Below are 143,795 nucleotides of genomic sequence, written 5' to 3'. Positions count from 1 at the left end.
GTGAAGGGAAGAGAACTAGATCACTTGAGCAATAAAGGTTTGCACGTGTATTTGAGTCCCGAAGCTGAACTCCATCCCCATTCAGAGAGTTTAATACAATCTAACGAACATTTGTTAACCCAGAGGGAACCATTCTTCTCAGAATCCATATAAACCAACATTGTTTCTGTAAAACTTCATGGGATCCTCAATCAGACTGACAAAAGGTGCGCTATGTGTTTCCGCAGAACATAAAGAATACTTTCCACGTGTTAGGTGTTTAACAATTTATTGACGAAACTTGATGAATCAATGAATTTGTCATTTAATAGTTTTCCAGTGATAATTAAGAGTATCTGTTGGAAAGAAAGGCTCTCTTTCTGTGGGAAGGTACATATTCCTATTATGCAGCTTTTTTTCCCTTTCTTATATTAATCCAATCCTAATCTTGCTACAACTGTGTGCTTTCTGTTCTTTTTGGAAAAAAAAAAAAAAAACTCTTAAATTCTGTACTCTTAAAATTTGTCATCCAATTAAACTTCAAAGAAAAAAATGCTTTATACAATATTTTGAGAATAAAAACCACAAAGCTGAAATTTTGATGTATGTTCTTATTCAAAGGAGAATTTCTGCAGCTAAATTTGGTGGGAAAATCAGCACTTTCATTTTCATTACTTATTATTTTCTTTCATTTACATCAAACATCTTGAATATCTTCTCTACTGAAATGAATGCTGTATCTTAAATCATCATAGGGTAACAGTGTTTCACAACAATTCCAGAAGTCAATTGCCAAGTGCCATTTATCAATAACTAAATATTCCTTTCCAACAACTTGGTTTTTTTTCTATTGTGACATCTGAAGCCACCAGCCTCTCATGCATGTGAAGATACTAATTTATAACTGAATGATCAAATAAGAAGAATATACCTCGAGTAATTACCCTGAAAGTTGGGGATGAAACCCTTCAAGAGTTAGGTTTGCTACATAATGAAAACGTTTATTTTCTATGTTAATAATACATTTTCATAGCACTTTATACTCAATCAACAAATTAATTTTTGAGTTCTTTCTAAGTGCTCAATAAGGAATTAAACTTTAATGAGACTCTAGATTTTAGACTCCTAAGCAAAAAGGAGCCACAATTGCCTTCAAATCGTGAACTGATTAAGACTCTAATTTTGGCAGTTGATCAGGGGTACCAACTGGGATTGTAATCCAGGAACCACTTCTTCAGAATCAGTGAAGTACAGCAGCAATAGGTGAATTTGGGAGTCAGGAAACAAGATTTGAATCCTATACATATTTAGTAGATATTTGGGCAAGACAAAAGAATAAATCAACAATATTTATCAAATGCCTTTTACGTGTCAGACACTAAGGCATTGAAAATGCAAATATATTAAATGGAAGTTTTTATATGCAGGGAATCTATAGTTTAACTGGAACTCTTAGAGGGAACACTTGGTGTCCTCCTTTACAAAATGACAATTATACTCTGCACTATCAACCTCACAGGTTGTAAAGACAGAGTTTCTTAGATATTAAAGTATTATGAAAATGTTGCTTATTGTGTCTATTCTTTCTATTTTAAATTGGAGATGGCTATGACCTTATGAGCTTCAGAAAGTTAAGAAAGTGAAATCTTGGCCCATATTCTCCAGAGAATGCGTTGATAGATATCTTCAGGAATGAATTTCGGTTCTTATTATATCTTTGAAATAAATTATCCTTTCGAAAAGTTAATTGATGTAAATTGGTTAAATTGTTGCTGGGGCATTCATTATTATCACTCAACAATGAGGGAATCACATCCACAAACTCAAACGTACCCATAAACTTTGTTGAAAGTTTCTTGGGGGACATATAGCCTTTGTATCTCTGAAGAATGGACTTAGAGTAATTACTATACATATAATAGGAACTTTTCTGGTGATATAAGTGTTTTTTTCATTTATATTACTTCAGGACTTTTATTAATGGAGTTTAAAAATCAAGTGTGTCTTTTTATAATACAAATAGGATCGAATTATTTAAATTAGAGTCAGAAAATATGTTTATCAGAACATCTCAGAAATACATAACTAGTGTAACATAACTAGTGAACCTTTGCTCTATATAAAATACTTAAATATATACTCCCTCCATCTTTGAATGCATTCCTGCCCTCAATTATATTATTGCCACACCTTGGTCCACTTTTATTCTTCCCCTAAGAAATTCAAGTCTGTACCAGCGTCCTCCTTCGTTGTCTCCTTAGAAATTAAAACCTGTAGCATTGTCCAAAAGATTTCATGAAACCTAAAATTACATTAGATTATTTGGTGGTTCAGATTGATATTTATCCAATATTGTTAAAGCATATTTTTACAAAATATTCTTCTCTTCATCCAGACTGGCAAGGGTATGAAATTCTTTGGAGGTGAGGATAGAGTAAAGGGGATGAGGATAGCAATAAATGGATATCTTTATAATACAATTCTTGAATAAATGCATCCCCTTTCTTCAGTGAAAATAAAGTATTAAAAAATTGAGATTCACCTAGTAAATCTTCTGCTAGGGAATGTAGCACAGAGGTAATTTAATATGGCTTGTACAAAAAGATCATATCTGAGATAAGACTTGCAAAGTACCATTGAGCTGTTTTATGCTATTTTCTGCATTTGTACATGAAGTAAATGAACTCAAAATTAAATAATGTTTCTTTGGAAGCCAACCTTAGATTTAAAGTATTAAAGCTTTACTAGTTTACAACTGTACTAAAACTTTTGGGGAAACATATTGAATTTCTCAACATTATTTTGGCAAATGTAGTATTAGCTGTCTTCCACCCAAATGGAATTTGAAATAATTTGATAATTTCTAGATAATCATTTGAGATTTTCAATAATTAAATTTATTCATTTAAATATTTGTCGTTTCTAATTTTTACAATGAAAGAATATTCCTTTATGAAGGACAAATATAATAACTTTCAGAATATTGTGTTCTAAGATCTCTATTCTTTATAGTTTCAGTTTCTGAATCATGTTTGAATTTGACTATGGATCTTCATTATTTAAACTCTTTCTTTCTGGTTGCTTGAAGCATTTTTTTCTTCAACATGGAAGCTCTGGGTTTTATCTATAATGTTCCTGATAGTTTTCATTTTAATGTTTATTTCAGAAAGTAACTAATGGATTCTTGCTATTTTCTCTTTGTCCTCTGGTTCTAAGAGATTTGGGCAGTTTTCTTTTAAGATTTCTTGAAACACTATGTCTAGATTCTTTTTTTCAAACATGCAGGAAGTTCAATTGTTCCTTTTTTTTTCTCCTTCTTAATCTGTTTTCCATGGTACTTGGTTTTACCATGAGATAAATTGTATTCTCTTTTATTCTTTTTTGGTCTTTTGATTTTGTTTTAATATTTCATGTTGCTTCATATACTCATTAGCTTTTGCTTGTAAGTTTAAATTTTCAGGGAGATTTTTGCTTAGGTAAGTTTTGTCTTTCTTGTAAATATCATGAATGTGATAATTATCAATAAAAGATAGTTGGATAGTTAGGACAATTTTGTTTTAAGAAAAAAAATTAGGAGAATTGGGGAATAATTGAACAAATTATGGTAAATGATTGGGATGGCTTATTATTGTGTCATAAAAACTACAAATATGAGGAATTCAGAAAAACATAGGAGGACTTGTAGAAACTGACGTAGAGTGAAGTAAACAAAGCTAGAAAAACATTATATAAGCTTTATAGTAATGTAAATGGAAAGAACAATATGAGGAAACAAAGATTGTAATTATAATTACTAATCTTGCCTCTGAGAAGAGATTAAAAATGAATCTCTTTTCATTGCAGAAGTGGAGTATTAAAGGTAGGGAATATTGAAATCATTAGCCCTGGTTACTATGTTGTTTGCTTATTTGTTTTTCTTTGTCATAATGAGAGGCTTCTTAGGGTGATGGGGGATAGGACAATGGTGAATCATGAAAAAGCTTTAATATAAGTATGTAACCCTACATTGAAACCAGGCTATATGCCAAAATAACCTTGGCTGTATAGAATTTCTCAGAATTCTACCATTCCTCCCATGTATGAAATTGGGAAATTCCGTGTATATTGACAAAGTATTGAGGGGCAAAAGGAGACAAGAAGCTGGATTAAGAGGAGTTATCCTTAGCGTTGTTCTCATCTTGACTCCATATGGACTTTGTAAAGCCAAGAGTTTGCTTTCCTCTGTTCCTCTTTAGAAAGACTCTGAGTGTCTGAAGGAAATATCAGCAGGAAGGGTCCTGTTTGTGGTAAAAAACCAGTTGAGCCATCAGTGATATTTGGGTTCTATAACACCATCCTAATTCCCTTTGACATAGAATTGGTATTGATGTTGCCCATTTAACTTAACTCCTCCTATGACATCACTGTCCTCCTCTCCATAATGGGAGAAGATATTGGATAGGGGAAGTTGCTTAAATTTTGAGCCTAATCTCTGCCACCTACCCCAATCTAAGGTGTGACCTGCAGAGAGTGGGGAGTTTGGGGATGAGGTGGAATGATGTCCCTGGGTCTTTTAGGGAAATGTTTGTGTTTATACTCTTACAATATTTTCAGAATAAATTTTGTAAAAGTTACTCTAATGTTAAGTAGTTAGATAGAACTGGAATTGCTAGTCACTGTTCCCTTAAAAATGAGTAAAACACAGTTAAAAGAGGCTCAAGCTGATTGCAGAGAAAAGAAGACACAAAGTCTCTCTCAAGTTATCTAAAACCAGAAAGTTAGGTGTAATGGATATGGCCCTGAAAAAGTGGACTTAAATCAGTCATGTTACATTTCAAAGGTGGGAAGAATAACTAACAAGGTCAGGATTCAAAAGCCAGGTTTTAAATTTATAAAATAATATTAAATAGCAAAAGGTTGAAGCATTGTAGTATATATAGAACTTGCCTCAGGGTCAAGATTAGCTTGATTTCAAGTACAAGCCCCTGAACAAGTCTCTTAACTTTTCCATATCCCCAGATATTGGGTTTTACAAATTATGACACATTAGTGTAAGAGAATATTATTTTAAGGAATGATGAACTTTATCATTCAGAGAATCATGAGAAAATGCGTAGAAATTGATTTTCTTAGATTTAGAGGGCAAGTTCCAGAACTGGAAAAGTAATTACACTCTTCCATTCAGTTCCCAATACTTAGCAGCAAATTTCCTCTGAATGGATAATTATGCGGCAAACATTCACTCTGTACCACTAAAAGATGAAAATAAAATGCAAAACATAATTTGGATATATTTTATATTGTTTTATTGAAAAATGTTAATTGTTTATAGGAGATGAGTTACAGCATTGGATTTTGACTGAATATTGAGTGCCTGGAGCATGAATCCTAGCAAAATCATTCAGGGACATGCTCTTTCAAGCCTATAAGGATCTGTTTCTCTGCTTTATCTTTTCCATGTAGGTAGAATTGCCAATATCCATTTGAATATTAAAGATTAATCTTTCTACAATAAATTTTAGTTTGAAGCTGGATTGCTCTTTCTTATATAGAGACTCCTTATTGGCAAATTTTGTTTGTATAGTGTTTGTAAAAATATACACGATCCATTATTTCCTTTTTGATCTGATTTTTCTTGTGCAGAATGATAAACATGGAAATATATATAGAAGAGTTGCACATGTTTAACATATATTGGAATGCTTGCTGTCTAGGAGAAGGAGTGGGAGGAAAAGAGGGAAAAAATTTGGAACACAAGGTTTTTCCAAGGTAAATGTTGAAAACTATCTTTGCATATATTTTGAAAATAAAAAGCTATTATTTAAAAAAAGATATATGAGATCTACACTAAATCTAAAAATTTTGTATGAGGCCAAAATTAGAAGTAATTTTTTTACAGTAAGTTTCTTAAATAAAGGCCTCATTTTTTAAATGTATGGAAAAGTGACATAAATTTATTTTTAAAAAAAGCCATTCCCCAGTTGATAAAATGTCAAAGGAAATGAAAAAGAAATTTTTATAAGAAGAAAGAAAGGTATCAATAGTCATATGAAAAATATTCTAAAGCACTAATATTTAGAGAAATGCAAATTCAAATAATTTTTGAGTACCACCTCATATCCATCAGTTGTCTAACATGACAGAAAAAGAAAATGATAAATACTGGAAGGGGTCTGGAAAATTGATGTACTAATTCACTTGTGGTAAAGCTATGACCTGGTCCAACACATTCTGGAGAATAATTTGTAACTGTACTCAAAGGGCTATAAAACTGGACATATCCTTGGAGTGACTCAGTGATACCACTGTTAGGTCTATACCCCCCAAAAGATAAAAAAGAAAAACAAAAGATGAAAGGATGCATATTTCAAAAATATATGAAGCAGTTCTTTTTTTGTGTTGGCAAAGAATTAGAAATTGATAGGATGCCCTTCAGTTGGGTAATGGCTAAACAAATAGATATATGATTGTGATGGAGTGCTATAAGAAATAATGAAGAAGATGGTTTTTAAAAATGGGACGACTTACATGAACTGGTGCAAAGTGAAATGAGCAGGAGTAAGGAAACATTGTACATAAAAACAAAAGCAATATTGTAAGAATGATCATCTGTGAAACACTTAGCTACTCTGATCAATACAATGATCCATGACAATTCCAAAGGACTCATGATTAAAAATGCTATCCATGTCTAGAGAGAGAGAACTGATGAGCTACGGAGTGCAGATTGATGCATATTTTCTTTTGCATTCTAAATTTTTTTTAAATTTTATAATATGACTTCTATAGGAAAACCAAAATAATTTTGTGAGAGCTCATTGGTCTAAACATATATGCCTGAATTTAAAGATAATCTTTTCTGTACTTACTGGTCTTGAGGTAACTTGGCTTTAACACATTTTGCAAGTTTTCAGTGGCTTAAGATACAGGTGCCAGCTTTCTGTTCTCATAATTAATCTAAAGATGAAATGTAAACACAGTGATGATAACAATTAAAATGGAGAGAATAATAACGAACAGCAAATCTAAAGTGAGTACTGCATAATTTTAATGGCCAGTCTTGATCTAGCAGCAGAGTTGAGAAAAATGCATTTCTCTATCATCTTTGCAAAGGTGAGGAATTAGGAATGTGAGGTTATAATGCTTTCAGACAATTAATGTTGGTTATTTTTACTAAACTTCTCTTTTCTTTTTCTTTTTAAATCTTTGTTAAAGGGGTAAAGTGAAAAAAGATAGGGAAGGAAAGAAACAAATATTCAAAAATGAGAGTGATACAAAAGGAAAATATTTTAATAAAAATAAGATTGAGTATTTTGTTTTGTTTTTTTAAAAGGAATGCAATAATTGGCTAATGTTTTATAAGGCCAAAATGATAGTGTGAATGTGGATAAAAGTTTGTCTGTGTATACTTGCATATTTGCCCAAGAACTTTGGAACAATTCATAGAACTACCAACATTTTATAAGGCAAAGTCAGAAATCAAATCTGCATCTTCAAGTGCTTTCACCTGTTGTCCCTTTCGGAAACAGATCAGTTCATTATTTTTCTTAACTTTTATTCAACATCATTGTGATCATCTTTTTAAAACTATTAAACTATTATCTTATTATATTATATTATCAACTGATAATATTTGTAGTATTTTCTTGGTGAAAGAAAATCTAATTAAAAGCCCCTCCTTTTTGATATAATTAACATGTTGTTAGAATTTCATTTTTTGATCTCATCCTACTTGAGCTCTAGAAATTTAAATTTCCCTAATGTTGAACCAACTTTGAATTCCTGGAGTAAATCCAACTTGGTAGTAGTGAATAATAGTGAATTAATTGTAGTCCGCTTTGCTTTTTTCTTTATAATCAAGAAACTAAGTACAATGGGATCTTACGTTCTCTACGTCAGAACTATCAAACTTAGAGGGGCTGCTACACCATATATAAGGATCACTTTGGGTGCAATTTGCTTAGAGAACCACATACTGACGTCTATGTTTTATGATAATTCTGTTTATTTTGTAAAATATTTCCCAATTACATTTACAATTACTCAGAAGTGTTGCCATTGGCTAAACTGCAGTTTGTAAGCTATGTGTTTGATATATTTGATCTACATATTTCAGTCAGTTGTAAATAATAAAACTAATCTATTGTTACATATGGGGTAGCTTTAGTAGTTCAATGGATAGAGTATTGGTCTTAGAGACAGGAAGACCTGTGTTCAAATCCAGCCTTAGATTCCAGCTGCATGACCCTGGGCAAATCATTTAACACTGTTTGCCCCAGTTCCTGAAAGGAATAAACAATTGTTAAATATTAATTGTGAAAGCTTTCTCATTTTAATGCCTTCAGTAAAGATGCTTCCACTGTACAGATTAATGACTCTCATAAAATATTTTTAATAGATCTCTGGTTGTTGAAGTTTCCTACTCATTTTTTTCCATTTTTTTGTTGTTGGTATTTAATTGTTTTAGGCATATCAGAGACTTCATGACCCCATTTGGGGGTTTTCTTGGCAAAATATTGGAGTGCTTTTCTATTTCCTTCTCCAGCTCATTTTAGAAATGAGGAAACTGAGACAAACAGAGTTAAGTGATATGCCCAGAGTCACATAATAAACATCAGAGGCTAGATTTAATCTCAGATCTTCTTGGCTCCAGGCCCAGCTCTCTATCCATTACACTACTTGGCTACCCGTTTTTGTGTTTCTTTTTGACATTACTATAATCTGGATTTTTTTTGTTTGCATTCTCTGGTGTAATGACCGCGTATTTAAAATCAGCCGGAGTCAGGAATTCAGGTTAAGGGAAAAATCTTCAATATTTATTGAAGTGAAGAGGTAAATAAAGATTGCGATAGCAAATATGGGCAGCTGCGACAGGAAGCCAGCTAAGAGAGAGAGACGCGAGCCGAGCCAACCGTGGCAGTGGCAATCCCAAAAGTCTCTCCTCCCCTTCCTTTTCCACTCCCCTGCCTCCACCCACCAAAATTGTCATTTCCTATACAACACATTAGGACTTGCACAAAGAGTGGGTGGGGGCCATTCTTTCTCCAAGCTTATATATTAATAGAGTATGGTCCAATTACTATTTAGCCTCATGTGCTTGGGACCTCAGTGCATCAACTCAAGCCTCAGCCCATTACATCTCCCGCTTTCTTTTGTTTTAGAACACAGGTGATCATGCCATCCCTGACTCCTCAGGAGGTCAGAGCCCCCAAGGGGAGGTGATCACAACCTCCCTGATTTCTCAGGAAAGGAGGTGAAAGCACTAAAAAGGAGATAATCACGCCCTCCCTGACATCTCAGGAAGGGAGATGAAAAGCACCAAAGGGAAGTGGGGGTTGCTAGCAGGTTTCTGGGCTCAAGGGTCTTATTATGCACAAACCCATCAGCATGGGAACACATAGCACATAGCAACAACGCAGAGACTATTAGTGATGACTCTCCCCACGGTCAGTGCAGGCTTGATGTGGTGTAACAAACATGAATTTTACACCCAAGTAACGGTATAACAAACAATATAAATCAACATTATGATGTAAAAGATTGCCAGAAGTCCTAGAAGGAGAGTATGTAAACAGCAGTCACACATACACCTCTTCAGCAGCCAAGAGATAGTCCAAAACCAATCTATTGTCCATTGCTTCACATATCAGGGAATCCAATGATCCCCCCAAGTTTTTGAAGTCCAGCAAAAGTCTTTTTGTCTTAGGGAATCCAATGATTCCAGTAGATTTTGAAGTCCTGTAATAGTCTTATCATTTCTCAGAAAATCCAATGATTCCTGAGGGCTTTCAAGTCTTATGTCTCAAAGAATCCAATGATTCCTGAGGGATTTAAAGTCCTACAACAATCTTATGTCTCAGAGAATCCAATGATTTCTGAGGGTTTTGAAGTCCAATGATTTTCTATGTCCATGAGTCAAACGCCATAACTGCCACACTCTTTCAATGGTGAGCACAATCAGCAACAGAACCACACAATGTTTCTTGGGTCTTCTCCTTCGTTTCAAGGGTCTGCTCCGTCTCTCTGCGATGGACAAGGCGAATACGGCTCGTTGGCACCCATCTGATTCCTTCTCCACCTGTAGAGATACAAGCAAACCCTCTCCCCCAAGCAGTTAGCCTATCTGGTCCCTTCCATTCACCACTTTCTGGGTCTCTCCACATCACCTGGCGATTATCTAAAGATAGTGGAGCTGCTCGCACTGGACATTGCCCTTCCGGTGGGTTATAAAACCTGTCTGCTGGAGCCAGTGCATCTTTGTCAAAAATCAAGAAGTTAATAGTATAAAGAGCTAGATTTAGAAGCTCTCTAGGGTTACCTGTGGCTCCCCCTTTCTTTTGTTTTTGGAGCAGCATCTTAATGTTTCTCCTCTCTACTATTGCCTGTCCTTGAGGATTAAAGGGTATGCCAGTGGTGTGTAAAATCTTATACTGTGCACAAAAGTGTGCAAAATGTTTGGAGGTGTATGCAGGACCATTGTCTGTTTTTATTGCTTGTGGCACACTCATAATGGCAAATGCTTGAATGAGGAATTCAGTGACCACTCGGGCTGTCTCTTTTGCTGCTGGTGTGGCAAAAGTGAATCCTGAAAAGGTGTCTACCACAACATGGATAAAAGACAGACGACCGAAAGATTTATAATGGGTCACATCCATTTGCCAGATTTCATTGGGTCTCAAACCACGAGGGTTCTTCCCTGGAGTTAGTGTAGGAGCATGGAAAGGAAGGCAAGCTGTACAGCTTTTTACTATGCTCCTAGCTTCCTCTTTTGTAATCCCAAATTGTAAACGCAAAGCTCGAGCAGCCTGATGGTACTTAGAATGGGATTCCTGGGCCTCCTGAAATAAAGGCGTACTGGCTAACATAGTTAAAAGGCTATCTGCCTTTGAATTCCCATCAAAAATAGGGCCTGGGAGTCCACTATGTGAGTGGACATGCAAGATATAAATCTTACCTGGATGTTTTCTCACTTGCTCCTGAAGTTCCTTAAAGAGCTGATATGTATTAGAAGCTGCAAATTTTATTTGGGCTATGGCAATTCTTTGTACCACACCTACTGAATAGGCTGAATCAGATATTATATTTATGTCTCCTGGGTAATAAGTGAGAGCTAACATGATTGCATATAATTCGTTTTGCTGAGTGGACTGAAAAGGAGTTCTGACTACTCTCTTTATAGTTAAGTCATGAGAGTATACAGCACAAATATTGTGTTTGGATGCATCTGTAAAGATAGTTGGTCCTTTAAGAGGAACTTTAGAAACTTTTTCTTCAAGAATCCATCGCCAATTATGTAAAAGTCTGGTTATCTTTAATGGAGACCCATGTATAAAATTAGGAGCCATGGCTAATAAAATTTGCCACTCTGGAATGGTCTCACAACACATATTAATTTGTGTATTGGTGTAAAAGGTGTATATCTTATCAGGTCTTGCCCCAGATAATTGAACTGCTCGCTTAATGGCCTTTAACAAAATTCTAGCCACAAGCACTGGGTAAGGAGTAAGGCTTTGTTCTGGTTGTGCCGGGAGGTTCACCCACTCTATCACACTGTCTCCTTGATGAAGGACTGCTGTGGGTGCCTCTTGTGTGGCAAAAACTGATATTTCCAAGGGTTTTTGAGTGACTCTTTCAACCACATTGGATAAAGCCAGTTCAACTTCTCTCAAAGCCTCTTGAGCTTCTTTTGTAAGCTGTTGTGGTGAATTTAAAGCACTGTCTCCCCTTAAAATATCATATAATGGTTGTAACTAATAGGTAGTCAAGCCTAACACTGGTCGCATCCATTGGATATCTCCTATCAATTTCTGAAAATCATTTAAGGTGTTTAGCTTCTGTTCTTAAGGACAGTTTTTGTACTGTAAGCACCTTAGGGTATACTTCGTATCCTAAATATTGAAAAGAGGCATGTCTTTGAATTTTCTCTTCAGCTATGTATAATTTGTAGTATCTTAGTGTTTCTATCGTCTTTTGTAGACATGTTTCTAGCATTTGTTCCTCAAGTGCACATCCCAATATATCATCCATATAATGTAATAGCATAACTTTTGGAAATGCTTTTCTTATTGGAGCAAGAGCAGCAGCAACATACATTTGACACATAGTGGGGCTGTTTTTCATTCCCTGTGGCAAAACTGTCCATTCATATCTTTTATAAGGCTCAGCTAAGTTAACGCTGGGCACTGAAAAGGCAAATCTTTTCATATCCTCCTTATCCAGAGGGATAGAATAGAAACAATCCTTAATATCGATGACCCAAAGAGGCCACTCTCTAGGCAATTGAGTAGGAGATGGAAGTCCAGGCTGAAGAGTTCCCATAGTTTCCATCTGTTCATTCACTTTTCTTAAATCAGTGAGCATCCTCCATTTTCCCGATTTCTTTTTTACAACGAACACTGGGGAATTCCAAGGACTTAAGAGAAGGTTGTAAATGTCCTTGTTCAAGCTGTTCCTGTACTATATCTAATAAGGCCTGAATTTTATTGCTACCTAAGGGCCACTGTTCTATCCACACTGGTATATCAGTTTTCCACTGGATAGGAACAGGTGAAAGTGTTGGCAGGCCTTCAACAGCAGCCCTGCTTAAAAAACCGAAGTACTCATTTTTAATCCTAATTGTTGTAAAACATCTCTTCCCCACAGATTGATGGGGAGTTTTTCAACTATAAAAGGAGTAAAAACTCCTGTTTTGCCTTCAAAAGTCCATCTCATAGGGGCAGCACTAACTTTAGCTGCTATTGATCCTCCTACTCCAGACATATAGGTGTCTGCTTTAATCTTTGGCCAGTGACTGGGCCAATTGGCACCTCTAATGACTGTACGATCTGCACCTGTGTCTACCAATCCTTCCAATGGTAGGCCATTTATATAGATCGTGAGCATAGGTCGGTCAGCTGTTACAGCTGCTGTCCAGTATATTCCTGGATTTTGTGGTCTGGAGTCAGAATCTGGGTGACTATCACCAGGTTGCTTATTAGGATTCTGTATGAGTAAACCTGATGCTACTACTTCTCCTGGGTGATAAGTCACACATTGTCTACCTGTATTAGTGACTGGGATATTATCTACACATTCCCCAGTTTCCCACATCAGTGTGTGGATGGACACTGTTTTGTACGTACAAAAAGGAGGTGAAATGGTCAAGCCTACTGTGCCTGGAGGTAGGGGATCCATAGGCTGGAGAGGAACAGATTTCACCTCTCCAGGGGGTATCTCAGTTGTCCCAGCTGCATACAGCTCTATTCTCCCCAATTGTAATTCCCTTCTGCCATCAGGTTGCTTCCTGGCTGGTTGACTGTGTAATCCCCTTCTCCCATCATATGGCTTTCTGGCTGATTGGTCATGTCTGGGTACTGGACTTCTAGGCACTCTCTGGGTGCACCATTGGCTGCCATCATGCCCCAAGTGTTTTTTGCCTTGGGCCCTGGGGCTGGGCCCCTCATCCCGTTTCCCTGAATCTGTCTGCATTCTGAGGCCCAATGGAAGCCTCTGTTGCATTTTGGACATGGGGTATTGGGTCTTGTTCTCCCACCTTGTTTTCCCATTCTATCTCTATACCAACATTGAGCTTTCAGATGCCCTACTTTTCCACACTGAAAGCATCTACGAGTCTCTCTGGAAGTCCCTTGCCAAGAGGGACTCTGTCTTCCCATGTTTGGATTTTGGGAAGTCTGCATCATAGCCTGGCTATAAAAGGCATCTGTGCCCACTGTGGCACAGCGTCTTATGATCTCCTCTAAAGGAGCATCCTTGCGCAGTCCTAGTATAATTCTTCTGCAAACCTCATTAGCATTTTCCTTAGCAAGTTGCCTTATCAAAATGTCTGTTATTGGATTTTCTCCATTTGTTCTTGTGATAGCTGTCTGCAAACGCCCCACAAAGTCAGCAAAGGGTTCATTTGGCCCTTGTGTTATTTTTGTGAAGGCCCTCCCCCCCCTTGTCGTCTTTATTGTGGAGGGAAGCCTACGCTTTGATAGCATTAGCAGCAATTTGCTCATATGCTGCCATAGAATAATTAATTTGTGCTGCAACATCTGCATAAGGACCGACACCTGTAAGTAGGTCATAGGTGATTGCAGCATGAACTCCACTTTGACTATTTTGTTGGGCTTGTATCCTACAGAGCTCACTATATTCAGAAAGCCACAAGTAGTTTTGTCCATGTTCTAGGCATATCTTTGCTATAGATTTCCAGTCATCAGGGGTCAAGACTTCAAAAGCCAAATTTTGTAATAGCATCTTAACATAAGCTGATGTAGCCCCATAAAGAGTGCAAGCCTTTTTCAGGTCTTTGAGGATTTCTATATCAAAAGGAGAGTATCTTCTACTTTCTTGACCTGAAGAATTAAACTGTTGAATAACTGGAAAAATGTGGTGTTGAAATTCCAATACATTTCTCCCTTCTTCTTTGGCCTTAATTAGTCCCTTTTGCAATCTACTCAAAGGAGCAGCTGGACGCTGGGGGGGAGGTGCTGGATGCTGCGGGGGAGGTGCTGGTGCTGTCACTGCCCCCCCCCCACTACCCCTCCTCCCTCCATCCCGGAGGGTGGAGTTGATGGAGGAGAGTCAATTACCTGCTCCTCAGGTGGGGCTGAAGCTGCCTCAGATTCACCCCTCCCTAGAGCCTCACTTAAGTCTTCATGCCCTGTGGGGATATGGCCATTAATCTGTTCTTTGTCTTCCTCCTTTATCTCAGACTTCCCCATTTGGCTATTCCTAGAGTTTTTTTCCTTTTCTCCTAAAACTAGTACGGTATTTTAAGGCCAACAGTATTGTATTGTATAAATAGAATGCCTCGAAGGGAACTGACTGAGGGTTTTCAATGTTATAATCAGAGAGCTGTTGACCAACCAATGCCCAGTTACCCAGAGAGATTTGCTCTTCCTCTAAGAACCAAGGGGAGGTACGTTTTAATATACCCAGAAGTTTAGCTACGTGTTCCCAAGTTATAATTAGCCCTTCCTCTTCTATCAGTTCACGCAGGCTTTCTATAGCACCACTCCTGGGTGGGGCTGGGGGTGGGGGGGTGGGGGTGGGGGATGGAGAATCTTTACCTAGGATCTGTCCCATTTCAGCCAAAAAGTTACTGCTTTCGTCTTTAAGAAAATAAGTTCCCTGTTTGTCTTATACTCACCTAAGTTTCTGGTCACTGGAGACTTCTTCAGTGAAAGTAGGGTCCTTGGTTCCCACGCTTGGGCGCCAAATGTAATGACCGCATATTTAAAATCAGCCGGAGTCAGGAATTCAGGTTAAGGGAAAAATCTTCAATATTTATTGAAGTGAAGAGGTGAATAAAGATTGCAATAGCAAATATGGGCAGTTGCGACAGGAAGCCAGCCAACAGAGAGAGATGCGAGCCGAGCCAACCGTGGCAATGGCAATCCCAAAAGTCTCTCCTCCCCTTCCTTTTCCACTCCCCTGCCTCCACCCACCAAAATTGTCATTTCCTATACAACACATCAGGACTTGCACAAAGAGTGGATGGGGGCCATTCTTTCTCCAAGCTTATATATTAATAGAGTATGGTCCAATTACTATTTAGCCTCATGTGCTTGGGACCTCAGTGCATCAACTCAAGCCTCAGCCCCATTACACTCTGGTATCTCCTCTTCCTTTAGCCATCTTACATAGTGGTCCCTAAATGACTTCATAATTGGATCACCTCTAGCATAGATTTCATCTATATGTGCTTGGTCCAATATAGGTAATTTTCAATCTTTGTTTTCTTTAGTGTCATTTTTGCTATCCTTATAAGTACGTACATTACTAAGATGTTAGAGACTATGTAGTGATCAGATTGTCCATTTTTTGTTTTAATATGCTTTCCAGATCTTTTCCATTTTCCTTTTGTTTCTTGCCCTTCCATTTTAATCCTTTAATGACTTGAGGTAACTTTGCTTAGTTGGTTGATTTGATAAATTTCTTTAATTTAGCTTTTCCACTGCTTTTCTCTATTTTATGCTTATGAGAGGCCATTGCTTAGCATCTAAGACTAGACAAGATAGCTTAGAGGAGTATGGATAGGATGCAGGAGCTGGCAAATCAAGGCCTGCCTGATCCAAGAAAGGTCCACAGAACACTGGAGAAAGGACTAATGGTAAAGAAAAAGGCCATAAGCTGATGGCCTCAATCCAGGGATGATGCAGCTTCTTTGGAAAGTCTCAGGAATGCAGAGGCCATGGGGTGCATGGTCTGAATTCAGGGATTATTCACATGTACATGGGAAGTCTTTGGAACAAAACTGCCACATATAACTTTCACTGATTGCTTCTAATTCTGTCTTGGGCCAAGCAGAACAAATCTGGAATCTTTTACGTGTGACAATCCTTTAAAAACTTGAACATAACTATCATGATGTTCTATCTAAATTTGTTTTTCTCCAGACTGAACTGTCATTTCATTTAATTAATCCTTATATCACATAAACGTATATTGAGTATATTAAGGAGCTATTATTTCTTCTGCATACCATGCAGCCTAAAATGAACTTGTATTTGCTTGTATTCTGATATCATTCTGTTGGCTTATATTAAGTTTGAAATGCATTAAACTCCTCTCCCAATATTTTGTTATATTAACTGTTGTCTAATCATGCCTTCCTTCCCTTTCTTTTACTTTTGAGGTTGATTCTTGAAATTCAAATATAAGAACTTACATATCCTCATTAAAATGTAAGATTCCAGTGTCTTGAAGTATCTTTTAAAATCCTGTATCTTAGCATCACAGAGTTGGAAGGAATCTCAGAAATTATCTGTTCTAACCTATGCCTAGGAAATAATGTCCTCTTATCATACTGGACAAGTCGTGCTTCAACCTTGATTTGAAGATCTCCGATATGAAGTTACACCACTAATTATCAAGGGAAGTCCTACCGCTCTGAGATAACTATTTGTAAAGTATTTTCTCTTTTCAGGAAGTCTAGTTTGTTTTGTTTTATTTTCCAGTTTTTACCAATTGCTCCTAGTTGTGTTTCCTGGGGCCAAACAACAAATATCCGCCATCGATATAAAGGTCTTTCAAATATTTTGAAGACTATAATCATATACCCACAATTATCTTCTTATCTCCAGGATAAATATACCCAGTTCCTTCAACTAATACTTATATGTCATGAGCTTGAGATCCTTCTGTATTCCACTTTTATACTCTGAATAACCAAGTTATTAATTATCCAAATTATTTCTGTCTTTTTGAAAATATAGCATCCAGAATAGAGCCTAAAATTCCAGTTGTGGTTGGACTAGGGTGGAGTTCTAGATGCTATTCCTCTTTTCATGTGATCTAACATCACATTAACTTTTTTGATCAAAATATCATGCCCACATTGACCTATAATACACTTAAATATTTTAAAATAAATTGTTTTCTAACTATATATTCCCTATCTTCTACTTGTGAAGTTGATTTTTAGAACGCAGGGGCTAGACTTCATGTTAATTCCTATTAAATTTGTTCCTTCTCAATCTGGCCAAAAGTTTAAGCAAATTGAGATCTTTCTGAATTTTGTCTCAGTTATCCCAATGTGTTAGCTATACCTCACACTATAGTGTCAACTGCAATTTTGATGAGTTAAAATCTGTATCTTTATCAAAGTCATTGATGAAAAATGGTCCATCTAACACAAATTGAAGAAGATAATTAAAAGAATAATCAGTCTATTTAATAAATATAAAAACAATCTGGGTGTTTTAGACTTCCCTTCAAATAGATTTTTAATCTCAACTTAATTTTCTGTATGGGCATTTTCCCATGTTTTATGTTAGGTAGACTAAATCTTAATATAGCTTTTGGAACAAATTGTTCAGTTCCTTTCAATCTTTTCTGAAATATGTCTTAATATTATCCTGCTTATGAGAAAATAGTATATTATGCCATCTGAGGTATGCTTGCTTCTGTCAACACTAACTTGTGGATTTGATTTTTATCAGTGTTTCCAAGACCACCAACTTTGTTTACATGTTTAATTCATTGACTCAGAAAAAGTTATGGCAATATGATATTTCACCAAGTCCATGCTTAATGATAGCAATCAAGAAGTGTTTACCCCACATTGTTCAAATAATTTGAACAATGTTTTTGTTTTTTTAACTTGTGGCATGGTTCTTAAAGAGAAGTATTCTTTGCATTCTAATTTGTCATTTTAAGTTTTTTATAGATTCCTTAAAAGGATTGCTCTTTAGATAAAAAATGGGACTTAGTGGTAAATTTTGTTTTATCAGCTTCCATGGATATAAATTCCATGAATTGACAATTCCATGTTAATAATTTCCACTTATTATACATCCAGCTCCAGTCTCTCTTCTGAGTTTTAATCCCACATTACCAATTGCCTAGTAGACATTTCAAACTGAATGTCTCAGAGATGTCTCAAATTCAATATGTTAAAAACAGAATTAATTATATTTCCCCCTAAACCTATCTCTGAAATTTTCCTGTTATCAAAGATACCACTATTTTTTCCTCCAGCTTTTGAGGTTCATAACCTTGGTTTTATTCATTCCTCAATCTCCCTCACCTCACTTATCCAGTCAATTGCCACATCTTGTAACTTCTACTCTTACAACATTTCTTCTAGCTAAACCTTTTTTTTTTTTTACTCACATAGCTACCATCTAATTAATATTTTCAGGCACCATGGATCGAATGCTGGGTCTGGACGCAGGAAGATCTGAATTCAAATCCAGACAGATACTTACTAGCTGTCTGACTTTGGACAAGTCACTTAATTTTTCCCTTAATTCACTGGAGAAGGCAATGGCAAATCTTTCCAGTATCTTTGCCAAGATCTGGACATGATCAAACAATTCAACAGCAACAATAAATTCATATCCTCATTACCAGTTGCCTGGATTATTTTAACATTCTCCTAATTAGTTTATTTGTATCAATCCTCCTCAATTCATTCCATCTTCCACATTGTTGTCAAAGTGATTTTCCTTAAACACAAGTCTAATCATGTTACTCTCCTACCCCATACACTCCAATGGCTTTCTATTACCTCTAAAATAAAACACAAACTCTCCTTTTGGTTTTTTAACATTCTTTACTTCACACTTCAACTTAATCTTCACAGCTTCATTAAATATTATTCTCTCCTTCATTCTTTCATACTAGCAAAATGACCATTCTCTTTCTTAGATACTTTGCATTGGCTCTCTTTCATGCTTAGAATGTATGCCGTCTCTTCTACATCATATGAGCTCTCTCCTCCTTTAAGATATAGCACAAGAATTACCTTCTCCATGAAGTTTTTGCTAGTTCTTTCACCACACTCTCTCTCAAGTTGTCTTGCATTTTGCTTTTATGTACTTTTTTCTCTTTATGTACTTGCTCTCTCTCCTCTTAGAATGTAAGTTCTTTGTGAGTAGGAATTGTTTAATTTATTGCATTTGCACCACCAGTAATGGCACAGAGTAGATACTTAATAAAAAATTATCTTTTGATAACTATTGAGCTATAAATATGGAAGATAAATATATCTTATGTATATTTATTTTGTAAAAATAATTCAAAATAGCATTATGTTATAAAAAGGAATTGTGAAGTGTATTCATTTGAAAATACTTATTAGGGAGTATGTGCTTTGTATGTATTCATAATGTATGAGGGAGATATGCTTTGCTAAGCCTTAAAAATGTTCTCTCAACTTTAAATTGTATATCATACACACTTTTCCCTATATTATTTATTCAAATACATCTTTATTGCTCCTTTCTCCCCTTTTATTTATAGTTAATTTCAGTCATAACTCTACACAATCTCTTTAGAATGAACCATTGAGACTGATAAATAGTACTTAAATAGTTCTTATAGTCATTTTCATATACATTCATCATGAGTATAAACATTTCTCATGGACTCTCTTTAGCATTCTGGTGAGACCAATGAACCCTTTCTTAGAATAATGTTTATAAATGCACACAATAAAATACATATTATTATAAAGGACTAGAAGACCTCTCATATCCTTCTCATCTCTGAAGTTCTGTGATTCCACTGAATCTGCTACTGATGGGTTTCATGAACTTGGGAAAATCACTTTCCTAAACCCTCAATTTGGTCATCAAAAAATAGATATAATGGTATGTGCATCATATATCATACTAGAGTGCTATAAAGAAAGGCTCTGCAAACCATAAAGTATTATTTTTAAAAGTACTATATAAAGGTTTCTATAATATTTTAAGGCTCTATCACTTTGTGTCAATCAATCAACATTTATTAAATACCTACTAAGTTTCAGGCACTATGCTAAGCTATGAAAATACAAAAAGAGTCAAAATATAGTCCTTGCTCGAAAAGAGAACCCAATGTAAGGGGACAGATGAAAGGCTTATAAAAATATACAAAGAAATTACATAAAAAATAGGTAATAAGATAGAGAAGGCACTAGAATTAAGAAGGCTTAGGAAAAGCTTCCTGTAGAAGAAGTAATAACCCTTGGAACTTGAAAGAAGCCAGGGAAACTAATAGGCAGAGGTGAAGAAGAAAAGCATTCTAGGATGGGGGACAACTAAAGAAAATGCCTTGAGCAAAAGGTGAATATCTTTTTTATAGAACAGCAAAGAGGCAAAAGTCATTGAACCATAGTGCAAAGTAAGGTGTGAGACTGGGAAGTAGGAGAAAAGATTAAGAATGTCTTTGAACACATTAAACAGAGCATTTTGTATTTCATCCTAGAAGCAATAGGGAAACATTGTAGGCGTGTGTGTGTGTGTGTGTGTGTGTGTGTGTGTGTGTGTGAGAGAGAGAGAGAGAGAGAGAGAGAGAGAGAGAGAGACAGAGACAGAGAGAGACAGAGAGAGAGACAAAGACAGAGAGACAGAGACAAAGACAGAGAGAGTAGTCAGACAAGTACTTCAGAAAAATGACTTTGATAGTTGAATGAAGTATGGAATGAGGTGGTGAGAGATCTGAAGCAGGCAAACCCATCAGCAAGCTATTGCAATAATCCAAGTTGAAGTAATGAGTGCAGTGTCAGAGGACAAAAGGAGGTCCCCTTGAGAGATATCACAGAAGTGAAACTGATAGGGTGGGCAATAGATTAGATATGGGGAATTGAAGATAACTCCTTGTTGTGTGCCTGAGAGACTGAGAGGATGGTGTTGCATACAATAATAGTGAAAGTAGGAGTGAAGATGTTTTTAGTGATGGATAAAATATTGAATTTAAGATATCTACTGGACCTCAAGTGCAAGAAGTCTGAAAGCTGGCTGTAGATGCAAGATTGGAGATCAGCAGAGAGATTGGAGGATGATAGGCAGGTTTGAGAATCATCAAGCTTAGAGAAAGTAATTAAATTAGTGGTTCCTGATGAGATCACCAAGTTGAGAAGAAGGGGCACCAGAACATAACTCTATGGGACACCTAAAATTGGAAGGCATAATATGGAAGAGTGTATAGCAAAAGAAACAGAGAAGGAACCATCAAGAAGTAGGAGAATTTTTATGAGAAGTAGGAGAGAATAGTGTCCTGAAAACTTAGAGAGAAGAGGATGTAGAGAAGGAAAGAATGATTAATAGTGTCAAAGGCTCTAGGGAATTCTAGAAGAATTAGAATAGTGTGGGTACTTTCTAAACTCTAACTTTTCTGCTCCTTAGTACCAGGATGTTATGATTCTCATGTGAAATTCCCTTGATAAAGTTAACTCTTCAGGAAGATATCATCATTATAGAATACAGGCAACTATATTATCCTTGCTGTTCTTTAGCTCTGGCTCTTGTTTGGTCCAGGTCTAGTAGTTCTTCCTTCAGGAATTTTCCTGTCACTCCATGACTGCTACTCCACTATAACTGTCCTGCTCCTCTAGCTCCATGTTTGGTCTAATCGACATTCACTACTTCCATTTTCTTCCATATCTGCAGCTCAGTTTCCTCTTCAGGATCTACAGGGTTCATAGAAGGGGCATCAAAACCTCAGGACCATAGAGCATTCTCCTACAAGGAGTTGAATCTGTATATTTGTGTTTAACTGGTTATATTAGCTCTTATTTTTTACATTTATCTCTGATCCATATTTTAAGTCCAAGGATGTGTAGTAGTGTTCTGAACTTTATCTTTCAGAGTAAAATTGCTAGTCTCCTCTCAGGATTCTAACGAATTCATATCTGTAAATTTATTTTTTCCTCTAATTATTTTTGGTTTGAGCTTCCATTCTGGTAAGTTCTTCCCATTCTTAGCTGCCACTAATCAGCAGATAGATCAAAAATAGAAATACAAACATTTCCACCAATCCCTGGGGGGGGGGGTTCATCTTCCCTATATCACTTCTGTCCTTTACTAGATGCATCCACCACATCCAAATGTGCCACAGATGATGGACAGATGGATGAATCTGAATCTCTGCTATTGCAAAACTGGGCTGGGCAGGTCTTTCTTGGTTGTCTTACAGTAAATTTCATAACTTGGCTTTAATATTTTGGGATATTCACTCTCCTTTCAAAAAGTACATGATTACAGCCATCTTCAATCTCCTTTACCTCAAAGCAAGAATAGATGTACACAAGAGAGACAGAAGTCCATGGACTCTTAGCTTCCTACTGGCTCTAGAAGAGAGAATGAGATCCTTCTTTACCCCCTGCAGAGCACTGTAACAACTCTTCTCTCATGTCAACCAATCCAGAAGAAGCCAAGACAAAGACTCATCCTGATGTTGAATAGAATTTTTTAATACCTCAGTTGCACCTATTCAACCAATCAACAGTTCATCTCCTTATTACATGGCTAGGAGACTGGAACCAGCTAGAGACGTCCACACACACTCAAAATCAGGGAGCAAGGAACTTCTATTAGAAGTCATCATACTTTGCCAGAAACAGGTTCCCTATCCTCTTTCCTGTGTGAATTATATTTCTACCCTCTCCAGATTATAGATGTAATCTAGAACTAATAAACAATTTTTGATGTGGTGCTAACCCATGTGAGTATTCAAGATGTGATGGTTTTCCCTCATGGGTATTTATTGATGCAAGAATAAAGCCTTATTAATATGAATAAGAAATGAACCCCAATAAAGAGTTGACCTTGCAAACAGATCTCTCAGATCTCTCAGAGGAAAGCATTAGTACATTTTATAAGAAGTTTCTGAGATTTGATGCCAGTGGAAGGAAAATCATCACCTTGTGGCCATCTTTGTGGTTTTCATTTTCTGAGTTTAGCTTAGCTGATACTTAGAAGACAGATATATGGTCTATATATTCAGGCTTCCCTGATTAATAGAACATGCTTTAATTTGTATTTTATGGCTTAACTTTTGAAAACTCAGTTTCCTTCATGTTCTACAGAAATATTGGAGTTGATGTTTTAGTGAGGTTAGGATATCATTATTATTATCATTATTCTGAGAATGGAGGCTCATCATCATGAAGATTAATTAGCTCCCAACTTTTTTTTTTTTTTGGTCTGATTCACTATGATTTCTATGGAAATGTTGAATTGATTGATTTTTTTTAAGTTCATTGAAGCAGTTAGGATCCATGAAAATACATAATTCTTTATTTTTGCTTCTGAGATGTGAATTATAAACTTTTTGACTTAGTAAATGATAAACTCTAAAGCAATTATAAGCAACTAATGCTTTACTATTAAAATAACCTTTTGGAAATATAAAATCTGATTTTTTTTTTATTAAGGTGATTTTTTTCCCACTATGGAAGGTATTATAATAATGTTATCCATTCACATATATATTTGGATATTGAACATTCCTGTTATATCTGTATATTTTGTGAGCATACTACTTTGCATTTATTAAGTATTAAATACTTATTGACAAAATGATGTGATTATATGTTCAGTTTAAATTATCCTCTCCATTCCCTGCCCCCTTCTAGATATAAGGCAAAAGGAGACATGTTAGAGGGAAATGAATTATATAATTTTATCAGTATTCTTCACTTTTAATACCAATACCTGGAGCTAATGAAAAGGCTACAATTGGAATGTAATTTTACATAGACTATGGACAGCACACTTTTGCTTATAACTGCAGAAGGAGTCAGTTGCTTCATTACACTAGTAGCAGTCTCTCTTTCCTCCTTCTTTGCACAGATGACAGGAGGGCTTAATGGAAACAAGGAATGAGCCAAAATGCCCTAATTTTCCTGTAACTAAACCAATAAGCTTTAAAAAGCTGATTCTGAAGCAATCTGGGATTGTTTTACAGGCTCCAAGATTATGATCTTTCTCCTTATAAATCCTCATCCACAGAACTTAAGAACTTTTTTGAGTCCCTTCCATCCTCTTCCAGTCCTCACTTAATTTTAGTGAAGTTACTCACATGCAGAGTGACAATAAGCATTTTCTGTATCTGAGATAAGTTGCAGTAGTTGGGATGTAAGAGGTGACAAGGGAGAAGAAGATATGTTTACTTGAGATACAAATGTCAAGGAAAAAGCATCTGAAAGATAAAGTTGATCCCACCATGGAGATGGAATGAGAAGGGGAAAAAAAGGACTGAGTACAGCTTCATTGTCAGCTTTTACATTTTTCTTCCTATGGAAAAGCCCCAGGCATCATGACCTAGTTACTGTTCTGTTCAATTAAAGCCTCTAGGGTTTTTCTGGAAAACTTGTAAAATTTTCTTTTTTTTTTTTTTTTTAAGCAGACCAAAGGCCATCTCAGAATAATCCCATTTTGTTTGGACCCAGACATTTTTCTTTCTACTTTCCTTGTTTGTGCCAAATAGGATGCTAGCAATGTTTGTGATAATTCTCCCTTCATTGCGCTTATTCATTTCTCACCTCTGGTGAGAATTCAACTCTTCTCTCTCCTTTAGAATGAGAGGAAGGGAAGAATGTTCTTTCAGACTCTGTCTCAGTCTCTTGGTCATTCTCAAAGATGTTCCACATTCCTAATAAAGAAAGGAAAAAAATATATATACTTGGATTCCTACAATATCATTTAAAAATTGTTGTAATTTTTTTCCATTTCCAACTTATTTTCATCTCCCTCAAATTTTATACAAATTAATTCCATCCAAAATTTGCTGTTTGGGGATAATATATAAGCATGAATATCAAGTTTAAAAAACAGAATGGATCAAATGAGTGACTGTGTGTATTTTTAAAAACAACTTCTGTGTAATCAGAAGAGTATATCTTCCTGAATGCAAGATGATTATCAGAGGTAGTGGCTGACCCAGCAGCTTCATGCTTCTTGAAAACTATAGATTTCACATTTCAGCTTTTCATTTCATTTGTAGATGGATAGCAGTTCTCCAGAAAGATGTCATTCTGCAACTTTATCTCTATCTACAATCTTTAATCATTTGTGAGCTCAAAGTCTATATTATTAGTAAGAGTTTCAGAACTGTTTGTAATGATTAAGATCACAAAAGAAAAACTAAGAAACAGAATAAAAAATTCAAATTTCCTACATATGATATTTTATGAAAATGAGTGTCTGAGTTCTGTAGGAAAATAATATTCCTGTTTTCCAATCAATATAAATGTCCAAATGGAGGTGGGTAAAAGATTAATACTAGCTGTGATGTTTCTTAGAAGTTACAAAATAGAATTGTATCTAGTTAACTTTATTTTTGAGGCCAGAAAGTTGCCGAGCTTCCTTAAGCCAAAGGCTAATGTGTAGGTACTAGTTTCAAAAAAATTAGCAAAAAAATTAGCCCTCAGCTTATTTCCTTTGGGTGAATGATCCAAGAATTTTGAGACTTTTGATTGATAAACTTTTTATATAATAATAATTCCTTTTTGCATTAGTTAATGAGACAGCCTCTTATCAGATCATATATCACTCTATGTCTTAACTTGCAATGACTATGGAAACAAAATTATTTACTGACTTGAGAAAAACTCAAGTTTTTGGAAATCTCTGTTCATCTATTTTTTATATTCTAAAATTGGGATTGATTAATCTTTTTATCAACTAGCTTATTGGAATACTAGCAACATCAGTGGTTTAAGCTATTGAAGTATTTGGAAGAAATGTGTCCTAGTAATAATGTTCTGTTGTGGTTCTTGCTAGTTTTGCGATCGTTTATTAGTTAACATAGCAATCTAGCACTCTTGATATTTATACTAATAGTGATTCTCAAAGTATGACCCAAGGACTTTTATAGCTCCTTGAAGCCTTTTCAAGAAGTCTGCAAGTCCAAAATTACTTTCTTAATAATATGAAGATGCTACTTACCTAATAAAATACTCCTCCCTTTTCCAGTTATATATCTGGGTAAAGCCATATTTTCTTCATGTACTTCATCTAAAAATTTTTGTCTTGCAAAAAATTGAATGCAGGAGCAAGTATGATCCAGATGTCTTCTAATAAGTTGAATTTTTAAAAAAAATTTTCAAAAATATGTAAATTTTTAAAAAATTTAACTTATTAGAAGACTTTATTTTTTCATTTAGGAAAATTTTTTAATTAAAATATAATAAGTTTATTAAGTTTGATGTTGTTATTTTTAAAAATTGACTGGCTTTGGTATCTAATATAGTAAATAGCAATAGATATAACCCAAATAAACAAAAGCTTTTGGGATCTTCAATTATTTTTAAGAGTATAGAGGGTTCCAAAAGAACACTGGGAAATGGGTGTGGACTACAACATAGAATTTGCACTCTTTCTGTTGTTGTTTGCTTGCATTTTTGTTTTTCTTCCCAGCTTATTTTTAATCTTCTTTCTAAATCCGATTCTTGTGCAATAAGATAACTGTATAAACATGTATATGTATATTGTGTATTTAACATATATTTTAACATGTTTAACATGTATGGGACTGCCTGCCATCTAGAGGAGGGGGTGGAGGGAAGGAGGGGAAAAGTTGGAACAGAAGATTTTGCAATGTTGAAAAATTACCTATGCATATGTTTTGTCAATAAAAAGCTATATGATTAAAAAAAAAGAGTATAGAGGATTCTATAATAATTTTTAAGAGTGTAAAAAGATCCTCAATAATTTTTAAGAGTATAAAGGAATTCTAAGATAAAAAAATCTGAAAGCCACTGTGATCCTTAAAGGGTAGTACAAAGATGAGATCCTGGAGGACTTTCTCTCATTCTTCTAATTTTTAAGGAGTATCAAATATCTTTGGGATATCCATCTATTGTCTTTTATTCTTGTTACATGACTTTTCCACCTCTTCTTCTTGTCCCACATACATTCTAAAATACATTTTGATAACTTTTCTCACCCAAGTCATTATTCATAACAGCCTATTTATACCCACAATATTTCTTTTTATTTCTCTGGGGGCTAATTTTAATTTAAATTTTTTTGATTCTGTTTTCTGAGATCACTGAGAAAATATTTTTTCCAAATTTATTTTATTTGAAAAAACAGAATAAGCAAAAAGAAAAATAAAAAAGCAATACAAAACAAAATGAAACAAAACAAAAAAGAACATTATCATATGCTCATCAGAATATCAGGGAGGATTCAAAATATATAACAACAAATATCAATTTAAGAGAATGTATATATATTCATTCTTTTCTTTACTTCCTTGTAAATTGTTCTTTTGTTCTCTTATGCACCTTATTTACTTTATTCTTTTTCCCTCCTTCAATTCCCTACCCCCAAACAGGCTACAGTGAAGAAAGGATATGCTTATATATAGATATATATATATATACACACACACATAGACATATATATATATATATATATTTAGATATGTATATATATATATATACACATACACATACACACATATACACACACATACATAGAAACACACATACCATGTTTCCCCGATAATAAGACACTGTCTTATTATTTTTTTGGACAGAAAAACACCAGAGGGCTTATTTTCAGGGGAGGGCTTATTTTAATGAACATCGACAGCAATTTTAATAAACAAGTAAATGTGAACAAAAAAAAGTACCTTTATTCAATAATGATCACGTCATCTTCTTCAACAACATTGTCATAAGTGTCCATACCCTGAATTCCGTCCTGGATGTCTTGCACCTCTATGTCCTTCAGAAGAACTGGACCCAATCTGTCATGTCCAGCAATATAGCTCTCTTTAAATGAACATGTCTTGTCCAGGTAACCTGCTCGTAGTGCCTTGGCGACACAGCTGTCAGTAATTTTATCCCATGACTTCTTCACCCAAGTCACGACTTCTTGCAGACAGGGCTTCACAAAGTTTCCATGCTGATTTCTTTCCATTCTATTTTCAATGTACTCATTGACTTCCATGCGCAAATGGTCCTTGAATGACTTATTTATTGCAATATCAAGGGTCTGGAGATAGGCAGTCATTCCTGCAGGAATCATTACTTGATCTATTCTTCTCTCTCCAAGGAAGTTCTTCATTTCTTTAGTGCGGTGAGTGCTGGCTGAGTTCTTCTTTTATCCTCCATCATGCCCCCTCACTCCCGCTTACATACTGGGTTTTTATGTTGTCCTGCCTCAGCTCTCCTCCGCGGCACTGCTCTCAATGGCGCCAGCAAGCAAATCACTGGGGAAGAACAGGATGACGCACTCACTGCTGCAGCTCTGATTGGATGCAGCTTGGAGCATGGCATGAGTTTCACCTGGGGGGAGGGGGGGGACGGTACATACAGAGGGTACTGTAATGTAGCATGTAGTGCAGGGGATCACCTTCACTACAGTAGCAATCTCAATAGGGCTTATTTTCAGGGGAGGGCTTATTTTAGAGGAATCTTACACAGTAAGGGGAGGGCTTATTTTCGGGATAGGTCTTATTATCAGGGAAACACGGTATATGTACTGTTGCTTATGTGAATAGATTTTCAGAACTATGAGTCCTCCTCCCCATTCCAATGCCTCTGGGTCTGTTCTTCCTTTGCACTTCATTTGTATAACATGATTACTATTTTTATCTTTGCTCTGCCAGTCTTTCTTTTGAGCTTACCCTATTGTTGATGTAAATCTTAAACATAAATTATATATTCCCCATGTAAGAAAACATAAACAATTTGTACATGATTAAACAGTTTGTTCATGTTGAGTTCCTTAAAACTGGCTCTTTGGTATTGGCTCTTATATGTTAAATTTTCTGTTACATTGGGGTTTGGTTGATAGAAAGTTCTGAAAATCTGCAGATAATATTATTATTAGAGTAATTGACTTCATTGGTAACAAGAAGTATGAGACAGTTTAAAGTGCTGAACAATTTCCCAAATGCCCAAAGTCTTCTTCCTATATCAATCTGGACTTGGATCATTATTGGCATATAGGACTACACAAGATCTACATGGATATGGAATTGGACTAATTCTATGGGCTGTCCATGTAACTGCTTGTCATAGTCTGGGTAATGTGTTTTTTTTTTTCATTTTGTAATTTTGGGATGGATGATTATGTTGATTTCCGTTGTATTTCTATGGAAAAGGCTTTCCAGTGCTCCTGAGTTCCAGACAAACAGTATAATTTTATCTGCACAGGAGCATTTGGAGAATTTCACCACAAAGTTCAAAAATTTTATTTGAACTCTAAACAGGATATCTTTCTTGATATTTGCAAACATTTTAGGTGATTTTCTATTTACCTCTCATGCTTGATTCTTGTATAATTTTTGCATGCCTGTCTGAGGAAAGAGGATGAAATTTATTTTAAAGAATCAAATTTTGTATTCTGATGGAAGTGGATTTCTTTGACAAAGAGAAGATCTACTCAGTTTCAATTGATCAATGATGGACAGAAGCAGCTACACCCAAAGAAAGAACACTGGGAAATGAATGTAAACTGCTTGCATTTTGTTTTTCTTCCCGGGTTATTTATACCTTCTGGATCCAATTCTTCCTGTGCAACAAGAGAACTGTTCAGTTCTGCACACATATGTTGTATCTGGGATATACTATAGCATATTTAACATGTATAAGACTGCTTACCTCCCTGGGGGAGGGGCTGGAGGGAGGGAGGGAAAAGTAGGAACAGAAGTGAGTGCAAAGGATAATGTAAAAAATTACCCACGCATGGGTTCTGTCAATAAAAAGTTATAATTATTAAAAAAAAGAATCAAATTTGGTTCCGTACTCAATAAACTCAATGTGATCTTAAATGTTCTAGAGGAAAATATGCTATCAGGTGGCTCAGTGAATAGCATTGCACCTGGAGTCAGAAGTTGTGCCATCTCCAACATGAAATAGACTGTGCTACTTTTCTCTACTTTATCTTTCTAAATTCCATTTCTGCTTCCTCAACTACATTAAACACTAATCTGAGTTCAAATATTCTGCTATCATGTATCATGAGAATTAATCACTGTGAAAACACTGACAGTTAAGTTTGAGCCACATACCTGCCTGTTTTCCCCTATAGTCTTATACTATACTTTCAACTATTCACCTGTCCAGATCTATTTCATATCTAAATCATCAACCAACTTATGGCATTACTGCTTCTTTTCTTGGAGCTTTCCCTAACTACTTAATTGGTGATCAATTCCCCTTTCTTCTGAATTTCTGTAACACTTACTATATGTACCATGTTATTATTACTTAGTAATATAATATCTTCTATTTGTATGTATGATAAATATTATTTCCTCAGTGAGATGGTAAGTTTCTTGAGAGAATCTGGGCTTGATCACAAACTCTACAAAATCTTATTTATTTATCTAAAATTTGAAATAATAATACACATACTGTCTATCACAAAGGGTTATTTCAAAGAAAGTTGTTTGTAAACAATAATTTATTTCAAAAATGTGATTGTTATTATTATTGAAAAATATTTCTTCTCATATTGTGTGACTGAATTCAGACAATAATGATCTAGGGATGCATCTATCCTATTATTATTCTTTTTGACTTAAATGTTTTAGATTATTACCTAGGCAGATAAAATAATTGCTTTTTGTAAATGAGTAAAAGTATTAAAATGGAAGTTCATCTTCTGTAGGCTCATGGAATGTATTCTCAGGACAATTCTGATAACAAAAAAATGATGGGAATTATGTATATCTCATCTGTTCACATAAGATTTTTATTTCTTCTGATAGTTCTTATATTTTGAAAGCTTTTTAATCCATGCAGTTTAGAGATTGTGAATGTTTTGTATGATGGCATTTGTTAACATCATTCTTAAATTTTATGAATCAATTAATATTCAGAATTATAAAGTTCTAAGATATGTTGGTTCTATAAGAATAGAAATTTAAATATAAAAACAAATGTAGAGATAATGTTAATACTTAGAAAAGAGCTCTGATAAAAATGAAAAAGAATCTTTAAATTGGAATTTAAAAATCACAGTATAGACTTTATTTCTTTCAAACATTGATCCCTATTATAAATACTTGTAGGAGGTAATAATTCATTATCTTTTTTAAATAAAATTTTTGTTATGAACTTAATGAGTTTCCATATGTGTCCGAGAACACCAAGATTTTATATGAAGTCATGAATCTTCATTTCATGCTACTTCATTTTTTTTAAAAAAAAAGTATTTAATAGGTGAAGCAAGATGGTGCAGGGGATAGAGTACCAGCCCTGAAGTCAGGAGGACCTGAGTTCTAATCTGACCTCAGACACTTAACACTTCCTAGCTGTGTGATCTTGGGCAAGCCACTTAACCCCAATTACCTCAGCAAAAGAAAGCATATAATAAATCCTAATGTTACTTTAAAAAAGTTTCGATCTCTTTCTCTACCCCGCTGCCCCCTGCCGCTGCTTTGTTTGCTTCTGTCCACTACAATCTCCTCCTCAATTAAAAATTAAAAAAAAAAAAGGAAAACTCTTTTAATAAAAGAGTAGGTAAACAAAATGAATCAACACAGCAGCCTTTCTGCACCATGTGTCTATCTGCTTTCTGTCTGGAAGTGGCTAGCAATGCTTCATCTTAGAGCCCCTAGGAATGTGGTTTGTCCTTGCATTGATTAGTTCTTAAGTTTTAAAAAATTGTTTTTCTTTCCATTGTTGCCATCTTTTTTCTCTCTTTCAGCTCATTTTACTCTTTAACTAATTCATAATTCATTAATTCATAACATTCAAGGTTCTCTGAAATAACCTTTCATTATTTCTTATGACACAGTAACATTCCTTTTTATATTCCACAATTTATTTACCCATCTCCCAACTGACTAAAGAGTAATTTAAAACACCATTTCAGATTCTAGTTCTTTGATTTTAGTTTATTTTTTTTCTCTCTCACCTATTTTGCCAGTTTATGATATGGACTTCTCAACTAGTGATTTATTATGTTTGTCAAAGTATACTTATCAGCCCTGGACATGAACCAGGAACGAGATGTAATGTAGAAGGAACATCCCATGAAAATGTGAATATTGGAGTAAACTTTGGCCCACCTAGGTCCTATTATACATATTATATAGGCTAAACTGGATTATTTTCACTTTCTGTTAACAACCAATGGTAAACATACTTTGTTAATGTGTCTGAAAGACATGGACACACTTCTAAAGTAACATGCAACTCTCCATCCTTTTTCTTTTCTTTTTTTTTCATTTACTTTCTGGTTGTGAGACTATAGGAAAAGTATTTAAATTCCGTGAGCCTCCATTTCCACATCTCAGTATGGTTGAGTTCTGAACTTGAATGGCCAATTTTGGTATCACCAATATTAATGTTAAATCCCAGCTTTGTAACTTACTGCATGTATGCTCTTGAGCAATCATATTTTGGACCTCAATTTTCCTATCAGTAAAATAAGGAGTTTGGATGATCTTTAAGGTGAGGCTCAATGCTATACCTATATTTCATTTTAAAAATTCAATTTTATTTTATTTTCAATTCTGACTTCTCTTTCTCTAACCTTCCCTACCTATTGAGAAAGCAAGAAAACCAAACCAAAACCCATTACAAATATGTATAGTCAAGCAAAAAAAAAATCTCTCATTAGTCATGCCCCTAAAATGGACATGACTAAAAAAGATATTTCAGTACATACTCTGAGTTTGTCAACTCTTTCTGGAGGTTCATGTTTCATTTTAAGTCCTCTAGAATTATGATTGTCCATTGATTAAAGTTCCAAAGTCTTTTCAAAATTATTTGTTTTTAATATTGTTTTTTGGTATAAATTGTTTTTCCTACTTCTTTTTGTATCACTTTGCATCAATTCTAGGTTTGTCTGAAACAATTCCCATCAACCTTTCTTTATTCAAAATCATCATTTATCATTCTGGAGAGCAATTTGGAACTATGCTCAAAAAGTTATCAAACTGTGCATACCCTTTGATCCAGCAGTGTTTCTACTTGGCTTATATCCCAAAGAGATACTAAAGAAGGGAAAGGGACCTGTATGTGCCAAAGTGTTTGTGGCAGCCCTGTTTGTGATGGCTAGAAGCTGGAAAATGAATGGATGCCCATCAATTGGAGAATGGTTGAGTAAATTGTGGTATATGAACGTTATGGAATATTATTGTTCTGTAAGGAATGATCAGCGGGATGAATACAGAGAGGACTGGCAAGACTTACATGAACTGATGCTAAGTGAAATGATCAGAACCAGGAAATCATTATATACCTCAACAATAATATTGTTTGAGGATATATTCTGATGGAAGTAGATCTCTTCGATAAAGAGAGCTAATTCAGTTTCAATTGATCAAAGATGGGCAGAAGCAGCTACACCCAAAGAAAGAACACTGGGAGATGAATATAAACTGCTTGCATTTTTGTTTTTCTTCCCGGATTATTTCTACCTTCTGAATTCAATTCTCCCTGTGCAACAAGAAAACTGTTTGGTTCTGCACACGTATATTGTATCCAGGATATACTGTTACCTATTCAATATGTAAAGGATTGCTTGCCATCTGGGGGAGGGGGTGGAGAGAGGGAGGGGAAAAATCGGAACAGAAGTGAATGCAAGGGATAATGTTGTAAAAAATCACCCTGGCATGAGTTCTATCAATAAAAAGTTATTTTTAAAAAATCATCATTTATTTTACAGAATCACAGAATACTGGAGTTAGAGGGGACATAAAACTCAAATATCTAATCTCTTCCTTTTTCACATGAGAAAACTGAATCCAAATAAGAGGCACAAGAGTGTTCCAGCAAATTCATGAATCATAGTGTATTCGGCCATTCTCCAATTGATGAAAAGTAAATTAATTTCCAGTTTTTTACCCCTATTAAAAGAGGTGCTATGAATATTTTTATACTATGGGACTTTTTTCCTTTCTTGCATATATTTTGTGAGTATATACCTAGAAGCAGTAATACTGGGTCACGGGGTATATACAGTTTAATAGCTTTTGGGACATAGTTACAAACTGATTTTCAGAATGGCTGGAGCAGCTCACATCTCCACCAACAGCACATTAATCTTTTCCTATAAACCTTCCAGAATTGTCATTTCCTTTCCTTTTCTCTTTCTTTAAGTCAATTTTGCCTATTTGATGAGTATGAAGTATTATTTCAGAGTTGCTTTAATTTACATTTCTCTAATTATTAGTGACAGTACATTTTTTTCACATGGCTATTTTTAATTTGGATTTCTTCCACAGAAAACTGACTATTAATGTCTTTTGATAATTTAACAATTAGGGGCTATCTCTTATTCTCATAAATTTAAATCAGTTCTCTTTATAACTTAGAAATAAGATTTTTTTGGAGAAATGCTGTAAAGATTTCCCCTCAATATCCTGTTCCTCTTTTAATTTTAATTGCATTGATTTCATGCAAAAACTTTACAATTTTATGTAATTAAAATTGCCCAATTGATCTCCTATGAACTTCTTTATTTCTTGTTTGATCATGAATTCTTCCTCTATCCATAGATAATTTCTTTCATGCTGTTTTAATTTGCTTATATTGTCAACTTTGATTGAAATCTTGTATCTATTTGGGTAGCATTGTCATTTTACATATATTTGCTCAACCAATTCATGAATAGTTCACATAATATTTTGTAATTGTGTTTATATAGTTCTTGTGTAGTTCTAGATAGGTAGACTCACAAGTAACTTGTAATTTGTCTTATTTATAGTTATTTTGAATGGAATTTCTCTCCCTACTGAATTTTATTTGTGATACACAGAAATGTGGATGAAAGGGGGTAAAAGATTAATACGATGTGTGGGTTTATTTTATATATTGCAACTTTGATAACATTATTAATTGTTCCAATTATATTTTTACCTGATTCTCTGAGTTCTGTAAATCATCATATCATATGTGAAAACTAATAATTTTGTCTTCTCTTTGCCCATTTTCATATCTTCAGTTTCTTGTAATTTTGCCACAGCTAGCATTTCTAGCATTATTTTGAACATCTATATTTCAAATACTAGTTTTACCACATATTTTTACAGCTTTGTTGTAAGCAAAATGCTCTGTAAGCCTTAAATGCCATTGAAATATGAGCTATTGGCTAAACAAAGGGAATAGGTGAAATTTCTTTTGAAAAAGAACAGTTTCAAAAAAAAAAAAGAGTTTGTGTTCACTTTCAGTAATGAAGAAAGGATAGTCTACTTTTCAATGTTACATTTTGTAAATATTTTAGAGTACTTTCTATGTACATAATGCTATGGAAAATATGTAAGAAATAGAATAGATATTTATCTTTCCAGAACTAACATTTTAGGTAGAAAGATACATTTATGAAACTAGGTAGCAATATGAATTGCCTTGGGAGAATAGTAAGTGCTTTGTTTGCTGACTCTCTGCCAACAAGGACAGATCAATCCTTCTATATAAATAAGGTAGTTTGTTTCTCTAGCCCATGGTGATCTCTCCATACACTGAATTTCTACAGCATTTTTCCTAATACCATTCATTTGCTACTTCAATTTAACTTGGTTCAATTAAAATATTTATGAAATACCTTATTTGTATCCATTTTTTAGGCTGCATGCGATCTACCTATTGGAATGCTAAATTAATAGTACAAGACTTGAGTGCTGGTTCCAAAACTATCTACGATGTGATCCTAGGAAAATCCTAAACTAACATAGTTGAACATTGTCATTATTATTGTTATCATATGCCACTTATATAGCACTTTATGGCTTGCAAATTTTTACATTTATTATCCTTCCAACAACTCTGTGAAGTAGATGCTATTATTACCCCATTTTATAGATGAGGAAACTGAGACTGAGAGAGGTTAAGTAACTTACCTTGGGTGACATAGATAGTTGTTGTCTGAAGAATGATTTAATCTCAGGTCTTCCTGACTCCTGTTCCCTGTAAAATAAGAGTAATTTATACTTGCACAAAGTAATTAATAACTATAGAGTTGTTGTAAAAATGTTTTGCCAATTATAGAACAATATCTAAATATGCTATCATTATTTAATACAACTATTTTGATTCTTCTCCAGTGATTTAAAGTTGTGATTCTCCAAAGAGTATTCTCATATGGTAGACCAAAGAAGAATGGTATGGGATAAAGGATAACACTGGAAAAGTATATGACTGAGAAAAGGAGATAAAATAGTTTTGTAATGACAATGTGAGTGAGGTCCACATCCCTCAAATGGACTGATAGATAGACATGGAAAAGCCTCACACACAATGCTACATGAGGCATAACAGCTTACTCCTACTTGGTTAATACTATTGAGCTATCTGATGATCACTTAAAAACTCCTATTTGACTAGTGATTTGGGGTTCCTCACTGTTAGGATCCTCTGGAATTGTTACTCTGATCAGATAGAAAGAGGAATCCAGAGGAAGAATTGAGCTTTTCAAGGACTCTGGACTCAGGATACATACATAAACATAAATATATAAATATGTAAATTTTAAAATATGTAAAACCTTTTTATATTTATTTTCATGATAAATACAAGACCAAAGCTAAAAAAAAGCTTATATACCTCTAGGGAAAATGACTCATCCACCTATTGATTTTAATAAGAATTAATATTCTTGCCAAGACAGTAATGCACAAAAATATCATGGAATTATAGATTTAAAGATTTATAGATTCTAAGTCAAATTGCAACTGGAGCTAACTTGGAACTCCATAAATTGAAACTATTATAAAAAAAAAAGCCAGAAGGGAACTTAGAGGCCATTAAGTCCAACCCCTTCATTTTAGTGGAAGAAACTGAGACCCAGAGATAAAAAGAACATACAACCAATAATTTCTATTAAACTGATTTTTTAAGTATTAAGTTTATTTTATCCAACTCTGCTGCCCCAAGAGAAGGATAAATTAGATGACATCTCTAAATTTATCCTCAGAATTCTGGTTATACTCAAACCAATAATTTGTATTGTTAATACAAAGCTAAGGGGTGGGAGAGGGAGAGAGAAAAATTTGGAACATAAGATTTGGCAAGGGTGAATGCTGAAAATTATCTTTGCATATATTTTGAAAAATAAGTTATTATTATAATAAAAATAAATGATAATCAGATTTCAGTAAAAGCCTGGAAAGACTTCTATGAGTTGATGCTGAGTGAAGTAAACAGAACTAGGAGAACATTATACACAGTAACAACAAGATTATGTGATGATCAGCTATGATAGTTTTAGCTCTTCTCAGTGATGGTGTGATCTAGAACAATTCCAATAGACTTAGTATGGAAAAAGCCATGCACTTACACAGAGAGAATTGTGGAGACTAAATGTGAATCAAAACAGTATTTTCACCTTTTTTGTTTGTTTTTTTCTTTCTCATTTTTTTTCCCTTTTGCTCTGATTTTTATCACATAACATGACTTCTGCTACCTTCATTTCCTCCCTGAATTAAGTAAACTGCTTAATCCAAAAAAAAAAAAAAAAAAAGTTGGTATAGGTATTTTCTGCATTGGCTGTGGAGACTTTTCTGCTTTCTGTTGGCCAAATAGGAGCAAAGGTTATCATGAATAGCAACTTATATCAATGAGGAACTACATTAGTATTGATGGGATCAGATCACTGCAAAAATTAAAAAATATTACTGGCTAAGAAATAGAAAAGTAAATCATATAATATAGACATAGAATAGAATAGATATGTAATACATAATAGTAGATGATTGTAATAACCTTGTGGTTGACAAGTGCAAAGATTTAAGCTTTTGTAATAAGAATTTGTTATTTGGTAAAAAAAAAAAATTGTTGGGAAAACTAGAAAACAGTCTGGCGGAAACTGAGCATAGATCAATATCCTTCACCATTCCCAAGATAAGGTCAAAATGGATACATGACCTAGATATTAAAAGAGATACCATAAGAAATTTAGAACATGTTATTATTACCTATCAGACTTATGGAAAGTAAAACAATTTATAAATAAATAAGAGATAGTATTGTGAGGTATAAAATGGGATAATTTTTTATTGTGTTAAATATAAAAAGTTTTGTACAAATAAAATCAATTTAGCCAAGGTCAGAAAGAAAGCAGAAAATTGTTGAAAAAAAATTTGTGGGGCATTGTTTAAATAAAGACTTCATATCTCAAATATATAAAGAACTTTTTCAAATTTTTTTTTACTTTTTTTCTTTTTCAAATTTATAATGAGACATTTCTTAATTGATAAATGGTCAAAAGATATGAATAAGTAGGTTTTTTCTTTTTTCACCTTTTTTTGAGAGGCAATTGGGGTTAAGTGACTTGCTCAGGGTCATATAGCTGGTAAGTGTGAAATTTCTAATGCAGGATTTGAACTCATATCTACCTGACTCCAGGGTTGGTACTTTATCCACTATGCCATCTCGCTGCCCCAGTAGGCAGTTTTTTTCCTCCTGAGGCAATTGGGGTTAAGTGACTTGCCCAGGGTCATATAACTGGGAAGAGTTAAGTGTCTGAGATTAAATTTGAACTCATATCCTCCTGATTTCAGGCCTAGTGCTTTATCCACTACACCACCTAGTTGCCCCAATAGGCAGTTTGTTGATGAAAAAATCAAAACTACAGCTGGTCCTACTTTTAAAAAAGCTCTCAATCTTTATTGATTTAAGAAATGCAAATGAAAACAATTTTGAATTATCATCTTACATTTATCAGATTGACTAAAATGATAGGGGGGAAATGACAAATATTGGAAAGAATGTGGAAAAAATGGGATATTAGCACACTGTTAATGGAACTGTTTGCTGATCTAATCATTTTGGAGAATAATCTGGAATTATGTCCAAAGAGTTATAGAACAGTGCATATATCCTTTGACACAGTAATACCACTATTATTCTGCTTTCCAAGGTAATTAGGGAAAAAAGAAAAGAATTTACATGTTCTAAAATAATTAAAATAGCATTCAAGGTAAATAATTGGAAATTAAGGGGATACCCATCAATTGAGAAATGGATAAACAAGCTGTGGCATATAATTGTGATAGAATACTACTATAAAAAATGCTGATCTGGTTGATTTTAGAAAAACATGGAAAGACTTGTATGAAATAATGAAGAGTGAAATGAACAGAACCAAGAGAATGTTTGTACACACTAATAACAATATTGTTCTAGGAACAACTCTGAATGATTAAGTCATTTTGATTATTATAAACACTCAAATCAACTACAAAGAATCTAAGAAAGAAGATACTGTATGGCAGAGCTTCTTAAACTTTTTCCACTTACAATCCCCTTTTGCTCAAGAAATTATTACACAATGCTGGGCTTATAAATATATAAAATAGGCATGCAAATCAAACATATACTCATAAGAAATCATGAAAATTTTATTTTAAAACAGTTATATATATAATTTTATTATTTATTAAAGATGAAAGTAAATTTTCATACTAATAAGATTCAATGTACTTGTTTATTTTTACATAAAGAATTAAATCTTGGAGGAATATTTGATACTGCAGAATGTAGAGAATCTTCAACATTTTAAAGAATTGATCAACATTTTGATTTTATAGTTGTCAAAGTTGTCAAAGCTGAGAATGCTACTTTGCATAAATATGTAGTACAAAATGGCAGAGTATGTTTAGGGCCTGAAGTTGTTGGAAATTCAGTCCTAATCCCAAAACAAAATTCATTTAATGAGATTTTAGGAAACTCAAGTTTTAAAACTGTATCACTTGTTAATTTGACAAATTCTTGAACTTTTAATAGCAGATGACTGATGTTTTTTATTTCAATTGAATATGGTGTTTGTGAAGCCAATTTGTTTTTTTAGAATCAAAATTTGAAGGGAAGTATTTCTGAAGTTGCTTTTATAGGCATTTCTTTTACAATTAAATAATTGGTGTGGTTATTTTCAATTATAAAATCTTCTGTAAACATTTCTAAAAAATCAATTTCTATCCTATTCTTCCATATGTTAACTTTTAAACTAAAACTTTCATTTTTATTTATTTATTTATTTTTATTTATTTTTAATTTTTTTTAATAATTTTTTATTGATAGAACGCATGCCAGGGTAATTTTTTACAGCATTATCCCTTGCATTCATTTCTGTTCCGATTTTTCCCCTCCCTCCCTCCACCCCTTCCCTCAGATGGCAAGAGTCCTTTACATGTTGAATGGGTTGCAGTATATCCTAGATACAATATATGTGTGCAGAACCAAACAGTTTTCTTGTTGCACAGGGAGAATTGAATTCAGAAGGTATAAATAACCCGGGAGGAAAAACATAAATGCAAGCAGTTTATATTCATTTCCAGTGTTCTTTCTCTGGGTGTAGCTGCTTCTGTCCATCTTTGCTCAATTAAGGCTCTCTTTATCAAAGAGGTCCACTTCCATCAGAATACATCCTCAAACAGTATCATTGTTGAGGTATATAATGATCTTCTGGTTCTGCTCATTTCACTCAGCATCAGTTCATGTAAGTCTCGCCAGTCCTCTCTGTATTCATCCTGCTGGTCATTCCTTACAGAACAATAATATTCCATAACGTTCATATACCACAATTTACTCAACCATTCTCCAATTGATGGACATCCTTTCATTTTCCAGCTTCTAGCCACTACAAACAGGGCTGTCACAAACATTTTGGCACATACAGATCCCTTTCCTTTCTTTAGTATCTCTTTGGGATATAAGCCCAGTAGAAACATTGCTGGATCAAAGGGTATGCACAGCTTGATAACTTTTTGAGCATAGTTCCAAATTGCTCTCCAGAATGGCTGGATGTGTTCACAATTCCACCAACAATGTATCAGTGCCCCTGTTTTCCCACATCCCCTCCAACATTCTCCATTATCTTTCCCTGTCATTCTAGCCAATCTTACAGGTGTGTAGTGGTATCTCAGAGTTGTCTTAATTTGCATTTCTCTGATTAATAATGATTTGGAGCATATTTTCATATGTCTATAAATAGTTTCAATTTCTTCGTCTGAGAATTGTCTGTTCATATCCTTTGACCATTTATCAATTGGAGAATGGTTTGATTTCTTATAGATTAGGGTCAGTTCTCTATATATTTTGGAAATGAGGCCTTTATCAGAACCTTTGATTGTAAAAATGTTTTCCCAGTTTATTGTTTCCCTTCTAATCTTCTTTGCATTTGTTTTGTTTGTACAAAAACTTTTCAGTTTGATATAATCAAAATTTTCTATGTTGTGGTCAATAGAGATCACTATTGATCTCTAGTTCTTCTTTGGTCATAAAGTCCTCCCTCTTCCACAGGTCTGACAGGTAAACTATCCTATGCTCTTCCAATTTATTTATAATCTCATTCTTTATGCCTAGGTCATGAACCCATTTTGACCTTATCTTGGTGTACGATGTTAAGTGTGGGTCAATGCCTAGTTTCTGCCATACTGATTTCCATTTTTCCCAGCAATTTTTGTCAAATAATGCATTCTTATCCCAGAAACTGGTGTCTTTGGGTTTGTCAAACACTATATTATTAAAGTTATTGGCTGTTTTGTCCTTTGAACCTAACTTATTCCATTGATCAACTAGTCTATTTCTTAGCCAATACCAGATGGTTTTAGTAACTGCTGCTTTATAATATAATTTTAGATCTGGTACAGCTAGGCCACCTTCATTTGATTTTTTTTTTCATTAATTCCCTTGAAATTCTTGACCTTTTGTTTTTCCATATGAACTTTGTTGTTATTTTTTCTAATTCATCAAAGTAGTTTTTTGGGAGTCTGATTGGTATAGCGCTAAATAAGTAGATTAATTTAGGTAGTATTGTCATCTTTATTATATTTGCTCGCCCAATCCAAGAGCATTTAATATTTTTCCAGTTGGTTAGATCAGACTTAATTTGTGTGGAAAGTGTTTTGTAGTTTTGCTCATAAAGTTTCTGATTTTCCCTTGGCAGATAGATTCCTAAATATTTTATACAATCAGTAGTTACTTTAAATGGAATTTCTTTTTGTATCTCTAACTGTTGGGTTTTGTTAGTGATATATAAGAATGCTGGTGACTTATGTGGGTTTATTTTATATCCTGCAACTTTGCTGAAGGTGTAGATTGTTTCTAATAACTTTTTGGTAGAATCTCTGGGGTTTTCTAAGTATACCATCATATCATCAGCAAAGAGTGATAATTTGGTTTCCTCATTGCCTATTCTTATTCCTTTAATCTCTCTCTCAACTCTTATTGCCAAAGCTAGCATTTCTAATACAATATTAAATAGTAAAGGTGATAGTGGGCAACCTTGTTTTACTCCTGATCTTATTGGGAATGGTTGCAGTTTGTCCCCGTTACATATAATGCTTACTGCTGGTTTTAAATAGATGCTACTGATTATTTTAAGGAAAAGTCCATTTATTCCTATACTCTCAAGAGTTTTTAATAGGAATGGATGTTGGATTTTATCAAATGCTTTTTCTGCATCTATTGAGATGATCATATGGTTTTTGTTAATTTGATTATTAATATGGCCAATTATATTGATAGTTTTCCTAATATTGAACCAGCCCTGCATTCCTGGTATAAATCCTACTTGATCATGATGTATTATCCTGGGGATGATTTTCTGTAGTATTTTTGCTAAGATCTTATTTAAGATTTTAGCATCAATATTCATTAGGGAGATTGGTCTATAATTTTCTTTCTCTGTTTTCAACCTACCTGGTTTAGGTATCAGTACCATGTCTGTGTCATAAAAGGAATTTGGTAGGACTCCTTCATTCCCTATTTTTTCAAATAGTTTATAAAGCATTGGGGCTAATTGTTCTTTGAATGTTTGGTAGAATTCACATGTAAATCCATCTGGTCTCGGGGATTTTTTTTTAGGGAGTTGATTAATAGCTTGTTCTATTTCTTTTTCTGAGATGGGACTATTTAAGCAATTTACTTCCTCCTCTGATAATCTGGGAAGCCTATATTTTTGGAAGTAGTCATCCATTTCACTTAGGTTATCAAATTTATTGGCATAAAGTTGGGCAAAGTAACCCCTTATTATTTCTTTAATTTCCTCTTCATCAGTGGTAAGTTCTCCTTTTTCATTTTTAAGACTGCCAATTTGATTTCCCTCTCTCCTTTTTCTAATCAGATTTACCAAAGGTTTATCAATTTTATTGGTTTTTTCATAAAACCAACTCTTAGTTTTATTTATTAGTTCAATAGTTTTTTTACTTTCTATATTATTAATTTCTCCTTTTAATTTTAGAATTTCAAATTTAGTAATTGATTGGGGGTTTTTAATTTGGTCTTTTTCTAACTTTTTAAGTTCCAGGCCCAATTCATTGATCTTCTCTTTTTCTATTTTATTCAAGTAAGCCTCTAAGCATATAAAATTTCTCCTTATTACTGCTTTGGCTGCATCCCATAAATTTTGATATGATGTCTCATTGTTGTCATTATCTTGAGTGAAATTATTAATTGTGTCTATAATTTGCTGTTTCACCCAATCATTCTTTAAGATGAGATTATTTAGTTTCCAATTACTTTTTGGTCTATTTACACCTAACTTTTTGTTAAATGTAGTTTTTATTGCGTTGTGATCTGAAAAAAAAAGCATTTACTATTTCTGCCTTCCTGCATTTAATTTTGAGGTCTTTATGTCCTAATATATGGTCAATTTTTGTGTAGGTTCCATGAACTGCTGAGAAGAAAGTATATTCCTTTCTGTCACCATTCAGTTTTCTCCAGAGATCTATCATACCTAATTTTTCTAATATTCTATTTACCTCTTTAATTTCTTTCTTATTTGTTTTGTGATTTGATTTATCTAAATCTGAGAGTGCAAGATTGAGATCTCCCACTATTATAGTTTTGCTGTCTATTTCTTCTTGCAACTCTCTTAGCTTCTCTTTAAGGAAGTTAGATGCAATACCACTTGGTGCATATATGTTTAATACTGATATTGCTACATTCTCTATAGTACCCTTAAGCAAGATATAGTTTCCTTCCTTGTCTCTTTTAATTAGATGAATCTTTGCTTTTGCTTGATCTGAGATAAGGATGGCTACCCCTGCTTTTTTGACTTCACCTGAAGCATAATAGATTCTGCTCCAGCCTTTTACCTTTAGTCTATATGTATCTCCCTGTTTTAAATGTGTTTCCTGTAAACAACAGATTGTAGGGTTCTGACTTTTGATCCAGTCTGCTATCCGCCTCCTCTTTATGGGAGAGTTCATCCCATTCACATTTGCGGTTAAAATAACCAATTCTGCATTTCCTGCCATTCTGATATCCCCAGATTATACTTTTCTTTTTCTTGCCCTCCTTCCCTTCTTCCCTATTGATCCCACTAACGTCGCACAGCTCTCCCTCTTTAGTATCCCTCCCTCCTCCCTTGGAATCCCTTCCCCTTTCTTGTACCCTTCCCTTATTACTCTTTTTCCTTCTCCCTTTTCCTCTCCCACTTTTTAATGAAGTGAGAGAAGAATCTGTGTAAAACAAATATGTCAATTGTTTCCTCTTTGAGCCAACTCTGATGAGAGTAGGATTCACACAATGTTCCTCCCCCTAAGTTCCCTCATATATGATAGGTTTCCTCTGCCTCATTGTCGCATGTAGTTTCCCTCTTTTTATCTCCCTTCTTCCCTTTTTCTGACGCTATCCCCTTTCCATTTCTACTTCCCTTTTTTATGTTATATCGGTAAAATCAAATTATACATATGATTTTTATGTATATTCACAACAGAAATACAGTTCTCAAGAGTTCCTTTTACCTTTTTCTACTTCTCTTGATTCCTGTTGTTGAAGATCAAATTTTTTGTTTAAGTCTGGTTTTTTTCCTTAGAAACAGATGGAATTCCTCTATTTCATTAAATATCCATCTTCTTCCATTGGAAAAAAAATACTCAGCTTAGCTGGATAGTTTATTCTTGGCTGCATTCCAAGTTCTTTTGCCTTTCGGAATATCTGATTCCAGGCCCTTTGATCCTTTAATGTTGAGGCAGCCAGATCTTGCGTGACCCTTATTGTGGCATCTCGGTATTTGAACTGTTTTTTTCCTGGCTGCTTGTAAAAATTTTTCTTTAGTCTGGAAATTCTGAAGTTTGGCCACAATATTCCTTGGAGTCTTTATTTTAGGGTCTTTTTCAGAAGGTGTTTGATGAATTCTTTCAACGCCTATTTTCCCTTCTGGTTCTATTATTTCTGGGCAGTTCTCTTTGATGATTTCCTGTAAAATAGTATCTAGGCTCTTTTGTTCATCATAATTTTCGGGTATTCCGATGATCCTCAGGTTATCTCTCCTAGATCTATTTTCCAGGTCTGTTGTTTTTCCCAGTAAATATTTGACATTTTTTTTTCCAATCTTTCATTTTTTTGGTTTTGCTTGACTGATTCTTGATGTCTCAATGAATCAGTCATTTCTATTTGTTCAGTTCTAATTTTTAGTGAGTTATTTTCTTCATTAGCTTTTTTTACTTCTTTTTGTATATGTCCAATTGAGTTGTTTTGCTCTATGGAATTTTTTTCCATTTCACTAATTTTTTTTTTTAGTGAGTCATTTTCTTTTTCCAATTCGCAAACTCTGTTTTTTACCTTTTCCAATTCACATTTCAGGAAGTTGTTTTCTTTTTCCACTTTATCAAATTTTTCTTTTAATGAGGTATGTGCCTTTTCTGTACTCTTTTGCATAGCTTCTCTTTGCTTTCCCCATTTTTCTTCTAGCTCTCTTTTAAGGTTTTGAATAATCTCTTCTAGGAGAGCCTTTTGTATTGGAGACCAACAATCGTCTGGAGACTCTCTGCTATTAGTCTCTTTAGGGTTGAAAAGCTGTTCTCTTTCTGGGTAGAAACTATCAATCGTTCTTTTGATTTTTTTACTCATTTTGTTAAAGCCTGTAAGGTCTGCCTTCAGAGCCAGGAGGTTATCAGCTTCCTCTGCAGAGCAGTGAAAGGTATATGGACGGAGTAGCTGTCCTGTCTATTGGCTACAAAAAGCAGCGAGGTACTGGAGTGCTCTGGGAAAGAGTTCCCCACCCGAAAGTAACTCAGGCCTGCAGGGCCGGGTTGGGAAAGTGCCTTTCAAAGAACCTCAGCTGTGTGAGATAATGACTGCCCTGGGGCTAGACACTTAGCAGTGAGAGTTTCATTTCCCAAGCCAAACCCTGCCCTGGGGGCTGTGGGTATTAGCAGCTGAGCAGTGAATGGATTTGCAGGGACAGGAAGTATCTGCCCGGGGAAGTTCTATTGCCCCAGGCCGAGCCCCCCACTCTGCCGGTTATAGCTGCCCAGGCTGTGCCCCCCTGTCGTGCAGATTAGTAACTGCCCCCGCAAAAGCCCGGAACTGCAGGATGTGGCCACAGGCCTGCGGTAAAGTCTGCCTGAGTCACTTCCCAGTTTGAGGAGTTACAGACAGATCTCGTTAGGTTCTGGTGTTTTTTGGAGGACCCTCTGTTTTAGGCTTTAACTTCTCTGCCAGTTTACTGCTTTGTAATCAAGGCAGAGCAGTTAGCCTATAGCAGAGCGGTCCCTATAACTTCTCTAGCCACAGAGATCACCCCCGCCCCTGGTCTGCTCAGGACGCTAACCTTTCACTGCCTGTGCTAGTCTGTTCCTGGCCCCTCAGGACAAACCTTTCCTGGCGAGCTTCCGGATCGGCTGGTAAGTTGTAGTGCTTCTTATCTTCATGAATTTAAGCAGTGAAGAGTTATTTTTGAGGCTGGATTAAATAGTTGGTTATGAGGGTAATGAGAGGAGCTTAGAGAGTCGTGTGTGCCTGCTCCGCCATCTTGGCTCCGCCCCGGAAGTCCATTTTTATTTTTTAAGATATGTTACAGTTTTTGCCTTGAAGCAAGATATTTAAATATTTTTTGAAAATATTTGACAACACGATTTTTAAAGTCTTAAGTCATTATGAAATATTAACAAAATTATATTTCTGCTCAGTCAAAAATATAACAACTTCATCTTTCAATTTCAATATCCTGTTCTAACTTTGCTCTCTTGAGAGCCACTTTATCTCTGCATATAATAATAAGCTTTTGTAATTGGAGTTCATGTTTTGCAAGGGTTTGAAAACAAATGATTGTTTAAGGGCATGTCTTTTAATGAAATTAATGATTTTGAAAGTATTGAAAAACACAATAATCTAACTATGGTAAATTTTGGGGGGTATAAAGGCCTCCCAATGGATCAAGCGAGAGTAAAAGTGATAGGTTCATTGCCACCAGCTTAATTTTAGCAACAAATCCAACGTTCTTGCCCATCAATGCTCCAGCACCATCTCTACAGATTCCAATGCAATTTTTCCACTGAAAACCTTCCACTGCAAACCAACTTTAAGATTTACATCTTCCCCTCTTCTGTGCCTTTCAAAGGTCAACAAAACAATAAGTCTTCATATATGCTTCTTTCATAAATGTATCTTACACAAAGTAACAACTGTGTCATGTTAGAGAAATAGCAGTTGTTTCATCTAACTGAATCGAAAACTTTGGGTTGCCCTTAAACTTGGTAATAAGATGTTGTAATTGGTCATTATTAATTCCAGAATTTTTTTGGAAACACTATTATCTGATAAAGGAATTTTATGAATTTCATCCTCATACTTTTTTCCTTGAATTATTTCTGATATCTTAATAGCAGCAGGTAACACAAGATTTCTTATTACATAGGGCTTTTTAGTTTTTAAATTAAATTAGAAGCTTCATAAGATGCAAATAAATACTTTTCATTGACTAACAAATTTCTCAAAATGTGATTTTTTTTTGTTTGAAGATTTTAAAAAGTCATTCAAAATATTCCATTGGATTTTGCAGTATGCTGCATGGTTGGTATTAAGTTGTGATTTTAGTTTGGCTGGTTTCATGTTCTCCTTAGCCAAAACTTCATTATAAATTAAGCATAAAGATTTCTCCACACCATCATCATTATTAAAAATAAATCCATATTTCAAAAATGATTCAACATATTTTCTTTTTCTTCTCAACTTGTGTACTACAACCTGTTAGTGAAGACTGCCATGTTGTAATTATATTTTCACTTATATGGATAAGTGGTAGTTAGCCACTTTTTGTCCTAAAATATAAATAAATGTTGCTAATAATTTCTGAAGTAAATACTAGTTTTAGCTTATGAAATTTTATTTATGCTTAATTTTTAAAAAATGATATTCACTTTTATACGCATATAGCACTGATAGTAAAGAAATATTATTAAAGGACTTTTATTTTTACTTGCTGCAATTAAACGTGTATGTTTCTTTAAAAGGAGATAACAGCAATTTTTAAAAGCAAACATTCTAATACAATACAATCCAAATATATACTAATTTGATACTTAGATTCTGAGATATGATGGTAGGAAAATTGTAAGTCTTTAACAACTATTTTGATTATGTAAGAACAGAAAACTGTATGTACACCAAAAACACTGCAATTCATTACATACAATAATCTTGAGTCTGAGCTGACAATGTTCACTGGCATTGTGTGGCTAATGGCATATAGAGCACAAAATGCTCATGTGGCGTGTTCAGAACCAAGTTGTAGATGCAACATGGGCAAATGTTGCTGAAAACAGTTCACATTCATTATGCATTGATTTTAAATTAATTTTTGATCCTTGCACATTCAGAAACCTTTTACTATTGCAAATTTTTTTGCAATATTCTCATTCAGTTATGACATAAACCACAGTTTAAGAAGCTTTGTTATATACTTCCTAAGAAAGGACTGATACATAGAAGTATATGGTTTTACATATATACACGAATACATAATTATAAAAATATGTATGTTAATGGTGGCCTTCTCTAGTGCAGAGTGAGAAGGGAGGGAAAAAAGTACATAACAGAGAACAAAAGAAGATTCAGGAAGCAAAGAAAAACAGGATAGCTTCAAAAATTATGTGTAGTATTTATTACATATAGTTTTTTTTTAAGTAAACTGTAAAATGGGGATTTGTGATTTCATATTGAATGAGGTTTTGTATTGGGGGCAACTGGGTTCTACCATTGGCTGTTTGTATTCCCCTTACTTGAATAGGAACTGATTTTCTGCACCCCAATTCTATTTAATTATTAAAAATTTGGTTTTGCAAAGGAATATTTACTTCAAAATGTATAACAAACCTTACTCCCTACCTTAACCTACTTTGTACCCCTTTATTTCTGAGAGGGGAAGGGGATTAGGTTCAGATATTAGTTCAGTTTCTCTACAGCACAGTCCTAGATGCACAGTCCTCTTTGGTCTAGAGTTCTAGGCATTCTGGCTTCTCAGGGTTTCTTATCAAGAGAGAGAGGGACTATACTCAAAAAATTATGAAACTGCATAGCCTTTGACCCAGCAGTGTTACTACTGGGCTCTTATAAGACCAAAGAGGTCTTAAAAAAGGGAAAGGGACCTGTATGTGCAAGAATGTTTGTGGCAGCCCTCTTTGTAGTGGTCAGAAACTGGAAACTGAATAGATGCCCATCAATTGGAGAATGGCTGAATAAATTGTGGTATATGAATATTATAGAATATTATTGTTCGGTAAGAAACGACCAACAGGATGATTTCAGAAAGGCCTGGAGAGACTTACACGAACTAATGCTGAGTGAAATGAGCAGGACCAAGAGATCATTATATACTTCAACAACAATACTATATGATGCTCAATTCTGATGGACCTGGCCATCTTCAGCAATGAGATGAACCAAATCAGTTCCAATAGAGCAGTAATGAACTGAACCAGCTACACCTAGCGAAAGAACTCTGGGAGATGACTAAGAACCATTACATCGAATTCCCAATTCCTATATTTTTGCCCGCCTACATTTTTTATTTCCTTCACAGGCTAACTATACAATATTTCAGAGTCCTATTCTGTTTGCACAGCAAAATAATGGTTTGGACATGTATACTTATTTTGTATTTAATTTATACTCTAATATATTTAACATGTATTGGTCAACCTGCCATCTAGGGGAGGGGTTGGGGGAAGGAGGGGAAAAATTGGAACAAAAGATTTGGTAATTGTCAATGCTGTAAAATTACCCATGCATATAACTTGTAAATAAAAAGCTATTAAAATTTTTAAAAAAGAGAGAGGGAGGGAGGGAGAAAGAGACACAGAAAGAGAGAGAGAGATGGGGAAGAAGAGAGAGAGACAAAGAGAAAGAAATAGAGAGTGAAGATACAGATAGAGAGAGAGAGAGAAAGAGAGAGAGACAAAGAGAAAAGAAGAAGGTGGAGGAGGAGGAGAAGGAGGAAGAGGATGAAGAGGAGGAGGAAGAGGAGGAGGAGGAGAAAGGGGAAAGAGAAAGAGGAGGAGGAGGAGAAAGAGGAGGAGGAGAAGGAGGAGGAGGAGGAGAAGGAGGAGGAGGAGGAGAAGGAGGAGGAGGAGGAGAAGGAGGAGAAGGAAGAGGAGGAGGAGGAGGAGAAGGAGGAGGAGAAGGAGGAGGAGAAGGAGAAGGAGGAGAAGGAAGAGGAGGAGGAGAAGGAGGAGGAGGAGGAGAAGGAGGAGGAGAGAGACTGCCTCAGCCTCAGAATGGTCAGTTTTAAAGATGCAGCCTGCCCTGGATATATAGCAAATTAAAAGAGGCTACAGCCATATATGTGTAGGAAAATACAATTCAGGATATTGCCACATTAGGCAATCTGGACATGCCCAAGGCAAACTCTTTCTATATTTCTTCTAACTTTAGAGCCAAGGGATAAGATGGAAATCAGGGGAAGGAAGTTATTTTCTTTGTATGGTGCACCATACATAATGCTGGAGAAACTGAACAACATAGAGATTAGAGAGTATTTAATAATTTATTAAATTGGAGAGATATACTAGGACCAAATGGATCCATGGTTTGATTCCAGGGCTGAATGAGACCATCATCTCCAAGAATCCAGGAAACAGTGAGAGTTCTCAATGATCTATATACTCATGGCTCAGACTCGGGGTAGACTGAAGTAGGGGCAGAGTCAGGATGTTGACAACGGAAATGGGACTCTGACAGAATAGGGTGAGCCTCCAAAGAGGGATGACATAATAGGGGGAGGCACCCAGACATGAGGAGAGGCATCTTGATAAGATGGTATCTGACATTCTGGTAGCTTGGCATGGGGAGAGGCATTCTGATATTTTAAAACACAAGATCTTTTATCCTTATCAAATATTCTGATAAAGAAGGAGGGGAGGTTTTGCATGACTGAGAAGTAGAGAAACTGAGTCAGGTCAGGATAATTAGAGAAACTGAGAACTGTCGCATAACATTCTACACTCTCTTCTGAATATTCAAATCATTGAATTACCTTCCTCTAGAAGGTCTAGCACTCTAATTTTGACCAACCCTATGTAAATCAAAGAAGTCAAGCTAAAACTAGAAACATGCAAGGACTTGTGGCAAGGACCAGTCTCTCCCTGATAACCCCCGACTTATTAGCATCAAACAGCATTCCTCATTTAGAGAGACACACAGGCCTCCCTGTTAAGGTCCCCTGCAGTTGGGGAGCATCTCAGCTAGAGAATCCAGTTTGAGATGGACAATTCACTGTGAGTTAGTTCGGTGGTCATTTGTGCGTTTAACTCAGCTTCTGCGTATATAAGGAGTAGCAATGCTCAGGACAGTTTTGCTGCCCATCCTAAGAGGGCACCCCAAGTCTAGCAGCACATGTATAACATGTCATATTGCTTATCATCTTGGGGGGAAGGGGAGAATCTGGAACTCAATTTTTTTTAAATGTTAAAAAAATTTTCACATGTAATTGAAGAAAAGATAAAATATTATTTTAAAAATTGTTTTTATTGCCAAAATACATACAAAGATAGTTTTCAACATTAACTCTTTCAACACCTTGTATTCCAAAGTTTTTTCTCTCTCTTTCCTCACCCCCCCTGACAGCAAATAATCCAATATGTTAAACATGTACAATTCTTCTATACATATTTCCACATTTATCATGCTGCACTAAAAAAATCAGATCAAAAAGGGAATAAAAATGAGAAAGAAAACAAAAAGCAAGCAAACAACCAAAAAAATGTGAAAATACTATGTTGTGGTCCACATAAGGTGGATGCAGATGGCTCTCTTCATCATAAGTCTATTGGAATTGGCTTGAAAAGAGCCATGTCCATCAGAATTGATCATCACATAATCTTGCTTTTGCTGTGTACAATGTTCTCCTGGTTCTCACTTCCCTTAGCATCAGTTCATGTGGATCTCTCCAGGCATTTCTAAAATCATCCTGCTCATCATTTGTTATAGAACAATAATATTTCATAACATTCATATACCATAACTTATTCAATCAATCTCCAACTGATGGGTATCCACTCAGTTTTGAGTTCCTTACTACTACAAAAAGGGGCCCTTTTCCCTTTTTTATGATCTCTTTGGGATACAGGCCTGGTAGAAACACTGCTGGATCAAAGGGATTATCACAGTTTGATAATTCTTTGGGCATAGTTCCAAATTGCTTTCCAGAATGATTGGATCAGTTCACAACTCCACTAACTTTGTATTAGTGTCCCAGTTTTCCCACATTCCCTCAAAAATTTATTATTATTTTTTCTTGTCATTTTAGCCAATCTGAGAAGTATGTAGTGGTACCTCAGAGTGGTCTTAATTTGCATTTCTGTAATTAATAGTAATTTAGAGCACCTTTTCCTATGACTAAAAATAGTTTTAATTTCTTCATCTGAAAATTGTCTGTTCATATCCTTTTACCATTTATCAATTGGAGAATAGCTTGTATTCTTATAAATTTGAGTTAATTCTCCATATATTTTAGAAATGAAGCCTTTTTTCAGAACCCTTGGCTGTAAAGATTTTGTCCCCAATTTTCTGCTTCCCTTCTAATTTTATCTGCATTGGTTTAGTTTGTACAGAAGCTTTTTAACTTAATATAATCAAAATCATCCATTTTGCATTTTATACTGTACTCTAGTTCTTCTAGTTTTTTTTTCTTTTGGAAATATCTTCCTTCTTCACAGATCTGAGAGGTAGATTATCCTTTGTTCTTCTAATTTGCTTATAATATCATTCTTTATTTCTAAATCATCAACCTATTTTGACCATATCTTGGTAAAGGGTATTTGGTGTTAGTCAATACCTAGTTTCTGCCTTATTATTTTCCAATTTTGCCAGCAATTTTTGCCAAATAGTGAGTTCTTATCCAAGAAGCTGTGCTCTTTGGATTTATCAAATACTAGATTACTATAGTCATTGACTATTGTGTCTTGTGAAGCTAACCTATTCAACTGATTAACTATTTTATTTTTTACCAGTACCAAATGATTTTGATGACCATTGCTTTATAATATAGTTTTAGATCTGGTACAACTAGGCCACCTTCATTTGCTTTTTTTTCATTAATTCTAGTGAAATTCTTGACTTTTTGTTCTTCCAGATGAACTTTGTTATTATTTTTTCTAGCTCTGTAAAGTAGTTTGATTGGTATGGCACTGAATAAGTAGATTAATTTAGGTAGAATTCTCATTTTTATTATATTAGCTCAGTCTATCCATGAATACTTGATATTCTTCCAGTTGTTTAGATTTGACTTTATTTGTGTATAAAATATTTTATAATTGTATTCATATAGTTCTTGACTTTGTCTTGGCAGGTAGACTCTCAAATATTTTATATTATCTACAGTTATTTTAAATGGAATTTCTCTTTTATCTCTTGCTGCTGGACTATTTTGGTAATATAGAAATGCTGATGATTTAGATGAATTTATCTTGTATCCTGCAACTTTGCTAAAGTTGTTCATTGTGTCTAGTAGTTTTTTAATTGATTCTCAAGGATTCTCTAAGTATACCATCATATCATCTGCAAGAGTGATAATTTGATTTCCTTATTACCTACTCCAATTCCTTTAATTTCTTTTTCTTCTTTCATTGCTAACGCTAACTTTTCTAATACAATATTGAATAATAATGGTGATAGTGGGCAATCTTGTTTTACCCTTGATCTTATTGGGAATATGTCTAGTTTATCCCCATTACATTTGATGCTTATTGATGGTTTTGGATAAATGGTACTGATCATTTTATTTATTTATTTTTTTAAAAATAACTTTTTATTGATAAAACCCATGCCAGGGTAATTTTTTTTACAGCATTATCCCTTGCTCTCACTTCTGTTCCAATTTTTCCCCTCCCTCCCTCCACCCTCTCCCCTAGATGGCAAGCAGTCCTTTACATGTTTAATAGGTTACAGTATATCCTAGATACAATATATGTGTGCAGAACTGAACAGTTTCTTGTTGCACAGGGAGAACTGAATTCAGAAGGTAGAAATAACCTGGGAAGAAAAACAAGAATGCAAGCAGTTTATATTCATTTCCCAGTGTTCTTTCTTTGGGTGTAGCTGCTTCTGTCCATCTTTGATCTGAATTAACTCTCTTTATCGAAGAGATCCACTTCCATCAGAATATATCCTCAAACAGTATCGTTGTTGAGGTATATAATGATCTCCTGGTTCTGCTCGTTTCACTTAGCATCAGTTCATGTAAGTCTTGCCGGTACTGATCATTTTAAGGAAAACTACATTTATTTCTATGTTCTCTATTGTTTTTTAATTAGGAATGGATGTTAGATTTTGCATTTATTGAGATAATAAAATGATTTCTGTTAGTTTAGTTATTGATATAGTCAATTATGCCAATAGTTTTCTTAATATTGAAACAATCCTGCATTGCTAATATAAATTCTACTTGGTCATGGTGTATTATTCTGGTGATAATATTTTATTCAAAATCTTTGCATCAAGAGCAGCTAGGTAGTACAGTGGATAGAGCACCAGCCCTGAATTCAGGAGGACCTGAGTTCAAATCTGGTCTCAGACACTTAATACTTTTTAGCTGTGTAACCCTGGACAATTCACTTAACCCCAATTGCCTCAGCAAAAAAAAAAAAAAAAAAAAAATTTTTTGGATATTGGTCTATAATTTTGTCTCTCTGTTTTGATCCCACCTGGTTTAGTTATCAGAACTCTATTTGTGTCATAAAAAAGAATTTGGTAGGACTCCCTCTTTCCCTATTTTTCCAAATAGTTTGCATTGTATTAGAATTAATTGTTCTTTAAATGTCTGGTAGAATTCACTTGTAAATCCATCTGGCCCTGAACATTTTTTCTTATGAAGTTAATTAATAGCTTGTTCAATTTCTTTTTCTAAAATGGGACTATTTAAGTAATTTTTTCCTCCTCTATTAATCTGGGCAATCTATATTTTTGTAAGTATTTAGCTATTTTACTTAGATTATCAGATTTATTGGCATACAGTTAAGCAAAATAGCTCCTACTTATTATAAAATTTCCTCTTCATGGTGGAAAGTTTATCTTTTTTTGATACCAGCAATTTCATTTTCTTCTTTCCTTTTTCTAATCAAATTAATGAAAAATTTATATATTTTGTTGGTTTTTTCATAAAACCAACTCAGTTTCATTTATTAATTCAATAGTTTTCTTACTTTCAATTATATTAATTTCTCCTTTGAAAAATATTATTAAAACTAATACTCATGAGATCTGTGGTTCTAATTCCAACTTTTCCACTAACCAGATATGCACTTTTGACTTTAGTTTTCTCATTTGTAAATGCAAGTACTACATGTGCACTAAAGCTCTACTTTACCATGTGACAAAATTGTTGCAATTAAAAAATGCTTTCAAATATTTTCCAACTTTCGTTCGTTCTAAGAGAAAGTATGCCATACCAGAAAGAGCACTGGCCTTTGAGACAGGAAAATGAAGTTTAAATCCTGATTCTTAACACTTGTTATCTATATAATACATGCAAAAGCCACTAATTTCTAAGTTACTAATTATTTCTAAGTCTCAGTTTCTTCATCTGTAAATTGGAAATGCTATCACGTTTACTATATATATCATAGATTTGTAAGGAGGAACATATTTTAAGCTTTAAATAAATATAAAGGTAAGTTATCATTATAGCAAGTGTTTTAGCTACATCTTTTTGTAAATACAGTAAGTCTCCAATAGCCAAAAATAGATTTTCTTAAAATTTTTTGAAGACTGAAGTATTCCTTTGATACTCCATCTGGCGACTAGGTGACCCCTGGTCTTCAAAAACCATGTCAGTGATGCACAAGCTCTGATAAATCCTAACAATAACAATAGTTCATATTTGTATAGTGTCTTGAAGTATTCACATCATTCTTCACACATTATCTCAGTTGAAGTTTTCAAAACAATTTGGTGAGGAAAGTACTACAGAGACTATTATTTCATTGGAAAAATGAAGAAGCTCAAAATCAGAAAAGTTAAATGACTTGTCCAAATATCTGAGATAGCATTTAAACCCAATTGTCTACTGAATCAAAGTCTAACATACTTTACAATATTCCTTGTGTTCTTGACTATGAGGATAGGTTCAGACTGTATGTTTGTCTTCCAAGGATCAGCCTATCTAAATTAAAAAAAGATTTGTCATCAGATCAGATGATTGTCCATGAAATACAAAAAATTGTCATAACAATTCATGAAACCATCTATTAAGGTATGGGTTATAATCTATGTCAGGGGAGGGAATATCTGCACCAATGACATCATGGACCACAAAAGTATTGCAATCACCACTTGAAAGATGTGTGGTCCATGCTCTCCAAATTATAATCAGTTTTTTGAACCGTTCAGAGTATTCTTCAGAAATCCTCATTCTCACATGTAAAGAGCTGATCTAGTTGATCAGAATAATTGTTTTCAGGGGCCAAACCACATCGATACATATCCCAAGCTTCTACTCGTTCTCCCTTGGTTGGAAGTGATTCATCAATATATGGCAAAATGGTCTTGCTCTCTTGACAGTCATCTTGTAACTTGACTTCTGGATAGACAGTCCTTGGGGTACAATCCAACATATGACTACAGCTCTGAAGATTTTTCACATCACATACATTGTTGCTGTATTTCACAACAGGTGATTTATAGGCTTGATAGGATACTTTAGTAGTGGTAGTGATAACTGTTTGCAGAGCTGGAGCTGATGGTGAGGTACTCCCTAGGTACCTGCAGGAATATTCTGAATTATAATAAGGGTGAGTGGTAGAAGCCTGGAATTGTCCAAGGTCATTCCTCTGCCCACAGACAGTTTTCCCAAGAGTTGCTTTCCTCCCATGATGTTTACTGGAGACATCCAAGTTCCTATCATGAGTACTAAGTGAATTGACACTACACTGTCCATTGAGATAAGTCCAATCTGTATCACTGTGTTTTTTACTGGAATCTTTGTAGAGATTGGGAAATGGGCTAGAGTTTATGTAATTGGGGACTGTAATTTCATAGCCACAAGTTGGCCTAGGCACATAGATTCTAGGATTTGGACATTTCTGAAAGGGAGGAATTATGTCTTCTTGAAAGCAGGCTGAGTTGTAGAGAGCTTTGTAGGAATCAGATTTTTGGAAAGAAGAGTAAGGCTGAGCTAGAATAGGAAAGCTGGTGTCTGTAAATATATTGAATCCTTCTAGATTTTCTGAGCTGGACAAAGTATTTATGAAATGACCACTGGCATCTTGATACTGTTCAATCTGAAAAATAAAGCAAAGGCAAATGAATAAAATCACTTAAATGTTTTAACATGTAAATGATAGCAATAACCTGTATCAGTTTTGCCCCAGTACACTTCTTAATTAGGAAAAACAGCAAAAGATTATAAGAATAATCTCACTGGAAGAAAAGCATTCTGAAATAAATAATGTATCTTTCAAATAGATTAAGATGCAAAATCTCATTATCTTCTATGTTAACATTTTTGTGGAAATTATATTTTCTTTATTCCATATCAACAATTGTTGTTGCTAGCTCCTGAGACTTGAAGAAAAGGCAGACTTCAGAACTTTCACAGGAAGAGCATTTTAAAATAGCAGTTCCAAACAGTAAATCAACAAACATTAACTCATTTAACTTCCCTTTACTTTGATTTATTTAATTATAAAACAAGGAGGGTAGATTAGGTGACTTTTAAGATCCTTTCAACCATTTATTTCTATAACCTATCCAATCTTATTTCCTACCTACTACTTAATATTCATTATCATCTTCCTTCCCTCATATCCTGGTCATGTCAATCTCATTGTCACCCATAAGTGAGAATGGGTTAATGGTCCCTTCTTACTCAAGTTGTTCCAGTCCACACTAAACATTCTCTTTCCTCAACTTTTGTTTTATTGATTATCAGAACTTCAGAGTTTAGTACTCAATTATTTACTGATTGTATCATGTCTTTTATAATTTGTCTCCTTGATTAAGGGAAAAAGCTATTAAAAATAAAGAAATAAAGGTCTTATATTTTTTGTGTACTCTTCAGTGCAAGGCACAGCACAAACATTAATTATCTAAATTTGAGCTAAAGCAGGGAGAACTTCTCAGATTTTTAAGGCTAGCTAATTAAAAATAACTAAACTTGCATTCTCATTGGTACTACATAATTTTTATCTATTCCTTAGGTAAAGTTAAGATTTAATAAGCAGGTGTGGGGAAGTGGTGATTTCCCTCATATTGTAGTAGAACTGTGTGGGGAGAGCAGAGCACAGCAATTGATTATACAGGACAGAGCTACATAGGAAGTCCCCTACTATAGGGAAGAATGACAATACTATATTAAGTGGCCTCTGAGGAGCTGTGATTTGCAAAAGGCCATATAGCAGAACAAGAATCTAAACCCAGGTCCCTTGACTCCCAATCCAACACACTGCTTGTGCCATTGTTCATAGTAACATAATAACACTGGGTGCACCAAGAAACTGTCCTTGGAAAACAGGTTTTCCTGGATTGAATTGCCAGGAAATTTTTGCCTAGTCCTTAAGTCAGTAGAATGAAAGACTCCCTAAAATGTGTATTAATGTGCTTATTTTTGTATTAACAATTAAAAAAAGAGTAATCTCAAATTCTTTCTTCCCCTCATTTTCCTTGCCTCAATTGATCAGTCCATCAACAAGCATTCATTAATCAACTATTATGTCTTACCATTAGACCCAGATGGCTCTAAAGAGAAAAGTGAGGCAGGTGACCTTGTACAGCCCTCCCTTGCTTAAATATAATTCATTAGCATGTCATGGTATCACCTCCCTAATATCATAGTCCCCTTTGAGAATGAAGGACAAAGCAACTATCCCCAGCATGATAAAATATGGAAACAACATTTATACAAATAAGTAATGTAATCTTACCAACCTCTTAGAGTTCTAATGAGTATAAAATGAAAATGAAAAAATAAAATAGCTAATTAAAATCAGGAACAGGAGTTTTTTTTTTTTCTTTTTTCAGGATGTCCCCATATTACTATAGTTAGTAAATTGTCTCAAGAAATGAAGAAACAAGTTTACACTTTTTAAACTCCAAAGCATTATACAAATATAAAGTAATACCTGGGACTCCATGTTCCTCTTTTTTTGAATCTGGTGAGAGGATATTTGTCTTTTAATAGCACTTCTTCTTGCTTCTGTTTCTGATTTACTTTCTGGTCTTGGATGATCATGAACTCCTTTGGCCTGCATCAGTCAAAACATTAATCATGCGTGTGTTTACCTAAGCATTAGATAGGAGCTAAACAGTTCTAAGAATCCTAACTTTTAAAGAATATTTGTAATAATAGTTTATGATGTATTATATATAAAAGCTTTCTGTTTATCCAAAAGTCCTATTGTTGTATAGCTATGTTGAGCAAGATTCTCCATATAAACTATATTAGATGTATTTAGAATACTATTTAGGGCTATTTAGAAATGACATAAAAACGGGGAAGAGAAGGGAATAAACATTTGCATAGCTTTCACTATGTACCAGGCACTTTACAAATATGATTTTACTTGATTTTTACAATAACTCTGAAAATATTGTTATTGTTATTATGCACTTGAGCAAACTTGAGGCAGAGTTTAAATGATTTGCTCAGTCACATGAATAATAAGTACCTGAGGCTATATTTGAACTTGCATCTTCCTGACTCTAGATTCAAAACTATATCCTTGTGCTACCAGATATTACACTAGGAAACAGGAAATTTGGATTCTAATCCCTTCTTTCCTTTCCCTCTAACCCTTAATAATCTTATTTAGATATCTCATAATATTCCACTTCATTGAAAGTATGGACTTAATGTATATTTTAAAGTCTTTGGATATATTTGGTACTCGAATTTATCATGACCATTTTCCACTTAGAAGTGTAGCCTTGAAAAAATGATTTAATTTCTTTGTTCCTTAGTTTTCTCATCTATAAGAGTAGGGGCTTAGACTAGACAGTTTCTGAGGATGTTTCCCTCTCTACCTACAACTCTGTGTAGAATTGACCTAAATCCTTATCATAGAACATAGATTCATCTTACCTGGAAAAATATTGCCTTGCCATCAAGTCTCCAGAAGTTAGTAACAGGGTAGCCACTATGACCTCGGCAAGGTATCAACTCTAAAGCTGAATTACAATTGGGACATGCTTTCTCTGCAGGATCAAGAGAGGATATTAGTGGGTCTCTCTACAATCAAGACACTGACACCACAAACTTTCCCAAATGATGGAAAGACAATAGTTATATTTCAAAATGCAGTTTATTATCTTAGATCACTTGATCAGTGACCAAGCTAATTCATTTCATCTAAATAACTTAACATACTAGAATATCTCACTATCACTTTGTGTGGTTCCATGGTCACAAATTTCCAAGCTCTGTTAAAACCCTCTGAATTAGCGGACATAAGCATAAGAAAAGAACCAGAGAATCTGGGCTCAGTCAAATTAGTGTCACAATTTGTGAGACTGCCTTTTCCCTCTATATTATTCATTCCTCCCTTCTATTCACCTCTCTGAAACTTATGCCCAGATTTTGCCAGCACCTTTACAACTTTCCATCTTTACTTTTTTTCCTATGGAAACCTGAAGCAAAGGTACAAAATTATAGAGCTGTTTAAACAGAGGACAAGACATCCTTCATGGCTTTTGGAAATCTGTTTTTCTAGTCACTTACACAGTGTAATTTGAGTACTGCTCCTTCCCTCCACACCTCATAACATCCTTTTCATCTGCCTGTCACGTCTTTGGGGTGAGGCATTGGGATTGTATCTCTAGGGTGTCTTGTTAAAATATAAACATTTGGGACACTAATGGAGGTGGCATGCTATAGGGGGAAGAACACTGCATCAGAAGGCATGGCTTATAGACCTGGTTCTGTCATTGCTGTGTGACACAGAGAACGTCACTTAGCTTTCTAGGTCCTGTTTTCCTTGTCTATAAAATGAAAATATTGGACTACATAAACTCTCAGCCCTAAAATTCCACTTCCTTGATGTATCCAATTTTAACCTTAGCTCTAATGCTGATTCCCATGTTTGGGCTATCGTAGGGTATGTGGAATTGATTACAATAACCACTCCATTTCTTATCTCATTCCATACTTGGTTAAAGATATCTTGTGAATAGAACTATCATTTCTGAGAGTAGATAGGAGTCAAAAAGAGTTATAAGTGCAGTGGAGTTGTACTACTAATAAAAGGAGGAATAGAATTAAGATCTCATTGTAAAAGGAGTATTATTCTGAAATCAGTATTTCTCCATGATAGTGAAAAGAAAAGTAGTATGATACTTTGGTATTTTTAGTCCTGGAATAAAGGGTCACTTATTATTTTATGAAATCATGAACATGGACAAATGTGACTGGTATTGAGCAAAACTATGGAATAGATGAAATTTGTTTTTTCTTACTCAGGAGAATCTCTCTCTTTTGGCCCCCTTAAGTCCCCGAAGGAGACTTTCCCACAGGGAGATAGCTGCCCTCAACTTAGAAGACATCAAGCAAACTTCATCTGCTCTACAGTTTTTTGCCCAAGATCAATTGTATCTGCCCATGTTCATAATTTCATCAAATAATATGTGACCCTTTATCTGAGAAATTAAAATCTTAAAGCATTATCCCATTTCCTTCCCATCACTAGAAAAATACTCATTTCAGAATAATGCTCCTTTTACATTGAAGTCCTACTGAAGGTCCTCCGGTGGGACCTTTACTAATTCATTTAACTCCCTCAGTTTCCTCATCTGTTAAATAAGGGTGCTAGACAAGATGTTGTCTAAAGCCCCTTCAAAATCTAATATTATGACTCTGAATTATCTTTTCCTGCCCCGCCCTCCCCTCTCCTCTTCTTTCTCTTTTCCTCTCCATCCCCTATTTCTCTCCTCTCTGGCCCCATCTTACTTTGTTGCTTTTGTCGGGCTTTGTCACAGATGGCAGGCCGAAGTTGTAGCTTCGAACCATCTGGTAGGTAACAGCTCCCTGCACACACTACCACACCAAGGCAAGATTTCTTGAGGATCAGGCAATTGTGGTTGTTGGTATTCCTCATGGCCCAGCCACTGAGATGGCGTTGAGCATTCTTCTCATCTCCTCTATAGATGAAACGCACATAGCCATCTGGCCATTCTCTGAAGTGATCAAATTGTTTAGGCTCCTGAAACACATGGGAAAATGGAAGGTGGGAGTTTGGAAATGAAGAAGAGAATGAGATAGGGAAGAATAGAGAAGGAAGAAAGAGACAGAAAAAAAGAGAAAGCATTAGATAAAAGTTAACTAGTATAGAAAAAACTAAATGTCCAACCTTCTATCTACTACATTAAAAAAGGATTCAGAATTTACATTAAGGAGAACCTGTTCCTTTGAAAGCCAAAAAGTCACTTGGAAAGACTTACGTGAACTGAGACAAAGTTAAGAGAGTAGAACCAAGAGAACATTACACAGTCACAGCAATGTTGTATGATGATCAACTTCGATTAACTTTCTCAGCAATACAATGATCCAAAGACTCATGATGAAAAATACTACCCATCTCCATAAAGAGAAATGATGGAGTCTGACTACAGATCAAAGCATACTGTTTTTCACTTTCTTTACTTTCCTTTTGGTGTAAGGTTTTTTTTTTTGTCTTTTTAAATAACATGACTAATATAGAAACATGTTTTGCATGATTGCACATGTATAATTTATAATTTTTATCAAATTGGTTACTGTCTCAAGGAGGAGGAAGATGAAGACAGTAGGGAAAGAATTTGGGGCTCAAAATTTAAAAAATAAATGTTAAAATTGGGTTTACATGTAATTGGGAAAAATAAAATATTATTCCAAATAAAATTTTAAAGTCAGAAAAGAAGATTATTTTGGCAGTGAATAAATACAGATCTTATTTATGTCTCAGGTACAACATAGTCTGATGATAATCACTTGATGATGAAATGGGATATTAGCAAGAGCAGTGGGCTTTTATTCAAAGTTTAAATATCATCTCAGTCATTTATGAGAAATATGAATTTGAGGAAATCACTTCATTTCCATAATATTTATTTCCTTCGTCTGCAAAGTCCTTCCCACTTTAAATTCTCCAAGTTACTCACAGTTCTAAAATTATTTGATTTCATGAAAATATTTCCAAGTCCACACTAATGAATAGTGTTGAACTTAAAATCAGGAAGAATTGCAATCTAATCCTGTTCAGACAAGTATTAGCTGTGTGACCCAGGAAAAGTCATTTAATTTATCTCAATTTTCTCATCTCTAAAATGAGGTTCCTCTCTCATTGGATTATTATGAGAATTATATGACATAATATATATACAATGCTTTATAAACTTTAAAACACTCCTACAATATATAATTGGCAGAATTCTAGCACAAGATGATTTTCATATTCTATTCTCTTTTCATTGAAATAGAATTTAACTTGTAAGCATCTTCACCTCTCTACAATATTCTTTCTCCAGAGTTTAAGATTTCATTGATGAACCAGTTCTAGTCCTAATAGCACCTTATGAGGAAAGCACATAATACAAAACATTGACTTCTCTCCAAATCTTGCCTGCCATTCCTTCTTCATTATACAGTCATATATCTCTCAAAGTATAAAAGGATGCCTTGAACAAGTGAAAGGACATTCCCTTTTATCAATGTGCCATTAAATAAAGAGAAATGGGAGTCAGCAGAGTATGTGGAAAGAATACTGAGTTTCATGTAAGGGTCTGAGTTTGAGTCCTCCTTTCTAGCTGAATGGTCACAGGCAAGTTCTTTAGGATCTTTAAACCTAAAGTTTTCTTATCTATAAAATAAAGGGGTTAGATTAAATGGTCATGAATGCATCTTCTAATTCTATATCTACATCCCATGATTCTACAATCTATTATGCAAAGTATTTCATACCAGTTAAAATACATTGACATGGAGAAAAATTTGAATAACCAAGAGAGTATAGTTTGAAAGTTGAGTTCACATTCAGAGCAAAATATTTAAATAATCTTTAAAATAGTGTCTTCTCAACTCTGGGAGGTAGGTGTTTTTAATTATCTTCATTTTATAGTTGAGGAAAAGCAAAATATCTTGCCCAGGGTCACACAGCTATTTAAAGTCTGAAGCTGAATTTGTCCGTAGATTTTCTTGACTCCAGGATAAGAGTTCTATCTATTGCACCATCTAGCTGCCTTTATGAATGTTATAAATAATAAATGAAAGTGACTTATAAAAAGCATAATAACACTTAGATATTAATATTTTAACATCTGGAATCAACAAATAAACAAATTCTAGAGCTAAAAGATATCTTTTTTGATGAGAATTAACTCTTAAGCCACATGAATATTTGCAAATAAATGCCATTTCATTAGGATGAGACACATTAATTAAGAAAAATAATTTTCCTTAACTCTGAAAAAGATTTTTTCCAAGACATATAGGGAATCAGCAAAACTATATAACACCAAGAATCAATCCCCCAACAGTTCAAAATATATGAACAAACAATTCATAAAAGACTGCACCAAATCATTAAGAAACATGAAAATTGAAAAAAAAAGTTGTGGTATCAATTTATATCTGACAAACTGGAAAAAATGACAAATGCTGGAAATAATCAATATGAGTAGGGCTGTGGGGAGACTGGCCCACTATTATACTGTTAATGGAGCTCTGAACTGGTCTAACATTTCTGGAAAGAAATTTAGAATTACGTTTTTTAAAAGTAATATCTTCATGGAACTCAAAGACAGAAAAGTTACATATTCATATAAGTATTATGTGTGGAAGCAAAGAACTGTAATCCATTGATTGGTAAATAGATAAACTCTAGTACAAGAATGTAATGGAATTCCATTATACTCAAAGAAATAGTGACTATAAAGAATTTAAAAACATTTGGGAAGTCTTTAGTAGCTAGGTAGTATAGTAGAAAAAGTTCTGGATCTAAAGTCAAGAGGATAGAAGCTCAAATTTATTCTCAAACACATACTAGCTATGTGACCCTGGAAATATCATTTAACTTGTGTTTACCTCAGTTTTCTTGCATATAAATGGAAGTAGTAATAGTATCTACCTCTCAGAGATGTTATGGATTAAAGTAAAATAATATTTGTATAATACTTTGCAAATTTTAAGGTACTATAGGAATGCTTATAATAATGATAATAATAATAAATGCAGGGTAAAGTGAACAGAACCAGGAAAATAACAATGTAAGCAGAAAGAAATATAAAATGAAACTGAATGCTATATTTATAATGATGAAACTGTATTTCCATTTCAATACATGAGAAAATGTACTTTTCTCCGTCCCTCTCTGCTTAGTGAATAACTGGTCAGTTTTATTGAGTTATTTTTTTTGTTTGCTTAGTTGTTTTTTAATCTTTGTTTCAAGGGAAATATTTTAGAATAGGTTAGGAGAAGGGGCACATTAGGAAATGAATGTGATATTTTAAAAAATCAATCAAAATTAAAAACAAATTAATGCTATCCCCAAGGAAAATTAAACCAGAAAGATACACTGAAAAGTTTGATATCAAGCCTTATATCTTAGAATGAATTCGTGATTAAATAATGTCTCAATTATTAAGAAACAGGTTAACTTAATGCGAATAGGATATAGAAAATTTTGTGTGTAACACCTTTGGGGTTTGGAGGCAGAAAACTAATCTTGTCCTTCCAGGAAGATTTCATCACAAAACCAAATGGAGAATATGTTCAATGTCCAAAACTGAAAAAAGATTTCAGAAGTGGGATTCATTTTCTATATGTTGAATTCTTACTTTTAAAAATCCAAATCTCCTCCTACCAACTTAGTGACATTTTAGTATTTCTGGAAATATATCTATTCTCTACCTAAGAGATAAAAAAAAAAGAAAGAAGGAAAGAAATAAAGGAAGAAGAAGAGAAGGAAGGAAGGAAAAAAGAAAGAAAGAATGAGAGAGAGAGAGGAAGGAAGAGAAAAAAGGAGGAAGGGAGAAAGAAGGAAGGAAAGGAGAGAGGGATGGAGAGGGGAAGGGAGGGAGAAAGAGAGAGAGAAAAAGAAAAAAGAAAGAAAGAAAGAAAGAAAGAAAGAAAGAAAGAAAGAAAGAAAGAAAGAAAGAAAGAAAGAGGAGGGAGAAAGGAAAGAAGGAAGGGAAAAAAGAAGGAGAGAGGGAGAAAAAGAGGGGAGGAAGGAAGAGCTAACATTTATATAGTGTTTACTATGTGCCAGGAATTATGTTAATCACTTTCTGATTATTATTTCATTTGACCACAGGAACTCTCCCTTTCTCTGGAAGAGATGAATATAAACTGCTTGCATTTTTGTTGTTCTTCCTGGATTATTTATACTTTCTGAATTCAATTCTCCCTGTGCAACAAGAAAACTGTTTGGTTCTGCACAAGTATATTGTATCCAGGATATACTGTAACCTATTCAACATGTAAAGGATTGCTTGCCATCTGGGGAAGGGAGTGAAGGGAGGGAGGGGAAAAATCGGAACAGAAGTGAATGCAAGGGATAATGTTGTAAAAAATTACCCTGGCATGAGTTCTATCAACAAAAAGTTATTTTAAAAAAAGGCAGCATGGTTGCATATATTCAAAAGAATAACATTTAGGTTTTGAGGGCAGTTTGAAAAGTAGAGCAAGAAAAAGATTTGGGTCTTGACAGTACTACTGTGACTCCTTTGAAATGAATGGGTTGAGGTCTGTTGTAGAGACTGGTAAATTTGAATAAATTTAGTTGTATTGCTTCATAGTCACACCTCATGTTTTTCCTTAGAAGTAATAATATATAAATCATATGAAACAGATTTTTAAATCTTTTCTGTTCATTTCAAGAAAGACACAAGCTTTCTTTTTCTACTGGAGAAGCTTTTGGGAGAATCAGGATGTGGAGATCAGAGATGCATTTCTGTTCTCTTTCTTGTTATATTTCAATCTAATCACTTCAAACTTGCACAGAAAAGTAAAATTCCTGAAAGTTGATCTGTTGACAGTAGGGGCAGTTTCTATCTATTTTTACTGCAAGGGAGTCAAGAGCTTATTTCTGAAAAATAGGAAACTGGACCTAAATTTAGGGCCTTTATTCTGATAAAAGGGTTTCACTGGTATCTATGCAAAGTAAAACTAAATAGCTGGTAAAAAGATAGATAGGTAGATAGACGTACATTTCTGCCTTTCTTTTGAAGGAAAACTCTAGAAGCACAATAGACCTAGCTCTTCAACACAATTCTCACTTACTTGAGGCATTTTGGGATCATTGATGTCCCAGTTGAGTTTCATCCCGTAGGAACACGTGCAGTCCACCTCCTCAAAAGCATTGGTTGCCATTTTCGACCTTGTCTTTCTCTGCTTTCTTTATTCTTTCTTGACCCAAGGTAAAACACCTCCACCTAACCCCCTGATCCAGAAAGTAAAAAAAAAAAAAAAAAAAAAAATCAACAATTTTCAAATTCAAAAGGAATTTGGAGATGTTGGTTTTGGTTTTTTGTTTTTGTTTTCCTAATAAAATAAAAAGAGCTAAATTTTAGAAATTAAGAGGTGAGGGAGAGAAGGGAAAGCATCTCCCAAGGAGAAGGTAAAGAGCTTAGGGAGATTGAGCTGTGTTCCAGTCCAGGACTTTGGTGCTGAAGAGGACAGGCTGCAAGGATGAAAGCCCAGTTTGCACACTTCATCATCAGCCAATGGAGGGCTTGCTTTTATGTAGACTGAGAAGGGAGGGCAGGTTTTTCTCCCCGCCTTTTCTTTGCCCAAAGTCCTGTCACTCCTGAATTGTAGATCTAATCAGTGAACAGACCCCTGAATCCCTCACTACTTTGAGAGACTAGAGGGAGTCTGAATCAGGCACTCTCAGTTGAGGGGGACTAGACGCAAGAGAGCACGTCTAGTGTGCAAGTGGAGGTGGGAAACTTCCTATTTTAAGTGAAGTTTCCAACTAGATATTGCTCCCTGAGATTCGTAAGAGTAGTAGGCTTCTGCTCCTGAATCTATTTTCCACAAGTGAGCTGTAAGATAATGATTTTGGAAATTGTTTTGGGGGAATCAAGCCTGGCCCCCTCAAAAATCGACAATGTACAGCCCTCCCTTCTTCGTAGAGGTGGGGGACAATGGACACGGAACTCTACATATCATTTTAGACTTGGCTGAGATATGTGAGATATGTGCTAGTTTTGATGAACTGTTTCTTCCTTTCTTTTTCAATTCTTTGTTTTAAAGGAAAACAGAGAGGAAAAGAGGAAAGATACATACTAGAGGAATGTAAATGATGTAAAATAAAAATACTTCAGAAAAATTAAAAAAAATGTAGAGAGATCCAGATGCACCTTATCTATTAAAGCAGATACTTCAATATAGATCAAAGCTTTATAAAATGGGTTGTGACTCCTGTATAGGGTCACATAACAATGTGGGAGTTGCAAATTATGATTTATCACCAGTAACTGTTTGATTTGTATACCTATTTTATATATCTGTATACCCAGGTTTGTGCAAAATTTCTCAGGCAAAAAGGGGTCACAAGTGGAAAAAGTTTATGAAGGCCCAAAATAAACAATTTTGCATCAACCTAAAGGTATAAGGAACTCTGATTTACATCACAAAATTACTGAACTAAAAATTAACATTGCAGTCATATAATTCAACTTACTCTCTTATAGAGAGGAAACAAGCCCAGAGCTGGAGAGTGATTTGTCCACACTAGCATAGCTATTAAATATCAGAAACTAGTATTAAACCAGGTCAGTTGGCAGCCAACTCCAAAGTGCTTTCTAACACAACACCTTGGGTGTCTCTGTTGCCATCATCTAATTTTATTAGTCTGCATTTTCCAACCTTCAGAGTTTTTTGCAAGCACTTCTAGGAATCATTTTCCTTTGCAGCATGATGGAGAGGAGTAGCCAAGCCCCTGCTATCATATCTTTCCACAAACTCACTAGTAGAGTACATACTGGTTTTTATTTCCATAGAAGAGATTGTCCTATAGCACAGTGATTTCCATTTTCTTCCCCATGGTTCACTGACTTGTTCAAAGGCATGTAAGCCGTGAGCCCACTGACAGGAAGGTGTTTTGCATTCAAGAGTTACTGATTGATTTTGCTAAAATGCTAACATTATTATTATTGCGAGCCATCTCCAGTCATCCTGATGTGTATCCTGTTACTGGACCCACATGGCTCCAGAGGAGAAAATGAGGCTAGTGACTTTGCACAACTCTCCCTCACTTAAATTTAATTAATTTGCAAGTCATGGCATCACTTCTCTGATATCATGGTTCTCTTTGAGAATGAAGGACAAAGAACAAGTTGTGAACATTTTCTAGGAGCAAAACAGCCTCTTCCTTCAAGACGAGAATTTCTTTGAGCCCATGATTTTCTGGTCCTGATAATTTTTTAGTGTATACAAACTCAAATCTCACCTAACCATACCCACTACCCCTGAGGTTCTTTGAAATAGCTAAACTATTTCATAGAATTCCTCCTTGATCCGGAACTTGAGGTGGTGGTGCTGGAGATTGGGGAAAGGATTGTAAAGGGCTCAGTATTCCTTCTCTCATGGAAAAGTAAAGGAAGTGAATGAAGGAAGACTTTCAGTTCCTGGAGAGATTTGATTGCTTTTATTGACTTTCTCTGAATCTTTCCTAGTTCCCAATCCAGGATCTAGAATACCTTTTTCTATTTCCCCAAGCAGGATTCCAAATCTGGAGAAGTCTGGTGGAAGAAGGTAGTGAAGATCAGAGTTTTTATAAAATTATATTGTCTGGGCATTGGTAAATGTGGAAGGAGGATACTTCAGAATTCTGGCTGAGTGGGTGGAATTGGGTGGCTGGAGATGAATCCTTGTAGATTACGTGGAATCAGAAATGAATTAATGTGCTAAGAAAAATAAAGCAACCAAAGTCTCATGAAACCATGAACTTCTTGAAAACTACAATGCAATGTAAATTCTTGAGGATAGTAGGTAGGTACTGTTTAATTTTTACCTTTGTATTCCCCAGAGTTTAACACTGTTTTTTGCACAAAGTAGGTATTTAATTGCTGGTTTACATAGAACACAGAATCTCTTAAAGGTAGTGAGGATAGACAATCAAGAACAGTTTTAGAAAGCCTCTCAAGTTCTGTAAGGTTCAATCTGATTTGGAGATTTTGTGATAAGCAAAAACGTTTCTGCCCTGCAAGTAGAATCTGCTATAGACAATAGAATGAATGTTATTATTAGTTAATAAATGCTTGTTGTTAATTCGTTACTACCTGTAGGGCAGGCAGAGCCCACCTCTGCAGCCATCCTGCAAGTTTCAGCTATTTCCCCAGGATAATAATACTTGAACCCTCTCTTTCCTTCAAGTGCTTTGCCACCCGCATCGATTGACTAGATCATTGCTAAAATTCCAAAGCACTGGTTGGGAGGTCAGGGAAGTCGAGACATCACAAGGCTTACATCTTTTGCTGGCATTTCTGTTGTCCTAAAGCAGAAAAGCCTTTTAGACATTTGCTAAAGACTTTGTTTTAGTCATAAGTTTGTGCTGGGAAACGCCTTTGGAGATCTAGAAGTCTAGGTCTAGCTAGCTCATGGACCTATGGTAGCGGAATGAGGAAGGCTGTGGGAGGAGCAGAGACGGTAACGAACTTTGCAGGTGGGATTCGCGGAGCGTCCAGCTCCTTAGTGCTATCCAGGTAGCCCACGGGGAGCAAAAGCCACGGGCTTTTAATTATAATGGCTGGGGCCAATCCGCCACGCTGGAGCAGCTGCTTCTTATCAGCAGAGTGCTGAGAGCTCTCTGAAACTCTCCGGAGCTACTGAGAGGGTTGCTCTGTTACTCCAGCTGCAGGATGAAGGTGAGTAGTATGGGGAAGGTCCTAGGGGCTCAAATCAATACTTTGCCTTACCTTCAGTGGGCAGAGAGGTTGCAGAGAAACAGGGTCCCCCTTTTTTTCTACTTGGAGCGAGTTAAACTAAAGCAGTAAGGGAATTGATTTTCTCCTTGGAGAGATACATTACTATAGTTATATGTTTACCATTAGATACTGCAGTAGCCTCGTATTTGAGTTCATGGGTTCAAATTCTGAGTGGGTCATTTAATTAAGTTTCAGTTTCTTCATCCGTAAAATTTAGAATTTTGGTTTAGATGACTCTTTCTGGGATCCTCTTTGTCCTGCAGGTTGGGTGAATAGTTATCCTTCGTCTTTGGAAAAACTTCAGTTTGCCTTCCTTGTGAAAAGTGTTTGTTAGTTGGTGCAGTGGAGAGAGTGCTAGTTCTGAAGTCAGGAGGACCTGCATTCAAATATGACCTCAGTCACTTAACACTTAACTGTATGATCCTAGGCAAGTCACTTAACTCCAATTGCCTCACCAAAATAAACAAATAAAAATAAAAACAAAGGTTTTGCTAGCGTCTTAGATAAGGGGTGTAAAAAACAAAACACTGCTTAAAATAACAACAAAAAAAGAGCATGTGACAAAGTGTGTGATCATGTCCGGGCGGTTTTTTTTTTTGTTGTTGTTGTTGTTGTTGTTGTTGTTGTTGTCGTTGTTTGTTTTTTGGTTTTTGGTTTTCTTTTTTTAGCCTGGCATCTGTGAATATTTTGATAACTATATTTCGGCATTGTCTTCTTAGTAATCCTGTCGTTTATGTATTCAAAAAACATCATTCTGAAGAAAGGTCCATAGGCTGGTGACTTTGAGTGACCTTTGATAAGTCACTTCAAGACAATGATTGGATAACAGTTGCCTCTCAGCATTTGTAGAGGGAATTTCCTTATAATAGAGCTCCCTGAAGCGATGAAATTACATAGCTCTGTAATTAAAAAAAAATTTAAAATGCTTAAAATTATGAATAGGCCAACAATTAACATTTTTAATTGATTTGGTCTGATTTTGAAATTGGTTTTTCATAGACATTTTAACTTTTCATATGAATGATCATTTATTGATTCTCAACTTTCAATTTTTATTTGTAGAATCACATTTGAAATGAGATTTTGGTTTGCTATTCCTAATATTTTATTTGTTCTCACAGATGATTTTAAAAAACAGACTGGAAGTATTTTTTTTTCCTTTATAAATGGCTATATAAAAGTTTTAAGCTAACATGTTTATTATTCATATTGAAACTACAAACTTTTTAATATCCTTATTTTAAAATAGTGATAAAAATCATTTTTTCTCCTTGAAAAATTATTGGGATAAAAATGAAAAAAGAAGGTTTTGTTTTGTTTTACCATTTTCAGATTGAGAATAAGAAAGCTTCTTTACACAGCATCACTGAAGATAAGAGCATGTCTGCTGAATTCTCTGTAAGGACACTTCATTTTTGTGTTTTCTTTACTACTTTATGCAACAAGTATTGATGGTTTTTTGGTAACTCTAAATTTGATTTCTTATCTTACAATAGTAAAACTAACAGTTGAAATGAGAGAAACTAAAAATAATTGTAACTTATAATTTATTTTAGATATAGATTATTGGGTATTAACTTCAGGTTTCTTAAGTTTTGCCAAAACAAATGAAAATTTAGGAAATAGAGAAATATCCAAGTTGTCATATGCTCATGACAATCTTGTCATATAATTTGAACTGTAAGTTTGGAGTATGTGAGAGATGTGAGAAACATCACATATTCAGATTTTTACAGAGACTGAATGATTGGGGTGTATGTCTTGGGAGAGAGCAGAGACCTCCTAATCTACAAAAAGGCCAGTTGTAAGCAAATGTATAAGTAGAAAATGTTCAGTTTACATATTTCTTATAAAAATTCTATTTCCTAAGTACTTACTACTTTTTATCATTTCTAATGACATTTTAAATTTTTTTACTTTCATAATAGCTTTTTATTTTTCAAAATATATATATATAGCAATAATTTTCAACATTCACCCTTGCAAAACCTTGTCTTCCATATTTTTTTCCTTCCCTCCCATCTTGCCTCGTTAGCAATAATTCAATACAGGTTAAATATGTGTAATTCTTCTAAACATATTTTTACATTTTATCATGCTGTGCAAGAAAAATCAGATCAATAAGGAAAAAAAAGAAGGAAAAAAAAAGCAAGCAAACGATAACAATAAAGGTGAAAATACTATATTGTGATTAATGATATTACTCCTTCATTAAAATCACTAGTATTTCTAAAAGAATTAGTACATATATATTTGGCAATTTTTATTACTTTAAGGACCTAAAGAATTGGGTTTTTTTATTTTTAAAATTGTAGAATATTATTTAGGGTTATCATTGTGGTTGTGTATGATAAAACTGAAAAGAAATTCTCAATTTCATAGTTCTGTAAGTTATCTCCATGATGAATTTTTAGTTATAATGGTATTTCTGTTATACTCAAGTATATATTAATAAACTTTGTTCAAAAGTGTTTTCAAATCTTTTATCTCCCCAGCTGCAATCCCTTATAATTGATGCAGTTCATGGTCATGGATTTGAAAAAATAGAAGAATATTTGCAGCAAAAAGAGAACCCTCTTTGTCAAAAATACAACCAACTCTTATTGCTACATCTTGACAAATTGATAATTAAGGCAAGTTAAGTTTTTGAAGTTAGAATATCAGCATGTGTCTTCTGAGCTTTACTAACATTGTGGCATGAAAATACAGGAATTGGGCAACAATGAATTTCAGAGAGTTTCATTGTTGCTGAAATGTATTCAGAGATTCTTCATAGATGATACCAATAAAGATGAACAGCTCTTAATTCAACAAGGACTGATCCCAAAGATAAGTGTCCCAATTAAATGGAGTATGGCCTTGGATGGTGGCTTTTTTTTTTAAAGTCTTAATCTTTTGTTTTATATAGGAATCATTTCTTGATAACACTTTTCTCTCCTTACCCCTCATTTTTAGGTGAAAAATTAGTTTGCTTAACTGTTGTGTTAAAATAGATGTTATTTTTTCTACTACTTTCAACATCATATTTAAGGAGAAATTTATAAGGATGTTCCTTGTCAATACTTTGTATGAATTATAATTAATCCAACACCAAAAAAGAGGTTAAAATGGTCTACCAGAAAGAAAATTGACTTGAAGCCAGGAAGGATCTGAGTACTGAGCATCTTGTGTATTTGTATGATCCTAAGTATGTGAGTATGTATCCAGAAAGATACAGATAGGCATTGCCCATGAAGTTACCATTCCAACCCTAATCCCTTAACCCAGTGTTGTGAATTCTATTTATGGACTGCCTTTTTAGATGGATGAATATTGCCACAACACATTCCTAAAGATGGCCTCAGAAGTTTGTTGTAAATTGAATATTTGAAAACAAGTCTCATTTTTTCATAGATTTTCTGTATAAAATCAGATCTATATTCTTTAGTTCAACAAATATTTAATTACCCAGCAGTTTATAATCTATTGGAGGTATAGACAATAGCAACAGGTAAGAATAATAAAAAAGGAGGGTAACAGAACTCAAAGAGAAATCCAGAAAAATTGCTTTAGGGATATTTGAAGTGGGAAAAGATTCTTGGCTTTGGGAATCCCAAGAAATGGATTATTTGAAAGCTTTTTTTTTTCCAGGAAAAGGTTTTGATTGCAGCCAGATTTGCAGCAGGATGAATGTTTAGAATTCTGGAAGTTTTCATTCCTGTAGTACTATCTCAAATCTAGGATTTTCATCTTTCACTCATGTTCTAGAGATCTATTAAATAACTATAGCTTCTATAATGTCAACCTAATTCTTTCATCTGAATGGCCTGGTGTGTTTTTTTGTTGATATTGTTGTTGTTCTAAACTTGTGATTTCATATTTTAGGCAGTTTCGGGTATGGAATGTCCCTTCTGAGTCACCTGAGGTGAATATAGGCATATGTTGGTCTTGAAACCCATTGTTAAATTTTTTTAGTGTGACCAACCATTCATACCACATAAATTGGCAATTGCCACAAATCAGAGATTGATTATATAGATTTAAAGTGTTGATAATACATCTTAAACTTAAAAGCATATATCATCCTCCTGTTAAATATTTAACAGAGAACACCTTTGAGTAAGTAAGTCCCTTGCCTCTGGTCTCACAATTAGTGTAAGACAGAAGCAAGACCTCAAGTCTTTTGACTTCAAAGCTGGTCCTCTATCCACTATATCATGTTGCCTTTCTTTAGTATTTTATGCATATGTTTTCATTTCACAATATGACTTTACCTGTATATGTTTCTGTCCAATAGAAAGTCTGTTGTACTGTAGGCTGAAATTCCTTGTATATGAGGCTTTTAGGTGTATTTTTTTAAAAATTAGTTACTTTTTTTAAAAGCTGTCTTGTAAGACTGAAATTCTAAAACATAAGCTTTCTTTTTTTTTTAGTAGGATAGACAGTTGTGACGGGGTCATTCATGACTATTTTTTTTTTATTTTTACATGGCTTCCTGGTTTGAAAAAACTATTGAATTTCTGAGCACTGGAGAACTAATTATAACTGTGTCCTTGGTTAAAGTTATAGAAGACTTTTTAAGCACTGCTCTGGTAAGACAGAGAATGGGAATGGATGTTTTATTTGTCAAATGCCATATAATTAATTAGAAATTTTGAAAATCTTAAGGTTCTTTATAGAGCTTTGCTAGCTGTAAAATGTGAGTTTAGTGAGTATTTCTAATTTTATTCTGAGACTTCAACCTAACATGGAAACCATTTTCTTGTAGGCAATTTAGATTTGGGAACAGAATGTTTATAGGAAAATGTCTTCCTTCTGTAAATGGGTATTGGTAACAACTGAAATGGACTTGTTTCTAGATATATAAAGGGATTAAATTTGAAGTAGATTTATCATCAGCTTTTTTCCCCCGTTGGTCTCCAGTGTCATAATGTTGAAATAAAGTTGTCAATTCTTGTGTCTTCGACCCTATTGGCAGTCTGAAGCTGATTCCTCAAAATAATGCTTTTTAAATGTATAAAATACATAAAATTATGAAGAAAGCCAATTATATTGATATGCAATTATCAACAAAACAAGTTCATAGATTCCAGTTTAAGAATTTTTGCATTTATATATTTATATTTTTGAAGGCAGGGTTAAATGGCTTCCCCAGGGTCACACGAATAGTAAGTATCTGTGGCTACATTTGAACTTGTGTCCTTCTGACTCCAGGGCTAGTGCTCTATCCAGAAAACTCTGGCATGTAAATTAAAGTGTAATTATTTATTTATTTTTTAAAATAACTCAGTTGTATTGTTTCCTTCAGTTTCTTCATATGTTTTTCCCTTTTTGTTAGGTAATTTCCAGATGCAGTCATAAGGGTAAGTAAATTAAGACTGCTTATATTAAGAAGTGATCAGCAGAAAGTCTAGCAGAGGATTCATTTCAGGTGTTTTGTTGGAATTTTCCACAAAGTCACAATATGGGCTTTGCAAGAACTCTATTTTCTATTACTCATTTTCCCTCAACCAAATCTAGCTATTTCTACCTTTACATCATTTCTGTCTGACACCTGATTTCATATCACTTCAGGTTGTCATTTTTCACCTAAATTATTGCAAAAGTCTTTTAATTAGTCCTCAGTTTCCTCAGCTGTAAAATAAGCTAGAGAAGGAAATGGCAAACTATTCCATTGTCTTTGCTAAGAACACTGCAAATAGGGTCAGTAAGAATCAGACAAAATTAATTGACAAAACAACAAAAATTTTCCTCAAGTCCTTTCTTATTAAAGTTTATCCTATACAGAACTACCAACAGCTTTCCTTAAGTGCAGATATGAGCTTATTCTCTTACCCAATCAACTCTGTTGCCTCTAGGATGAAATAAAAATCTTAAATTATACTTTAAAACCTCTTGCTATCTTGCCCCAACATATCTTTTGAGTTTTATTGGCTATTACTCCATCTCCCACACTCTGATCCAGCCAAACTAGCCTTCTCATTGTCTTCACTCTGTATTCACTCTCTTGAGTCTCCTTGCTTTTGTATTAGCACTCCTCATCCTTGGAATGCACTGCCTCCTTACCACTACCTTACAGAATCCACTCTCCCTCTAATAGGTAGCTCTGTCACCATCTTTTGCATGAAAACTTTCTTGCTCTTTGCCCTTTCCATCAACTGCTAATGCTGTCTCTCAAACTAGCTTGTATTTAACTATTTTGTTTTTATTCACATCTATATCTATGCTGTATCTATTTACTGTCTTCCCCATTGGAATGTAAGCTCTTTCTGACAAGGAACTCTTTCCTTCTTTTGTTTCCTTGTAGCACAGTGCTTGGTACATATTAGACACTTAAATATTTGTTGAAATATTAATCAACTTAAGGATGCTTTAGTTCTGGGGAAATGATTTAGTTCGACAGATATTTATTGAACACAGTACTTGTAAGTGAAAAACTAACAGTGTTCTTGCTCTGAGTAATTAATACCTCATATTTAATTTATTGCAAAGTGAAAGTGTACGACTATATTGTGAGAAGATGATTAAGTGCATGAGAAATGTCAGACAGAATAACATAAGAGATTGAAGGGATTTCCAGCTATGGAAATTAGAGCAGATTTCATGAAGTTACCAGCACCTTTGCTGAACCTTTAAAGGCATGGAATTCAATGGAGGGAGGTTATTCATGCATAACTGGTCTGTGCAATTGTACTATGAAGAGAGGGACTAGATCAGAGATGAGTTAATAATTCATTTTATTTAACAAAGTAATTCATATTTTAATTGAGCCAAAGTAATGTGGAAAAAAGACTAGGAAATTATGTTGGAGCCTGATTATAAAGAATGATGTATAATAGGATAAGAAATCTGCTTAAGTCTTTTAGGAAAGGAACATCTATTGAAAATTTCTGAGCAGGGGAGTGCTATGATCAGATCTATGTATGCAATATGAAGATTGTTTTAATAGTGATCCAATTGATGAGAGGAGAAGCTGGAGGCAGGGATGCTAGGATGTCAGGGCCTAAACTAAGGTGCTAATTGTATAGACATGGCAGGGCATGGCAAGAAGGAAAAATCAAATTAAGTTCAACAAATAATTATTAAGCATTTATATGTGGGGGGGATACAAAAATTGACATGAAACCCTATTCTTAAGAATAGGAGCTTAGTCTACAAGGATAGTTGTGAATAATTCCCTATTTTAGGGAATGAGGAAATTCCTGAGGCAAGCAGTGGTTAAGTGATTTTTGTCAGGTTCACATAAGCTAATAAATGTCTGAGGCAAAATTTGAACTTGGGTTTATCTTCCTACAGACCAAATGTTCTGTCCACTGTACCACCTAGCTGTCACATGTATTAATGTGTATTCATACATGAACATATGTGTATATATAAATACATGCATCCATGTGTATATGTGTGTTTGTGTAGTTCTGCATGCACATACACGTACACACATGCATATGTGTGTATATCTAATTATAGCTATATCTTTCTTTCATCAAAGAGACAAAGTTGACAGAAAACAAAATAGGGAAATGCTCAATCCTGGAGGGATTGTGTTTGTGAGGGAGAGAAGTAATTAAATGCACTGCTGATGGAATTGCAAACTGTTCCGGGCATTCTTGAAAGCAATTTGGAACTATACCCAAAAGTCCGTTAAAATGCTCTGACTTGGTGTTAATGTTACTAGTCCATACCTCCAAGAGATTGAAGTAAAGGGAAAAGATCCCATATGTATAAAAATATTTACAATAGAGTTTTTTGTGATAACATAGAATTGAAAACTGAGGAGGAATCAACTAGGTCATGGCTGAAGAAGTTGTGTTGTATGAAGGGAATAGAAGCATTATTGTTATGTAAGAAATGAATAAGGAAATAATTTCAGAAAAAAATGGGAAGATTTATATAAACTAATACAGAGTGAAGGAAGCAGAATCGGGAGAACAATTTTTACAATAACAGTATTGTAGAGATAAACTACTTTGAAAGACTTGAGACTCTGATCAATATAGTGATCAACCACAAATCTAAAGTCATCATGATGATACCAAGGCAGCCCTCTCTTCTAGGAAAACTTGTTTTGCTTGATTATAAATATTTTTCATAGATTATTGTCTTGCCTTTTCAGTGGCTGGAGATCTAGGAGAGAAGAGGAACACAATTTGCAAATTAAAATAAAATTGAATTGAAGGAATAAAAAGAGTTAAAAAGAAAGTCAGGAGATATAATAATTAGAGAAAGGAATTTCTGAATTTATAGCTTTGAAAAAGGGGATTAATTTCTAGCGATGATTAACAGTGAAGTGTTAGCCACTCACAGTAAATAGTTGAAGTAGGTTAGAAATAGATTAAAAGGTTGAAAAGGAGGTTGAACTGTGAGCTTAGGATGTTAGAATTATCATCAACAGGAACTGTTGTCAGGGTGCAATTTAGGGATCAAAGGGACTCCCCAGAATTCTTTCAGGGGGTCCACAAAGTCAAATCTATTTGGATAAAAATACCAAGATACTATACAATTATAATGCTAAGAAAACATCTTAAAATTAAGATGTTTTAGTGAATATGACAAATACCATTCAATACAGATAGACAAAAGCCTTTGTGGAGGGGGGAGGATTCTCAATTTATTTATTTGTTTGTTTGTTTTTTAGTGTAAAAGGGAGCTGGGATCAAAAACTTTTGAGAACCACTGATCTTTAGGAAAACTGAAGCTTCTTAAGGATGAAGGGCAGGGTTTGGAGTGGAGAACAAGATGTTGAACTTAAACAGGCAGGTGAAAGATTAGTGGCAGTGATAAGGATTGATGAAATCACATGTAAGTGTATCTTGAAAGAAAAGAGATTATTGAGGGATAATAATAAATCAAGGGTCCAGAAATGGCTGTTTGTTATTATCTTCTGCCTTTGTGAATCACAGAGCCATGAGAGAAGTAGCAAACGGCCTTGAAAATGGGTGTTGAGGAAGGAGGGCACACTGGGATTCACTATCTGTCATGCAAAGGAATAAGTTTTTAAAGAAAAATGACCCTGACATTTCATCTAGGATATTGAAAGATGGGAACTGTTAGGACACAGAAAGATTATTATAGTTAAGGATGGCCAAAAGCTGTGACACTTGCAAAGTTGTTAGAGGTTTTAAAAAGTGTAGAACTTAAAAAAAATTTTTTTAATGGCTTTACACTATGGAGTCCTTTTGTTACAATAGAATCATGCTGTTATTTGTAAACATGAATTGCTTAAATCCTACATAGCAGGAATCTACATTCAAGTAACCTTATGTAAAAAAAAAAAGACCAGATCTTATCTGACTTTAATAACTATCCTTCAGCATTGATCTACAAATATGAGCTCAATGGAATCTAGGTTTTAAATTTGGCATAAGTTATATTGTTACATTTTTTGCATGTTACCTTATTGATATTCTGCTTTTAGGAAAAAGCCAGCTCTTGGATTCATTCTTAGTGAACTTAGGACTTCTAGTGGCAGACAAGACAATTCATTATTTGATTCGAAAGGAGGTAAGTTATAACTGATGAAAATAGTGGCAAGCATCATGTAATGGAAAGACAGACTGTGGAGTCAGAGGACCCAAGTTTAATCTCACTTAGGACATTTACTACATACAGATCATTTGACTTCCTTGATCTTTTTCCTTGCTCAAAAAATTAGGCAGTTGGGCTAAATGAACACTCAATAATTTTCAACTCTAGATTATAAAAATGATTAGGGAATCTGGGGGTAGAAATAATATTTGGCTTTCTGTGTCATATTTAGTCCCCCCACTCTGCCTATCTCATCACCTCCTTTTGCCTGTCTCTAGCCCTAAATTTATGCTCCCCCCTTTCTCTCTTCAAAGGCTCTAAGGACTTTGAACTCCATCTTGGAAAAAATGCCTCGAGGAGAGATGGTGAAATTTCCTTTATCAGAAAACAAAGTCTCTCTTATGTAAGTAGCCTCATAGACAATTATGAAATGTTCTAAATTCCAATATAATATGATATAATGCAAGATTAAATATAAGACCATATTAGCTAACATCTATGTAGTATTTTTAAGATTTGTGAAGGTGCTTTATATATTATCTCAACCTAGAATATTATATTATGTCCTTTGTTGTGATTCTGGTCCTGAGGTGTTTTCTTCTTTAAAATTAGATGCTTTATGAAGAAATGGTCTCTTGGGTCACTAATTATGGGCTATTCATATAGAATAAAAAGATCAATCAATCAACATTTATCATTTCTCAAACACCTTAACTGTGCTACGTATCGTCTTAGTTAGAGGTACAGATTCAAAAATGAAGCAATCCTTAGTTTCAAGGAGCTTATATTTTATTGGGGAGACGTGTACATACATTCACACAAACATACATGTGCTCTTATGTATATATACAAGTCTATGCAATACAAATGCAAAATAAATATGAAGTAGTTAAGGAGAGGAGACATTGGTAATTGGAAGATTAGCAAAGGCTTTGAGTGGACAGATACACTGTTGAAGTTGTATTTTGTCACCCAAGCTGAAACTGGCCTCTAACTTATGGGAATCAGGACACATACAAGTTTAATTTCAGAGTGAAGAAAATGAAGGTTGCAAATGGAAGCCCCTGCTTTGAAGAAGAGCTTAATGCTTCTCATGCTGGGGCACTTTATATACACGACAGGGGTTGGACCACAACATAATCATTCTCAAGACAGTTCTCATGGTTGACATTTCCAGGGTCCTATGGGAATAGTCATTCTCAAGTTTATTTCCAGTTACTCTGTGGGATACAGAACCAGATTTCTGTGATGGGAATAGGAGTACAGTACCTGGCAGTTACAAGGAATAAGGATTGTGAATATGTGATGGACACCTTGGGAGAAAGTGGGAGCCAAATCCCTCAGTGAACACTTGGTACTTGTCCAAACAGTACATTTTGCCAGAGTGATATCCAGAATGCAAAGGATTATTGTTATGCTAACTAAATTCAGGGTACAGCCAGCTTGCTTGGACTTTAGCTCTGGAAAATGGAGTATTTCCCAAGTATTTCCATAGTCTTGAAGGAAGAAACAGATTCTCCCAGGTGTAGGTGAGGAAATCGTATGTTACAGGTATGGGGAATGTCCAGGGCCAATGCCTGAAAAGAGAGATGGAGTGATCTATGTAAGAAACTGTGAGACTGCTTCCCACACTCTTCAAACTAGGGAAACTGAGTGATGTATGTTAAGGGTGCAAAAATACACTGGGAATAAGTTGTTATTGAGGCTTTTCAAGGTCAGATAAAGAAGTTTGCTTTTAATTTATATTTATTAAAAAGTCACAGAGGCTTGATGAGCTGAGGAATGGCAAGTTACTCTATTTTAGGAAACTCTGCCAGTTATATAGAGGCTTAGATGGGAGAGACACTAACAAGAGGAAAATCATTAAGAGGCTATTGCAATAATCAGGTAAGAGATGATAAAAAGCTATCACATCTTTTATGGTATGACTAGGGAAGAAACAGATGCAAAGGAAGTGGAGAAAAGGGAATCAACAAGAATTTGGTAACTGATTACCCAGAGCAAGTGAATAAAAGTAAAAAGCTGAAAATTACTCCCAAGTATTAGAACTGAATGATTAAAATAGGGAATAGAGCTTGTTGATTTATCAGTAACATACAAGGATTTTTGCTGTGGTTGAATTGGGCTTTGGATAGCAACTTCTCAGATTTACATAGCACTATGGTTTATAAAAGTGGATTCTTTCCAAGAACCCTGAGGCAGTTAGTACAAGTATTATTATTGTCCCCATTTCCAGTTGAGGCTTTTTTACTGTGTAAGATCAAATTGGAAAAGATGATGTTATGATTCTGCTGATAGGTGATTTCACTATTCTTAATTGCATATTCAAACATCTGGGATCATTTCCTCCAGTTTTTAAAACTGTTTTTAATGTAGTCTTATACTTTTGATATAGACTGACTGAACTTAGTTTTAGAAGTATGTTTTTGAGCAATTCAAGATATTTCTGGATTTTAAAGGTAGGGATCATACATATGGCAGAACGAGACAACTTATTTTTAAGTAGCATTACTTGCATTACTGTTTTGGGATTTTTTTTTTCTTTCAAGTTCAATGAAATAGGCATGAATTAATTGACTGACTACTGAGTACTAATGCATATACATGTTTGGTTGTATGTATTTAAGCATAGCATGAAATTTCCATGAGACTTTTTAAATGATACCTATAAAATGGAGATATAAATTATTTTGGATTTTTTAAAAAAGAGTTCAGCAATTCACTTTTTCATTTTTTAGTTTGGATTTGGTTGAGCCATCAAAAATAGCTAATTCAGGATGATGTGCTAGTTATAACTTCATTAAATAATTGAAATCTCAAACTCCCACATCAAAGTTTAGTCTGATTTGAGAACTGATTTGAAAACAGGCCATGTATATCACGTATCAATAATCAGAAGTCTTACAGAAACTAAATTTCCCTTAGGTGTCAGATATACTTGCAATGAGTATAAGTAACATTCCTTATAAGAAGTGTGAACCATTGACTTGGGAATTTAAAAAGCTCATAGATCTCATTTTTTAGATGAAAAAACCGAGGCACAGAAAGGGTACAGTAACTGGAATCTCACTTTCATTTATAAATGCCTCAATTGGCTGTTAATAAAGTAAAAAGCTAATTCATGATTTATTAAACCTTTCATTTTACCATTTAATTGTATGTTCAGGAAATATTTATTTTTCTTTAAAAAAAGCTTACTATTTTTATATTGAACTTGAGGTTTTTTTATTTATTGTAGGTGAAATTTAATCTAATTTAATGCTTATACATAAGGCTTTACTGTTCATTCTGAATTTAAATGAACTTATCTATCATTTTTTTTTTCAGGAAAGGCTTTGCCACGGCAATTTTGGAGATAGGTGGTAAGATGTTTAGAAGCCTTATTAATTGGAAGTGCTTTGGTGTATTTTTATAATGCTATTTGTTATATTTGTATAAGAATTAAATCCAGATGAAATTAAAATGGAGATTTCATTTTGCTAATACAAACTAATTGATAGTCATTATTTCAGTTACTATGAGAAGCCATTTTGGATAATCTTGCTTTATGTAATTATATTCCAAAGAAATTTTTAACAAAATTAATTTAAAAATTTTTTTATAAATGTATGCATTTTATAAAAGAGTTTTAAGCATCCTTTTGCATTTTAAGGATTCTTCTAACATCCCTTAATTCTGTGGGTTTTGAATCTGTTTATATAATTGGATAGATTACAAAGTAGTAGCAAAATAATGTATGAAAGTTAGTGAAGTAAATTTGAAGCAATGCTTGTTTCTGAAGAGGGAACTATTTTTAATTTGTGTAAAATATAACCATTAATGATTTTTTTTATTCTTAGATTATGATCTACAAGTTGCTCTTTCTGAAGCCTTGTGCAGGATGATGAGCAAAAAGTCTCAAGCTGACCTTGCCCATAGATTGTTTGAAGATGACATTGTTGCTGTAGCTTTCAAAGAGATAAGAGACAGAGAATTTGAGACAGTAAGAGGCCCTATCTAGAAAATTTAATTTTGCAAACATTAAGCACCTAGATAATATGGGGCATACAAGAAGTATAAGAAATATATCATATATCATATATATATGTTAATCACAGATAATTTTTAAAAATAACATGTAATCCCCAATTACATGTGAAAATAATTTATGAATAAAATTTGAGTTTCCAATTCTATCCTCTCCTTCCCCTCTCCATTCTCTGAAATGGTAAGCAGTCTGATACAGGTTATACATGTGTAATCAAATAAAGCCTATTTCAAATTTGAACAAAAAAATTAAAGAAGAAAAAGAAATAGTATGATTTGGTCTATATTCAGATTCCATCAATAGTTCTTATTGTTTAAATAATAGCCTTTTATTTTCAAAATACATGCAAACATAGTTTTCAACATTCACCCTTGCAAAACCTCGTATTGCAAATTTTTCTCCTTTCTTTCTTCCAACTCCTCTCCTAGACAGCAAGTAATCCAACATGCATTAAACATGTATAATTCTATATATATTTGCATACTTATCATGTACACAAAAAATCAGATCAAAGAGGGAAAAATGAGGAAAAAATAACAAAAGGAAATAACCAAAAAGTGAAAAAACTATGTCATGATTCATATTCAGTTCCAACAGTCCTCTTTCTGGATGCAGGTGGCTTTCTCCATCACAAGTATATTGAAACTGGCTTGAATCATCTCATTATTGGAAAGAATCATGTCTGGGGGCCGAGTAGAGATAGTGGAGAGTAGACAGGTCTTTGAACTTTTATTGGATCCTCTCAGATCAACACCAGATCAAGCCATTGAACTGGTTTTGGAGCAACAGAACCCACAAATATGTAGAGTGTAACAAATTTCTAGCAGAAGAGTTTTTGGAAGAACTTCAGAAAAAGTCTGTTTCAATCAGGCAGGGGGAGATGGCCAAATGCAAATGTAGCACAGGGACCTAGGGTGTTGTGTCGTCTAGATGCTTCCCAAAAGAGACTCCAAAATGAAAACTCTCAGGAATATCGTAGTTAAATTTGTCAGATCAAGGAGAAAATATTACAAGCAACCAGAGAAAGAGCCACATCCAGAGTTGGTCATCACATAATCTTGTTGTTGTATACAATATTCTCTTGGTTCTGCTCACTTAGCATCAGTTCATGTAAGTCTCTCCAGGCCTTTCTGAAATCATCTTGTTGATCATTTCTAAAAGAACAATAATATTCTGTAACATTCATATACTATAACTTATTCAGCCATTCCCAAATTACGGGGATCCACTTAGTTTCTAGTTCCTTGCCACTACAAAAAGGGCTGCCACACATATTTTTTGCACATGTGGGTCCTTTTCCTTTTTTAATGATCTTGGGATATAGGCCCAGTAGAGACTCTGCTAGATTAAAGAGTATGTGCAGTTTGATAGTCGTTTGGGCATAGTTTGAAATTGTTCTCCATAATGGTATAGGTTCACAACCCTATTAACAATGTATTAGTGTCCCAGTTTTCCCCACATCCACTCCAAAATTTATTATTATCTTTTCCTGTCATCTTAGCCAATCTATCAGTTTCTTATTATTGTGCAAGTCGGATGCATTTTTCACTGTGAGTTCTTTGCAATTATCTGGATCAAGTCACAGAGCTTAAGAAGTTTAAACTATCACTGGAGATCTGTGTGTAAGGCAAAAAGACAAATAAAATTGGTCTTGTGGAGAATAGCTGCCAGTATAACTGGGCAAGCTACTTCAGATTTTCTAGGACTTACTTCCTTATATAATGAAGGGGTTGGTACTAGAAAACTCTGACCCTTCCAACTGATCTAGATGTTAGTGTTGAAGATGGAGTTGGACTGCTTGGTAGAAGAAGCTGTGATTTGAAACGAACTTTGAATAAATTTAGAAGAATAAAAGGGATAACATTCTAGAATTAAAGAACTTGACTAAAGCAGTGAAAGTGGGGATTTTCATAATGTGTTTGGGTATACAAAAGGAGGTTAGTTTGATGTAGGATGTAAAAATTACATTGCATAATTCAAGGCAAATAGCAAATCCTTTATTTTCTTGTGTAGTCATTTCAATTATGATTGACTGTGACCTATTTGGAGTTTTCTTGGCAAAAATACTAGAATGGTTTGCCATTTACTTCTCCAGCTTGTTTTACAGATGAGGAAATTGAGGCAGTTATTTAACTTCATCACAGTCCCACAGCAGTAAATATCTGAGGCCAAATTTTAACTCAGGAAAATAAACTCTATCCACTGTACCACCTACCTGTTCCAAATGTCCTATAATCTAGAGGCAAAAATTGATTAACATGCTTCCATACATTTTGAACAAGTGAATGGGCCTCATATGCAACTCTGAAATAGAGCAACATTAACTTAGAATTTTGTTGCCCAATTTATATTGTATTCGGAAATAAATTCATTATATGAAATTAAGGAGTTAAGGTTTAAGAGGATGAATGTGAAGGATTAGATTCTTTGGAAGAATATCATCTTTATACCTATAAGACAACTGATGATATCCATATTGAATGAGAATTTTGTTAATTACTTTTTTGTTTGTTTTTATACCTTTTTTATATGCTTTTAATTAAATCTGAAATTTTCACTGTATTTTAGCTCACATGACCACTAAGGCTCCTCTTAGCCTTTAATCTACCCTAAAGAATCACAAAATGAGTTTTTTCACATGTTAATTATGTGTACTGTAGATAAGAGTTTCAACCTTTCTGACACTTTGTTTTTTCATAGAATATGTAATCACAATGGAAAAATGAAGGTTGAGAGAAAAAAGTAGAAGTTAGATTGCTCCAGAAATCAGTTAGGATGTTAATTGATGTGAGGAAGAAAATTGTAATTTCTTTTATATGAAAAATACGTTAACATGTCTACTTAGTATTCAGAGAAATGCCAGGGAAAATGAGGGGTCTTACTAGAAGTGAATATAATACTTTCTTGATAATGAAAGGGAACAAAGTTAAGAATAAAATCAGAATAAATAATCAGAAATCTGTTATTCAACTTTAGAATGTGTTTTGGTAATCAGAGTTGGAAGATTTTTCTTCCTAGCTTCTTTTGTCGTAGGCAAATGCAAAAATGATTATATATTTTTATAGTACTTACTATTTGATAGTGGAATGAAGGGATCCAGAAAAGAACTAGACAAATATATCTGAAAAGTATTCATCTGAGTAGATGATCCATACTCATTTGTTATCAAAAATGGACTAAGGGAGGGAGAAAAGAAACTTAAAATGGGAAATAAAATAGTATTTTATAGCATATTGAAAAGAACTTGCTTACCTTCTTAAGAGGTTAAAAAATGGCAACATGAAGCATACTAGAAATCTAAATTTTCTCTTGGAGAAAAATATTTTTAGAAAAATGTTCTAGATATCTCTTTGGAATTTGTGATAATTCTAATTTTTGTAGACCTCAGTTCAATTTTGTGCCATAAACCATTCTTATTTTATTTCCATTGAATCCCTGTAAAAAAAACATTTTTTTTTTTTTTGCATTTTAAAAGTAAAATATAAGTCAATAAGAATTTGGGGCTGTAAAAATTTTTTCTTTGCATTTTAAAAGTAAAATACAAGTCAATAAGAATTTGGTTTATAATCTCAGTCTTGAAACATATAACAATTCTACCATTTGTTTTATCTTGAAGGACAGTAGAAGATTTCTTAATTGCCTAAATGATAAGCTTGGTGATAAAAGGAGGTAAGATTCTGAATTTGAATACCTTTGAGCTTAGTGGTAGCAATAGGATTTAGAACAATAAATGAAAAGGAAACTGGCTTTGAAATTTGAAGACCTGGGTTTGAATCCTACTTACATGACTTAGTATTTGTGTAAATTTGGGCAACTCACTTAATTTCTGTGATCCTCAGTTTTCCTAATCTGTCAAATGAGAGAAATGGGTTAGAGGGCTTCCAACAACTTTTCCTCCTTTATCTGTGATCCTAGATGCATTATTTTCATTGTTAGAGATTGACCAATTTTATTAGCAGCCAATTTTGAGATTTATTGGTTGAATCTTTGCCCAATTAAATCTCCAAAGGGATTTAATAATAGCTCACTTATATGAAAACACTTGTTTATAAAACTTATAAATTTTTGTTTTGGCTCAATTCATTTTTCTAATAATATACCATTTTGCAGGGTTTATACATTTCCATGTATTGCTGCCTTTGTTGATGGATATGAGGTAATATTATTTCTCTTCTTCCCTCTTCCCCCAGTCCCTGTGAATGCAGTGCATGCAATCAATTTATAAATGTGAAATCTAATTTTTTTTTTTTGTGATATGGGCAAAGTGCCACAAAATCTTGCTCCATTGTCTCATTTTGGCATATGAATATGATATTGTTTTTAAAAGCTATACCTGTTAGGATTATACCATATTTAGAATGTTTAGAGCCCCAACAATTCACTTTATATTCCATGTGTAATTTGTCCAAACAGCCTAAGTACAGAAAGTTATATACCCTTTCCTCATTAATGTTTTGCTTTTAACCATAACTTCTCTCAGTCTGCTCTCCCCCTTTCAGCCCCCCTTTCTTATCCTTTTGCCCTTCTTCTTTTGTCTTCCTTTTTTATTAGCCATCTCATTTCCTTTTCCCTTTTCTCTTCTACTTCCCTATAGTGTGAAACAAATTTCTTTATCAAACTATATATTGTTATTCCCTCTTTGAGATGGGATTCCGATGAGATTAAGATTCAGACAATATTAATCTCTCTCCCTTCTTTCCCTCAGCTGTAATGATCTTGTCTCTTTATGTGACAATAGTTTATCCTATTTTTTCTCCTCTTTCCTTTTCTCCCAATATAATCTCCTTTCCACCTCTAATTTCTTTTTTATATCATCACACTAAAGTCATTTTATACCTATACCCTCTAAATATATCATTTCTAACTGCCCTGACAAAGATACAGGTCTCAAGAGTTATACATATTATCTTCCACATTAACCTTTAAAATAGTTTTTTTATTTCTCTTCCATTTATCCTTTTTATGCTTCTCTTGACTCTTGTATTTGAAGAGCAAATTTTTCTGTTCAACTCTGGTCTTTTTATCAGAAATGATTGAAAATCCCCTATTTCATTGAATGTTGGTTTTTGTTTTTGGTTTTTTTTTTTCCATTTATATGATTATATTCATTGTGTATATGATTTTTCTTGGCTCTCATCATTTTAATCAATGTAAGTTTTGCCATGTGTCTTTATATAAATCATATTCATAATTTCTTCTTCATTAACATATTTTAGGTTTTCTTTTTTTTTCCTAAGTGAGTTCATTCATTCCTGGACACTTACATTTCAACTAAGTTATACTCAATTCCAAGAGTTCTCCCATATTGTTTTTTTCTTCTAATTTATTTTTACAAACATTTCTTTCTTTCCCTTCGCATTATGCTCTTAATGATGAAAAAAAATCATAGTAAATATGCTTAGATCAGCAAAATAAATCTCCACATTAGTTATGTGTAAAAATGTATGTTCCTGGCACATAGAAAGCACTATATAAATGCTAACTTTATTGTTGTTATACCATGAAATCAGAGGAGAGGCTGGGAAAAAACACAGAGTACAGTATTAAATACTGGGAGAGAGAAATCTCAGATAAGTAAGACCTAATCCCTTCCTTGGAGTTTACGATCTAGTATGGGAGATGTGACACTCATACATGATATATAGACAGATAAGTATAATATAAAATATTTAAATAAAATAATTATAACACAAAATATTTTGACATATGAAAATGAAAAGATCATTATGATCTCAGACATCTCTAACTGATCTACAGATGATTTTTGAAAAGTTGGAACTTTTTAATTCTATTGTCAACACAGGAACTGGTGACAAATTTTTCTCCCTATATTTTTACTGAGAAACTACAGCTCTGTAGGTAATGATTCTGTAGCCCAAATGTCTACCATTCTTTTATTTTCTTAGGAGGTAATTGGGGTTAAGTAAGTTCCCTAAGGGTCACATAGCCAGTAAGTGTCTGAACCAAACTCAAACTTGGATTCTTTTGATTCCAGGCTAGTGTTCAACCTACTGTGTCATCTAACTGCCCCACTTCTTTTCTTAACATTTTTTTTCAATGAACAAGCATTTTTTTCTCTACTACCTTCCCTCCTCTGTTTGAGGGAGGGGGAAACACCTTATTAATAAATACATAATATATTTACAAGTATTATTTATTTGCAGACATGTTTATATGTGTATTTATATATGTGTGTGTGTGAATACTTAATGCATATGCAAATATAATATTAACTTATTTAAGAAAAATTAATTCTCACTCTAATCATGTCCAAAATGTATGTTTCAGTCTGAGTCAGTCTATCATTTCTGTATCAAGAGGTGGGTAGCATACATTCTTGATTCTCTGAAATTGTGTCTGATCATTATACTAATCAGTATTCTTCAGTCTTTCAAAACTGTTATGATATCATCTTCTTGATTTCAAATCTCGCCTCAGGCATTTATAGCTATGTGACTCTGAGGAAATCACTTAATCCTGTTTGTCTCAGTTTCTTTATTTGTAAATTATTCTCTTGGTTTTGCTTGATTTATTCTGCATTGGATCATACAAATTTTCTCTTTTTTTCTCTAAAACTATCCCTTTTATTATTTCTTATGGCAAATAGCATTCCGTTCATTTATTGTTATTTGTTAGGTCATTATCCAACTTGTGAGTGCCTACTGTTCTATATAGACAAAAATGAAAAACTTAAGTCTTGGAGAAGCAAGCAAAATGGTCATTGAAATAAATTACTCTATTAATTGTAGTTCTACCCTAGTTTCCTTTTTTTAATGGAAAGGTTTTTTTTTCTTTTAGTTTGTCTTTTGAGAAAGCACATGTATGATTGAAATGGCCTTTGTTTTCAGGTGAGGAAGCCACATGATGAAAATCTGGAGAAGTTTTGGATTGATTTTAATATAGGAAGTCAGAGCATAACATTCTATATAGATAATCCTGAGGTAAAGATTGTTTTGTACTACATCTGATTAGATCAAAATGCTTCTAGATAATTTGGGTGAAAGTATATGTACATTTTTCCTTTATTATTGTTGTTTTTTAAGGATGAACTGTGGGATTCCATAAGACTTCTAAAGGAAGCAGTTAGCAGTTTCAGTATAAAAGGTAATACATTGATCATAAGCATGCCCAGGAGGAGGTGCTAAGTGTCTTGCCCATACCCCTAGTTTCCTCACCTCCTCTCTCCCAGACTAAGGGAGACTAAGAGGTGCAGTCATCATTGCTTATAGACTCTGACCACACCTTTCTAGGCCTTCCTATAACTATTTTTATGATAAATCAGATAAATTGTCCAGGACTTTAGTTCTGCAACTATATATATATATGTGTGTGTGTGTACATATATATATATGTATTGTATGTGTGTGTATATACACATATATATGTATATGTGTGTCTATATACATATATTCCTCAATAGTATTTTATTTTTCCATTTACATGTAAAGACAATTTTCAACATTCATTCTTGTAAGATTTTGAGTTCCAAATTTTTTTCTCCTTTCCTCCCTTTTCGCTTCTCAAATAGTAAGCAATCTGATAGAGGTACAAACATTATAAACTTATTTCCATATTAGTCATATTGTAAAAGAAAAATCTAATTTTTGAATTTGTTTTTAAAAATATATGCCCATACATATGTGTGTGGGGTGTCTGTTTTATCAACTTGGAAATGTACTAAGAGTAAAAATAAGTATTCATGATTGCTACCCATCTCCTGGCAGAGAGGTAATGGACTATTTAGAGTAAGACATCCTCTATATGTCCACATATCCAGTATGGGGATTTTTTTCTTGATATACTTGTAAGAGTTTTTTCTTTCTCTTTCCTTTTTTTTTCCCTAAATGTGGGAGGAAAAAATGTTGGGTAATGAAAAAAAAAATTAAGGTAGGAATAAAATCAACACAAAGAGAAAAGTATTGTATTGCATACAATATCTCCTACTCAGGACAGCTATGGGATAATCATGTTATTTTTTTTTTTTGAGACTAGAAAGGGATCTTGGGTTCAATTTCTGCCCATCAACTTAAACAAATCTATGTGTCTCTGGAATTTGATTTCCTCACTGTAAAATGAAGGGTTAGACTAAGCAGGCCCCCAAGTTCTTTGACTCCAAATTTGTTGTGCCTAATATTGGAATAGATTGGGTTGGGAATAGATTAAGGGGATCACAAGAACTCCCATACTTAGAGGAGGAAAATAGACAAGGAATTAAAAGAGAAATTAAGAAGGTACCAAAGATAACATTTTCATTTTTTTTCTTAGTGTTGAAGAGTTCATTTACTACTTATTTGGGTACCTACAAGAAACTATTGTCTATCCAGCAATTTACAGAACATTCTCTAAAGGCTCTTCTTCCTCTCCTTCCCCATTAAGTAGCCCATAGACTGGTTCATCTGGTATTAACCTTAAGTTATTTTTAAAAGAGGATGACAGACTACTTTGTAATGATGTGAAAGAGGTTCATTCATTCTTTCCAGTCAAAATACAGACAGACTGGATGACAAGTGTTGGAGTCTGATAAACAGTTGCTAAATTTATTTTCCTCCAATTTATTTGGTAGCTAGCTAGGTGGCTCAGTGAGATTAGTGTGCTCATCTTCTTGATTTCAAATCTCGCCTCAGGCATTTATAGCTATGTGACTCTGAGGAAATCACTTAATCCTGTTTGTCTCAGTTTCTTTATTTGTAAAATGAGTTGGAGAAGGAAAAGGCAAGTCACTCTAGTATCTTTGCCAAGAAAACCCCAAATGGACTCACAAAGAGTCAAATACAAATCAAACAACTGATTGACAAGTTTTAGTGTCATATCTATACAAGTACTCACTCTAGAAAATTTGGGCAGGTAGTAATGATGAGCAAACATTTTCTAATTCAAAAATTTGAAATTATGAACAGTAAAACCAATCTTTCATTACACCTGCTATATAATATGGCCCCCATCTTTTTTTTTTCTTTTGTTAGAAGCTGGAAAAAAGAAGGTCCTTGTTGTTTGCCTGAAGAAATCTCTTTTTCTTTTCAACAACAAAGAAGTGATGAAAATAGAAATACATTTTGATTTACAATCTGATATACTAAAGACTTGCATGAGAGCTCTTGGATCAGACAAATACCTGGCAAGTTCATTTTTTTAATTTAATTTTTGCTCATTTAAAAACATGTCAGTATTTGTGATTATGTGTTTGGCATTAAAATGTCAATTTTCATTGATAGAAAAGATTGAAAAGTTTGAGATCTTTGGAAATGGTGGAAATTTTGTTTACTTGTAGATAAATCATGACTTTTAAGAAATGCAATGTCATAGGATATATAAGCCATTTACCACACTTAATCCCTGTCTACAAATACTATTTCTCTTTTTTTCACTTTGAGTATTATTAGAGATTGGTCTCTTGCTCATTTGGTCATTATATTGCTATTTGTTTCTACTTTCATTCTTCTCCAGATATTTCATACAAAAGAACCCAAGTTTCTAACTTAATTCTTAGGAAACAAGAACATAATCTTTATTTAAGTTTATAAACTCCTTGAGAATAAGAGATAAATTATTTTGTTTTCATGTCCCTGGTGGTTAGTATCAAATGTAATAATTCAAGTGAATTTATTTAGCATAACAAACTGGGTTTGAGTGGTTACTTTAAGGCTTACTTTTGTTTTGTTAGGATGTCTCCTTCCTCATCCCTGCCTTGTTGAATCTCTGAAGCCTTTCTTCAAGCTTTCTCCAAGATCAGATTTTACCACCTACACGAAATTTTTTTCTGATCCCTTTAAGTAGTGCTTTATGTGCTTAAGGAGTTTACTTTCTAATGGAAGGAACAAGTAAACACAGATGTAAAAACAAATTATATATATAGGATAAATAGAAAATAACAGAGAAGGCACTAGAACTAAGATAATGGTAGGCTTTTGATAAATGTTTATTGAATAGAAATGACAGACTATTCTCAAAAAAACCTTGTATCTTTGGGAAAAAGGAAAAGTTCACAGAAATATGGCCAAAATAAGAGAGTGGAATGTGCAAAGGAGAAAGAGTTACAGACAAAATATGAAAAAAATTGAGGATATTTGTGGGGGGAGGCAAGATATTTATTCAATTATTAATAACTGGTAACACAAGATTTTACAAGGATGAATGCTGAAATTTTGTTCCTCCCTTCTCCTCCACCTCCTCTAGATAGTAAGTAATCCAATATGTTTAACATGTGCAATTCTTCTATACATATGCATATCTTTTGAAAATAAAGAGCTTTAATAAAAAATGCTTAATAAATGATTTTCATTTATTCAAAAAAATGAAAACAAAAACATCAGCTCTAATATTTGAACTTGGGTATCCCAATTCCAAGTTTAATATCCCTGAAGATTTTTTTTTAATGTTAAGATGATTATAATTCTCCTGAGGCAGTTGGTGGCTATGTTGATAAGGATGATGGATTTAGAATCTATTCAAATCTTGCCTTGGATAATTATTAGTTATGTCATTGTGGACACATCACTTAATCTTGTTCATTTTTCCCATCTGTTAAATGGGGATAATAATAGCATTGGCCTCCTAGGGATGTTGTGAGGATCAAATAAGTTATAACATGTGCAGTGCTTTATAAAGCTTAAAGTGCTTCTTATGATTATTTAATATATTATTATTTATACTTTTTAAGAGTCTCTGGGATTCTAGAACCTGAAAAGCATGCCTTCATTTTGATCCATTCCTCTTTCTTTTCCATTTGCTGGGTAGGCCTAAAAATAAAAGCCATTTGGAATGATGGCTAGGAGAAGAAAGGGAGCTTGAAATGGGTGGAAAGGCTCTTGAAAGGTTATTTTTCAGTTTTGCTTAGCCCCGAATTGCTATGCCATATACTCACTATGCTTTTTAGCATTTTTTTTTTGCAAAAGTTATTAAGATATAAATAGGACTTTTTTAAAAAATGAAAACCTGTTTTTGTTTGGTTTTTAGCTGAACCCTGATCAGACAAAAAAAGAACCATCAGAAACTCTTGAGGATTTCAAGGAACAGGATAGTAGTCTCTGTTACCATGATGAAAAAGCAGGTATATATGGAAGTTAGAAGATAATCCTATTGCTAATTACCTAAATTAATAATCATGATGATGTTCAAGGACAGTGGTACTTCCTTGATTTTATTTTTCATGACTTATACAGCTCCCTCTATGATCATAACTAGGCTTACATTTCTCATAAAGTCAATAGCTTATCAGTTCAACTTTTCAAAAGTAATTTGTTATTGATTTTATGAAATTCATTGGTTCTTTCTCAGAGGTGTAGCTGTTACATAAGCAATAATCTAAGATTAGGGATCTAGAAGCAGAGGGAATATATGAAAAACATGTCATCATATTAGGTATGAAAATATTGCTCCCTCTCTGTTAAATCAAGTGATGAGTAATTATTGAAAATCTAGGATTGGAATTGGAGGAATTGGAAAATGATAGCTGATAAATGTAAGGTGTTATTCTTCCAAGAGTATTTGTGTTTTAATGAATTATCTTTATTATAACGAACTGTTCATTGAAGTCCTTTAAAAAAAAAAGTCACTTCCTGACTCTCTTATCGCCAAGAGAATCCTTCTTTTTTTTTTTAAACACATTGTTCAGAACAACAGACTATGGACCTGACAACTAATGCCACATTGTATCTATGGTCTACTGGCACTTTGCTGCTAAGGAAAGTGGGAAACATGCTTTATCACCCCTCTGAGAGCAAATTAATCATAGATGCTTAATTTTTTTTAATCTAAGTTGTGAGCTTCTTATTTATTTTAAGCACTTTGCTTGAAGGATGAATTTTGATTTTCATCTTGGTTTTGTTGTTTCAGGATTTTAAAGGTCCTGTATCTAATTTTTAAAAAATCCCTGCCCCCCACACTCATTTCCAAATATCTGCATTGAACAGATGAGTTGTTATCCAGTCTTATCTGAATAGATACTGTTTATTCCTTAGGCCAGGCTTGTGTCAAATTCCATGTTTTCATGTATGTGACTTGAAACCTATTATAGACACTTGTGTTTAAAATTCTACCTTTAGTTTCCTATTTTTAAGTCTTTGAGATAGTACTAAATTATCAGCTTTTACCAGAAGATGGCAGTGACTTCATGATCTCCTAGGATGCCTTAGTGCAGAGGCAAATTTCTCTAGGGAAGCAAAGTGGTAACTGGTGAAAAATTATGATACAAAGTTGTTCTTTGCTCTCCCCCTTTTCCTTTTTTGGTATCTATTTCTGTTCTCTGATTATCAAAATATTCTGGATAAGACTTTTGAATGTAGTGGAAAGAAAATGAATTTGTTACTTGTGAATCTTTGGACAAATTCAACAAGTCAAGTTAACAAGCATTTACTATGTGTCAAGCACTATGCTAAGGTTGGAGATACAAATACAAGGAAAAAGAAAGCTTCTCCCTTCAATTCTAATGGGAGAAATCGGATCACGAAAAGGGAACTAAAAGGGAAAAGAGAAGGTAGGTACGCATACCTGAGAATGGGGTAAAATCCATAGAGACAGAAGCAGAGCCCAGATTGGGATGAAGGATGCCTAGTCTTGGCTCTTCAAATTGGAAGTTCTGGGAGGAACAAATGGGAGGGAAGGAACAGTGGGGCAGAGGCATCTTTCAGGACAAGAAGGCATTTGCGGAATGGTGGTCTGGAGAGACTAAAGCAAAGTCAGAAGAAGAATAAACTGTGTCAATTGACCTTTCAGGTCCTTGGTTGGACTAGATAGTAATATTTAATGTACTTGATAGCTATATTATTTTAAGATTTATAAATGCACTTGACTTGAGGTATAAATAGTATCCTTCCCAGGAGAACTTTAACAAGGAACACAATTTCAAATCAAAGTTATGAATGATATCAGCAACCTGAAAAATCATATATTATGTATGTAGGCGAATACTTGAAGCATATTTTGATATCAGTAATCTAAAACTAAATTGTTCATTTCTTAAAATGCTGTTTACTTTTTCATCGAATGTTTTTCAAAGTACAAGAACCTATGTATCAGGAAGAATCTGTGCTAGATGATAAAAATGATTCTTTTTATGAGTCTTCTGAAGTAGTTGAACAACCTGGGACAACAGTAAGTATGGAAAATTTGGAAATTTGATACTGAAGCCTATATACTATTAGATTGTTAAAGATAGTATTTGAGCAAGGGTTCTTAATCTGAGGGCCAGCTAGATTTGAGGAGGTCTCTGATCCTTGATGGAAAAAAGCTTTATGTTTATTTTCATTAAACTTTAACTGAAATTTAATATTTCTTTCAATAGTTTAAAAATATCATTAGAAAAAAGATCTATAGGTACAAATTTCTAAAGGAGTCAGTGACACAAATAGTTATTCCTTGGATTAGTGGTTGAAGATTATAACAGATTTCCTTTCCTATTATTTCACTGGAGTGAAATGTTTTTTAAATTAAAATTTTAAAAAGTTAAGCACCTCTCCTTCTTACCCTTACCTCCAGTGAAAAGGGAAAAAAAAAGAAAAGAAAAACAACCCTTTGTAATAAATATGCATAGTTGAGCAAAACAAGTTCCTTCTTTGACCAGGTTCAAAACTGCAAATTTCATTCTTTATGTTAATTCCATTACCTTTCTTTCAGGAGGTGGGTTATTCATTTCGTTGATTAAGACTTATTAAGACACTTAATCATTTTTATATTGTAGTTATAAATTGTTTTTCTATCTCTGCTTATTTCACTGTGTTAATACATATGCCTTTCCAGATTTCTCTGAAACAGTCCCTTTCATCATTTTGCAAGGTTTATAAGTATTCAATTCCCTGAAGTTGTCATTTAAATGCTATTTAGATACTCTTCTAGAATGACAATCCATTTTATTAGTAGCTGATTTTACCAGACTTAAAGTATAGATAGCACACTTATAAAATTAAGCTATCTCAGGAAAGTTAGCTAATATATGATAGCAGAATTAGGACATAGAAAAGATCTCAACAGACAAGAAAAATGAGCCATAATTAATAAAATGGTGTATGTGTGTGGGCAGGGGTGGGGGGAGGCCAGAGCCTATTACGTGCCAAGTACTATGCTGATAATACATGTTCTAGCTATCTTGCAAGAATATTTTGTAAGGAAAGAATTTTGTAAATCTTAAAGTACTAAATGTCACCAGGCTTAATTGATTTCATGAATCATTTTATCTTATGCATATCAAGATAATATAAGATGCTGTCATAGATGAAAATATAAAGCTAAGTCGATTTAATATGTGGTTATCAGCATCAAATAATAATAAAACAGAAGTGTGTAGCTTCAACATTATCATAGATGTTCTTCCCAATGTCCAAATAAAAGAGAGATTCTATAGAGTTGGTGAGGTCATCTAGATGTTCCTATCTTTGAATGACATGCTGATTGTATTAAGCCCCAGAATACTGCAGTACTTCTTCAATAAGACAAATTTCTTGGGTTCTATTCAAAAAGAACTAATTAATGAAAGGCAGAATTAGGGAGTTTTATTTATGAGAAAAATAGATGTTATGGACTGAAAGATAGCTTTGTATAATCCCCCTTCATTGTGTAACTTTAAGTATTAATTTTAATATCAAATTATATGACACATGATAATTTTAAATGTTTCTTCCATAGCAAAGTGATGCAAATAATACTTCCGCTCACTTCTTGGATCTGGAAGAACCAAGTCAAGGTCAGATATAGTTAACTGTCTCTAGGATTTGCACATCACACATAAAGGTTTAATAAGTTTAAAATATTTTCTTTTCCAGTAGAACAAGTTGCTTCAAAACAGAACTATTTGGACAGCTTAAAAGAAATGGATAAAACTCAGGTTCCTAATTTAGATGGGAAGCCTAGGTAAGTGATTTCCAAAATGCAAATGAAATAATGAATACTCAAAAAATGATTCTTTTAAAAAATTAAGTGCTATCTATGCTAAACACTGTGCAATACAAACAAAAAAGAATACAGAGGATGTTAATAGAAAAGAAGGACAATTCTTGATTTCAAGGAGCTCACATTCTGTTTGGAGAAGTCAACACATATAGAATGGAAAGAAAAGTTCTGGTTAGCCTAAGGGTATATAATTACTAAAGATGTCAAGACTAGGGGAACTTTTTGGGTACAATTGCAAGGCAGATAGTAATGTCTGGAAATCTAGGGGGCAGAGTAGCAGACCACTACAGTGTGGCCTGGTGGGCTGGAGATTGCAGTGGATTGGTAAACCACCAAGGTCTGCCATCTTGCTAGATGGATTATAATTGGTGACTTTTTGGTCATATAATGATATCTGTGTTCATGGTTGTTTTGTCACAGCTAATGTGATAACTATGGTAAAGTATAGTAATAAAATGTGTTTGGTCCCTTATTCTTTTATTTCTTAGAGTGAAGATACTTTCCTGCTAGGTAGCCTAAGGAGAATATTCCCCTGAAGCTAGGCATAACATTAATCTATATAATATGTAATAAACAGTTGCTCATAATGTATGATTTAGGAGACAGAAAGCTTTCATTATATCTCCTATGGTACTTGCAATTCAACCATTGTAAGATATTTCTTAGATAGTAAGTAAATCAATTCTCTAAGTGTAAGGAACATTTTAGTTTGAATTTGCTTATCAAATGATCTAGCAAGGTCTGAGAGCCTGGGGCAAGAGACTGATCTGTTTTGATGAGAGGAAAAAAATTGATTTAGTATATAGATAATCTCATGCAGGATGCCATGCTGGAAGGTTCACATGCTTATGAAGTCAGGAGACAGCATAAGCATAATGCAGAGAAGAAAGTTAAAATCCATATGGCTCATTTTGTATGTACTGAAACTAAAGAGATATATATTTTCATTGGTGAAAGTCCCTTTCTTTGCTGATGAAGATCCTGAGCCTTCCATTCAGTGACTGATAGTCTTTATGAGTTAAAGACAAAACATCAATTGCCTCCCCACGTATTTTGTTTAGTTGCTTATGGTAGCTGACTCTTTGTTGCCCCATTTGGGGTTTTCTTGGCAAAGATACTGGAGTGATTTGCCATTTCCTTTTCCAGCTTATTTCACAGATGAGAAAACTGAGATAAACAGGTTAAAGCAACTTGCCCACAACCAGTAAATGTCTAAGGTCAGATTTGAAGTGAGAAAGATGAATCTTCCTGATTCTAGGCCTGACACTATATTCACTATCCCACACACTATGTCACAAATTATTATATGCCCTGACACATTTCTATATGAAAATGAAACATTTATGTGATTTGTAAGGTGGGCATTAATTCTAGGGAAGAAAGAGTGCTGGGAAAGGAAGTTAAAAGCAAAGTTCTACTTTAGCATTTTTCCTGATGTTGGCTCCCAGCTATTTGAAGGATCAGCTGGGAATTAATCCCGACTAATAAAAAACTAAAGCAATGGAGTCTTAATATAACAATTTCATTTTAGAGCCACACCTTCTTTGGCAAAAGGGTACTTACCTCATAAGAGATTTACATTTTAAACCATCATTATGTGTTCATATTTCATGAATTAATTGGGAGTTTCCCCCTCTTTGTACAGGGTAGTGCTCAAAACTTAGCTTTGCAAGGAAGCATGGTATAGTAGAAAGAGTAATAGACTTGAAGTTAAGCAAAAATGTAAGTTCATATCTTACCTGCTTCCTAATGTTGTTACCAGGGATGTGTATGTTGTTTAAACTTTTTGGGCCTCAATTTCATGTGTAAAATAGAGATAGAAATATTTGTAGTGCATACCTTCCAGAATTGGCAAGATCTATGAAAAGCATATATATGTATGTATACATGTGTGTGTATACATTTACAAAGTATTCTAATTGCTTAAAACTATATTAAAACTTGGGACAAGCTCTCTATATATGCATATATATAGCTCTATATGTATACATAATCTTATATATATATATATACACACTCATATATATATTATATATATATACACATACACATATATATATAAAACTTAAAAGAGCTTGATTTTTTTAAAAGAGGTACCATGATATCTGGCGATTAATAAATATCTTTTAAACATTTAATGTGTGCCAGGTACCCTGCTAGGCAGTGAAAAGTAAGAAATGAACTGGCCTGGTCTTTAAGAAACATAGTAGTAAGAGGTACTACATTTTGAGTCAGGAGACCTGGGTTTGAATACTGCCTCTGACATTTGAACTAGGTAATCCTGGGCAATGTACTTGCCAAAACCTCAATTTCCTCATTTGTAAAATAGATATAATATCTCTACTTCTTATATTTCAGAGTGGTTGTGAGGAAAGTTATATAAATGTGAATTTAATATTATTAGCTATTTATCCCATTTGCATGGAAAAAAACCTATTTCATAATCAGTTACTCAAATCTTTTTTTAAAGATTTTAATATCATAAAATGTTTATTTCTGATTTTTTTCTGTTCTTTTGTTTGTGCTTATCTATAGCCATTTACCTGTGACTGCTCTAACTGTCCAGGAGAGTTCATTGAAGGTAGGTGAAGAAAGCAGCAAGTGTAATTCAGAGCCTTCTTAAGTATCCTCCTTAACATAAATTTCTTTAACAATAATATATATAGTATATGTAATAATATTATTATTTTAAAATAATAATAAACCTCCTGATAAATCTTTCACTTTACTGAATTAATTAGGAATGAATCATTATTCATTGGAGAAGAATCTTGGACTTATAATCAGAACTCTAAAAGTCATTTAATAGGTAGTATGGCATAGTGGGCAGAGAGATGAATCCAGCTAGAGTCATATCCATCACTGACAATAGTTGTGTGACATGGACAATTTCTCTGAGTTTCACTTTCTTCATCTGAAAAATGCTTGTAATAATTCCTTTAGCATGTGACTCAGGATTGTTATAAGGTTTGGGATAATATATATCAAGTGTTTTTATAAACCTAAAACACTTGAAAATATTGTTGGGGAGGGGGAGTGTATGTGTGAAGTATATTACTGAATTTCACTTTAATCCAAATCATGACTCTTGATTTGGATTAAAGTGAAATTCAATAACAGTCCCAACAAGTGGTCATCTACCCTCTGATTGAAGCTCTGCAGTGACTGAAGTTGCTGCCACTGAAGTTGCTGATTGCACCTTTGGAAAAATCCAAATACTTAATCAGTCACCCTTCATCAATTGGGTCTCCCAATTTGCTTGAAAATTAAACCTCTTGGATTTTAAATGGTTCATTCACATTTACATAGTTATAACTATTTACGTATGTTGTTTTTCTGGTTATGTTTACTTTACGTTGCAACAATTCACTTAAGTCTTCCCATGTTTCTATTCATCATATTATTTCTTACAGCACAGTAACTATTTGTATATAATAATTTGTTTAGCCAGTCCCCTGTTGATGGATATCTACTTTGTTTCTAGTTCTTTGTTATGATGGTTTTGGAGTGTTTTTTATATGTGCATATATGTACACATATATTCATATTTATTATATATGTAATACATATGCATACATATATATTTATACACAGAGATATACATAGCATATATAAATACATCTCTAGCTGTGTCTCCATTGTGATTAAAAGAAGGCACATTGGGTTGGATTACAGAGTACAGGAGGGGAAGTATGGATATGGATACTGTAAAGGTTGATAAGGCTTTCAAAAGTTAAGCAGAAGAGTTTCTATTTACAAAGCCTTTAGGAAACCGCTGAAATTGAATAGTGTCATGGTCAGATCCCTTTGGCTGCAGTGTGGAAGATGAACTGAACTGGGAAGAAGCTTGAGGCAGAGACACTAATTAGAAGGCTAAGAAATCCAAGTGAAGGGTAAAGAAGGCTTGAGTGAAGGTGGTATCTGGGTGAGAAGAGAGAAAAGAGATGAAAAGATGATGAGATAATGATCAGTAGTTTTTCAGTAGTGTCCAAATTGTCATGATCCTATTCAGGTTTGTTTCCTTCCTCCATCCCTCCATTCAAATGTAACAGAGTGGTTTGCCCATTTCCTTCTTCAGCTCAATTTACATATGAGGAAACTGAGGCAAACAGGGTTAAGCTAATTATTCAGAGTCACACAGCTAGTAAGTATCGAGTCAGATTTGAATTTGGGAACAGGAGTTTCTGACTCCAAGCCTGGGACTCTATCTATAGTGCCATCCAGCCTGTCCCATTGTTGATGTAGAAACAGTAAAATGTGACAAATTGTTGCATATTACTTTTAAATGTTTCAATTGCAGGCAATGTTTGTTCTTTCTTCCCTCTCTGTATCTATCCACCCAGATAAGATGTTGCTTCTTCAATGATCATCCCAGTCAAAAACAGTAACTCCCTTTTCCTCAAAGCATTTCATATTCCCATTTAGAGATCCTTTATCACTGGTCAGATTCAAGACTCACAGAATTAAAAGTTCAGAGATGGAGTAAGCACAAATTTAGTGCCAATTTTCCTACTGAGTCTTAGCATTAATAATACACTGAGACAATTCAGCCATTTTTTTTTTCTTATTTAATATCAGTTTCAATTACCTTTTTAGTTAATTCAAAGTACTTCCCTTGTCCACTATCCTTAAGTCTTTCTTTTCAGAAAAGTTTAGAATTGATGGCAATTTTATCTTTCAAGTAGGTTTCTGGGCTTAATGGAAAAAAAACAACAAAACAAGAAGATTCTTGATGTATAACTTTAATTTTAAAATAGAGGTGGTACAGATGGAGATTTACTGCTCTCCTACTTATTCTAGAAATAATAATAGCTGACATTTCAGGGCAGAAATTTACATATTTTATCTCAATTGATCCTCACAATATCTGAGGGCGGGAAAACAAATATTTCTCCTATATTAGAGGAAACCAAGGCTCAGAAAAGTTCAAGATGAGAGCTCATAAGTAGCAGCCAACTCTGAAAATAGAATTTGGGCTGCCTGACTTGTGCAAATGAAGCAGACACAAACTTATTTTGATGCCTTGCTACTATATGGAATTCAGACCAGCAACAGAGTAGGGATAGGCATTCATAGGATTCATTGTGCTAAATCAAGAACTTTTATGTACATAATATATCTACATTATGCTGAGTATTGTGAATGTAGTTTTAAGTTATTGTAGCTAAAAAATCTCATTTTTTAGACACAATATATTATACTTATTCATATCTTGCCCTGGATTTTGTAATTATTTATGTGCATATCATATCCTGCACTAGATTTTGTAATCTTCTTAAAGATAAGCATTCTCTCATTTTGTACATCCCTCATTATTTAGTGTGGTGTCCACACAGTAGGTACTTAATACATATATAATGAGTTAAAATTAGTCCTCTAATAGTTTTGGTTACTTCTTACAGTTTTGTAATCTTACTATTTAAGTTCTGGTTTTCTATGTTCAATATATCACATTTTTTTTCTAGCTTTCATTTTTTATTTAGTTATGGTTACATAATTATACATCCTGCACGATTATTTCATGGTTATTTCTGTGTTGATAGAAGTTTTTGTCAATAATGAGGATAAAAATTACTAAAACTGCCTTTAGTTTTTTAGCTTAACTTATTAAAACTTATTTCTTTCAGACTGTTGGTTTAAAGAAGAGAAGAAAAAGAACACGTTCAAGCAAGAACATTCCTGAAACACAGTATGGCACATCTTGTTATGTAGCATTAAAGTCAAGCCTTAATGCCATACACCTGTTTATGAATATATGTATACACACACACACACACACACACACACACACACACACACTTTTAAAAACAACTTCTTCTTAAATGGAAGCAAAGAAAAATTAATGTGCAGCAAATAAAGAGTTTAGGAAATAGCCTATATTAGACAATGGTACCCTAAAAATACAGTCATCAAGAAAGTTAGATATGTAGGGAAAAAAGACTGTAATCTTGGCCTAATAATGCATCTACTATATGAGATGGTTCTAACAATTAATATAGAAGCTATTTCCTTGACCCTTTATAGATCTTAGGTTTGATCATTGCTTTTGAGGAAAACAGAAAAGGGACTGAAATCCAAATATTTCCCTCCTTGTTTATCATCCAAAATTTGTACCTGGTCCCGAAATGAGGAAAAACTTTGAATTGAGGCACTATTCTGATATATTAATGGTCTTCATCACAGATTTAGCAACAAATGATTAATCTTCTCAAAACAACCTATTATCCTATGATTGAGGGGAAAGGTAGTATTGGGAAATAGAACTCTTGTTTCATACCTCTGCAGGTATGTAAGATGTTATTAACTTGTTAATTTGTTCTTCAGTCTTTTTAAAATCATGAAGTAGGCTAATTAACTTTAGTCACTGAAATATCCAAGTGTAGCTGGAAATTTGTATTTAACTTCTTACTAGCTGATTCAGATGCTTCTCTTTACAAAATTTTGAGGGGGAAAATGTATTTAATACTTACAGTAAAAAATGTAGTGTATAAAGTAATTTTGTGAGAAGTATTTATAATCATATTTCCTCTTTTAAAATCTATTTGTAAATTTAGATGTTTGTTATAGGCCATCTTTTTTTTTTCCTGCCATTATGCAGTCCTAGGCACATATGATATAATTTGAGGGTGGATCTTTATTCAAGTATTTGAATATAATAGAAAATGTAACAAATATATAGCAAGTATAAATGGCAATAATTTAAATTAGTAAAATTATGTAGAGCCCACTAAAAGGAACATAAATATATAGCAACAATGACCCATAAATAGTTATGAAGCACAAATTACTACCCAATGATTTAGAAAGTCACAAATTAACATTATATATTTTATTTTAATTATTTTGTTAAACATTTCCCAATTTTAACTTGGTTCATCTTCTCTTACTCAGGAACTATCTAAAACAAGTCCTTTGCTGCGAGGTATATGCACAGTACCACAAAATATAGTTATGTGTTCTTTTTTTTAAAAAGAAATCAACATTAAAGATTTAAATACGTTTAATAAATCCTTTCCTCTCTTTTTTTTAGACTCTAGGAGTACTCAGATCTAGGGATTTGAATGCCTAGGACTCTTTACAAGGCTGTCTAGGAAAGTTTGAGCTACTGCTACTTTTTTTCACTCATCAAAAAGACCCTTCAGTTTACAGCTTTTTCCACTAGGTGGTAGAGTAGTGCAACTACTTAACAGTAGTTCTCAAAGTTTTGTTGTTCATGGCAAAACCGTGGGGAAACAGCATTTTAGAAAGACTCAAGAAACCTTCTTGTGCATATGTGATTGCATTTGTAAGTTCATTACAATTTTTAGTATGTTTAGCTGAAATCTTGTATGTATATAAGAGAATGATCAAAATTATCTCAGAAAGATTTAAAAAACTGAAATGTAGGTTTATATTGAAATAAAATAATTGAACTTTGCAAGACTTTTGAACCTTAGGGTTTAAAGGTAGATGCCCCAGTATCATATTTATTCAGATACTATAAATTGGCTATCGAGCTTTTAGCACGTAGTAGTTTTTAAATCTGGTACTTTTATTTCAAAAAATATACATACATATACACACACACTTTCTCAACTGGACTTCCTTAAATACTTCCCACTATTGTTACCCCTCTGTTATCCTTATTAGCTACATAGCTGTTGTGAATTTGTCTCTGCATCTTATACTTTTGCACATTTTAATAAATTTGTCTTATCTTTTCAGAGAGAATTCTTATGACTTTGAAAAGTCTTTTGATCATATGTATTCACAAGTGGTAAGCTGACATAAAAGAATAGTCTATATTTTGGTCTGTGTTTTCAAGCTCTGTGCAAGTTTGAAACCATTTTACAAGAAGAACCTACCTGTGTAGTAGCCAGCATTCACAGTTAATTGTAATCATTAATTGTTGTCATATCTTCAAGGCCTCTAAAATATATTAACTGGGAATATTTTTTTATTTCTTCCTTCTATTTATTCTTCTGACACATTATTTTATCAAAATCTGGAAAGAATCTGACCACCCATAGAAAATTGAACTAAATGTTTTTGCCATTAATCTTGAGCATCTAGAACTAAATGAGAGTTAAACTGAACATTCTCAAAATGTTCTATTAGTGGGTTTTCTATTCAGAATTATCCTAGCTACAAAATAACAATAATAATAAAAACTAGCCAAATTCTTGTAGCAGCAGGTCATTAGGAAGGATATATTCAGTATCAGAGAGTAGGCTATTATAAACCTCCAAAATAAATTTTGGTTTGCACCTGTTTCATTGATGTAGAAAGCTCCCAGTGAGGAGCCTCCCTTTTTCAGTGAAAATTGACATCTCTTCCAGAAGTTGAAATTTGCTTTTTAACACCAAGAATTTATGTAACTTCCCCAGCATCAGATGGTCAGTCTGAATCAGAGGTGTGTTAAATCCAAGTCTTTTGGACTCCCAAGACAGGTTTTCTTTTATTATGCCATGTCACCAGGAAGAATAATTTTACTCAATTGTATTCTGAGAAAGTCCACTTGATTTTGTCAAGTTGTATTTTATGAAATGGGCCATTTCTTATACTCCCAACAAAAAGTGCCCTCTTTTCCTCTGCCTGAATTAAAGTTCTGAGTTTTAAAAAGCTACCAGCACTCAATATTACTATGTTCTCATAAGATCATACACTTTTCAATTTCTTTTTAAGTACTACAGATGATTGCAATTATATGTGAAAGGGTTTTGTTGCTAAAGGAAAACAAAACAAAACAGAAGTCTCTTTGAATGTATGTTTAAATTTGTCACTCTCAAATTTACCAGCAATTTAGGTCACTAAAAGCAATAAGGTTAGTAAAAATAATAAGATGTTTCCATATATATGAGAAATATATCAAACTGCTTTTGAAGACAATTATGATTTTTCTTGTTTTTGTTCTAGGTTGTTGAAGCAAAGCAGAGGATTCTCAGCCACAAAAGGTCATCCAAGAGAAAGAGGTATGTTGTGAGTGACTCAACTAGGGTAATACAGTGTTAGAACTACAGAGAATTTCAGGAAATTTTTTCATTTTACAATTGAGGAAAGAGAAGTAGGGAGAGAAACTGAGTTTCTGAAAGCAATCTGCCTCTTATAATTAGAGCTATATTAAACTACTTTTAAATGAGAAAAAAAAAGCAACTTGGCATTCAAAAGTACATATTCACTATTCTATTTTGTATTATCACATGGATCAATTAATATTTCAAATGATCCACAATTTCTCTGGCGATTGGTGCTCCTTCATGAGAGATTGTAATCCCTCCCCAAGGATTGTAATCCTTGACAGTGTCCAGGAGCCTCTTTACTTGGCTGTCTTTTTAGTGATAAACTTCTCTGAACTAGAGCACTGGGCCTTGTGTGAGGAAGATCTCAGTTCAACTTCAACCTCAGAAGGTTGCAATTCACTTAAACTCTTATTTGTCTCAGTTTTTTCATCTGTAAAATGGAGATAATAGCATCTGGGTGGTTGTGATGATCAGATGAGGTAATAATTGTAAAGTGATTAACACAATATTTGGCATATAAAAATAATTATATAAATGTTAACTGCTATTATTATTTACTGCTAACTAACAGCTAAGATGTTGGATGTTGCTCAAAGCTGAACACCTTCTTAAGCCTTTCTAGCTTGTACCTGAGTGGCTTAGAGTTAGTGGATAGTTTTGTGGATAGAGCCTCGGACCTGGAGTCAAGAAAACTCATCTTCAAGAGTTCAAATCTGTCTTTGGAAAGTAGCTGTGTGACCCTAAATAAGTCAGTTAATCCTGTTTGCCTCAGTTTCCTCATCTGTAAAATGAGCTGGAGAAGGAAAAGGCAAACCACTATAATATCTTTGCCAAGAGAAGTCCAAAAAGGATCACAAAGAGTTGGACACAACTGAATAACAATCACCACCTTGTAAGAACTTGCCAGTTTGGACTTCATTCACATGGCCTTCAAGAACCCAGGGTTACTTTTACAATATGTTAAAGATTAGATTAGAACTTAAAGGAGGGGGTCATCTTGTTGGGGTGCAGAAGCAGCATCAGAATCATTTGAAGATATAAGATAAGACTTCTCATCATATCATCTGCCTTTATTTAACAGAGTGTAATTGTCAATCTAATCTTTTATTCACTTAAAGAATCATACAGGGAGTATACACAGCAAAAAGAATGATACTTTTAGAGTGAGAAGACCCAAGTTCAAATCTAGCTTCTGTTACTTATCCAGTGATCTTGGGCAAGTCATTTAAGCTCTGTAAAATGAGAAGGTCAAACCAGATGACCCATACGTCCTCTTCCAACTCTGACTTTGCACAAATCAAATGGGATTTTAGGGAAGAGATTAGAACTGTAATCCATGAGAATTCATCTGATTATTTAGGGGAAATGGAAATTTTAATCACAGATGCTTGAATCTTTCAATTTTAATTCTAGATTTTTTTTTTCTTTTGAGAGGAAATCTTTGATTTAGGTAAGTATATTTTCCCCCATAGTCACAGAATTTGAGAGTTGGAAAGCATCTCAGTGGCCATCTAGTCAAAAAATAATTAATGAAAGGAATTCTCACTATAACACATATAGTGGTCAGGCATGAAGATCTCTCCAAGATGACAGAACTCTCCCCATCTTAAGAAAGCCCATCCTACTTTAGGACAGCAATTAATAGGAAATTTTTCATAATAATGTAACCCCCAGACTTAAAGTGATCCCATGGACATTGGTGTAAATGTGAGATTTTGTCCACTTTGACAAATGAACAAACATGACTACGGCTACTTCTTCCCTTTTGCTTTTAATTTTTCTTGGGTATATTAACAATCCAAATTATTCCACATTATTTTTGGTGGAACTTTTAGTTTTTTCAAAAGCATTTTTGCCTTTTTGACCTCATTTGATTATAATTTGTGAGGCTGGTAGGACAACTAAAATTTCCCCTTTTTGCCTGATGAAGCTGATGAGGCAGTGAAATGAGCTGTTTGAAGTCACATATTGGCATTCACAGTGCCTGTCTTTAATTTGACTTCCAGCTCAGTATTCTTTCCACTGGTCCTTGATCCTACTTGTGGAAAGGTCAGAACAACAAGGATGATGTTGAGAAAGATCATAAGGCAATTTTGATATTATCCCATTAAATACTAAACAAACAAAATAATTTGTCAGTGTTTCATATACAGTCCTTTTTCTGTCCCTTATATATGGAAATGTTTACAAGTGTTATCAGATTCGTAAAAAAATTATATATATATATATATATATATATATATATATATATATATATATATATATACATATATATATATTTTATTATACTGAAAATTGTTACTGTTAGTGTCTCTTTTTTGAATTAAAGCATGATGTTTACCCAAAATCTTTATTAAGACATCTTGATAGAATTGAGGATATTATTGGACCAGGAGTCTAGAAAACTGAAATTTAAATTTAATCTCAGGTACTATGTGATCCTGGGCAAATTACTTGAACTCTGTGCAGTTTCTTTATCTGTAAAATAGGGATAATAATATGTACCTCCTAGGGTTATTATGAGGATAAAATGAGATAATATTTGTAGAATGCTTTGCCAGTTGCTATTATTGTTATTTTTATTAAAATGTATATATCACCCAGAAAGTGTAATTTATCAACATATAAAAATGGATTGTTTTTTATGATTCCTGTCTATTCCCAGAGCCTGAGAGAATGAGATATAATAAGAAGCTTTAAAAAGATATGAAACATAGATACTACTCTGAGAAGTTAAAGCTTGGTGTAGAGCTAAAATTTAACTCCTGAGTAGCTAGGAGAAAATACTGAGTCAATGAATGGGAGATAAAAAATGCAAAATCCTCTTAATTTATCATTTTTGCCCAGGGCCAGCTCTGCTTTCAGCAGTTACAAAAGCCAAGGAGGAAGAAAATTGGTAAGTATAGCTTATACCAACTATAACTTCTGTTACTTATATAGTGAGTGTGTTTTCCCCTTTCTAGGCCATATTGAGTGCTAAAATTAATGATTTTTAAAATGGATATATCATGATATGCTTCAAATGGATAATTTTGGAAGGAAGCAATGAGTTTTTTTAGCATAAGGTTTCTTTAATATCTCTTCACTTCATATTCGCTATCATTTTAAAACTAGAATGGGGCAAAAAAAAACAGTGTAGAAATATATGCAATGGTGGTTTATAAATTCATTTGGAACAAGTTTTGAGGGATGATGTAAAGGTACATTCAGTATTGTTAAAAAAAAAAAAAAAACTTGAAGGAAACAAGTGAGCTTACAGAAAGCTTTGTGTGAGATCTAATTAAGCCAGATACAAACAAGAACAGATTTATAATCTTTTGTATAGAAAATTGTGTTCATCCATCAATGGTGACAGCAGAAAATCATCACATTTAGACTCTAGCATTCTGCTTCCTTATAGCCTTCTTAATGTAAGAAGGTAGAAATGACCCCGGAGTGGAGGATGATGGAAAGAACAGATGGATTCAGACAGAAAAGGCAGCATGTTATAATTGAAAAGGTACTGGATTTAAATTCTGCTGCTCTAATACTCAGGGAATCTTACAAGGCCTCCCATCCATTGAGTGGACCCTTCACAGAGGGTTTATGGGATCTTATAGTTAAGAATTGTGTGAGCTGAGAAAATCTGACTGTATTAGGATAAATTCCTTTATGGGAAGCTTTATAAAATTATCTAATTTGAATATTGGTAAAGCTGCCTCTCAAATGGTATATATCCCAACCCAGCCAGACTTTTTCAACTTCATGGAGATGGAAGAATCTAAGATCTTAATATAGGGGAAAGAGGAAAAGAACAAATATTTAAAGTTTCTATTGCATGCCAGACATTTCTCTTTATAATCATTAGATCACAGATCCTTTGTAGTATGGGAGTGAGGGAAGGCTGCTAGTAACATGGAGTTTCCCTCTTGTTCCCTGGAATATGTGACACACTGACTTTCTGAACTTTGGATAACTTCCCCCTCCCCCCCCCCCCCCATGTAGAAGTGGGAAAAGATATTTGTTCAGAAAACTCTGCATTTGCCTTCTTTAATGTCAATTTGTACATAGCTTTTTGTGTGGGGGGATTATGAGGAAAAACAGTCTTTTCTCAATACAGGGATATTATCCTCTGGTGACAGAAATGAATGACTTAAATGTAGTTAAATGACTATGGTTAGGTAGCTAGGTGGCACCGAGGATAGTTCAATCCTGGAGTAAAAATATTCATCTTGCTGATTTTTAAATCCAGCCTCAGATATTAGCTGTGTGAACCTGGGCAAGTCACTAACCCCAATTATCTTGTCAAAAAAATTAATATGTTAATAATTCAAATTAAATATGTGAATGATACTTATTTTTCTGGAATGTTGGCTGTTACTCAATGATCAGGACAACACTCTTGCCTGTAGTCATTTCAAACCCAACCAAAACAGAACTCATTTTCTCTTTTCAAACTTATCTGTCTCCCAAACTTCTCTGTACTTTAGAAGGTGCCATCACCCTTATCACACAGATTAAGTCTATATGACATTTTCAGTGGTATCCTTGACTCTTTGCTCTCACTCCACATAGCCAGTTACTAAATTGTGTCTCTTATGTTTCCATAACATCCTTTCCTTGATTTCTCCATTCACATAGCTATTTCTGTAATTCAGAAGGCCCCCTTCAATTTTTGCCTGAATCATTGCAGTAGCTTTCTAATTGTTCTCTTTGCTTCAAGTCCTTCTCTACTTCAATTTGTCTTCCACAGAGTGCCAAAACATTTCACCTTAGGAATAGTTCTGACCATGTCATTTCTCTATTCAATAAACTCCACTCTCTCCTCCACTGGGATCAAATATAAATGCACTTGGCTTTTAAAGCTCCTCACAATTTGACTTCTTCTAGATATGGATCATTTAGCTAATTGGAAGTGGGGCACAAACAAGGAAAGTTGGGAAAGAAAAGTCAAGAAATAGCCCGTAGCAAGAAGGCAATTATTCAGAATAGAGAGAGCTTTGATGTACTTTTGTCTAGTATCTGATTCATATATGACTGACATAAAGACTGAAAAGTTATAGCAAATTCAGATTCCTAAATGACTGTATGATTAATAACTATTGCTTCATTGTATCATAGTTAGCAGAAGTAATAATTTTAGGGGATTACAATGAGATCGAAGTGAGATATCTCACTGAAACCCGATTTTGGACCATTACAATAGAGAAAACTCAGATCTCAGAAAAATTGAGTTTGATCTCAGGAGAAGTCTCCAGTTAGGTCTTAAACAAGAGAAATCTTTGCTTCTGCTGGCTGAAAGAACCAATTCATTTTACCTTTCCCTGTTTTGCCACTCTCTGAGGGTGAAAATTCCTCACAGCCAGCCAAAGGAAAAGCCCTACAAAAAGTTTTGTACATGTTGGGCTTAGGATTTATTCTTTTTGCTGAAGGAGCCTAGCACTACCTCAGCTGCTCAGAGGAGGAGTGGCTCTGCCTATCAATGAACTGTTATACAAACTGATTTTAAAGGAAATAAGATCTTAAAACCCACTGTCCAGAGTCAAGTTACTATAGGCATACATTTCCCATTCATGTATCTCTATGTTATGGTTTTATACGTTTGTATCCAACTGTTTCTCTTAAATACTGTGCTTTGGTAAGAAAATGTATCCTAGGATTATGATGGAATGTATTATTTTTGCTTTGTCTTTTGCTTTTTAAATGTTTCTAATTAAGAATTAATGTGGTTAGCTAGGTTGTAATGGGAGGCACACTGGTAGACTCAAGAAGTAGATTGTTTAGTAACTAGCTCTTCTCTTTGGGTTACTGTTAAAATCTTGACCATAACACTTGAAACCTTCCAACTTACTAATATTTTGAGTATATATTCAAATGAACAAGATTGCCTCTGTGAACCTAGAGAGGAACAGAGGGATGAATGCTGTGTATCTACTACACTATTCTTCTAGTATTTTATACTTTATCCCCTCTATAGTATAGCCATTGTGGTTTTCCTCTTGCTTCTCTGTACCTATGCAGTTATCATATACTTGAAATGCTCTCCCTCCACCTCTTAGCAGCCCTATCTTCAAGACTCAGTTTATCACCTGTTACAGGAGACCTGTCCTGTCCCTCACCTGCTAGTGTATTTTACTATAAGGTTACCTTGTATTTACTATATAGTATCTCTTTTATTCCTACATAGAATAATTGTCTCTATTGGAATATAAGCTCATCAAAGAAAGGAAGGGTTTTTTTCCTATTCTTTGTATATCTAGCACTTAACCACAAAACCTAATGTCAGGTCCTTAATAAATTCTTGGTGATTGTTCAATAATTAATTTAATCCTACTATAAAGCTAACATCCTAAATCTAAGATTGCTGGCACATAACTTTCAAGAAACTTCTGAATAGAAATGAAAGTTTTTTTTTCCCTCTCTCCATAAAATTAAGGATTATACCTTTTTTCTAAAATTTATTTTTAAGCTTTGGGTTTCTTTGTCATTAAGAGGAAGAATTTTTAACTCAAGGCTCTATTCATGCAGCTCTTTGAGGAGTAAGAACATATAAAATGTTAAACTTGTAAGTGTTTAACTAAAGTTCAATTATGTAGTCATGTTTTATAGTAACAACCACCTGACTAAAAACTTTTTTTTAGGGAGGTAGCTCTCTTGATACTCCTTTCTGCCCTTGCCTCTTCTACCATTGCCTTAAAAAAAAGCATATCATCAAATAGAGAATCTAGACATCTGGAATAAAAATGCCATCACTTTGAGAGTAGTGGTAATGTGTTTTAATCCATAGATATATTAACCATAATTTTCTGAAATTTTATATTGAATTTGTGTCTTTAAGTTTAGTGATTTTAGGAAACACCTGTTTTCTGAAAGTAATTGTGAAACCAGCAGTGATAGGAGCGGAAGCTCTTGGATCAACAGCCAAAGGGAAAAAAACTTTAAAACATACGTGAAGCAGAAAAAGCCAAGAGTCAGAAGTAAATTAAGAGGTAAGTTTAAAATTTTACATGCCCCACAAATCCACTATAAGCTAATCAGTAGCAAGTATTTCTTTGGTATGTGTTCAGTACTGTGCTGGGTACTAAAAGGGAATACAGACACATAATGAAGTCCCTGGCCTCCATTGTCTCTATTTGTTTATGCATGTTCAACACATGAAAAAATAACATGACATAATTACTCTGTAACATCCAACTTAGAACTTTAAGTATTATAATTGCTTGCTTGTCTCACTCATTAAAATGTGAACTTCTTGAAGACAGGGACTGGTTTTGCCTGGCACATAGTAGGTACTTAATAAATGTTTGATGATTAATTTGGCTAGAGTCAAATTTTAAAAAGTTAAGGCTATCATTGTCAAGACAGGATTTGGGAAAGAGAGGAATTCTGTTGTCCATAATGACAGGTTTTGGATAACTGATAGGAATTCTAGAGATGGAGAAAAAAGGATGAGATAAGGCACAGTTACAAGAACAAGTGCTTATGGTACAATAAAGTAAAGTACAGCTTGAATAGAATGGAACCTGTCGTGTTGGGACAATAGTTTCAGATATTGTGAACTTTTAACTGGGAGGAAGAGTGGTTTGGAATTAATGTGATAAAAAGTAAAGAACTCTAATAACAAGTCTGGGGATTTGTCTGTTTCTTATGAAATAAAGCAATGTGCTAGAGACTTGTTTTTCCTTTCAGTTTTGCCATTGTCACCTTCAAGTAGTGGCAGTGATCACCGAAAGGTCAAAGTAAGTAGATGTAGTCCAACTTAACAGAAATGAACCACTTTCTAAGTTTTTAACTCGGTGCTGAGCACTGAGGAGACAAAAGGAGACAAAACAATCGCTTCTTTCAAATTCTAATGAAAGCTTTCATCTGCAGAGTGGGATGAGACTCAGATGAATAAAATCATAAAATGGGAAAGTCCATGTTCTTTGTTAAGGTGAAGTAATTGTGCAAACAAAACTATTACATGTGAATTTTTAGAGTAGCTTAGTTTTTTTTTTTTTTTTTGATGTGAAAAACATGAAAAATTCAGCCATGTGTCTATGTATACTTAGCATTATTCTGTTCAGAAACTGCAAAGGATTTATGACAAAAGCATTTAGAATGGATCTTGAATGTGTTCAAAATTCTGACTATTGAATAACCCCAGGAACTTCTGATGCAATAGAGAAAGAAATAATAGAAGTGTGTGTGTGTGTGTGTGTGTGTGTGTGTGTGTGTGTATTATATATATAAGATTTTTACCTATGTGTGTATATAAACATACACAGAACAATCTTATATTTACATGTGTGCATATGTATATATAGTATGTTTGTATACATATATGTGTGTGTATACACACACACACACACACATACACACACCTCCATTTGTGTCTATTTGTAGCCATTTCTAGGGTTAGGGGGGAGGGAAGATAAAACAAAATTACATGATAACTGTTGTGTATTTGAATGAATAACAAGTTATATATGGTAGATTTGCAGTTTCATATGCAATCATCTATTTTTATTATACTGTGTTGTGAAAGTGTTTCTTCCATGAACTAAAAATAAAATATATTTTGAAAAGAAGGGTTAGCATATTTACCTATAAACTTGTTTTTTTTCTTTGGTCTAGATATAAATTGAGATAAACATTTAGCCATGAGATATTTGTTTTATTGGTATATATTCTGGACTTTATTTTATTTGAAAAATATATATAAGAATCTATTTTTCAAGATTCTTGGAAGGATGCTGCAAAAGTCTAGCAACTTCCTATTGTTGATGGAAAAAGTATCAAGGTGGTATTTTTAAAAATCTAATGAATTCTGTTTTAGCCTATATCAGTAGGAAAGAAGATCTCAAGGCAAGACAAGAACAAAACCTCAGACTTGCCTGTGGTGGAATTCCAAGGTAGCACAGTCTTCCTAACACCAGAAGATTCTGCCAAGAAGAAGCCCCGTATGTCCCCAACTTTGTTCTTTTACCTATTTGTTATACCTAATTAAATTGTTGATGTATATATTGAGAAGGGGAGGCTTTTTTCTTTTACATTATTTTCTGATATTGAAAGGATAAAATTAAGTTTTCCTTTCACATAATCCCATTATCCTCAGCAAGGAGAAGGACACTTGGTTTCCATTCTAATCTTTGAAATCAGTTTGGATGGAAGAAAGTAAAAATGAGTTTTCTTTTTCTTCCTCTCATCAGTAAAGTTTTATTCTTTTTATTTGTCATGATCCACAGGTGCCATCAGCAAGTGTAAGACATAAGCAAAGAAGAAAGGGAATGGGGAATGGGAAGTAAAGAAATGAATGAAGTGGGTGGAAGAAAAAAAAAAGAGGAGAATATAATTCACATTGATGCAAAATCAGTGATAAAAGGTTTCCAACTATTAAGTCAGGTAGCACTTGGGGGCTCCATTTCTATAGGCTTCAGAACTCTGATACATGGCAACTCACTACCCTTGGCCTGTATAACAATGGCATGCCATTAATTCCTTAAAAATGGGCAAAAATAATTTTTCTTCTATCTAAAATGCAAGTTAATATTTGAAAACTTCTCATTTATTGACTACCTAAAATCATTGCCTAATGCATTTGTTTATCCTTTATCCTTCTTGGCTCTGACTCCCAAGTCCAAAGTGCATCCTCGTTATGTGATGCATCTTCCCCAGAGTACTCAGATGTCACTGAGGATTTATCAAAGGTAAAATATATATTATTATTGATTTATGTCAATATGAGTATTTTGATATAGTCATATGTTTAACTTTAGGGGAACACGTGATCTAAGTTTTTATTATTTTAATATAAAAAAGGCAATTTCACAGTGTCTGGTTTTTGTTTATTGTTGTTATCATTTTGTTTTTAGCCTGCAGCAACCAAATCATCAGTGGAAAGTGCCATCCTTAAGCGAAAACTGCAAAATGTGGAGGTATCAGGTAAAATCAAAGTGACATACATATTCCTGTGTGTATACTCTAATGTAGTATCTCTTTCCTGATAGAAGAGGGGAAATGACAATGCCACAGAGATAAATGTAAAAATCTTTTTTTCTCTAGCCAGTAAGGAAATTTTTAGGCTAAATTATGTCAAAGGCCTCTTGCAAAACTAAATTTTTATGGTTCTAGGATCCTTGATTGACTTTGAAATAATACAATGTGTTATATCATGTGAACCTCATTATAGGTATTATCAATCCACATTTTGCAAATGGGAAAACTGAAGATTAGTAAACTTAATCATTTGATAATGACCACATACTAACTGAAGAAGGAAGTAAGGCTTAAATTAATTGAGTGAATTAGTATGTTGACTGCTTAACTTTTTATTTTCTCATTAGAAGATAATCACTATGGGATTTCATTCAGAGCTAGGTAGGAGAGATTATTTAAGAGACTATTGTAGTAGTCTGTGTAAGAGATGAAGTGTGGTAGCAGTGGGAACAGAGGGAAAGAAAGAGATACAAGAGCCATTTGGAAGGAAAAACATAAAGGAGACATTAATATAAGGTAAAGACAAGAGAATGATGATTGGGAAAGATGCTTGGAAAAAATAGTAGTAACATTGGCAAAGTAAGAGGAAAAGTTAACTGGGGAATGCTGGTAATGTCTAATTTTGATTAAGGTGGCCATAAGGTTATAGTAGGATATTTAAACAGAAATGTTTAACTAGAACTCAGCAGAGAGATGAATTTAACTCATGAAGAATCATGTAGTCAAAAAGACTTTCAGGAGCCATTTAGTTGAACCTGGATCACAATGCTTTGTATAACTTCCCTGACTAGTGTCATCTTACTGCCATTAGAGGGCATCCAGTTTGATGGAACCTAATTCTTCCTAAGGTGACCAGTTCTACTTCTAGATATTCTAGGTGTTAAACTATTGTGGATCATCCTTTAAAGCGGTTCTATATACTCAAACAAAATAGTCAGACCTGAATTTCCTCAAGTAAAGCCAGAATTTGCTTCTTTACAACTCCTGCTCCACTTCTGTATAAACCTAATCTATTTTCCATATCAAAGCTCCTTCTTAAGTGGCAGATTAAAGTAATGGGGGGGGGGGGGGAGGGTTGGGGAAGGGAGAGTGCTGTATATAGTAACAGAAGATCTAGGTTCAAATCTTGGCTTTTCCATTTATTTTACCCTATTTAACCTTTGACTCTGAGTCTTCCCTTTATCAGATTAAAGTCAATTGTTTGTAGTCAGTGGCTTCTGAGGTCCTTCCCAGGTCTAAATCTATGAAACTGTCCTAGGCAATGATTTACATTCATATCGATATATTGCTTTCTTTACAGTGGCCCTCTGGGAAACAGTCCCAATATTATTTTCAATGTTCCAATGGTTCTAGAAGCCAAATTTTTATCCCATATCATAATCTGAGGAAGTTTCATTTGTGAAGAGCAAAAAGAATCCTTTATATAATATGTTTTCACTCCTATGTGTGTGGTGGAAAGGATCCCATTTTATAAATGATAGGGCATCACTGAACTGAGGTTTTGATGCAAGTGAACTCTATAAGATTTTTACAGAGTTCACTCAGATCATACAAACTCATAAAAACCATGTTCCCTTTAATGTGTAAAAATCCAGACTCCAAATAGTTTCACATCCTCTCAAGAGGGAGATAAGCAATACCATTCAAGGGCAAATCAAACTCCTATTGATTTTTTGGAGAGTCACAGTCTCAGGAAAGACTTCACATTTAATTGAGAGATCCTGGTCTGATCAACTCAGGCTGCCCCCAACCCCCTGCTAAGAGTTGCTCATAAAATAGGTTTCCTTTTACTTTGCAGAATGTCCAAAGTAGGACCTTGCCTGCTGAGAAGGCATTCTCTTCTCAGTCCCAGCCTTTATTTCCCTAATAGGACTTTGCCACTAAAAAAGTCAGTCTCTTAGCAAAACTGGCTTCCTATCCAACAATAAACTTCCATTTTTGCCATCTAAAACTTTTCAGGTTCGTGAATTCTTTCACGAAAACCTGCACCTCTGATCAAAAGGGGATTTCCACAACTCTCTAACTGCCACTAACCTCATCAGTTTCAGTGTATTTGTACTAGAATAAGGGACTTTTGTAGGTCTGGCCTTGATAATAATAGCTAACATTTATAAAATCCTTGCTATGTATGGTCTGGCCAATGAATCTCCATCCTTAAAACCTAAGTGTTGAATTCCATTTTCCAGGCTCCAATTAAACAGGTTCTATTTATCAAAGAGGGTTAGTGGGGAAATGGAGCATATTTCAAATTTTAAATGGGGGAAGAGGATCAGAACATGAAGTGTAGCCTAGGAGGTACTTGGGTAGATCACTACAACAAAAGCCTGGAAGGTAGACTTCTAAGATGAGAAAAGACAATGACTGGGGAGAGAAAAAAAGAAGTGAAGAAATGGAAAGGAAAAATGAAAGGGGTACTAGAAAGTATTTATTTTGATTTAGCCCAAGACTGGCCCTAAAAAGATTGTGTCTTTTAAACATTATTAGTCATTTAACAAGCAATTATTATGCAGACACTAGAGTGATTGTGGGGGTGCAAAAATAAGCAAAAAGAAAGATAATCCTCCCTGAAAAGAACTTACATTTTAATGGGGAAAGATAACACAGAAAAAGAATCTAAAAAGCTGGGAAGTGTACAGATTTAATGGAATGGTGATAAAATCTAGAGAGACAGAAGAATAGATGGCCTGGTACTTTTCCCCAAAATGGAAATTCTAAGAGGAACTTACCAATGAAAGAAGGGTGGTATAGGATGAAGGGATGTTTCGGGGTAAAAACACAGATGCTCCTAGTTCAAGCTGTACCTTTGCTTTGCAAAATGTTTGTAATTTCTGGGGAGAAATTATTTCTCTTTTTCTGTTCTCTTTTGTTATCATTTGAAATGCTTTTATTTCCTTTGGTCATTTTGAATCAATTGACATGGCAGCAAAGTAGTAACTGTAGAAACTCTTTAGTAATAAGCAGTGTTCTATACTTTGTCTTGTGGTTGTTCAATTTATTATTAAATTCCAGAAAGGAGAAAACTTGGACCTTGGGATAATGTGATGTTTATGGAGCATTCTTTGCCTTTAGATTCCTCAGACCATACTTTGATAAAGCCAAAACACCGAAAATTAGAAGAGGACCACACATCATTTTCCCCTCTTGCCTTAATGCCAGAAGAAAACACAGTACCTGAAGGTAACATTGTACATATAGCAAAGTTAAAGAGAAAATGTTAATTGTGTGTTTAAAAAGGCTGACATCAGAATCTGGCCAATGTGAGTAACTGGTGAACTGCAAGGATAGTGCAAGAGGGGAAGTAATAGTTATGAAGATATACTTCACTCACTTTAAAGTTTTGCTTAGGGCTTGCTTATTATAAAAGAAATGAAAAAATGAATGAAAAAGCATTTATTACATGCTGCTTATGTGCTAGATGCTGAGGATGCAATTATAAAATCAGATATACTTCCTATCTTCAAGGAGTTAACATTGCAATGGGAACAACACATAAGGGGAGTGGTAGCCAGAGAGGGACTCTTTGATACAGAAAGTTGAGTCACTAAACATTTATTAAGTACTTCTTATGAGCCATGCACTGTTTTAAGTGTTAGGACGACAAAGAGCCAAAAAAGCCCCAGCTTTCAAGGAGTTCAGTCTAATGAGAGAGAGACTCTATAAACTATTATGTAAAAGCAATATGCATGCACACATACATATATGTATATGTAAATAATTTACATACTTTTATGTAAATATGCATACATAGTCCCGTGTACATACATGTATATATAATTATGTGCATATAAAGATCTGTGTGTATATGTATATACACGCATATAAAAATAAATACAAAATTTGTAACTAATCTTAAAGGAAAGAAACTAGCTTTCTTGTAAAAGGTGGGATTTTTTATGGTTCTTCAACAAAACAAGAGGATCCAGGAAATGAAGATAAGAGAGAGAGAATTTCAAACATTGGGAACAGCAAGTGAATATGCCCCAAGTCCAGAGATAGACTATCTTATATACAGAACAAGAAAAGCCAGCATTGCTAGATTTAGAGTACAATAAGGGAAGAAAAATGTTGAAAAGACTAGAAAGGTAATGGGGAGGGTTATGGAAGCTTTTAAAATCCAAAAAACATAGGATTTTATATGTGACCCTAGAGGTGATAGGGAGTCACTAGAATATATTAAATTATACATTAATGTATTAGAATGTATTAAATAATTATAATAGCTGAGTGGGTCATAGAGAAACTTAAGATAAGGACACTATCCAATATGCTGTTGAGATAAACCAGGTATGAAGTGATGACCTGTACCAGAGCAGTAGCAGTGTCAGAAAAGACAGCACATGCAAGAGAAAGATAGTCAAAGTAGAATCAATAGGATTTGGTGACAGATTGGATATGCTAAATGAAGAATTGAAGTTTTGAGCATATATGAGATGGTTGATGCTCTTGACAGTAACAAGGAAATTACAAAAAGGGGAAAGTTTTTGGAGAAAGTAAAGAGTTTGGTTTTGGACATGTTGAGTTTCATGTCTATGAAAGATATTTCAAAATATCCAAAAGGCAGAAGGTGAGAGATATGAGATCAGAGATTGGGAGAGAAGTTGTTCATTTCAGTTGTATCCAACTCTTTATGATTCCATTTGGGATTTTCTTGGCAAAGATGCTAGAGTAGTTTTGCCATTTCCTTTTCCAGTCCATTTTACATGTAAGAAAACTGGAGCAAACTGGGTTAAGTAAATTTCCTAATGTCACACTGCTATTACGCATCTGAAATTGGATTTAAACTCAGGAAGAAATCTTCCTGAATTCAGGTTGGGCACTCTATCCACTGTGTCATCTTTCTGTCTGGGAGAAAGGTTAGTACTGAATAAAAAGATCTGAGAATCATCTTCATAGAGCTGATTGAATCAATGGGATTAAATGAATCACCAAGCAAAATAGTATAGAAGAATAACATATGAGAATATCAGGAAAGGGTCTTGAGGAGCATCTTGAGGGGTAGCAGATAGGAGCCAAATTAAAATTCAGCAAAGAACACTAAGAAGTAGTACTCAGAGGAGTAAGGGGATCAAGAGAGTCTTTTTTCTCTAGATTTTTGTGACTCTACTGTCTATCAAGAAGAGATTATAGAGATATCAAGAATAATGAAATTTGCAAAAACATTGGTAACTTTGGAGAGAGCTGTTTCAGTTAAGAGAGAGAGAGGAAATGAAGTAGAGGCACCTAATGGAAAGGCTTTCAAGTAGTTTAGTTGCAAAAGGGAGGAGAGACGCTATGATCAAATGAGATTTTTTTGAGATGAGAGAAAAATAAATGTATTTATAGATGGAAGAAAGTAGCAGTAAACAAGGGGAAGACTAAAGGTATTTGAGTGGGAATAATCGAGAAGACAATTTTAGAAAAGACAGAATGGAATGGGGTTATCAGGAAGATCTGGGTTCAAATACAGCCTCAGGCACTTATTGACTGTATGAAGCATGTCATTTAACCCTGTTTGCCTCAATTTCCTCATGTAAAATGAGTTGGATAAAAAATTGCAAACCATTCCAGTAGCTTTTCCAAGAAACCCCAAATAGGGTCACAAAAAGTCTGAGATGACTGAAGAACAACAAATGACAATATGGTTCAGAGAGTAGATCTTGTTCCATGACTTTTTTATTTAATTTTTTAAATTAATAAATTAATTTTTTCTCTTCCATCTCTAGCATTGGGAAAAAAAACAAGAAAACTTTTGTAAAAAAAAAAAAATACAGTCAATTAAAAAAAAAAAAACTGTCCATAAGCTATGTGTATTTGAATTTTGTATCCATCAGCTCCCTGTCAAGAAGAGAATAATAGACTTTGTCTTTGGTGCTCTGGAACCTTGTTTGATTACTGAGTTAATCATGATTTATGTTTGGGGGGCATGCTATGTAATAGGCACAGAGTAGATGTTTAGTAAATGTTTACTTGTTAATGAGATTTTTTTTTTACAAGTTAAAAGTATCTTTCAGCTTATTCTAAGAAATACTTAGTCTTACAGGTTATGCCAGAAAATCTAGGAGAATCTCCTGTCATCTCTACCTTTGAAATTTTTATTAAAGAATTGAAGAAAAGATTTAAGGTAATATTGACTTTGACACTTCGGTGAATTCACTACTCCAGTAAGAGTTAGTGGAGGTTGACAAAATCACACGTTATAATAGTAAGAGAGTAGGTTGCAGTGATTGAATAACCACCGATTTCAATTTATTTCATAATGCCTAATTGTCTCTTTTCACTGAATGTCACTGAGTTTGAGGGAGAAGAATAGACTTATTCTAATCCATATACAGAATCACCCAGTCTCTCTAATAACCAATGTTTTTGTCTTTTAGGAGACCTGGAAGGTATATGTGTAAACTCTTGTTCATGTCCTCATTAACACTGCAGTCATTCTGACTAAGTTGATAAGAATGGATGTGTGCTAGTTTAAAAAAAAAAAAGTTTGGAAAATGTAAAACCAATATTATCCAGGAGGAGCCTTGATGTAATAAAATAAGAAGAGAGATTATTATGAAAATTAGTTATGAGACAAGTTTAAAGGCAGTCTGAGAAGTGGAACATTTGGAAACCAAGTGTAAAAGCAACTTACATCTTTGTTAAAAATTGCTTATATGGTGATTTCATGCTCTGATTGCATGCAGTATGAATAACTTCAATTTCTTGTGGGCCCTTTTAGAATTAATTAAGCAATAAGTGTTTATTAGGCACCTGTATGATTCAGGCATTGTTCCAGGAGTCAAGATAAAGACAAAAATGAAGCGGTTCCTATCTTTAAGGAACTTACATTCTAGTAGAATAAATATATACAAAAGTAAGTATGTACAAAATAGAGCCAATGTACAAAAATATTTTAGAAAGGGAAATTGGTGTAGCAGCTGAGGTAATCAAGAAGGTTGAATATAGAAGGTTTGATGTTATCTAATTAGTGTTGACAGAAGGCTTTGCTTCATTGCTTCTTAAAGATTTTGTCCATAGTAACAGTTAAGTTAATCGACTGGCCTTGTCTTATATATGGCCAAAATATTAGTCAGCAATTATAGCAATCTTTTAAAACTTTTGCTATTTTTCTTTAAAGCAACTCAGAATATTGCTAGCATTTTAACTAAATGTATTGGAGATGATTTCAAAGGTCCCTTCCAATGTTAAAATGCTATTATTAAGAAAATTACATAAGTTAAGACAGCATATGCTGATGAAGTGAATGTGAGACTTGTTGCCATATGTTCTTGTCCTCACTAACCAATAGTGTCATCAATTAGCATTTTGGCATTATCCTTTTAAATGAAAATATGGTGCTTTTAGTCATATCTTGCCTAGGGTTTTTTCATGTATTTTATTGATCACTTTCCACATTAATCCCTCTACCTTCCCTCTGCTCCAGAATCCTTGTTTTCAATGAAATCTCTGTAAATCTAATTAACTTTTTGATTATGATTCAGTCTAGGAACAAGAAAAAAGATGTTTGTTTCCAAAATTCTATGAAAGCATCTGAGAAGTTAACCATGCTTTTAAACCAGATACATCAATGTAGGTAAATAATCATTAAATTGAACGAGGTCATTAAAAGTGCAATGATATTAAGTGGTATAGAGTATTAAGTGGTATAGAGACAGGAGGCAAAAAGAAACAAGAAATTTAAGGAAACTTGCCCTATCTGTATCACATGATAGTAACCACATAGATTTTTCTTCTCTTCTTTTTCTCCTTTTTTCTTTCTCCCTTTTTGTTTTTCCATTCCCTGTTTTTTTCTTACTTCCCTCCTTTTTTTTCTTTCATGCCCAGCCTTTAATATACCATGGTGGTGTGACTCTGGGCAAGTCTTTGACCTTCTTATATTATAAATTGCAGAAGAGGTTCCAAGCTGCATAAGCAAAGGGGATTTCCTCATGCAGGAGTTCCCTATATCAATGAAATCACAGGTCCTATGGCTATCCTTATATATAATGACTATCTGAGATAGGAAGCAGGGAGAATTATGTTGGAAAATACAGGTAATACAAAAAAATTTTTAAAACGATCTTTTTTTTTTAATTGAAAAGGAATTGTTTCTGAACTGGATGTGGGTAAGAGTTGGACAGGATGGATTGTAACCTGCATTGCTTAAGAGAATATTCATACTGTTTATGGCTTAGCCCTTACATTTTTTTTTTTCTGGAGATGACCTTAAAAAAAAAAAAAAAGACAAAGCAACAAGTATGGTGTTGAGGTGAGTCTTAGTGAGGCCTATTTTTAAGGAGGAGAAAGGTACATAATGGCATAAGACAGAAGAGGTAATAAGTAGGTTTTCTTTCTAAGTGTAGAGTTTAGTAATACTTGAATAATGATTTTAGAACTTTTCCTTAAAGAATTTTTATGTTTTGTCACTTTAATAAAAGCCATACAAAGTATGTAAAGCAAAGGTGATAGTGTTCATTTTACTATTGGGGAAACTGAGATAATTACAGTTAACTGACTTGCTCAATATCCCATAAAGTGATCATCATGCAGGTTTTCTGATTTCTAGTACAGAACTGTTAGATAATAATATGGGGCCTTTTTCAAATCATGTCACCTATCATCTGATCATCTTCTTTCTCCCACCCCTACTCAAACTTTGCTCTCATGACCTTGGTTCTCTGATAGTACGGTGACCAAGTTCTATACAGTCTACACTATTTCCAAAATTCTACCCTCTATCCACAACTCTTTTATATAACCTTCCTCATTAAAATGAACTTGGTTATTGGAATTAGTATAGTCAGTACTTAGCCATAGTAGGTACTAAATAAATACTTTTGCATTCATTCATTTATTCTGTTAGAGGAAGATCTTAATGTTTCAATATAAAAGCCAATAAAGTATTAAGAAAGAGGGCTTAGTTTTCAGACTCCTGCTTAAATGGTCAGATTTCAACTTTGGATATTTCAGTAAAGCAAAAACTAAACAAACAAATAATCTGGGACAATTTGGGAGAACAAGTTGCTCTGAATAAAGTCAGCCTGCAAATATTTATTAATTTTCCTCTATGAGCCAAGTCCTGTGCAAAGTGCTCAGGATATGAAGAAAAGCAAAAACTATTCCCTGCTCTCAAAAGTATTCATGTTCTAAATGGGAAAGTCAACGTACAAATAGCTGTCAAGATATATCTATATCTATATATGTATATGAGAGATCTGAGATTACTTCCTCATCATATATATGTATATAGATATAGATATAGATATAGATATGATAAGGAGGTAATCTCAGAGGGAAGGCCCTAACATTAAGGAGGCTTGATGAAAACCAGGAAAGCTTGGAGGTAAAAATGAGAAGGACAGTCAGTCAGAAGATGTAATTTCTTGCATGAGAAGCAGCAAGGAGGCCATTGTAATTGGATCATAGACAATGTGAAGAAAAGAAACATGCCAGAGGACCAGAAAGCTAGAAGGGTCCCAAACAGGCAGATCCAACATTTAGTAATTATAATTGTCTAGGTGTGAGATGATGAGTACTTTCACTAGAAAGTGCTTCTGTTTCCCTTTCTTTCAAATACCAAAAAGATCTGCCAACAGTTTGGGAGTTCCTTCTAGCAATGCAGATTTCAAACTATCCATTCCCACTAATCCTATACAAGTCTCAGACATTTGGGATCCATCCAGTTTGCTAGAAGTTTTTTCCTAGCATTTTCATGGTAACTGCTACATATTCTGGTTGTCTACCTGTGATTCCTGGATCTTGCCACATACCAAACCCATCATCTTTTTAAGTCTACAATTCCCTTACTACAAATAAGTTTTGAAATGGGTATCAAGTAGGGGAGGGAGAGGATATTTACTAATAGAAATCTATTTTCTACTATAGACATAGATGGAGAACTGGAGTTTTGATAACAATACATTTAAATATTCAATGTTCAAACACAATGTTAGATAATGTTAGAGAAGGATGTAAATGAACAAGTAATTTGGGAGTGGATTTGTTCTCTTTTATACTCTAGCTCTTATAAGTCACCGCCCCCCACTTATTATCCTTTATCAATTGGATTGGAGGTATCCATTTCTTTTTAATTTAGAAAGACATATAACTTTCTGAAAAATTAAGCCTTTGAAAATGATTGGTCCAATGTCAAAATGCTCCATTTGTAGGTAAACAACTTTCAGAGAGTAAAAAAAAAACTAATATGACTTTTATGACAAACCAAAATATGTGTAACCATTTGAACTATCATCTCCTGCAACAGGAAGAGTGGTCTTTTTTCTCAAGGTGTACAAACTCCTCAGATAACTAATTTTGTGAATTTTCCCCCCTCACAAATAAGGCTTGATAAGATAGAAGAGTTCCATATGAGCATTCTTCAAAAATTGGACAACTTTAAGAAGGATGTTCAAGCTCTGAAAGATCTTGAGAATGAAATCCTGGTAAGTTTTTGCTCATTTTCCTCTTCTCTGAGATCTATCTGTTTATGTTATAGGGAAAAGTAATATTAAATATCAACTTTTTTTTCTCTGCATCAATTTTAGGATGTTTGGAAGGAACAATCCACCAAACTAAATTCATTCTGTGATCTACAAATGCAAAGGTACTTTAAAAAAAAAAAAAAGCATTATTTTAGGTTCAATAATTTTAGTCATAGAGTCATAGTTCTAGAAATGGAATAGATCTTAGTAGCCAGTGAGTCAATCTGCTTCATTTTACAGATAAGGAAATTGAGACACAGAGCAGGGAAGGATAAAGCTGCCATGACAATTAAGTGGTTCAGTGCATAGACTCCTGATTCTGGAGCATGTTCTTGAGTTTGGATCTGAAGTCAGGCCTGGATGCTTGATTTCAAATCTGATCTCAGACACTAGCTGCTGATCCTGACAAAGTCACACCCTTTGTCTCAGTTTCCTCAACCATGAAATGGGTATTAATAACTTTTACCTCTGTGGATTGTTTTCAGTATATTGAGATATTATATTCAGTATACTGAGAATATTTGTAAAATGTTTTGCAAATCTGAATGTATTATAATTGTGCTAGTTATCATCATTAAGTAATTTGCCCAGGGCCATACAATTAATAAGTATCTTAGGATAGGATTCAAATTTGTCTTCTTAGTTCTTAGTCTAATGCAATACAGCAGTGATGTCAAACTTAAGTAGAAAACAGATCCCTTGAAGGCAGCCTATTGATTTAGAAAACGCAAATGAGCAATATATATATATATATATATATACACACACACACACATATATGCATATGTATATATATATATATATATATATAGTATTGTATTTTTACTTATTTCATTGAATAAATATTTTCCAATTACATTTTTATGCTTTTATTTATTTATTTTTGTTGTTTCTAGATGGGATATTTAGGTGTGGGGTTAAGTGACTTGCCTGGGGTTATGTGACTAGTAAGTGTTGAGTATCTGAGGATGGATTTGAACTCAGGTCCTCCTAACATCAGGGCCAGTGCTCTATCTACTATTTTGTTTTAATTTTTTTTTTGAAGTGTTTTATTTTTCCCAATACATATAAAAATAGTTTTCAAAATTCATTGATTGAGAAGGAAAATATACCTGTAGAATACTGTATATGTTGTCAGATAGAGAAGATGATTTGGCTACACTATTTCCCCCTTTCCCCCATTATTTTTTATTTTTTGTTATAAAGAATGGCTCTCTGGGTACTAGAGAAGGGGAAGGGAAAATAACAGGAAATAAAGTTCAGTAAAATTTTACAAAAGATATCTATAAAAATACAACACACACACAAAAATACAACTAACCACAAAACTTCTCCAGCACAAATTGCTATTCCCATGGCACTTTCTAGGGAGCCTCCTGGGCTAGACTTGGCAAATAAAATGAGCTGCTTCAGGAGTGATTGAAATTGTTGGAACAAAGGCTAGTAGACAGCATGCCCATGATTCTATAAAGAGAAATCTTGTTCAGGAATGGGTTAGCCTGGATGGCCTCTGAGGCTCCTTCCAACCTTGAGATCCTCACAGCACTTCTACTTTTCATTAGCAAATTTTTTTAAAAAATATCTTAAATTTGATGATATGTACTAGTGAAGTAAATTACAAGCCTTCCAGTTCCACATCCTTGCCCTCACCTCTGTCCCAATATAACTGAAAGTTCTTGCTATCCTTTTAATTAAAAGATACAAGCGGTTTTTTGCATAGCATTTTACAATTTTTGAAGTCCTTTAAAGAGTATTTACTTGTGGTTGTCATATGTTTTTAAAAATTATTATTAGGCTTCAATGCCAATAGTTTTCTATGAATTAGAGTATAAAGAACTGTTCTTTTGTGTGTCTTCAAAACCACCATCTTCAGGTAGTTAATGGATAGGACACTGACCTTAGAGTCAAGAAAACCATTTTGATACTTATCTGTATGACCTGGGCAAGTAACTTCTCTCAACCTCATTTTCCTCTCCCATAAAAGGAGACTAATAATTGTACCTATCTCAGAGGGCAGTTGTGAGACTCAAATAAGAGAATTTACCTATCTATGGCTATATTTTATCTATATCGATAGCTATATCAATATCTAACCATATCTGTCAATGTGTGTTTATAGTTTATGTAGATATCTCTTTATATCTATTTATTTATACTGATATCTAAAACATATCTATATCTGTCTCTCTGTCTCTGTTTTTCTTTCTTTCTATAAATTTTCCAAATTTCTATAAATAAATCCTGGCTATAAGTACTAGCTTTTTAGTTTTGAGAAACTTGGAATTGCTTAATTTTGATAATAAACTTTAAAAAGCTATTTGTTAAATCCATCTAATGATGAACATTTTCCTTCCCTTCTCATTCCTGACCTGGCCCAGCTCCCTTCTGGAGTTTCAGAATACCTCAACCACAAAAAGCATTCTACCATTAATAGCACTCTGTCTCAATTTGAAGCCCTTGGGACTTCTTCCTTATTCATTGTTTCTAGCAAAATTAACACTTTGGCTTGTCAAGTTTCTAAGTATTCTTAGAGTTATCTATCATTTTGATAAGTTAAGAGGAGATTAGGATCAGATGTGTTTAACTTGATTAGTTCAGGCCTTAGTAGAGAGAAATGCATCCAGTAGAAACAAAAGAATACTCAAGCTTTTATTGAAATGCCTAACTTTACCCAAATTAATTCAGAAAAAAATGCTACCTTGAGGAAATGTGGTAGATTAAAGAAGATTTCTGAAGATTCAAAAATTCTGCCCTTCACTGATACTAATCCTCAGGACAAGATACTTTTAAAAGCCACTTGAAATTATAATTGTTTTGAAATTTTTACTTAATCTCAATGAGTTATATAACACTCCATTAAAATATATTCTAGTGATTGGTATCAATTTAATTACTGGCTGTGAATCCAGAAAATGAGACTGCCAGATTTTTTTCCAGACTACTTCATTCAATCACAATAGCATCACTTTTATCTTATAACTCCAGAGTAAGTACATACATTGCTTTGTTTGGAGATATATGAATTTTCCCCCAAGGAGTTAAGTTATAGAGTGCAAAGTTATTTAAACCTCAGCCTAGCATGGGGGATATTTCAAATGAAAGCTCTATCATGTCTTTTTTTTTCTTCTCTCCCTATGACAGTTCCTAGTAAGGCACTGAATACTGTCTTATATACACTCTATTTAAGATCCTACTTTACTACTATGACTAGCAAGACTTTCCTATTCTACCTGCCTTAATTAAGATTATAAATTCTTCAAGGACATGAATTGTGTATTTTGTTCCTTTTGTTTGAGAAACAATATGGTACAATAGTGAAGACACTGGATTTGGAGTCAAAGAACCTGAGCTCAACTTCTACTTTAATCATTTTAAAACTCTGAATGACCCTGAGCAAATTATCCAACTTTTGCTACCCTCAGTTTCCTCACCTATAAAATGAGGGGGCTGGTCTTGATGATCTCTAAGGTCTCTTCCAGCTTGGAATCCAGGATTTCTGATTAGCATGCCAGTACTGTCACTTTGTGACCTTGAGCACTTAACCTTACTATACCTCATTTTAAATTAGGTGACCTCTAAGGTCACTTTAAAGCTAAATGGATGCTCCTGTAACCTAGGATTCTTTGTATCTACTAGTATTAGCAGCCAGAATGCTCCATACATACCTCTTCATTCAATATTTCTGTAACACCTTAAAGTTCTGCAAAGTACTTTCCTTCCCCTGAGCCTGTGAGAGGTGTAGTGCAAGTATTTTTATTTCCATTTTTTTTAGACACATCAAGGGGGTTAAGAGGTATGGCTTGTCTATGATCTCAAAAATCCACATAAAAGTTTTTGGCCTTCCTTTTGTATCTGATTTTTTTTTCTTTTTTTAATGGGACATTTACCTTATTGTACAATTTGGGTTAAGTATTTGGTCATGGGCTCTATATCATCTGCTGACCTTCATGTGCCATCTACAGTTTCTGCAAAACAGCCCACAAATTCTCATATAATTTTAGATGCCAATCCACAATATTCAAGAATACCACAGGGAAAGGCTTGATGTGGAAGGAACAAGTGTGTATACAGGATAAATTATAAAGGGAATAGAACTTAAGGAAGATAAAGAAAGGCTTCCTTTCCAATTGGAAGACAAGCTTTTAGATTTGGGAATAAATAGAACTTGACTATTTACAGTTTTGAAAGAACTCAATGGTATTTGTCTTCAGGAAGTTTAGGGCATTTCCTGTGAGAGGATCTCTCTCTCTCCCTCTCTCTCCCTCTCTCTCCCTCTCTCCTTCTCTCTCGCTCTCTCTCCCCCTCTCTCCCCCTCTCTCTCCCTCTCTCTCTTCTCTCTTCTCTCTTCTTTCTTCTCTCTTCTCTCTCTCTCACTATATATATGTACATATATGTACATATATGTGTGTGTGTGATTTTTTTAAATGGATAAATGCAGTGTATAAGTTTGAACTGAATCCTAAATAGCACCATTCAGAAGGAAAGGGAAAAGATCACATTTATTTGGTCCATAATGATAGAATTCCCATTCCATGACTAGTCAATAACTTCTCAGTAATCTTTTTTTTAAATAACTTTTTATTGACAGTATATATGCATGGGTAATTTTTTACAACATTATTCCTTGCACTCACTTCTGTTCCGACTTTTCCCTTCCCTCCCTCCACCCCCTCCCCTAGATGGCAGGCAGTCTTATACATGTTAAATATGTTACAGTATATCCTAGATACAATATATGTATGCAGAACTTTAACAGTTCTCTTGTTGCACAGGAAGAATTGGATTCAGAAAGTAAAAATAACTTGAGAAGAAAAACAAAATTGCAAACAGTTCACACTCATTTCCCAGTGTTCCTTCTCTGGGTGTATCTGATTCTGTCTATCATTGATCATGAATTAGATCTTCACTTCTCAGCGATCTTGTGGTGTATCTTAGGGCAGGGAATGTCTTTTTTTTATTGCAATTCTTAAAGGGAATTGGGTGGAAGTGAAGTTTTGTGTCAGACTTTGTTCATTGCATCTGTGTTTTCTCTCCTACCACAGACTAAACTACCTGAGGAAAAGATGAATGAAGATGGCTTGATCACTCTCTTCTCTTTGACTAAATAAATGATGCACTGACATTGCAGCTGTTAGCAGCTGGTGTTGACACCATTCTGTTCTATTTCCATTGCTGAGTTATTTGAACTAGAACTGAATATGAAATATTGCACTGGTTTGAAATTGGCTTTTTGTTTAGCTATTTATCCACAAAACTCTTACTTTGATCAAAAAAATGAATGTTCATAAAGTCAACAACTTTAAGGACTCTTTAAAAAAATCAGTTGAAATGTTTAGTAATTTTTAAAATCTGGTTTCCTTTCTGCTAAAGTTATTTATTTCCTTTTTCCATTGCTCTTAATTTTCATCTGTCTATTCTTAAAATTTGTTTTAGAGGTAAATTTAAACCTTTTTATTTTGGAAAAATGAAGGAGAAATAAGAGGGAAAAGTGCTAAATTTTAGAAAGGTTCTCATCTAGACAGGAACATTTTTCATTTCTCCATCAGGTGTGAGTTTTGATTCTTAAAAACTGACATAATGAAGTCAAATAATTTTCAAAATAGAAAAAAATTTAAAATTTCTGTGGAAATTAGCATATGAAATCATTTACATAAATATTTGAATTATAATGTCAAAACACTTCTTTAGCAGTGACTTTGTTTATAGTATGCCAAATATACTTTAATCAGTCTAAACCATTGAAAACAGATTAAGATCATTGCATTTAGAGCTAGAAAGGCTATTGAAAGCCATGTAATCCAAACTCTGCAGGCAGCTAATGATATATACTCCCTAGGAAGTACAGAAGAGATCATCATATAGGTAGAAATAGGAAGAGCCAGGATATTAGTCAATAAGTATTTACTAAGTTTCAACTAGGCCAGATCTGGTCTTGTATACTAGCTTTGTGACTCGGGGTAAGTCACTTAATCATGTTTGCCTCAGTTTCCTCATCTGTAAAATATGCTGGAAAAGAAAATGGCAAACTACTCCAAAAATATTTGCCAAGAAAACCCCAAATAGGGTTATAAAGAGTATGACACTATTGAAAAATGTCTGAAAAACAACAAAGTTCTTACTGCAATCCCAAGCACTGTGCCAAATACTGGGGATACAAAGAAAGGCCGAAGATAGTCCCTACTTTCAAGAAATTCACAGGATGTGAACTAAAATTCTGACTCCAAATCTCCCTTTTTAAAATTTTGATATTTTATTTCCCCCAATTACATATGAAAGCAATTTAAAAACATTTATTTAAAAATTTTTTTGAATTACAAATTCTCCCTCTTTCACCTTCCCTACTCAACAAAAGGTGATTTATTATAGGTTATACAAATGTACTCATATAAAACATATTTCCATGTTGGTCACATTGTAAAAGAAAATAAAAAAACCAAAAAAAGAGAAAATTTTTTTAAAAAAAGTATGTTTCAATATATATTCAGACTCTACCAGGTTTTTTTTTCCTGGAGATTTTCATCATTAAGTCCTTTAAAATTGTCTTGAATTACTGTATTCCTGAGAATAGCTAAATCATTAACAGTTGATCATCATACAGTATTGCTGTTACTGTATACAATGTTTTCCTCATTTTATTTTACTTTAATTTATGTAAGTTTTCCCAGATTTCTCTGAGAGCATCATCATTTCTTATAGCACAATAGTATTCTATTGCAATCGTATACAACAACTTGTTCAGCTATTCCCCAGGTAATGGGTATCCCCTCAATTTCCAATTTTTGTCACCACAAAAAGAAGTTACAATTATATATGTCCTTTTCCTTTGTTTTTTCCAGTAAATTCCTTTCTCATCTCTAATTTTGTTTTGATAATCATCCCATCATATTCACACCTGTGCCTGAGTATGCATCCTTCTAAATGTCTTAATAATGAGAGGCTTTTTTTCTAGAAGTTACAAGAATCATTCTCCCATGAAGGAATGTAAACAGTTAAACTTTTTGAATCCCTTATGATTTTTCTTTCCTGTTTATCTTTTTTATGCATCTTTTGAAGCTTATATTTGAAAGTTAATTTTTTATGAATCTTCCTAAAAAATAGTATTGCTTGCATCTACTGCTTATAAAAGATACTATAATCTGTGGGGATATTTTAGTATCAATATATTCAATATTTCTTTGAATAATGTACTAGTTGAAATAACCTCCCCCCTTTAAAACTTGTTTTATAGACAATTCTTTGTACTCTATACGTAATTAATCTGATTTTTAATTAAACATGTTTGAAATAAAATTTTTACTTATTTTACTTAAGACTTTTAAAAATTCTTGAATAAATGTGCTAAACAAATTCCATTTAGATTTAATTATTATCCTTATCTCGTGCAATCTAGTTCCGTAGATCAATAATTGACTCTGGTATACTGTACTTTGGCAAGTTATTCAGATCAACTTTGGTTCCTTACAGAATAGATCTTTCTACATTAGAAAGATTTAACTATTGCCACAAATATAGAGAGAGGCAGTTGCCAGCTTCCTAAATATATTATTCCTTGGAGAATTGTGAATGGGCAACATTTTTTTCTATGTCAAGATGCATGGGAAGGAGGAAATGTATGTCTATAATCCTCTCTACACAAAAGACAGTCATCAGAGCAATTTTGCCCATGTGACAAGGGGCAGAAACCTGTAGGAGTCAAGGTGTTCCTATCCTTCAGTTTGAGGTTATGGATCCATGGAAGTTTTCTTCCCTTCTCTTACTGACATCCATCTTGGGTGGCTTGAAGGCTGAGTTCTTTGCAGTTCTAGTTGTCTGGATCCCTATGAGCTCTATTGATTATGGCTTCTGAGTACCTATGCACAACTAGACACTCCAAGTTCAATTTCTGCAGTTTTTGGTTCCAAGAGATTCCCCCTTTTTTATTTTAGATGAGATTCTGTGTCTATCCCCACTTCTAGAATCCATGTTTTTGATATCTGGGCCAGATAAGGAAGCAGGACAATCTCTGAGCTTTTGCTTAGAAAAAGATTAGGCTGTGCTATTTGGAGGGACTAGTCTAAGTAGTCAGTCCCTCTTCTTTTTTAATCTTTCCATTCTGTAACTTTTAATTTATGGACTGCCTCTGTTGCATGATAGTACTTGGTTTTTTTGTGGTGAGTACTTTATAAGGAGCACATCCATCATCTCTCAGCCTTGCCTGCTGCCCTCTTGTGTCCGTTTTGTAACAGGAGAATTCATGATGATACCCTTAGCCTTGACCCTCTTGTTCCCATGGTCACTGGAAGCTAAAGGGTTGTGCTATGAGAATACAAATTGTCTCCTTCAACCTTGGAAAAGTTCTGGTGCTTACAATTTAGGATGAGTGTCTTTTTCTACAGGACCTTATAGAACATGTCAGATGGAGGAGAAATCATTAGTGTGAGATCTTTTAGGGTGGTATTATAAGAGAGTGCACTCCAAGTGACAGCTTGCCTAGAAGCTTACCTGTGCTGTGTTCAATAGCAGGCATATCTGTTCTCTGGGTACCAATAAAAGATTGTGATCCAGCTGTTGCTCTAGTTAAACTCTGATTTCTATGGTGAAAGTCAATGAAAGTTGTACAAATATGACAGCTATCCAAAAGGAATATTCTGCATCTGGTGATAAAGAACAGAGGTCCCAGCAGATCCCATGCAGAGGCACTCTGGGCTTATGTGGGGGATAGTGGAAGGGAAAAGAAATGAACATAACCTGAGTCAAAGCATGGATAGGAAGCTGAAACCAACAAAATTCTAGGCCCTGTTCCCTCCCTAAGCATCAAACTGTAGTAGAAGCTAGATATGACACAAGAGAACCTTGGGGGTATGTGGGACTGAGAAGGATAAAGGCTCACTTAACACTTTGAAGATGTTCAGAATTTAGAAGTCTTCAGTGGTCAAGGGCTCCAATCTCTTTCCAGAAACATTGCATACTTTACACATTCTGTTTCAGCCAAATTTGCTTACTTTGTGAACCTAATATTCTATTTCTTATCTTCCTGCCTTTGAATAACTTTCCTCCAGGCCTACCATCCCCTCTTCCTTGTAGAATATATGTTGCCCAGTCATTTCAGCGACCCCACATGGAATTTTCTTGGCAAAGATTCTAATATGGTCTGCTATTTCCTTCTCCAGCCCATTTTACAGATGAGGAACTGAAGGAGACAGGGTTAAATGACTTGACCAAGGTCACAACTGGTGTTTTGAGGCCTACCTTAGTTCAAAGTATAATTGATATCAACTATGAGGCCTTTTTTTCTTTTTCAAAAAAGCTTTTAAAATTTTTTCTTAATGGTATTTTATTATTTCAAATACATGTATAGTTTTCAATTTTTTGTAAAACCTTGTATTCCAAAATTTTCTTTATTCCTTATTTCTCTTCTCTCTAAGATAGCAAGCAATGTGATATACCTTAAATGTGTGCTTTTTTTTTTTTTTTTTTTGCTGAGGCAACTGGGGTCAAGTGACTTGCCTAGGGACACACAGCCAGGAAGTGTTAAGTGTCTGAGGCCAGATTTGAACTGGGGTTCTCCTGACTTCAGGACTGGTGCTCTATCCACTGGACCACCTACCTGCCCCAAATGTGTGTGATTCTTTTAAACATATTTCCATATTTGTCATAATCAGATCAAAAGGGGAAAAACGATGAAAAAGAAAACCAACAACAACAAAAGATGAAAGTATTATGTTTCAATCCACATTTAATCTCTATGGCTTTCTCTCATTTTCCATCCGAAGTCTATTGGAACTGTCTTGAATTATTATCTTGTTGAAAAAATCACAATTGATCATAACATAATCTTGGTGTTACAGTGTACAATGTTTTCTTGGTTCTGCTCACTTCATGGAAGTCATTGCAGGATGAAAGGGTATGCACAGTTTGATAAACCTTTGGGCAAATTACTCTATGAGGCCTTTCTTAATCCTTCAATTGTGTTTATTTTCCCCATTCCCTACGCCTACTGAAATTATCTTACTCTGTACATTATTTGAATATCTTTTGTATTTGTATATTGTAAATTTATCTGTTTGTTTTCCTTTCAGTAAAATTTAGACATCTGAGGAAGGACTATTTCTCTAGCCTCTAGGACAGTACTAAATACCAACACTTATTGAACTGAATTTTACTGAAATAGATTTTAAGGACAAATGAATATTTAATGGATCTCATGGAAGGACTGATATTTTCATTGAGAGCGGGGATCCTTAATTTTTTCATGGATCCCTTTAGCAGGCTGGTAAAACCAATGGACCCATTTCTCAGAATAATGTTTTCAATTGCATATAAAAAAAAAATCCTTTTTCAAAGGATACCAACTATAGAGAAATGCAGTTGTCAAAATTTTTTAAGTTTATGGGAACTCGTAGAGAAGAACCATTAAGTACATACTCTATTGGAGACACACTATGCAAAGCACTGATAAGGAGAGAAAGAATGCCTCTGATATGGGAAATCTCAAAGGAAGTGACATTTGAGCTTTTAAAAAAAAAGCCAGGTTTTCAATAGGTTTGAGGCTTTTCAGGGAAAGGGGCTAGTGTGAGGTGAGAAAATTAGAATTTGATTCTGTATTATTTTCTTATTTTATGAGTAACTGACTTTGTCCTGTAATTTCCATGATTTTTGTCTCTGAAATTAGTTCAGAGTTCATCTGGGTTGTGATGAGTTAAGTTTAAAAAATCTAGCTCTCCTGCCCTAAGGAATTTTGATAATATAGGCTAGCAATGACCCCCTTTTATCATGAGACTAAAAAGTACTCACTGTCTGAAGGCAGGTGCAAGATAGTGGCCCAGACTTTTGGATAGCAAACCAGACATCCTTGAAAGATAGAGAGCTTGGTGAAGTAAAGATATCAGACCCAAATTCCCTTTATGTTTAGCTCCAAGTTTCCTTGGAGAAAGGAGAAGTCAGTGACATCTCTCTCACTTAGAAGGTTATTGAGCTTGCTGAAACTATACCATGAAATATGAAAATGTACTTAAGGGCTCAAGCATTGCTCAGATAAAAAGCCAAAAAAAGGAATCCAGGATTCCCAAATAATTTGACTTGAGAAAGGATTCATCTGATTCTGACTCAGTAGGTATACTGTAAATCTTCCATATCTATCAGGCTATTGTGGATCTTCTAAATGTAACTTGATGTGTGACCTGACTTCATTTACCTATAGAGTCTGTTTAACTAGGTTTGTTTCCTTAGAAGATGTATGAGTTTATAATTCTATTTAAGTTTATTTAGCTTTTATGACATTGTAAGAAGCATAGGATGAATCTTTTTAAAAAGAATTTTATAGTCTAAAAAAGTATGAGATTGCAATATACAATTTAATTTAGTTCTTTATCTGTTATAATTTTCTCCATAAAACCTTTTCAGAAATTTCATTTGGAATTCAGAATTGTTTTCCTGAACTTATGCTTAAACATAATAAAAACTCTATAATTTCTGCAATTTTGGTAAAAGCAATTTCAGCAGCAGGTAGCTACTACACGAATTAACAAAGGTGGTATTTCTCTTCTAATAAAATGATGGGTAATTTTGACTTATTATTAAAATCCTATGTGATTGCATATCAGAATTTTGCTTAAGATTCTCTTGCCCTCTTGAGCCAGATTTGCTTTTAGTGTCTCAGTTCATAGGATCTTATATGCCTGTTTTTTTTTTTTTTTAACTTTTTGAAATGCATTGTTTCCATCTTAGTATAGATGATAGCTTCCTAGGAAAACCTAGGTTCAAGTGTAGCTTCTGATGCTTACTGGCAGCATGACCCCTGGCAAGTTAACATTTGTGTTCTAGGTCAGTGATGTCAAATTAAATAGAAATGGAGCCACTAATCCATATTTAAAGATACTTTTTGTGTTTTTTCAGTCATGTGACTCCTCATGACCCCATTTATGGTTTTCTTGGCAAAGGTATTAGAGTGGGTTGTTATTTCTTTTCTCATTTTCATTTACAGTTTGGGGAACTGAGGCAAACAGGGTTAAGTGACTTGCTAAGGGTTACATAGCTAATCTGAGGCCAGATTTGAACTCAGGAAGATGAGCCTTCCTGACATCAGACTTGGTACAGTTGCCACTGTACCACTAACTGTCTAATAAGGATGTTGATTGACTTCTTTTCATAATGTATTATCATCTATAGCGGAGTTTTTTGTTTGTTTTGTTAAATATTTCCTAATTACATTTTAAATTGCTACTGGCACTGGGCTGAAACCACAGCAAAATACCTGAGTGCTGCCTGAACTAGATTAAAATGTAATTAGGAAATGTTTTAATAAAACAAAAATACAATACAACATAGATAATATTGATTTGTAGTTTTCTAAGTCAATCTGAAACCACCAGGGATTCCTTTTGGTTTGAGTTTGACACTGTCTAAAGCATTTCAGAGAAGGTGCTACATTGGTAGCAGTACTTTCCTCCCCTTGAAGTTCCCTCTTTCAGTGAAATCATAGGATTAGTCATCATCCCTATCCATCAAAAACTCTTTAGATCATGGTTAATTTTTTCCTTTCCTTTCTACTTTATTATCCAACTCTTTTTGATTCTGAATCATAAGCAGATACAAATCAATATTCCCTGAGCAGCTTTTTCTACCTTTTCAAAGCTGACAAGGTAAATCAACCATTTATCAGAGGTTCTGCTTCTATTAAATATGAACAGAAACTACCTGACAGAAAATTAACTTCTTGGTATATGTGAGAGTTTCTTCAATACTGTGAGGATGTTGATAGGTATCATGGAGTAGAGCTATTCAATGTTTCCCTCCAACATTGCAGTGTCCATTACCAGTTTGTTCTCTTATTCATAAAATTTTGCTTTCTATGCAGAAGGAAATAATATTCTATAAAATTAAACTAATTTTAAAAATCTTAGCAGGGTTCTAGTTATCCCAAGTACATATCACTTTTTTTCAATAAAATGAACATCTGCTAATGCCCAGTTGTAGAGTTCATTTAATCAAAAAGGAAAAATTATATTCCACTGCCAGTATCAGTATGTTAACCCCTGACAAAATTGTGAAGTTGGTAGTTTGTCCTCAATGCTCATCATCATTGTCCTCACTTCCATCATCTCCCGACTCACCATGGCCTGACTTTTCCTGACATGTCTTTCTGTTTGAGAAAAATTTAATTCAAAACACATTTATTATCATTACGTCAAGTGTGCTCACTATATCCCAGGCAGTTAGTGACCTGAGGAAAGGCAACAATTCAGCCCCTGCCATTAGAGTAGCACATATTCTAATGGAGAGATACAACAATGATGTACCTACAAGATAGATACAAAATAAATGGAAGAGAATATCAAAAGTTGTTAGAAGAATGGAAGTCACCAATATTAAAGGGTAATAGGAAGGGCTTCTACTATCTTGCAAACTGTGCTGGATAGTGATAGCATTTATTAAGCACTTTTATTAAGCACTTACTATCCAATATCTTTGCCAAGAAAACTACAAATGAGATCACAAAGAATAGGAGGTGACTAAAAAAATGACTGAATGGTAACATGTGTTAAGCACTGTGGTCAGGTCTGGGGATACAAATACAAGCAATCACAACAGAAATATATATATACATACATATATATGTATATATATGTATATATATATGTATGTATGTATGTATAACCTCAGCATCCAAGGTGGGGGAATTCAAAATTCCTGGGGAGTAAGGGAAGAGGAGGAGGACTAGTGTACAAGCACCATGATCAAATGACTCCACAGATAGAATCAAACATGATCCCTTTATGCATGGGAGCTTACATTTTTTGCATGGATAAGACATAGCCAATAATTGATAGGCAATAGAATGTATTAATGTCTAGAAGAGGCTCACAGAGGAGGAAGGATTCAGGGAGAAAAGATCATTTCTTCCAAGGAGGGAATTGAGTGTCAACCTTTAAATGAAATGTGTTAGGTCTTCATAGTAGAGAAACAGAAACTACCATAGATGATTTTTAAAAATTATCTCTATAAAGTATGCATGCTAAAAATTTAGACCATTTTATACCTTCCTTTCTATATATAGCATATGGATGGGATGTAGATTATTCCTGTTTTTACAACTATGTAGAGAAAAGTAATTCATTATGTTTGCTATTTGCCCAAGACCTAAGTGCATCCATAGAATGTATAACTCCTTACTCTTGCCTCAAATGATTATATTAATGCACTCGGTCCTACTGCTGTTTGTTTTAAGCTGGCCAAGGTCAAGTCCATTATAAACTATAAATAGATACTTAATTTTGAGTCCTCTATCAGGGATGCATTACATGAAGGAAGAGGCCATTTTAAAGAAGGCAAGAAGGAAAAAAAGTCTATTATGTACAGTCTAAGAAAAAACCTCAAGTAAAATATTTGGGGTTTTAAAACTATAAAATAGTTTAAAAGGGGCTTCTTCATTCACTCAGAATCCCAATTTTGAGAAACAGCATTCTTTACCCAAATAAAATCTTTTCAGGGTTTATTTTTCCAAAAGTAGTGACATACACTGCTGTAATCCCTGCAAAGTAGTCCTGGGCTTGAATTTTATTTAATAAATGCAGATTAGTTACACTAACTAATGTCGTTGTCTTTTTCATGTATAAGAGAAGTAGTTTTTCCTTCTAAATAAATCAAATCCCACATTGTAAACTGGTGTTTTCCTTTTCTGGCTTCTCAAAAACTAAGGCTTTTGAATTTCATTAAGTATATCAAATTGAGTAACACTGATATTCATTAACCTGTCAGCTAATTCCTGCATATCTCAATGTCAATTGTACAGCTCTATTTTTCCTTCTAAACATAAAAGGCAGTTGCCA

At 34.0% G+C, this 143,795-nt stretch overlaps 2 protein-coding genes across 2 annotated transcripts; one reads left to right on the top strand and one right to left on the bottom strand.

Annotated features, from left to right (window-relative positions):
* Nucleotides 1-56,685: 56,685 nt before the first annotated feature.
* Nucleotides 56,686-67,741, bottom strand: GCM2 (glial cells missing transcription factor 2). Its single transcript, XM_051961121.1, has 5 exons — nucleotides 67,533-67,741; nucleotides 62,226-62,478; nucleotides 60,366-60,478; nucleotides 59,407-59,529; nucleotides 56,686-57,567 (listed from the first exon to the last, which is right to left on the bottom strand). Exons 1-5 carry the CDS (start codon nucleotides 67,620-67,622, stop codon nucleotides 56,686-56,688), a joined length of 1,461 nt encoding a protein of 486 aa, XP_051817081.1. The 5' UTR covers nucleotides 67,623-67,741.
* A 7,652-nt stretch (nucleotides 67,742-75,393) lies between these two features.
* Nucleotides 75,394-136,298, top strand: SYCP2L (synaptonemal complex protein 2 like). The gene is made up of 31 exons (XM_051970690.1): nucleotides 75,394-75,753; nucleotides 76,500-76,524; nucleotides 80,577-80,662; nucleotides 81,001-81,089; nucleotides 84,014-84,048; nucleotides 84,526-84,668; nucleotides 88,330-88,382; nucleotides 88,824-88,869; nucleotides 91,562-91,654; nucleotides 91,757-91,817; nucleotides 93,677-93,828; nucleotides 95,667-95,760; nucleotides 97,708-97,802; nucleotides 99,330-99,387; nucleotides 99,467-99,554; nucleotides 102,129-102,174; nucleotides 105,221-105,282; nucleotides 107,298-107,349; nucleotides 108,489-108,544; nucleotides 111,440-111,488; nucleotides 115,410-115,560; nucleotides 116,261-116,310; nucleotides 117,390-117,513; nucleotides 118,190-118,260; nucleotides 118,426-118,495; nucleotides 121,619-121,726; nucleotides 124,561-124,649; nucleotides 126,010-126,101; nucleotides 128,850-128,949; nucleotides 129,052-129,110; nucleotides 134,031-136,298. Exons 1-31 carry the CDS (start codon nucleotides 75,649-75,651, stop codon nucleotides 134,053-134,055), a joined length of 2,427 nt encoding a protein of 808 aa, XP_051826650.1. The 5' UTR covers nucleotides 75,394-75,648; the 3' UTR covers nucleotides 134,056-136,298.
* Nucleotides 136,299-143,795: the final 7,497 nt, after the last annotated feature.

Source organism: Antechinus flavipes, chromosome 1, assembly GCF_016432865.1.
Source record: "Antechinus flavipes isolate AdamAnt ecotype Samford, QLD, Australia chromosome 1, AdamAnt_v2, whole genome shotgun sequence".
In the NCBI taxonomy this organism is placed as follows: Eukaryota; Metazoa; Chordata; class Mammalia; order Dasyuromorphia; family Dasyuridae; genus Antechinus; species Antechinus flavipes.
This window is presented reverse-complemented; position numbering and strand designations above follow the sequence as displayed.

What these genes read in the sequence shown, in the direction of transcription:
- SYCP2L (XM_051970690.1), top strand. Translation starts at nt 75,649, where the DNA reads ATGGCTTCCTGGTTTGAAAAAACTATTGAATTTCTGAGCACTGGAGAA. An exon ending in ACTTTTTAAGCACTGCTCTG is followed by an intron (nt 75,754 to 76,499) that starts GTAAGACAGAGA and finishes CCTTTTTGTTAG; the next exon opens with GTAATTTCCAGATGCAGTCA. An exon ending in AATTGAAGAAAAGATTTAAG is followed by an intron (nt 124,650 to 126,009) that starts GTAATATTGACT and finishes ATTATGATTCAG; the next exon opens with TCTAGGAACAAGAAAAAAGA.
- GCM2 (XM_051961121.1), bottom strand. Translation starts at nt 67,622, where the DNA reads ATGGCAACCAATGCTTTTGAGGAGGTGGACTGCACGTGTTCCTACGGG. An exon ending in ATGATCCCAAAATGCCTCAA is followed by an intron (nt 62,479 to 67,532) that starts GTAAGTGAGAAT and finishes CATGTGTTTCAG; the next exon opens with GAGCCTAAACAATTTGATCA. An exon ending in AGAGGAACATGGAGTCCCAG is followed by an intron (nt 57,568 to 59,406) that starts GTATTACTTTAT and finishes TTTATTTTTCAG; the next exon opens with ATTGAACAGTATCAAGATGC.